The sequence below is a fragment of the Lacerta agilis genome, chromosome 16 (assembly GCF_009819535.1).
Source record: "Lacerta agilis isolate rLacAgi1 chromosome 16, rLacAgi1.pri, whole genome shotgun sequence".
Classification (NCBI taxonomy): Eukaryota; Metazoa; Chordata; class Lepidosauria; order Squamata; family Lacertidae; genus Lacerta; species Lacerta agilis.
This window is the reverse complement of record NC_046327.1, coordinates 1676291-1820469: the sequence shown is the minus strand read 5'-3', so window position 1 is coordinate 1820469 and position 144179 is coordinate 1676291. Positions and strand designations below refer to the sequence as shown.

The 144179-nt window shown below is 42.2% G+C and overlaps 1 protein-coding gene across 6 annotated transcripts; it reads right to left on the bottom strand.

The window, feature by feature from the left end:
- Window positions 1-30224: 30224 nt before the first annotated feature.
- MLLT3 (MLLT3 super elongation complex subunit) lies at window positions 30225-131465 on the bottom strand. Of its 6 annotated transcripts, none has more exons than XM_033172981.1 (12): window positions 126567-126635; window positions 125699-125879; window positions 78872-78954; window positions 74174-74317; window positions 72156-72275; window positions 67874-68476; window positions 46685-46763; window positions 42054-42186; window positions 39542-39638; window positions 38919-38990; window positions 36864-36935; window positions 30225-30992 (listed from the first exon to the last, which is right to left on the bottom strand). In XM_033172981.1, the coding sequence occupies exons 1-12, from the start codon at window positions 126567-126569 to the stop codon at window positions 30861-30863; spliced, it is 1719 nt and encodes a 572-aa protein (XP_033028872.1). In that variant the 5' UTR covers window positions 126570-126635; the 3' UTR covers window positions 30225-30860. The 6 variants fall into 6 exon arrangements, with proteins under 6 accessions (XP_033028872.1, XP_033028875.1, XP_033028873.1 ...); XM_033172980.1 differs by lacking the exon at window positions 126567-126635 and adding an exon at window positions 131419-131465 and having other exon boundaries at window positions 30226-30992; XM_033172979.1 differs by lacking the exon at window positions 126567-126635 and adding an exon at window positions 127016-127307 and having other exon boundaries at window positions 30226-30992.
- Between the last annotated feature and the right edge of the window lie 12714 nt (window positions 131466-144179).

The following is a 144179-nucleotide window of genomic DNA, read 5'->3' as shown; positions in this document are numbered from 1 at the left end:
GGTCCCAGCACGGGAAGGCTGGGGGGAAATGGGCACAAAGTCTCTCCGTAGCAGAGGGGCGGCTCATGTGTGGCCTTGCAGATGCAGTTGGACTCCAGATTCTATCATCCCCAGAATGGTTGATGGGATGGTGGGAGGCGCAATCCTGCAACATCTAGAGAGCCTCAGCAGGTGAGCCTCAGCAGACAGACAATGTTAGAATTACGTTTTTCTCTGTATTTTTTTTTTTAATCAGGTACATCATCTGCTTTGTGCCGCCCTTTTTTTGTATTAGCTGCAACCCCTTTGCCTCATGTAGATGGATGATGACCAACAGGAACTGTCTTATGTTTGTTCTCCAGAGTGTTTCTGGGTGTCTTTCGTAGTAATTTGGCCATAGGCAAGTTTGCATGTCTTCCTTTTTACCTCTCATTCTCTTGCCTTCCAAAAAAAAAAACAAAAAAACAAGCTGTCCCCACCCCAGCAGCAGTAGCAGCTTTTAGAAGACGGCCTCGGTCCAGTATACCTGAAGGAGCGTCTCCACCCCCATCATTCTGCCCGGACACTGAGGTCCAGTGCTGAGGGCCTTCTGGTGGTTCCCTCACTGCGAGAAGCCAAGTTACAGGGAACCAGGCAGAGGGCCTTCTTGGTGGTGGCACCCGCCCTGTGGAATGCCCTCCCACCAGATGTCAAAGAGAAAAACAACTACCAGACTTTTAGGAGACATCTGAAGGCAGCCCTGTTTAGGGAAGCTTTTAATGTTTAATAGATTATTGTATTTTAACATTCTGTTGGAAGCTGCCCAGAGTGGCTGGGGAAACCCAGCCAGATGGGCAGGGTGTATATATATATATATATATATATATAAATAAATAATAATTATTATTTAAGAGCACATGATTCATGATGCAAAACATGCAAGTTGCCAACCCTCGGATCACACTCAATTGGAGAACAATGAAGTTTTCCTAATGGGTCATTTACTAACACAGGAGCGATGCCGTGTTTTTAAAAAGCTCTTTCTCATTCTAATATGTTTTCTAATATGCTGGGCTGCAGGGTGGGAGGAAAAGGGAAACAAGATTATTCCCCCCTCTTTTTTTATAAAAAAGTAAAAAAGTAAAATAAAAATCTTGTTAACCTCACTTCTTTTCAGTCTTTTTACACGAGGGGTGGGAGGTAGTTGAATAGAACAAATTTGGAGGGGGGGTGCTGGGCAGTCAGAGAGCCGCTCCCTCCCACCTCTTTGCAGTCTATGCACACATCAGTGGTTGACTAGAAAGAGGAATAACAGAAAAAGGAAGCACAGCGATGCTTCTAATCTTTGGGAAAGTGGCCAGAATTCATTTAGGGCCTGCCGATTCAGATGGCCTGGCTGTGATTCTCTCTCTCTCTCTCTCTCTCTCTAAGCCAGCCTGACACGGTGGGCAGGGACCTCTCTTGCGTCTCTGGGAAATTCGGGGAACAACAGAGTGGAGCAAACAGCGGTTGTAGCCCAAAGGATATCAAAGAACGAGTTTTTGTTTCCAACAAGCACCGTTTTGCTTGGCTACCAAGGTGCGCATGTAGGCTCCTGTATAGTTTCTCCTTTGCCACAGGAAGAAAGTGTGTCAAAAAGCATCGGGCCAGCGTTTTAAAATAAAAATAAAAATAATGCAATTTGTTAGCACTAGATCTGTTGAACCCCTGGTGTGCAGTGGCTGGGTATTCCACCCTCGGTACCCTCCCTTTGAAGTCTGTTTGCTTTTGTTCTTTACCTAAGTCCATGTGATTTTCACAAGACTCATTTGTATGCAACGCCAGCCAGCGCCTGCCACCCAGAATTCTGTACAGGAGTTTCCAGCAGCAGACAAAATGAATTTACTGTAGTAGTATTGCTGCCGCTGCTGCTGTTTTTGTGTGGTGCCCATTTTTTAAAAGGGTTTTGTGGCTTTGGATGGAGCAATGGAGAATGGTGAAGGGCACAACTATCAACGGAAGTGCACTGGTTTTTCTACGTTGTTGCAAACGTGGGAGAAACTTGCAGTTGAATTTCTCTGCTGATGTATGAACAAAACTTCTTATACCTGCTCTATAACACAAAAAGTGTTTTGGAGGAAGAGGCTTGCAGTTGAACATCAGGATATGTTTTTTTTAAAAGGACAAACTTAAAACTTGGGAAAGGCTTGAGTCATGAAAAGCCCACCTGAAACTGACCAGGAACACAACCTGGCCTGGCTCACAGAGATGGGATGGATCTAACTGGTTGTAATCTCGCCCAGAGAGATACAGCACCTAGTCCGGTGTCGTGGTCTGAGTGTTGGACTACGATCTGGGCGGTCAAGGTTCAAATCCTGGCTCAGCCATGAAACTCACCCAGTGACCTTGGGCCAATTGCAGTCTCTCAACTAAACCTACCTCACAGGGTTGTGGTGAAAAGATAATGGGGTGGAAGAGAACCGTGAATGCCACCTTGGACTCCTTGGAGGGACATATATGTGAAAAATAAATAGTTCTGGTTTCCCAGAGGAGAGGGGAAGGGGCGGCAGAAGCCTACTAAAAATATAAAATTGTGTGTAACTAGCCAAACCCAGGGTTGGATCTGCTAGGAAACGAATGAGGCTTAAGCTTCAGGGACCCTAATCCCAGAGGGACCCCAGAAGCGACTTTAGTCTACATTGCTTTTAAAAATTGGGTCTAGTAGACCCAATTTGAGTCGCACGACTCAAATTGATTACATTTGATGGTATATATTTCAACAATCCCAAAGTTTGAGACACCTCCAAGTGTCCCAATTTTCCAGGGGGGCAGGCCTGGAATTTCAGAAGCTGTCCCCGTTTCTGATTTGATCTCAGAATGTCCCGGTTTTGCAGAACAACAGCTGACACCCGCTCCTCTATACGCAGCTGCAGATCTTTCATCTGCCATAACAGATCTTATCACAGAAGAATCCCAGTGAGCTTCCAAGGAACCTCGGGACACTGTTTCTACATGAAGGAACAGCATAGAGCCATAAGCAGCACACAGTCCCAGAGATCAGACACAAGCAGTTTGCCCACTATGACAGGTTTCACCTGCAATGGGCAGCTGGAGTGATGGTGGGGGGGGGGTCTTCTCTTAGGAAATGCTCTCGGTTTCTGTGTTGCAATGACCAAAGGTGTACTTGGGGGTTGATGAATCTGGCTCTTATGGGGGGCACAGCCCCAGGTGAGGTGCAAAAATGACCTATCAGGTTATGGAGCATATTGTGCACGTCTGTGTGGTGTAGTGGTTAAGAGCGGTAGACTCGTAATCTGGTGAACCGGGTTCGTGTCTCCACTCCTCCACATGCAGCTGCTGGGTGACCTTGGGCTAGTCACACTTCTCTGAAGTCTCTCAGCCCCACTCACCTCACAGAGTGTTTGTTGTGGGGGAGGAAGGAAAAGGAGAATGTGAGCCGCTTTGAGACTCCTTCGGGTAGTGAAAAGCAGGATATCAAATCCAAAACATTGCCACTCTTGCAATGATCTCAAACATGGGGGAAGCTTCCCATCCTTCTCACACTGCGGTCAAGTGATTTTCTTCAGGGAGGCGGGAGGGGCCAGCTCTTTGCCAAGGGTGCAAGGAATGCCTCTGGGAAGCTGAACCTAAGCACAATAGTGATGTCCCCATGCACACTCCCCAGCTTCTGCCATTCTGGAAAAGACCACATCAGGCTGCGGAGGTAGAACATAGCAACTATGGCTGGTATTCACTGATAGCCTTGAATATGACTATTCCTCTTCCAAAGGCAGCCAAATTGGTGGCCATCGCTGCTTCTTGTGGGAGCAGAGTCCCCAGTATAACTCTGCACTGCATGGGAAAGTCCTCTGTCCTGAATCTTCCAACGTTCAGCTTTATTCAACGTCTCCCAGTTCCAGCGTTATGAGACAATATTTTTTTCTCTATGCACTTTCTCAATGCCATGCCTAATTCGATACATCTCAGTCATGTCCCCTCCCTTCCACCTTTTGTCGTAGCTAGAAAGGCCCAAATGTCGGATGTTGTCATCAGAGAGGAGTTGCTCCACACACACCCTTTGAGGAAGACCTGAAGGGAGTTTCAGAATGACTGCTCAACCCTTTCTGCGTGCCGGTTCTTCGTTGCAGCTCGCCCGAGAGGCATTCGAACACTCACACTTCACCCCTCTCATCCAAACTGCACCAACTCAGCCAGTGCCTTTTAGCTGAAGCAAGCGTCCTTCTCTCAGATCGATTGTCCACCTGCAGTACTTAGTGGAGACACCAAGCGGTGTCCCTCCGGGTCAAGAAGCTGACCGATGCCGTCCCACTTGTCCGATGGCAGGAAGGATGTCGCCTCCCCTACCAGGCTCAAAAAGGTGCTCCATGTTATTGACAGCGCAGCTGCCAGAAGCTCAGCTTGACGCATGGGATCCCTTGACCTTGACAAGCTGCGCAGACTTCTTGCACACCCTAGTGACCCACCTCCTCCTAGGATGCTTGGACTCAGCTATTTTGTTCACCATAGACACAGCTGCTTTGAAGGGGTCAATCTCATTTCCAGCCATCAGAACCGATCAGGGAGGACGGCCCCCCCACCCCATTTCCTCACGCGACTCATCTTTTTCCATTTCAATGTTCTACGCAGCTCTTTCGGGAGCCAATTTTACCCTCTCTGAAAGCGCCCTCTAATTTCCTACAAGCAATTACTGCCATCTGCATAAAGAAATTAAGCATGCAGACGCAAATTAACATGTGCATTTGCTGTCATTGTGTGATGGTGTGTGTGTGTCTGCATGTGCACATGCACACACATGAATCTCTCCAAGAGTTTCTGGTTACAAAAGGGGCTGTTTCTGAAATTAAGAGCAGATGCAGGACAAAGTTGCAAGCCTGCAGGAAACCAGACATTTTTTAATATACAGGTGAAACTCGAAAAATTAGAATATCGTGGAAAGGTTCATTTCTTTCAGTAATTCAACTTAAAAGGTGAAACTAATATATGAGCTGCATGCCATGAGGATAGGCGTGCCTGGTGTGCTCTGGTCCATGGGGTCACGAAGAGTCGGACACGACTGAACGACTGAACAACAAAATGCCATAATCATCACATTTGTAACAAGCAAAGGCTTGACATATCTCTCTTTGCACGTCATGAGTCTATCTCATATATTAAACTCCAGTAGCTAATGAAAACAATTGCTTACATAAATGGACTTTTCCATGATATTCTAATTTTTCGAGTCTCACCTGTGTACCGGTATATACAAAATGCCATTTCCTCATTTTACTAAAATGTTTTGCAAAAAGTTTCTCCATATAAAAAGATAGCTGTTTATCTTTAAATTGTAGATATTGGGGGATGTGCTAAGAGGCAGAGGGCCCCTCTCTCTCCAGCACAGGTAGTGAGTAGTATAAAGAGACAAGTACCGAACATTTTTGCTTTTAGCTGTACTGTATTCTGCATTACTAATTTTCCTTGGTACGTCTGCTGGTTCATGGTCAAACCTCGTGACAGTGTCATCAAAGCCTCTGAAGACATGTGGTGACTTCTGAAAACTCCCACCCATGCTCTGGAAGTTGAAAGTCAGCCTTCAAATCTCCTGCAGATATGGAAGGGACTGGAGGTGTGGGGATTAAAGGCTGCCTGAAGCATCACAATCCATTACAAGGAACCGGCAGCAGGTAAGTAGAAAGACCTCTGCCTGAGACCCTGAGCACCTAGAAATCTAGGCTTGATGGACCCATGGTCTGTCTCACTCCGTGGGAACCCCAGGCCTCTCCAGACAGGTGGTTTTCTGCCGGTGTCGTTGTTGCATTAACTGTGCTTTAGGAGCGGGGTTAAACTGAACTTTCTGCAACTGACAATGAAATTAAGAGGAAGAGACCACAATGAATTTAAGGAAGATTGGAAGGACTTTATCGCATATATACAGAAGCAATGTACACAGGTCAATGCATCAGCAGGGTTCTGAGACTACAGTGGAATGTGCTTGAAGGGTGGAGCACAAATCTTTGTAATGCACAAAGAGGAGACAGATGGGAGGGTGTTGCATGGCTCAGAGGGACGGTGCTGTCGGGCCCTGGTGCGTAGAGGCCATGAGGTTGCTGGGTGAGAATAATAATGGGAGAAGTGGCCCATTTATCTGTGATGGGGCAATCTCAAATAGCAACCTCCACCTGTATCACGTTGTTGCCTGAAGCACTTTGGACAATCTGCTATTCATTTTGTAATGACAGGTAGGTAGCCGTGTTGGTCCATTCTCAAAGAAATCAGCCCTGAGTGCTCACTAGAAGGACAGATCCTGAAGTTGAGGCTCCAGTACTTTGGCCACCTCATGAGAAGAGAAGACTCCATAGAAAAGACCCTGATGTTGGGAAAGATGGAGGGCACAAGGAGAAGGGGACGACAGAGGATGAGATGGTTGGACAGTGTTCTCAAAGCGACTGGCATGAGTTTGGCCAAACTGCGGGAGGCAGTGAAGGATAGGTGTGCCTGGCGTGCTCTGGTCCATGGGGTCACGAAGAGTTGGACACGACTGAACAACTGAACAACAACAACAAGCCGTGTTGGTCTGCCATAGTCGAAGCAAAATTAAAAAATTCCTTCCAGTAGCACCTTAGAGACCAACTAAGTTTGTTCTTGGTATGAGCTTGGTATCTGAAGAAGTGTGCATGCACACGAAAGCTCAAACCAAGAACAAACTTAGTTGGTCTCTAAGGTGCTACTGGAAGGATTTTTTTTTAAATTTTGTAATGAATTCATTTTACCAGCATTCAAAGAGATTTAATCAAATGAATGGTCAGATTTTTCCTGTGTGTGTGTGTGTTACTGTTGATACAAGAAAACTCAAGAAAGTGGAAGAAACGCACACCATGTTTGCAAAGACAATACAATATGCAGCTATATTGATGTTTCGCAGCACTCTGGATGTGGAGAGAACCTGCCTTTCTCCACCTTCATGTTTTTCGTCTGTTTACATGTCAAGGACTTCCCCGCTCTTTTTAAAAAGAACAACAACATTGTGCAGATCAGGGAACAGATGTTTTCACAGCCCTGCATTTGCTCCAACTATTTACTGAACTGTCAGGGTACAGAGGAGAGGGGGGGAGGAGGAGCCTGCGTGCCACCATCTCAACACTTCGGAGTTCCCTTACTCTGTTGTGTAAACACAATACGCCCCTGTGGCACAAGATGCTCCTGAAACAGTCCGTCTTTTGCGATGTCAAAGCCTGCCAATCCACCAGCCACCAGAAGTGGCTTCAAAACAGGTTGCCCCGAAAGAGGCAGTGCCCTAGCACTAGTTAAAAGCAGGACGGCTTTCTTTTCTTTGCAAAAAGAAAAAAAAGCAGCAGCAATTTTGCGAATAAGCAGAGCAAACTTCCTCCAGTGTCTGTCTCAAGCTAGAAGCTCACAAGAGGGGCTTACTACTTTGTTCCGTTCACTTAAATAATTAGGGGCCCGCCGGCAGACAGGAACCCCCCAGGTTGCTAAAAGACACGTATGGGAATAACATGTTTAACTAGACGGTGTGGCAGTTCCTTGTAAACCAGATGCTATAAAACCCTTTCCAAAGGAGTTATTTCCTTACAGCCTTCCAAGACGGAGCTTCGATTTTATGCATGGCAATAACACTTTAATCTTGAGCAGTGCCGCCTCGATTACCCTTTTAACCTGCCTCCCACAATGCAATTATTAATAAATGATTTACCTTTCATTAGCCTATTGAAGATTTCCAGTGGCCAGACTTGTTGCATTTGGCGCTCCAAAGCTGATCTTCAGAAAAGCTGGGTCCCATTTCTCCAGCTGCAAGAAGAAATCTGCCTTCCACACAGGGCGGTTGGGAAGACAGCATATTAAAGAACTCTAGCCATACTTATTACCTCTGCAACTCACACTTTCCTCAAGAATAGCAAGTGTGGGTGTGCATGGCAGTTCCCACTTCATCCTCACAACGACCCTATGAAGTTGGCAAGGCTCTGAGACATGATTAACAGATCACCCAGCAAGCTTTATAGGTGTGGGGGGGATTTGAACCCAGGTCTTCCCGCTTCCTCAGGACACTCTGCTTCCATCTCTGCACCTCATGAGCATATATACCAGGTGGCAACCCCTAGCTTGTCACACACAATGCCCCAAACGGCTCTGTTTGTCCTCCTTCTCCATTGTACTCCAGAACAACAAGATGACAATATCAACAATGACAAGGAAAGTCCACAACTATCCCTCTAGGCTGGAGAAAATGTGTCCTTTAAGCTCAGGAGCCTTATGGCTTTATTATAACCGTGCACCACCAAGACTATTATTGTTCGTGAATGAAATTTCGCCCCACGTGGTCTGTGGATACAGCTTCTCACAGAGCTGTTTATGAAAGACAACAAAACAATACAAATAAGAACACAACCAGCCTGGAATTGTATGGCTTTGCTTGGCCAAAGGAAAGGGCTTTGTTTTGTTTTGTTTTTTGGTTTTTGCACAGAGGGATTAATTTGATGTATTAGAAAGAAAGACGTTGAACAAACGAGAGTTTTGTTGCTGGTGGTAGTAGTTTAACGACTTCCCCCTTTCGGTGCTCTTTGATAGCTTTCTCGTAACTTTCTTCCTGGGCCCATTTTTGTGACACGGTAGCTTTGGCCCGGTGCCAGTGTGACAATCAATACCTCTTGAGCCGCTTCTCCTCCGCCAGAGATTATTTCCCGGGCTTCTTTGTTTTATGGGTGGGTTGGTGGGTGAGCCGGGGCAGGGAAAGGGGGGCGATTTCTAAACCGAAACAGGATGTCCTGCTGCTGTCTCAGACTCTGAAAGGCTCCATTTCATCGCCTGCGCTGGAGACGCAAGATGGCTTAAGTTAATCCAGGAGGATTTAGGCGGCTGCAGGATCCTTCTCAGGCTCTCGCTTTACGATTTGGAAAGCTCAGAGGGTTGCCGCCTGGGCAGGCAGCACAGAGCAGCGGATTCTTATAAAGGACTAGGAAGCCAGAGGGGAAAGGATCATGTTTTAACATGTTTGCTTGGCACTCAAAATCAGCTCCGGGTTTCCCTTGCAAATCATAGACCCCTCAGCCGCCTCCATCTTCACAAACACTGAAACCTATAATATATCTGTTGAGAGAGTGCTAGAAGTCGCAACATACATGCATGTTAAGATCGTTGTTGCGCTGCTCTACCCTGGCTCACCACAATCTTAAAAATGACAGGGTTTGGAGAGCACTCCACCATGACACATCACTCCTGCAGGAATCCCTTTGCACGCTGTCAACGGTCACAACCATCAACTACAGAGGTAAGGGAACCCCTGACCATTAGGTCCAGTCGTGGACGACTCTGGGGTTGCGGCGCTCATCTCGCTTTATTGGCCGAGGGAGCAAGTGTACAACTTCCAGGTCATGTGGCCAGCATGACAAAGCCGCTTCTGGAGAACCAGAGCAGCGCACAGAAACGCCAGTTACCTTCCCGCCGGAGCGGTACCTATTTATCTACATGCACTTTGACGTGCTTTCGAACTGCTAGGTTGGCAGGAGCAGGGACCGAGTAACGGGAGCTCACCCTGTCACAGGGATTCGAACTGCCAACCTTCTGATCGGCAAGCCCTAGGCTCTGTGGTTTAACCCTGGCTCGCCACAATCTTAAAAATGACAGGGTTTGGAGAGCACTCCACCATGACACATCAATCCTGCAGGAATCCCTTTGCACATTGTCAACGGTCACAACCATCAGCTACGGAGGTATAGGATTGCAAATGCAAAACTCGAAAATCACAAAAGCCAATGCAAGTGGCACACACACATACACACACACACACTGCTGCTGCAGAGAGTGGGTTGTTAACATTGCACCATATTTTTTTGTTTTGGAAAGATTTATCTAGGCCCATTGCAACATCCTTTTGCACAACTTGACACACGCATACAATTTCATGATACACGCAAATGCACACTTGTTTAAAATTGCATTTGTGAAGTTGTGAGTGTAGGGTCACTGCCACAACATACATTTAAAAGCACACAGCTTTCCCCCAAAGAATCACAGGGAATGCAGTTTATTCCGCTGAACCCAAGACCCCTGGCTAGATCAGACCAAATTCCAGCATCTTGCACCCCATAGGGCTCAGCCCCATGGGAACCAGAGAACGTCTGCAGCTTCCAGCTGTGTGCTACTCTATTCTGGTCTCTCCTCCCCATAGAGACAGGAGCTGGGAGCAGGCACTTACTGTACCATCACGAGGGATGGTCATGAGCAGAAGAATGTGATCCAATGCTGAATTCAACTTCATGGCATACAAAAGCAGGGAATGCTTGAGAAATTGGATCTTTGTGATTTTTTATATGCAATAGCCTGACCTACATGCCTCAGGCTGTGTGGATCAGAACTGAGGTATCGACTGGATTTCACAGTTCTCTGAATGCTATGGCACACTCCAGCTGTTTGAATGTATCAAAAGATGCATTTACATATGTACTTCACATAGCAGGTCTTTCCCCATGTGTAAATACATTAAAGTAGCATCTTGAGATGAATTAACAGAACACTATCAATATATTGCCAATTAATAGAGAAAGCAAAGGGAACAGGTTTAAGATAATCAATCAATCATGGAATGTAGCACAGACCAAAAATAGATTTGCCCATCCCTAATAGGGAAAGTCACTTGTTCAAGAAATTATCTTGCTATATAAAAAAACAAACACACTTTGTGAGATATGGTCACCAGCCCTGCAGGCGATTTTAAAATGTCACGGGCGGATTAATACAAATCAGAGCAATTTGCTCCCTTCACTTGTCAGTTAATCAAGACAAACTTGGTTACAGATAAGCATCTTGATTAAAGATAACTTGCTATAATATAGGTTTGGCAGGCAGATCACAGCACCTTTGCCCAAAAGCTTAATACGTGATACCTGGAATTGTCAAGACGGTTAAAAATAATAGAAAACTGGTCAACTCTGCAGCTTTGGAACGATGAAACCACCGAAATGTTTCTGTTTCCTGCACATGCCTGTTTCCATTGTGGTGAAGCACCTGCTGTGCAGTCACTTCAGCATCTCCAATTTAAAATATTTTTCCTCCTTCATTTAAAACATATGGGTAGGGTACCTCTTGTCATGGATCTCTATCCCCTTGTCTTGCCCTGATCTTAAAAAAAAAGTGGCCATGGAAATCGGGATCGATTCAACATGAGTTGACTCTACTAATTCAACACAGAATCATAGAGTTGTAAAGTTGGAAGGAACCCCCAGGGGCCACCTAGTTCAACTCCCTGAAGCATCCATGGCAGATGGCCATCCAACCTCTGCTTAAAAACCACCAAGGAAGCTCGTTTGGAGGTTCTAGCAGGGCAGCACAGCTATCGTATATCCTTGACCGAACAATGGTACACTCCCTTCTATCTGGGATGGTCGTCCTCTTCCACCGAGCGTGCAGCTTTGGGAGGGACACACATGGAGCGGTGAGGGAGGAAGGGGACACCCGGCTAGCCAGCCAGATCAGCCAAATCAACTCTGGCGATCAATGGGGTGACAGATGTCGCTGCCAGATCGCCCTCACAGATTGTCTGTTCCACTGTTGAGCGGCTTTTACCATCAGAAAGTTCTGCCTGATGTTTAGTTGGAATCTCCTTTCTTGTAACTTGAAGCCGTTGGTTTGAGTCCTACCCTCCAGAGCAGGTGAAAACAAGCTTGTTCCCTCTTCCATGTGACATCCCAGAGGTGTCTGAAGATGGCTACTTTATCTCCTTTCAGTCTTTTCTTTACCAGATTAAACTTGCCCAATTCCTTCATCCATTCCTCCTAAGGTTTCCAGACCCTTGATCATCTAGGTTGCCCTCCTCTGCACACGTTCCAGCTTGCCAATAACCTTCTTACATTGTGGTTCCCAGAACTGGACACAGTATTGCAGGTGTGGTGTGAGTGACCAAGGAAGGATAGAGCTGTACTTCCCTCAGTCGGGGCACTAGACTTCCGTTGATGCAGCCTAGAATAGTGTTAGCTTGTTTTTTGCGGCTGCATCATACTGTAGCCAAATGTTCAGCTTGTGGTTTATTAGACTCCTAGATCCTTTTCACATGTACTGCTAGTAAGCCAGGTGTCTGTCCGCCCCCCCCCTTACATTTGTGCATCTGCTTCTTCCTACCTAAGTGTAGAACCTGACATTTGTCCCTATTGAAATTCATTTTGTTAGCTTTGGCCCAGTTCTCCAAGATGTTAAGGTCATCTGGAATCCCAGTTCTGTCTTCTGAGACATTAGCTACTCCAGCTTGGTGACATTTGCAAATGTGATCAGCATCCCTTCAGTTCCTTTATCCAAGTTGTTTATATACAAGTTGAAGATTAATCGAATCCGCAAATGCTGGTGGGTGACACTTTATAGGCGTGGGCAGACTTCAGGTTTTCAGGATCTACTTTTTATTTTATTTTTTAACAAGACTCCACCAACCAGTAGCAGATGCCAAATAGCAGCGGTGGTAGTGGAGAACAGGATTAGCATACTCTTTGCATTCAGAAACAGGGTGCCTCTTTGTGGAGACTTAGACCAGGAATTTGTTTTCACTGATGGAACTAAGTGCATAGTTCTGCTGCTCGAAAACCCATTCCTGATTTTCTCCCTAAGCCATTCTGATATCTTAATTTATTACCTGATGGTGGGCTTTCCTAGGGCATCTGGTTGGCTACAGTGGGCCATAGGATACTAGAATAGATAGACCTTCTGTCTGATCCACAAGAGCTCTTCACATGATCTTCCTAGCCATGAATGATCATGGCTATTTCCTATTGAAATGGTCCCCAAATGTTTTTGCCCATGGACCATTTGAAAATTGCCAAGGCCCTTGAACCACTTAATGGTTTTTGGGTTGTTGTTTTTTTGGCCTGTTGTAGCAATTGCAGTGTATTGTACTAGTGGTTGTGTGGTTTCTAATTGTATTTTATTGGTTTCTTTATTTCTTACATGGCATTTTATTGTATTACAATTTAAGTTCCGTAGAATTCACGTGGTATGTGTTCTTCAGAAACACACCATGGACCACCTGGGTGAAGGTCACAGACCACTGGTGGTCCACAAACCACAGCTTAGGAACCCTGTCTTCTGCCATTAAACAATTTCAGACTTGATCTAAGGTCTTAGAAGAACTTATTTTTTCTCTCATGGACTGGCTGTTGCATTATGTGTACTGTGCAGATTTGCCCTTGAACAAAGTGTTCTCCCTGTGCCAAGTAAAAAAAACAACAACCCCAAACCCACCCCAATTTGTTCCCAAGAAAGGGGTACAATCAAAATCAAGAAAGAAATATTTTATGTGTTAGCATTGTCGACTGAGAAGCCAAACCCCGCCCCCCAAATATATTTAAAGAATATTCAGTCCACATGCAATACCAGAATGGGAACTCCAGACTTTACACAAGGGATTAAAAACACTGATTCAACAACTTTAGTAACTATCCTCTAGCAGTTGCCTAAATCAGAGGCAGATGAAAAGCCAAAATTAAATGCATTTTCTCCCCGTTAATCAGATAAGACGCCTTTGATCCTTTGAAACACGTGTCGAGACAACAGTTAATAGATTTCAGCAGATTACACAATTACATTCCAAGATTACCACTGTCTCCAAGCAGTGCCCAAGGATGTATTCAACTGCCATGGAGTTTGGGGGGGGGGGGCGGGGATGAAGGCTTTCTGGGGACTTAAGTGGAAATGCTGTTGTATCCCAAAGGCTGCATCTAATATAAGGAGGAAATGAGCTCTGCTGTCCCAAAGCTGAATGCAAATGGAATTATTCCTGCCTCCCACTGCATTTCTGAATTGGGCTTTTGAAAACCAATGCCTTGACCACAACTATGCTGTTTAGGTTACCTGTGCTAATTTGCATCACATGTTTTGCAATCTATTGTCTCCTGCTCCGAATGCAACAGGTTGCAAAACTGTGGCACTGGCACAGTGCCAGATTTACATATAAGCTAAACAAGCTATAGCTTTGGGCCCCACTCACTTGGGGGCCCAAAAAAATTAAAGGAAAAAAAACCTGGATGTACATTTCCAAAATATAAGATAAAAAACAAATAAAACCTACATACTGCAACAGTGTTTTGTGTTGTGTAGGCTCCTAGGATGTAAGTCATGGGCCCCGCCTGCTAGCCTGCTCCCTAAAATATCACTGGTTTGCTCCTTTCTATATATAGGGTGCCTACATTGTGCATGGACTGCTTGCATGGCAACATGGGTAAATGGCTTGAGATACCTATTAGGTCCATCAATTACTATATAGCATAAATTCAACACGAAAAGCAGTGACAATTTGTTGTTGACAAAGGACAGCTGGACATAGAAAGGGCTCCATTACTTTCAGTAGCTTAGGGCCTCATCAAACTTCAATCTGGCCCTGCACTGGCATCCGGGTTTTAGAAAACTTCAAGCTGCGAACAGGTTGTGCATGACGCAGAGTCAGGACCACACTCCTGCCAGTCTCCCCTGCACTGGGCAACTGTTTCCTTTCCCTCCTCCGTTCACTAGGGACAAACCATGGCAAGCGTTGGAGAGGGGGGAGCAACAGGAAATGGTGCCCCTCCCAAGTCAAGGGGCCTAGTACCCATGGAATCTGAGGCATAAAACCCCACAAGTCTTCCTCCCTGGCAGTGAAAATATAATACTAATAAATTTAAAAGCTAACAATTTGCTGCTGTTTCGTGCCACCCCAAACTAGCTGCCTGAGCTGGATATCTCATGCTGCTTCCTTGCAGGAAGGATCTGTTGGTCACATGCGGTAACAGCTGCCCCAAAGGAGACTGTGTACATAGAATATACAACAGATGCCTTTTCCTGAGGTGGGAACTGTCGCACAGTGCAGCCTAGGGGCAAGATGGCAGAGGGGCTGAAATGGTGTTGTTTCAGAGCAACCCACCAGATATGAATGGCTTGTCACACCGTAGGCATATGTATGTGTGTGTTTCACTTAATGTATCACCTTTGGGCGTGCACAAGGCTACAGAAAGCCAATTGGCCTGATTTGCACTTAGCACTAAGCTATGGTTGGTTTAACAAACCATGAACTAACTACGAATTGTTCCACAGATGATCAAGAAAAGCAAACCATGACTTGTTTCTCCAATGGTTTTGTTTTCCAGTGGCTCTTGTCTCATGACTCTGTGGTTTGGCAAGCTTCTTGGATGCGCTGGTCGAACAAACCATGGTTAAGGAAGAACTCTGGGTTCACATGGAACATCAAGCCATAGCTAACACAAACCAAAGTTCATAAACCCACAAAAAACATGGCTTCAGGTCATGTTTTATAGGCATTAAAACAACCCATAGTTAAGGTGCTGCGTCAGTTTCACACATTGCACTAAACCATGGTTTAATATAGCATAGATGAATGGTTTATGTGCAAACCAGGTTAACGTATGAACTCTGACCTCCACTAAGGTGGCCCTTTCCCCAGGTTGCTGTAATCTTGTGAGTCTCAGAGGCTGGCACTGGCAGCATGAAACAGACTATTTCATTTTATATTTTAATATCACGTCTTCACCATCAAGTGTCATTTCCAGATACAAAGCACTCAAAAACATCCCCAAAAGATTGCAGCTTTCTCTTAGAAAAAGCACTGATCATAAAAAGGCAGCTACAGTCTCACTGCGTGTGCCAACGCCTAAAATTAAGCTTAGTTATGAGGAAGGAAGAAAAGGTCGAGTGATTTTATGTTCTCCACTTCCCAAGATCTTCAGGGATGTTTTTTCTTTCTTTCTTTCTTTCGAAGTCCATGTCTTTTTAGCTGTGAAGATATGATGAACAATTAGACTGCTGCACTCGTGTTTCTCATGCATATACTGAGGCACAAGGTCAAATACTCAGCGCTGCCTCTGCCCCAGGCATGCAGGAAAATAAGACAAATTCTTCCCAGTGCAAATATATTACAAAATGATTTTCTGCTCTGCTTCTTGATTTTCTGCTCTTGCCCCTTTTAGTGTTCTAGCGATTGACTTCTCACCCTTACTTAACTACCAATTTGCTAGATGGGATTCATTATTCTTTGATTCCAATAGAGAGCTCTGTTTCCTCCTTGATAGAGAATGAAATTCCTACATCAGGCTTACCACCGCAGCTGGGTGGAAATTTCAAATGCCCGATCCTTTGATTCCGAATTTTTCATTCCCGTTAGCTAACTAGTTCTGCCGCTTTGAACTCACAATGCAAATTCCATCGTTAAGCTGATAGTGACAAACTCCAGACGGTCTGTGTGCCGTAATGTATGCTGAGATAAACATTTTTAGTATAATTAGTAACTCGCATTAGTTTTAAGAGAGAGGAAATTAATTTAGTTAAAAATGGATATATTGCCGTAGCTCTTTGGCTCCACTCATCACATTTTTTAAATGAATACAGTCTTTTCTCTCTCACAAACTTCAATTAGCTGCCTACTTAAGCATTAATTACTGTTTATACACTGATGAAAACGGGCAGTAAAGTAATTTTCAGTTACGCAAATGGTGGAATGAAGTCTGTTCTTATTCAAGAAGTCTTGGACAGCGTTTTATATATATATATATATATATATATATATATATATATATATATATATATATATATATATATATATATATTTGTGTGTCCTTGTTTCTCAATTTGATAGTTTTACATGGTTTTGTATGTTTTGTGGCGTTTCATGCATTGTGATTTGCTGTTATTCTTATTGATTATAGATTAGCAATTCTTTATTGTGACAAATGTAAACTGCTTAATTATTTGCTGATGTTTTTAATTTACTGCTTACCATTGGATTCATATGGATTATTAAATATTGCTTTATTTGATATAAGTCGTTTATTTTAAAGTAATTGTGACTTTTTACATTGGATCAGATTGTGACTCTTAATGTTTGCTGTTTTATTGTTATTTGTATATGTGTTGGAAGCTGCCCAGAGTGGCAACCCAGCCAGATGGGTGGGATATAAAGGAATTATTATGATTATGCCCCACACCACGTTTTCAGTCGATTCAGTTGCCTTTGATCCAGTGTCCAGCGTGGATGAGACTTGTGTTCACCGTCACCAAAAGACTTGGATTTCGTCTGCTTCTTCCTGTTTTCTTAATGGGAATGAACTGCAGCCACATTCCCATAACCAAACGCCTTAAGGGAGGAAGCAAAATGGCAGGCTTCATAAGGAACCCAAATCTTAACCTCGTTCTTCTTTCTGTTTAAAATGGCACAACCACCCATGGTTTCTGCACATTGTTTTCATATTGTTTTGTAACAGGACACATCTGATTTCTGAGACTGTCCCTGAGGCAGCCGCAAACGGCAACACTCAACCACTTCTCTTGCCTCTTCATTGCATTATACATGACAGACCCTGTGCTCAACGGCTGAATCTAATTAATAGAGATCTAAAACACATTTGGACATGCTTTTTAAGATTGTGAAGGCTGGAATAGGAGGTTGAGTTGAGGTTTGATTAAATTGCGCACCGTGTAGGGGCAACAGTCATCTTCTATGCATCTCACTTTAGAAAATTAAGTCCCATTCATTTTTATTTGCATGAAAATAAATAATATAGGCCAAAGACATACAACTATATATTAAACTATTTGGACAGGCTAACCAAGGTCTTTATATGTATGGTATCTCTGTCAAATGTGTGGTAGAGAAGAAAAAACTTGGATAAAAAGCTGGAGATATCTGAGCAGGGTGTGGTCTGATGTTTTGCACTCACGTGTTCCATACACATTTAGTGCACATTGAAAGCACATGACTTCCCCCAAAGAATCCTGGGAACTGTAGTTCGATAAGGATGCTGGGAATTGTAATTCTGTGAGGGCTAACTACAGTTCCCAGGTCCCTTTGTGGGAAGGCTTTAGAGCATTAAATGTGATTTAACATCCACATTTAAAGCACATTCAGTTCAACTGAGTGTTCCTGAACATTATTGTAATACCCGATGAGTTTCAATGTAAAGGACCACCATGAATCAGACCAAGAAGTTGTTTTGGCTATTGACCTTTCTAAATTCTTTTCCGGCTCTTTCAGATAATAATCTCTTTATCCTAAGTAATAGAAGCTTAGACAATAAAAGATGTCCTCAGACGACACTAAAGAATATTTTAATCTAAATGGTTCCAAACTTATAAACTTCGGGCTACTGATGCTGAAGATATCCCTGCTAAGGAAATAAAGTAGTAAAGTTACAGGTGGGTAGCCGTGTTGGTCTGCCATAGTCGAAACAAAATAGGAAATTCTTTCCAGTAGCACCTTAGAGACCAACTGAGTTTGTTCTTGGTATGATCTTTCGTGTGCATGCACACTTCTTCAGATAGTAGTAAAGTTACTCTGGAAGTCTATTTTTGGAAAAAAGCAAATCCTCACCTGTCTTGTCACAAATAACTTTTTTTTTAAGTGTATAAACAAACTAGCATATAAATCAAGGCTCAATTCCAGCCAAAGTTAGTAGGGACTAAATCCCATTCAAAGCAAGAGAACTTCTGGTGGAAAGGGTAAAAGAATATTGGGAAATGATCTATAATGAATTGAAAAAAAATGTTTAAAAGTACCCCCCCCCAAAAAAAACCCCACCAGAGTCCTTTTTGTTGGGGATAATTCAGACTGAAATTCCCAGGTGTCAGAAAAGGCTATTTATGTATGCGACAACTGTGGCCGGTGTTTCGTTAGCCCCCCTATAATGGAAAACGAGCGAGGTCCCAACCAAAGAAGAATGGCAACTTGAGTTGCCAGAATATGCACAACTCACAGACTTAACATATAGAATAAGAGAACAAGAAGAACATACGTTTAGAGAAGATTGGAAAACGTTCATTGCATATATGGGAAATAATTGTGTTCAGCTGAAAACGCTGGCAGCATTAAGATAAATTCAGCAGAGTAAATAAGTATTGATGGATACAATAATGGAAAACTGATTGATAGTTTTTGTAAAATCTGCAGGGATTTATGATATGTAAGATGAACCATGAAAAGGGAAGAAGGGAAGTCACTGATATTTTAAGGATGTAAAATGAGTATTTGAAATTGTAAAACAGAAAATTTAATAACACACACACACACACACACACACACACATACACACACACACACACACAAGCAAGAAAACTTGGGTGATAGATATTAGATCTTGCTATTATCTTCCTGGGACACAATGATGTCTAACTTGATGACTAACTTGAGGCTCAGGAGTGAAAGATGATTAGGAGTTTTGGTAAGAGAGCTTTGATGGCAAAATGCCAACTTTATTTTGGGAGCCCTTGCGGGGTCAGGTGACTGTACACGGCTACTTCAGGTCTTTTACGTCCTGACCCAAGAACTGGGGGTTCTTTTGGCAACTGCCAAAACTGGGGCCCCACAACCAGGCTCTCTTATTTGGGTATCCAGCTGGATACAGTGGCACAAACCTCTGCCTTGCCTCCAGACCAATTAGTGGCTTTACGTGCTCTCATTAATGACATGTTGCCTAGAGAGAAGTTAACCTGACCCAGTGTTGTGGGGGTAATTAGAAATCAAGGCCACAAGCCCGCTAGGTCGGTCCCGGGTTGCTGGGGTGAAATCTGGCCACTGGGGCAACCAACCTTCTTGATGGTCCAACTCTCACTTCCGTACATTACTACTGGGAAAACCATAGCTTTAACTATACGGACCTTTGTCGGCAAGGTGATGTCTTTGCTTTTTAAGATGCTGTCTAGGTTTGTCATTGCTTTTCTCCCAAGAAGCAGGCGTCTTCTAATTTCGTGACTGCTGTCACCATCTGCAGTGATCATGAAACCCAAGAAAGTGAAATCTCTCACTGCCTCCATTTCTTCCCCTTCTATTTGCCAGGAGGTGATGGGACCAGTGGCCACAATCTTAGTTTTTTTGATGGCACTTCTAGACTGCTACTATTTTGTAGGTGGGATTCAAGTACATATGGGTAAATTCTGGTTGAGTAACTAAAGTGAATTTGGCCTCTTGCACAACAATGCCACTGCAAAAAAAAAAAGAACAACCCCACCCAGACTTTTTGTGGCAAAGAAAGTGACAGGAAAATGCAAGAGAAAGTGTGTGGTAACAATCACTTCCTGTGACATTGTATCACCTCCCCCGCACACACAAAATCTGAATGAATACTCAGCTGGCATTGCACGAAGTTTTAAAGGAGGCTATGCAAACTAAGAAAGTGTTGGCGCTGACCTTTAAAGCCCTAAACAGCCTTGGCCTAGTATACCTGAAGGAGCATCTCCACCCCCATCATTCAGCCTGGACACTGAGTTCCAGCTCTGAGGGACTTCTGGTGGTTCCCTCACTGCGAGATGTTGAGGTTACAGGGAACCAGGCAGAGGGCCTTCTCGGTGGTGGCGCCTGCCCTGTGGAACTGACTTTTAGAAGACATCTGAAGGCAGCCCTGTACAGGGAAGTTTTTAATGTTTGATCTTTTATCGTGTTTTTAATATTCTGTTGGGAGCCACCCAGAGTGGCTGGGGAAACCCAGCCAGATGAGCAGAGTATAAACATATTATTATTAAATCTGGAATAATGCTCAACCAACAGGTAATCTCATCTGAAAATTTCAACAGTTGCCTTTATACAAAGAAGTAAACCTGGATTACGAACTGCTTTGCAATCCAGAGGTGCTTCTGCAAATGTTGATAGGCTTGAGTTAGTCATTTGCCACAATTTGGTGTTTGCCTCCGCAGTGCAGGTGCAGAACTGGCCCTGCTTAGCACTACAGAGAAAGGGGAACCTGAAGCATCAGGTATAGTGAAATTCCCAGAGTGGCTTGGAATGGGCTCCATCTTGCAATTGTTATTAATAATGTCTAGAAATTCATAAATTCATGGCTGATTCCTTTGGGTTTGTTAAGTGGTCTCCACAAACACAAACACACATGTTGTGATTCAACAAAGCACCGCACCATATGTTGCCATGGAAAATCAAATTACCTTATTCAACGAAGGCAAATGTATTGGATTTCCTGATGTTTCAGGATGCTAGACATAACACACACAGGGTGTGGTTTCTTCTTGGATGCCTCCACAAGACACTCTTTTACTGCCAGTCAGTTAACAAAAGCAAGTAAATCAGGACAATGCCGTTTTCTTGCTCATTTGAGAAACTTCAGCTACCACTTCCCCCCTTTTTTTCTTGACACACCAAAAACTTTTGACATTAAATATTTACATAAAACGAACACTTGAGTTTATCTGTTTCCACTCGGTTTACAGACTTGCAGCACTGTCTGGAATCAAGGTTCTCTGTTTAGTCTAAAAGCCTTTCAGCATGAACGGGTTTTTTGCACCGTAAGTGAGCATTCGTTTCCTATTTATTGCAGAGAGTGCGGAGCTTGCCAGAAGGTAGCGCTTCTGGCTTGAGGATAGGTCAAGGCCAGAGATGAAGACTAGGCATGGAGCTTGGGGGAAATGCTCCTTTGCTGGTGTCATTACTCCTGCGTCTGAAGACCTTTGTCATCTCTTGTTGTTACTTTGTCCATTTCCATCATTCATAGTCCTGCCCCTAGGACCACCTTCAGTTGCCTCTCAACCTCTGCTTCCTATTCCACTCTTTGATCTCCACAGCTGTTTAGTTCTTGCTAGAATGGACTCAAGGGACAGCATACTGCATGCATGGCTAGCAACACTGTTCTTCGAATTCACTTCCAAAATTTCCACATTCACTTTTCCATAGGCTTATGAGAATAGTCAAAGGTTCTTTCACTCTTTAGATCAAGGTGGGTAGGATTTGCTGCCTGCTTAAATCATAGTTTTGCCCAGAACCCACCCTTCATATCTCTTAGGCAGAACATACACTTAGATTATTTGGCAGGAAAGGAAGAACACATCTCAAGGCATGTTCTGAAGGAACATGAGACAACCAACTGCCGAAGGTAAGCAGATGTGGACCTCTTAGATGAGCATTCAGAAGACACTGCCTTCATGATGAAAGAAAAGTGGGATGCAAGTATAATAACAGGTCAAGGTAAAGGACCCCTGGATGGTTAAGTCCAGTCCAAGGCAACTATGGGTTTGCGGCGCTCATCTTGCTTTCAGGCCGAGGGAGCTGGCGTTTGTCCACAGACAGCTTTCTGGGTCATGTGGCCAGCAGGACTAAACTGCTTCTGGCGCAATGGACTACCGTGATGGAAACCAGAGTGCACGGAAATGCTGTTTACCTTCCCGCTGCAGCTGTACCTATTTATCTACTTGGACTGGTGTGCTTTCGAACTGCTAGGTTGGCAGGAGCTGGGACAGAGCAACGGGAGCTTACCCCGTTGCAGGGATTCGAACTGCCGACCTTCCAATTGGCAAGCCCAGGAGGCTCAGTGGTTTAGACCGCAGTGCCACCCGCGTCCCTAATAATAATAGATAAACATCACAACAATAACTTCTGACACAGCAAGGCTATGTTTTCCATCTATAATAAACAGATTTCATGATAAAAAAATTCCTGTTCTATCTAGCATGGGGCCACTTCAAATATACATAAGTGGAGTAAACCAGGGGAGCCAAACCCAAGAGGAGTACATCAGGGGAGCACAGGGAATCTGAGTGTCATTCTCAGCATCCCACCCTCCTCTATTCACTTGGCTCCGTTACAAGAATGCGCATTTCATTACTTGTAAGGAAGTTTGCATTTTAGGAGAGGGGAGAATTCAAAGCACTTCATAAAAAACTGTAGACCTCTCTAAGCCTCCAGCCTCTCTGCAGATTGCCATCTTGTGTGGCATTCGCCCAACTATAGATACTCGTCTGCAGGCTTAATTTTAAAACGAAGCTCTCAATAAAGATGTGCTAATGAAGAATGAACTTGACACAGGGTTGTTTCTCTCCCCTTCACCTCCCATGCAAAGTAGCACTTAAAAAGGGAGAACTTTGAAGGGGGATTATTTACAAAGAAAGTAAACCAGACACAATGGATAAGGCATTGCTTCTCTCCCCCCCCCCCCATTTGCACTTGCTCACTGCTCATCCCCCAACAACAGAAACCCCTGATATGCATCCATCATCACACCTCAACTCCTTGCCATGATGCTTGGTACAGCTCCAATATTTAAATGACTTAGTAAAGGCTCATTCTCACGTGGAACTAAGAGGGAGGCTGCTTGATCCTCGAGGATCTCTGGGCGAAGCCTCGGAGCTCCCCTAAGCCATCTTGCTGCATTTAGCGCTATTCCCTCTCTGCTCTGAGCAGACCACCCACTCAGACAGAAATACACAAACCACATGGTCCAGGAATGCCTGTGCCCAAATCAATATCAGCATTACGACCTTATTACTTGAAGCAGACTGGCTTTTAGCACAACTCATTTGTTTTCTCTTTTCTTCCTGCTCTTTTGATTTCTTAATAGTATATTCTTCACACACACACACACACACACACACACACACACACACAGGGGGGGTCTCTTTTAAAGAGTTGCTACGGTAAGAAGAAATATAGTTACTACACTTCCTTCTTCTGTCCCTTTTGATACAAACTTTGCTTCCCCTTCCGCATCTTAATGGAAACACACACATGGCGACTTTATGGTACTGACTGTGAATTATATTCCCACCAAGCAGTAATTAAAAAGCATCGCAAGAGATGACGGTGCATTTAAAAAAGGAATACCAGCTTTGCAGTCTGAATTAAAAACATAGTGGAGCATAATAGAGGTTCTTAAGGTCATGTAAGAAAACAAAGAATGCATCTGTTTCACTGTTAAATGCTGAGTATAAAGTGAGCAAAAACCTCAATTTGATTGAAATTGGGGGGAAACAGTGTCTATTTTGTAAGAATGCCATTGCCTGCATCTGACCACCACGTGGTGCCTCCTGTTCATCAGTGGTGGGAAATGTGTGGCCCTCCAGAGGTTGTTGGGGCTCCAATATCTGAAGGGCTAGAGTTCCCCCTCCCCATTCCCAATTTATTGGGAACTAACCAAGGTGAGGGACACAGGTGGCGCTGTGGGTTAAACCACTGAGCCTAGGGCTTGCCGATCAGAAGGTTGGCACTTCAAATCCCCGCGATGGGGTGAGCTCCCGTTGCTCGGTCCCTGCTCCTGCCAACCGAGCAGTTCGAAAGCATGTCAAAGTGCAAGTAGATAAATAGGGACCGCTCCAGCGGGAAGGTAAACGGCATTTCTGTGCGCTGCTCTGGTTCGCCAGAAGTGGCTTTGTCATGCTGGCCACATGACCTTGAAGCTGTATGTTGGCTCCCTTGGCCAGTAAAGCGAGATGAGCGCCGCAACCCCAGTCGTCTGTGACTGGACCTAATGGTCAGGGGTCTCTTTACCTTTGCCCAAGGTGAATCTCCCCTCACCCCTGCATTACGTTTCTGCTCAAGTGTTCCACTCCCAGGTAAATATGTTTTGGACTTCAATCAGCCCCTTAGACCTCCTTGATATTTATTTTTGGGTGCCACGCTTTAGGATGTAGGGAGTCATAGTGACAGCAGTGTTCTCAGCAATCCTGCCACATTCTGTGAAAACAGGTACATAGGTCTACATTATGAACCTCACAGCTCAGATGAGGCTGAGACAAGGGCTTGTTTTCATGCCACCTTATGAATTCATGGCTGAAGGGAAATGCAAACTGAGGGTCTTCCTTCAAATATCAGCCATGATTTATACTGGCTAGTTCTCAATGCATGTCTCTGCATGCTCTTTTAAATTCCAGACAGTGTTCACATCCAGCGTTGGAACTGCATGGCCCTTAATTCAGGGCATGAAACTGACCATTGAGAAGATTAGAGATTGGGCATTTTGAGTTATTCTTAAACCTGCTGTGCCTAATAACAAGCCATTTATGAATTGGTTCTCAGAGGCATGAGGTCAATGGACTAAGGGGAATAGGCTAGTCCCCTAAATGTTGTCTCCTTCCCAAAGCCCAGGAAGCTTCTGCCTGATTTATGGAAGGTGTGATGCTCCGATGGGGTACAAAAGTCCTCCCAAAACCCACCTGGGTTTGGGAAGGAGGCAGCAGGGCTCCAGCATCCTACCAGGAAGATTCTGCCCAACTTAGGTCCTAACTATGAAAGATTTCACCACATTCCACTGAATGGTTCTGGGACTCAGGAGTGTTTGATCACACAGCAGTATAAAAAAGTAAATCAAAAGGTTCCTTACCTGGCTGATCAGCAGCTCCTGACATTGTACTGTAGGCTCAGCTCCATTCAGCGGCCCGTCCCTCAGTGATTTAGCCCCAGGCGAGTGTTAAAATGAAAAGAGGTCCTCTCTGTGCACCTTATGGTGCTGGAGGAGACTCTTGAGAGTCCCATGGACTGCAAGATCAAACCTATCCATTCTCAAAGAAATCAGCCCTGAGTGCTCACTAGAAGGACAGATCCTGCAGCTGAGGCTCCAAAACTTTGGCCACCTCATGAGAAGAGAAGACTCCCTGGAAAAGACCCTGATGTTGGGAAAGATGGAGGGCACAAAAGGAGAAGGGGATGACAGAGGATGAGATGGTTGGACAGTGTTCTTGAAGCTACCAACATGAGTCTGACCAAACTGCAGGAGGCAGTGGAAGACAGGAGTGCCTGGTGTGCTCTGGTCCATGGGGTCACGAAGAGTCGGACACGACTAAACGACAACAACGAAGTTTGGCCTGAAGTGGCACACCAAAACTGCACATTTTGGGTAACTTGGTTTGGAAGAGAACACTGTTAAATCCAGTATCCACACCTCTGCTAGCAACTCTGACTTCAACAGTTTGGCATTAAATGCATTCCCGAACAAACAATGCCCAGTATAGCAGTTTATTCCCAGAGATGCTGTGGGTCAAAATCTCCCTAGGGCACACATCCTCGGGTTGGAATTCCAAAGGTGCCAAAGTGCTGCGGTTACTTGTGTGCTCAGATATACACTTTCCCCCTATCTTTGCAGGTTCAAGGACTGAACTCTGATGCTGGAGGGGCAGACATGGGCAAGATGGCGCCCCAAGCAAAATGTGGTGCCTACCCCAAATTATCTTTTTATTTTCACAATAATACCTTTTGGTACAGTTGCTTTTTTTCTTTCTGGGGAAAAAGGTGCTCGTACCCACCTGAGGTCCATTGCGTGAATGCCAAGAAAGAGCAGGGCAAACAGAGGGTGGCTGGGAAGAAAACGAAGAGGCCACGATTGATGGGCAGAGAGCAAGGGGGGGGGGAACCCCAAGAGGGAATAAGTGGGGATTACAGTCATTCTGAACCTGTGGGAGAAGTGGGCAAAGCACAGCAGCCACTCTGGGGATGGAGCTGAATTTCTCCTTCCCTTTCTCTGTTTTCTCCTCAGACACTACGGGGGGTGCCTGGCTTGCTCTGTTCTCTCTCCCCCCTCCCCGGCCATCCTTTCCACTACCACCCCTGCTTCTCAGTTCCGGCAGAGTTGCTCCCAGGGGGCTGGGAGGGGGACGATGGCATGGATCAGCCGTCTCCTTTCAGTCCCTCGTGATGTGGTTTGAGTTGGAGTCGCCTCCACCTTGCCGATTGGGGGGGGGTGAGAGGGAAATCGGTGGGGGGGAGGTGTCATGTCACCATTTGCAGCATTGGTAGGAGAAAGCAACAGTGTCGGTGGGGGGGGGGGCAAAACCAGGAGATGGCGGTTCACCCTATCTCTTGCCCCTCTCCGATTTGAAAAACAAGGTGACAGTACTGTGTGCTGTTCGAGTACCACCAGGGGAGAAAAGCACTGGATCTTCTCAATATTGCTATTATTTTGTGCCCCCTCTAAATCTGGCACTGCTCAAGGCTAAATGTTTGGTGTTCCTGCACTTAAAGGGGAACAAAGCTGCTGTAAAGTTAAGAAGTTTATGCTGTAGCATTTTAACCATTCTTAAAATATGAATTCTCCATATAGCCAAGAGACTGGGTTCCAGTTAGATAAATGTGACTATTTGAAATTAATTGAAAAAGGATTTATTTTGTTTCAGCATACAAAATAACTAAGTAATTTTTTTTCCAAAAAGGACACCACTTACCAGCTTTTATTCTACCAGAATTTTGTGGAAAACACTCTTCACTTTCAACACACAAATGCAGCTGAAATGTGTTTATTCCATCCTCATTCTCACCAAACTAGAGAACTAACATTTTATAAGGGTGACTGATGAACTACATGCAAGTCAGAGTTAAAGAGTCTACTGTAATTGCAGTAATATTCCCTTTACATAGTTAACCCCTCCACCCCCACAAATTCTGTACACCAGCTACTGTTTTTGTGGCTCCAAGGACTTATTTTGCCAGGTTTTTATAAAAAACAAAAAACAAAATAAATAAAAAGTGATTTGTCCAATATATACTCAAATGTTATGCGGGTCTGTGCTCCTTCCAACAACCTCTTAAAGAGTTTTTGCCACAAAATTTAGTTAGAAAAGTCAAAATGGACCAAAAAAAAGCACACACTTTTTGTGTTCAACTGAAATGAAACATGTCAAATGTGCACTATTAAAAAAAGTGAAAGATAGCCTTTTCAAATGTTTCATATAAAAATGTTAACAAAAGTGTAAAAAATACCCCACTCAGACACCCCCTCCACACTCCAACATCACATCATATGCTTGATGTCAAGAGATTTCAAAAACCTCCCACTCCAACAATTGCACATTAATTAACATGTGGACTTAAAAAATAACGTAACGCTTCAAGTATGTTTCATGCCAATCATCAATAAGAGTCATAACATTACTGAAGAAAAAGTACACTTGTTCTTTTGGAAGCCTGAGAAAGACTTTCCATAGATTATGGTCAAACAACATTTTAATTTAAAAAACAAGAACACCCACCCAAACAAACACACATACATACATACAAAAAGGAAAAAGGAAACAATTTCTTTGGACTTAAAGAAACAGAGTTAAGAATTCCCATTTGATTATGAAGAAATGCCCCTAAGGAGGAACCTAGTTTTTACACTAACGCACAAAACCCTGCGCATGGAACGATGAAACTCACAGATGCTTCTACAGCTTGACTCTCTGTGGCAATAGCTGGGCACCCGGCAGACAGACAGACACTGGGAATACGGTGGCTTCTCAAACACAGGCTTTTTTCTTTTCTTTTTTTTAAGGCTGACAGATCCTTCGGACCCAAGTATTTCTTAAGCAACATCTTTCATATGAGGGTAAAAACCAAAATCCTAACTTGAATGGCTTCTTCCAGTAAGCGTCTCCTCCCCAGCCTCCTTTTTTTGTAAAGGGTTTCTGATTAGTTCAATCAAAGTAATGTTTTTAAGTGAAAAGAAGTATTTCTGGAAATTAGGGTGGTCAGGGATATATATATTTTTCAGCCGGAACTCAGTTCTGGCACCTCTCAGGTGGGTGCCACTGGCATTCGAAGAGAACGAGGGAGGTTCCGGCACCTCTTTTTCTAGAAAAATAGCACTGAAGGTGGCAGCATGTTTAGCCAATTCTGAACCTTTTAGGGAGCAATCCTAAGCTCCTGAAGAGGGCGACAGAGGGTCCTTTGAATGTTGCGGACCTCCGCTCTCTGCCAGCGGAGTGGGAGGTCTGAAGGTGGAGAAGGTTTGCCATTGGAGGCCTCCGTATTGCAGCAATTGGGGGTAAAAAGGGAGGAATTGTGGATCTGCCAGATCCGAAGCTCACCTGTTCCTCTGACATGACCCCAAGGAGGGAGGAAAAGCACATCAGCCCTGGAGCTGGCATCTCATTTCCCCTGCTATTGAAACCGGGCTGTGTGTATGTGTGTGTGTAGTGGAGTAGCAGAGCTGGAAAAAAAATCACACCGGGCAACCAATGTGCCCTTTGGGTTTCAGAAAGTACATGAGTACACGAGTCTAAAAAGCCCGGGACACCAATTTTCATGGCCCTCTAGAGAGCACGGTAACTCGTCCACCAGAAGTCACGTACTTAGCGATAACTCTGGAAGTGTAGACTCGATTCTGACCAAACTAAGCCTCTTCGGGCAAAATATACATCAGGAGGTTTGGGTAGAACCGAGTCTAGTGCAATATGCTAAACATATTGCAGTAGAATCGAATTTACTGCAAAAGGCCAAACATATTGCAGTAAATGAGCCACCACACTCTCTAGAGCAGGCTTCATCAAACTCGGCCCTCCAGATGTTTTTGGCCTACAACTCCCATGATCCCTAGGTAGCAGGACCAGTGGTCAGGGATGATGGGAATTGAAGTCTCAAAACATCTGGAGGGCCAAGGTTGAGGAAGCCTGCTCTAGAGGGCTGTGAAAATATGTGTCCCAGGCTTTTTAGCTTCGTCTACCCATGTACTATCTGAAGCCCAAGGGGCAGGCGCACTGGTTGCCAGGTGTGAAATATATTGGCATCATTTCCAGCTTTCCTACTCCACTAGTGGGAGGGGGGCTGCTGCCAACCTTCTGCCCTGGCTGGTGCAAGTCTGGCAAGCATTAGGAAGCGGCAGTTCTTCTCCTCTCCCCACCAACCAACCAACCAACCAACCACAGGATGCTCTGTTAGCCAACTGAAAATGTTTTCCCTTAACTGCACAGCAGATTATTATTTTTTTTGAAAAATATATATTTAATACAAGTACTTACAAAAACTGTGGATGACAGGTGCCGTCTTAGAAAAGGCACCCCCCTCTTCTTTTCAATACAGAAGGAAATGTATCTTCTAAGATGCCTATTGCGATGTATGCATGAATCTTCTAAAAATAAGGAAAGTAAGACTTCTATATTCAGAAGTATTGTTTATTCACATGCAAACTTCTGCAGGTGTAATTGATTAATCAATTAAAATTAACATGATTAATCAACTATTTTTTTTATTGGGTTGACAGCCCTACGATCAATGAATGTTACTTAACAAGTACTGAAATTTTGAAAGTTTCCCATCCTGTCATTGTCTAACTGCCTAAATGAAAATGTTTGAATTGGTCGGGTAGGAAAAGAGCCAAAACTGAAATCTAAAGTAAACAGATTGTAAGATACTGTACGAACAAAGAACCAAATTTATGCCTCTATTTTTTAGTAACGAAAAGAATGAACTGCACACCTGGGCAGTTGAGTGCTGGAACTCCTAAGTAATAAATAGCTCCAAATTAAGGATTTTCTACAACATTTCCATAGAAAACGGGACTAGTTCTCTCTTTTTTATGGCAAACTTCTAGAGTGCTTCCACTTTTATAGGTATCTAATAACACATTAAAACATACACAAAGATGTTGGTGGAAAAAATGCTGGATTTAGGATAGTATACAGTAACACTTCTTTCCTTTTAATGAACGTCCTACCGGTTTATTGACTAAGGCTAGAAAGCAAGTCGTGGTTCTATTTGGCGCATTTCCCACTGTGGTCCGAGGTCAACACGGGGCGAGGACAGCCAGGGGCGGGGGGGGGGGGGCATTCAGCTACGGCAAACTGAACAGTAAAAAAAGGAGAGACCTTTTTTTTGCCATCCCCGCTCCCCAACTTGGCATCTTGTTTTGGGGGACTGCAGAAACGGAAACAAGACGACGGGGTTTTTAAACTGGTCAAGGGAATACCCAAAGGTCAGGAAAAAGTGGCGTCCAAACAAGCGCAAGGTCAGAAGGCTTTTGACAGCGGTGGCGCTGGATGAAAGGAGAGAATACACAGGACACAAGGACTTGTAACATCTGGTAGAGCCCTTCCCTCAAGGACTTCAGAATATGCGTATGCAATAATAAATAGATCAGTTATGTAATAAGGCAGTGTGTTGAACATGCATTCGTCTTGTGGCCTGGAGCACCACATAGAGAGATACATGATACCATACACATTCATTAAGTGTTTTTTTTTTTTCAAGGCTATCCAGGCTAACTCTTCCAGAGCATTTCCTTGGTGAGAAGAGCAAATCCTCTGAGGCTTGTCACATTTCTTCTCCTTTATCAAGAGATGACGACTGGCTTTAAACAAAAAAATAAAGCTGAAGAGAGTTGGTTGGTTTCGTTTGTTTGCTGCCATTTTGGTTGCATCACTCTGAACGTTTTATTTCTTTTTTTAAAAAAGAGAGAGCACAGTTTTCGATGCAGCCAGCTGCTGTGTGCTCAGGATGCTCCAGCCGTTTCCAGGTAACTCTGTAACTTCCTAACTGTGGTTTTGTCCAGTGAGCAAAGGTCAAAGTCAAAGGTTGTGTTTGTGATATGAAAATGTCCCGTTTCTTCTATGAGGTTTACAATCTGTCATTAAAAAGAAAGAGAGAGAGAGAGATAAAAAGTTACGTTTAAATGGAAAATTCTGCTCCTTTCGCAGAAAGGGGTGGAGAACCTGTGCCCTTTCCACATGTTATTGCAGGGTTTCCCAAACTTTTGTCTCTAGCTGTTTTTGGACGACAACTCCTACCATCCCTAGGTAGCAGGACCAGTGGTCAGGGATGATGGGAACTGTAGTCGGAAAACAGCTGGAGACCCAAGTTTGGGAAACCCTGTGTTATTGGATTCCAGGTCCCACTAGAGGCATACAGGATGGCCAGTGGTCAGGGATGGTGGTAGCTAGAGTTCAGCAACGTTCAGAAGGTACCAGGTCCCCCACTCTTGCCTTCTTGTTAAGGGAGTTTTGCCATGCAAAAACACCTCCTAAATCTCCTGCAAGATCTTTGGGCTCTACCATGCGTTACAACATTTTAGAAAGACAAAGGAACTCCCCCCCCCCGCGCGCGCCAAGCTCTTGCAGGATGAACTTCTTCGTTAGAAACTTTTCTGGCTGACATCCCTATTGGTTTATCTTCTGATTTTGCAAAATGGCATTGTGAATTGACAGGCTTTGCTGGTAAGGTTTCTTTCACGTCTACTGTTTGTGCGTGTTCCTTGTACTGTCGTGGAAAAACTAAAAAGCCATTAAACTATGCGTAATATTTTTGTATGTGTCATCTAAGCAGTGGCAGCGGCGGGAAGAACAGTACAAGTAAAAATTGCACCCTTAAAATAACTGATTAAAACAAGCGATCCTATCTTTTGTAAAACACTTTTAGGTCGTTTACAATCAAGCGGTGTATACATTTTACAAAATAAATAAACTATAGAATGATGTTTTCCTATCTGCTTTCCTGGAGATGGCCAATATGAATGCATGAAAGTGCCCTTCTGTAGAACCACTGGTAACTCTGGCACAGAACAGTCTGCTCTGACTGTATTCCAGCATCTCATCCAGAGGTTTCCTTCAGCCCTATTAATTACCTGAAATCTTTTTTAATTGGAGTTGGGAGGGCCTGAATTTTGCAAAACATGCACTCTTGCCAGTGAGCTGAGGCAACCGCTAATGTATGCTTGCTTTACAATCAGCATACATTTACAGTAGTCCAGTTAGTTTTGGGGGCAGGGAACGTAGCTGTCTACATTTTACAGCCATCATTGTATGGCAAGAAATGGATCCCTCTTCTTCCTACAGACATCTGCAACCACCTTTAGGTTTGCCTTTGACTCCCTCTCCTATGAGCTGAACCAACCAAAGTGCATTTTTGCTTTATTTCAAATGCCAACATTCAATCTGTTGCTCATTTACAGTTGACCAAGAAAATCCATTCGGACTGCAACATTAACTCCCATTACTGCATCAAATTGCCAGGTCTGTTGAGCTACATTATAAAAGTTGAGCTGAAACTCTGCCTTGTGTCCCTGCCACATTTTGAATTATTTCAGCAGATGGAGTTTTCCTGTTTTAAGTAGAGAGGAAGCTTCTTATTTCAAAATTAAGCTAATATAAAGTAACTGCACGGGCTGCATATTACCTATAAGATGCAGCACTGAAGCCAGTGACATGAGAAATGGATCAATATCACCAAAGGAAAAGCATATTTTGGTCATAGTTCATCCTTCAGGTGCTATAAGCAATCAAACTTCACTTGGATTTGCCCTAGGCCAGGCATCCCCAAACTCGGCCCAATTCCCATCATCCCTGACCACTGGTCCTGTTACCAAGGGACGATGGGAGCTGTATCCCTAAACATCTGGAGGGCCGAGTTTGGGGATACCTGCCCTAGACTATTGCAAACTAGTGGAAACATAAGGAAACTCCAAGACTGTGAATTAAAATGGTGTTCCTCAGTATCAATCCCTCCAGCTCCATTGGGACATAAAATCCATTTTATATTTCTGCACTCTCCACTCTACCCCTTTGCAATCATGTCCCTCCTTTCATTTTGTAGCTCACCAAATCAACAAAATTTAACTAGATAATATAATTAAGGGTATTAAGTGGTCAGTAACCAGCGAAGGCACCTAATGTTTTTCAGATGTCCCCTCTCAGGCGCTCATTTGCTTCTGGCAAGGAACAAAGCAAGCACAGGAAGAATGGTACCCAACAGTCGTGTCTGTGATTGGCAGGAAAAATGCATGCATAGCTAGGCCCACCAAGAAGGGAAGATGAGTCTGTACTAGGAGGCCAGAATCCGAGCTAAAAAGTAAAACTTGTGGAAGGAGAATTGTGAAGCAAAATGTGGAGGGACTATTCTAAGCAACTGCTTTGAGAAATGCCTTTCAGTTTTTATAGGCAGTGGAATCTAGAGCTGTGACTGACCATATAGAAAAATCTGGAGATATACGACACACTCAAAAAGGGCTTCCTCTTTCATTTTGAAGCCTTTCTTTGTCTTGCTGCTTGGTGGCAGTCAGTAATTCAACCGATTAAGCTTTTTCTGGTATGAAAATACGGTTATGGAAAAAGCCAAATCTGTGATGACTTGTGTGTAGCCACTGATTTACTTCTGAGCCCTCTACCCAATCCATAAAAGAGGAAGCAAACTGCATATAACACGAAGCATATCCAAATCTGAGCCCCTGCTTCTGGGGGTGGTGGAATGCCCAATCACCACATAATGTACAGCACCCAGAAAATCCTGTTGGCAACCCTGGGGCACGAGGGCAGAGAAGACACAGGTGCTGTGGTAAAAGGGAGGAACAGGAGAAGAAGAAGAAGAAGATTTGATATCCCGCTTTATCACTACCTGAAGGAGTCTCAAAGCGGCTTCCTCCCCCACAACAAACACTCTGTGAGGTGAGTGGGGCTGAGAGACTTCAGAGAAGTGTGACTAGCCCAAGGTCACCCAGCAGCTGCATGGGGAGGAGCGGAGACGCGAACCCGGTTCCCCAGATTACGAGTCTACCACTCTTAACCACTACACCACACTGGGAGGCATCTCTAACGCGGCAGCTGATCCAAATACAATGGGCAGCAATTGTTCAATGGGTAAGCCCATTGATCTCTTGCTGATCTAGAGGCACACATGGGATGCGATGACTGGAAACAATCTAATACACAATGTCAACCATATACACATTGCTGCAAGTCAGTTGAAAACAGCCACCTCTTCACTCTGACAGCCCTGGCATGTATGACAACTTTTGACACAACACTCAACGGCTAACAGGGAAATAGCCTGTGTTATCTTCCCAAGAGTGAAAAATGTAATCTTAATGTATGTTTCACTTAGCCCCGAGTCGAGCAGTTCATGAAGAATTTCAGAAAAACTTGCAGAAGCCTCCCCCCCACCCCCAACAGAACTATATTTGATATGCTTCCCTGTGATACTGTGCCAAAAAGGGGGCCTTCCATTAGCTCCCATGATAATAAATTTCAGGAATTCAAAAGCAGTTAGGAAGTGTTAACAGATGCATTTTAAAGCAATGCAGGGCTCTTAAAAGAAACGAGAAATAAAATCTCATTTGTTGATCGCTATCTACACTTTCTGAGCTCCCAGCTAAGAGCAACATGAACATTTGAACCCGATTCTTCATCCGGGCCTCCGAGAAATGGAGCTACAGTGTCAAAGCCACCTGGTCCATCTGATTGAGATGAACCCCCTCAGTTTTAATGGAGGCACAGAAGACATCAAGATATAGCCGAGAAAGCTTTAGGGGAATTCTTGACCACCTGCCAAGGCGATTCAGGTTAATGCTTTTGATATCAGCACTCATGTTCTTAATCTATTGAAAAACACTTGGAGGGGGGAAGATTTAAGATTATAACTGTCAGGATTTCAGATTACCAGAGTTGCAAAACAGAACATTAAAATACTTTAAACGTAGACCCAGGATGCAAGAACCAAGGAAGCTTTATTTGTTCTTGACGAAGTGTGCTCTACTTCGTTTTAATGTACAGTTGTTTACACAGTCATTCTCCATCAATTTCATTGCCATCTATCATGCTGCAGCAATTGAAATGCCTTTGGGGAAGAATGTCTACTTGAAGGGTTGGGCTTTAGCTAATGGCAAAGATTTCATTTTAACCTTTAAGAAAGGTTTGAAAGGATTTGGAATTCTCCATGTCCAAAAAGACTACCTTAAAAGCTATTATTTAGTGTTATGCGTTGCAGTTCATTTCTTGTGTTATGGTAAAGGTTTTAAAACCGGCTACAAAAACCCCCAAACAAACTCTTATTTTAATCTTTACAACCTGCTAATGAAATGTTTGGCTGAGAGTGCCTAGGGCCACCCAGTGAGCTAAGATCCCAGACAGGATTGGATCCCAGTCTGCTGAGACACAAATTCAACAGCAAACTATTCCTCTGGGATCATCTACTGGTTTTCAGGTCACCTAAAGTTAGGGATCAAAACCCACACTTTATGTATCATGACCGTTAATATAGCTTTACTGTGACATCTTGGTGAATAAGTAGTGATCCTTGATTCTATTTCCCTTAGGACTGATCCACTGACAGCAATAGTTTCAAACGAAAGGCACTGTTGAACAATTAATTTATATGTTCAGTATGAAATTCAGGTTCCTAAACAGACTAAGAGCCACTTTACACATTACATATTTTTTTAGACACACATAAGATCTACATCTAAAAGAAATGTAAACTGTGAATGTGATAAACTAGTGTCTGAAAACAAACTGATCATGCACCTTCATGTGTTGCAGCTCAGATTGGTTGTGGCTCCCTGGCGAGAGTACCTGGGTGTGTTACTCTATAATGTGTGGAATAGTACTAAATTGGAAGGGGGGGGGACCTCACTGCAAAATAATCTCTTAACAACTGACTCTTTGTGAACAAAACATAAAAAGAAGGTTGCTTTTTCCTATTCAGAGTACAAAATACATGCTATCAGCTTAATTTACAAATTGCAAATGTATATATATAGATAGAAATTCTTGCTAGCAAAATAAACGTAACAGTTTCATTACCAGTCATTTTTTTTGCTTTGTCTTTTTGGCCAGTAAGGTCCATAATTAAGACAAATTTGGGGAGATCTGAAATGGTGTGCACAGAGTAAATTTCATTACAAAAAGAAACATTTGATGCAACTGAATTGACTACTAGTACTCTTTTATTTTTTTGAAAAAACACCTGAAATTATGTGGGGCGATATCCAACTGAATTACATTCAGCGTACACACTCTGGAATCAATGGACTTAAGCTACTTAAAGTCCATTGATTTCAACAGGTCTGCTCAGAATATGACTTAGCTAGGTATCACTCAAGGCTTGACAGCTCCTGCACTTGAATCTTCCTGTGGCAACACACAAGTCTCAGTAGAAAAGTTGAGTTTTGATACTGAATGGCTAACACATTCAAAGCTGCAACATGCAAACTCAAGTATAGCTGAAAAATACAGTTACAGGTAGGTAGCTGTGTTGGTCTGCCGTAGTCAAAACAAAATAAAAAATTCCTTCCAGATAACTTCTTCAGATATCTGAAGAAGTGTGCATGCACACGAAAGCTCATACCAAGAACAAACTTAGTTGGTCTCTAAGGGGCTACTGGAAGGAATTTTTTATTTTTTATTTTTTTAAAAAAAAAATACAGAAGACTGAATTCTGTGTTACAAACTAAAATTTGTAATGCTCGGTATGCCTTAAAAATCTGTTGAAGTTTGCCATCGCCAGGAACACTTAAAGAAATATCCCCCGAGAAGGCCTGTCGTCGTCGTCCCCCCCAGGAGAAAACAGTGCTTGTAATTAGAAAATCTTGCAACATGCTACTTACTCAGCACACATGTCACAATTGTTAAGATGTAGGCGGACGGATTATCAAATTCTACTAGAAGATCAGAGCTGTGTTCTTGACTTTGACAAGTACTATGCCTAGCACAGAAAGTAGACCTCTCACCTGTTGCAGTACATGTCTTTCCCTTAGTGTCATTAACCTTCTGTGAAGCTCAACTAGTTCATCAAGATATGCCTGGAAACAAACCATTCAAAAATAAACAAAAAGGAACGTTTTATTTAAAAAAACACATTTGTATTCTGGTGTGTAGACAAATATTTAAGGACAGCGAACCAATGGAAATACAGTCGTCTCACAACTTTGTGTATAGTCAGAACAAGCTCAGAACCACCCTTGTGTGATCATTCCTACTTTTTCCAAGATGGTGCACTGAGTGGGCTTTGCCAGCCAGCTCCATAAAGTGGAGAATTTTTAAGCTCACCTACTTGCTTACCAGCCTCTGTGAGGTCCTTTCGCAAGCCCTGGAAGCTCTTGTGAGATCTGGCAGGAGCCTCCCAGAGCCTGGCGAGTGAGGCAGAGAACATTTAAGCTCTCCACCTCACATGCATTAGATTTGCGTGTTTTCAGCTGGCTTCCTGCCTAGACCAGGGGTCAGCAAACTTTTTCAGCAGGGGGGCCTTGTGGGGGGCCAGACTATATTTTGAAAAAAAATATGAACAAATTCCTATGCCCCACAAATAACCCACATATTTTAAATAAAAGCACACATTCTACTCCTGTAAAAACACCAGGCAGCCCCCACAAATAACCCAGAAATGCATTTTATATAAAAGGACACATTCTACTCATGTAAAAACACGCTGATTCCCGGACCGTCCGTGGGCCGGATTTAGAAGGCAACTGGACCGCATTCGGCCCCGGGCCTTAGTTTGGGGACCCCTGGCCTAGAGAGTAAAACTGTGACGACACAAGTTTAATGTGCGCAAGTTGCGATGAAGTAAGTACAGTGGTACCTTGGTTTACGAACTTAATCCGTTCCGGAAGTCCGTTCTTAAACCAAACCGTTTTTAAACCAAGGCGTGCTTTCCCATACATAGCAGCGGAGGACTCAATTTACACTCAACAGGAAGCGGAACATGTTCTTATTCCAAGGCAAAGTTCACAAACCAAAACATCTACATCCGGGTTTGCAGCGTTCTTAATCCAAGTTGTTCATAAACTAAGCTGTTTTTAAACCAAGGTACCACTGTATGTCATAAAACACAGTGATATACAATGAAGCCATGATACTAACAATAATGTAGCTACCGTATTTTTCGCTCCTAAAAAGTAAGGGGAAATATCTGTGCATCTTATGGAGTGAATGGTGGTCCCTAGAGCTGAATGCCTTTAGAAGCTGCAGAAATGTGAGTTGAACCCCATAAAATGGGGCTTTTCCTCTTTGCTTTTCCCCCTTTGCAAAAGGAGCTTTGCTTTTTTCCCCTTTGCAAAAAAGCTGCAAAACTTTTAGCTGATCCTCAAAAAAACAGGGCTTTTCCCTTTGCAAAAAAAGCTGCAAAACTTTTAGCTGATCCTCAAAAAAACAGGGCTTTTAGAGGAGGAAAACCAGAAAAATATTTCCTCCTCTAAAAATGAGGTGTGCCCTATGGTCCAGTGCACCCTATGGAGCAAAAAATACGGTAACTGCTAAAAGCACTCAGCAAGATATGGGCAAATTAAAACTCATCTTAACCTGTTGTGAACAAATTGTAAGGTGTACCTCTTAGGAAGCACATTCCAGAACCACAGTGCTATGGCCAAACGCCCCCTTTCTTTTGTTGTGACATAGCATACTTCTGGTGCGTTGGGCACTTGGAGAAGACCTTCAACAGAAGATCTCAAAACACAGGCACCATGGTGTGGAAAAGGATGCTCCCTTCATATATATGGATTCTAAGCCTTTTAGGGTTTATAAGATTACCAGTACCTTGAACTGGGCCTGAAATTGAACTATTTGACTTCAATTCATTTAAGAGAACAATATATACATAATAGGGTCATGTAATTAAAATGTAGAATAAACTGCAATATAGGGATACTAAAATATTGAGTAACTAAAAAACATTTCATTAAGGCATATGCCAATCAATGTTTTTTATATACTGAAAGATCCAATAGTTTTTACAGATTTAAGAAATATTATGAAGCATGATTCAAATATTGTTTCTTTTGATTTACCTTATCGCAATCACCATTCTTAATCTGTTTATCAGATTTACTCTGCTTTATAGGACTCTTCACTTCTAGAATCTAGAAAATAAGAGTAAATATTTAAGCTCCTGACCACATGTACATCCCAGGGATTATCGCAATTGGTGATACTTTTATGTTTATATAGCTTGGTCAGAAATCATGGTAGCCGGACACAGAACTTGATGAGCAGTTTTATTATTAACAATTTGTATAATAATTGCATCACAGCAAATACCTGAAGATTGTTTGTATGACCGCAGTGCTAGCATTTAACTCTTCACCAAATTAACAGTCGTCCTTAGAGAAAAAAAAGCGGCTGCATGCCATCTCGTATATGTTTCAATGATATTACCAAGCGTGTGCCACAGTATCGTAGAGTGGGAAGGGACCCAAGGGCCATCTAGTCCAACCCCTACAATGCAGGAATCTCTGCTTAAGCACCCATGATGTATAAGACAGAAGCAATAGTTTCTCTATGTTTTTTGTCACACAGGACACTCTGTTTTACACTGTCCAAATGGTTCCCAAGGCAGAAGGACAAGAGAAAAGCTACCCACTGGGAAAATGGAAGTGATTGTGGCTGCAGCAGTCATGCTGCAAAACAGTACCTGGTTATTGTTGGTTTTTAATAAAGGTGGGGGTTCGTGGCGGAGGGGTGAAGATGCTGAACTGCTGTCGCTGTCGCTTCCATCGCTCAGACTAACCCTGAGAAGGGAAAGGGAAAGGAATAACAAATTTATTAAGATGTGCAACATAAAGGAAATTTTCCATGGCTCATAACTGACATAATAGCCCTAACAATCGGATTTCAAAAAGCAAGTTTGTGGGAGGAGTTGAAAAATATGTTAGCAATGTTAACAGATTAGGAAGAAAAAGCCCAAATAAGAGAAACCCAAGTAAGATCGATGCTTTCCAACTTTCAATAACCTGATGATCCCAAAGGCGAACCCAACTCTTTTATGTTTGTGAACACATTCTGAATAAAAAGTCTGCAAAACTGCAATATTCACCTGTAGTTTTCTTGAAATGATATCTTAATTATATATAGCTAAAACGGCTTCTGGTAGTCAAGGTGACATATCAATGTGTGATGCAATGTGGCCATCAGTACAGAAGAAGAAGAAGAAGAAGAAGAAGAAGAAGAAGAACATAAAACACACTTCTGGAAAAGAGGGTTCCCCACCTATTTTGGAATAGCACTCGAATAGCAAATCTAAAAAATAAGAGCCACTCAGAATTGTCCAACTTGCTTGAAATTCTAAATGTCACCTTGTATAAAAGTTGTAATTACTTGCAAGTTCTTGATATTCCAAGCCTGAATTTTCACAGGTCAGAAACGAACACCCTTTCCCCCCCAGGCAAGTCCTGCTTCCTGGTTCCTCTGTTACTTCTTCGCCCCAGGTATTCCTATTTAAATGTATTTTCATCAAAATCTATATGGGTTTGTGCTAACCCACCAGCGCATCCATTTGATTTCTCGAATTCTCAACCAAGCTCAGTAGGCAGGCGTTCTTGCTTTCAAGCTAATGTTGGAAGTTGTAATGCTATGGTCCAATAAACTACACACACACACACATACATATGTTGAGAGTTGAGGCCTGACTAACAAGACGACGACACACACGATGTACTCATTAAGAGAGTAGCATATCTCAAAACAGAAGACAGGCGCTTCTTCAACTTTCCCTCCACTTAAAATTCTTTATTTTATTAAGCATAATTATACTTCACATACACAAAAAAGTCCTCAGAGTAGCTCCTTTTTCTCCACCCTATAATACAGCTCAGCACTGATTATAGGGCACCTTATTACCCCTCTCAAATGCCCTCATCTATCTCAAAATGGGTATCTCAAAATGAAACCAATATACAGGGTAGGAGGAAGGTCACAAGCCATGACTATTTTCTTTGCACTTTAGATGTTGTCATTTGTGTAGACACACACTGACACTGAAGAAGACAGGCAGTGCTGTGTTCACACCAAATGGCATGGCAGGAGAACGCCGTGTCCATTTCAACACAGCACCCACGTCTCTTCCACGTATTGTGATTGGAGGACACAAAAGTACAGCACCATTTCAGAAGCAAGATCATGAATAATCATTTTACTCAAGGCTAAGGATTAATACCATGCCTATATGACTGAGCATTTTGTGTGAAAAGGAGCTAGATGTTTTGAACGCTTGCGTGTCAGGTGAATGCTGCTGGGAGCCTGACAGCATCCTGAAACACATCTGTAAAATTCAATATACATTCACTTCAGCATCCCCATTAACAAGCCTTCACATATAACATGAGAGAAGAAATTTTTGGAAAAACATTCATACATGTTTCATCCAGGGCTTTTTTTCAGCTGGAACTCGCCGGAATCCACTACTGGGTTTCTCTCAGGTGGCGTGGGTGCCATTGCCATTATTAGAGAACAAGGGAGGCGTTCAGGGTGAGTTCTGGCACCTCTTTTTCCAGAAAAATAGCACTGGTTTCATCTGTTGTGTAATGACGCTTATTGCCAGGTCGGATGCCGTTGCGGGACGGCGACGTCTCCCCTGGATCCGGCGGTCATGCTTGTGGCGAGGGGATTTCCGGGGCTTGGGTTCACTCAGATCCAGGAAGTGGATTGCAACTTGCCTGCCTATTTGGCCAATAGCAGGCAGCCCCACCCCTTTGCTTAAAGAAAGTAGATTTCAGGGGGGTGGGTGCTGAGTATTTTTTTTCCTTAAATGGCATTGGTAGGCCAAATAAGTTTGGGAGCCTCTGTTCTATGCAATGCTACAGCTTTTAATCAAAAGCCACGCCCTGCCCTGTCTTAAAAACCAACCTCCCTACAACTTCGTATGTTTGAAAAGAAGTACTCAAAATATAAACACACACCCCATAATTCTTACATTGAAAAAAAGGTGTTCTGCTTCTTTTCTATGGGCAGGTTCTGCCTCCTGTACTGTTCCCCTTCATAACACCAATTTCTTAGGTAATTCCTCTGCATTTTGTGTTTCCTTTCCCCACATGGACTTGGTTTCAGTCAGTCCTCTCTCTGCATTCAAAAGCAGAGTTTCCTGCCTTTGACACAAGCCTGGCGCATTCATATAGTCTAGAATGTATTTAGTTTATTGCAACCCTCACCTGCGGCCCCTGCTTCCTCCGTGAGTATTTACAGGTCTCTCCATCTCAGAGTCATTGTCATTCTCGTCTGCTTCGTCAGATTCATCTTCATTATCATCAGAATGCAGATCTTTCATTATAGACCTCAAAGGACCTGGCGGACAAAAACAAAAGGGAACACAAATCAGCCGCGGGAGTTCACATTCAACTCTGCCTATTGTTCAGCTTTTCAACAAAACAAGTCCTAACACAGTTTTTAAGATGAGGGCAATGAAGACTTGGACATTAAAGGAAAGACGTAATGCACAGGGGGGCTTATGCAGCAAGCGCTTAGACAAAAGCAAATTTATTCAAAGACCAGTTGACTTAAAACAGGATTATTTCTGCCAACAATGAGATTTATGTTTAAGTGTTTGCAGAATTAGTCTTGGAATGTTAAGTAAAGCAAGTTGGCTTCCTGAACAACAGAACCGAGATTAAAACAAAACAAAACCAAACCCAAAAGGTTATTATTTGGGCATCCTATACCTGACAAGATCTAAGAGACACTACTAGTAATAGTACATTTTGTTAGGTTAATCTGTGTATTGAAAGTCATAGTCTAATAAATCATTGTGATTGCAACTTGTTCTGGCCAAGGCATTCTTTGTCTGTCTGTTTTTGATCTACTTAGATTTAGCTGTCTTCTTTATTCGAAGGTCAATGTCAGGTCAAGCAAGCTCTTTGCTAGCCTTCATATGTATAAAGTGTTCTATGCCCCAGAAACAGAGGCCTATCCTTTTCATGGAAATGAACAGAAATTCTAAGCCTGCTTCATGAGCAAGAAAAGTTTTAGAGCTAGGTTCTCAAAAAAACTTGAATTATTATTATTATTATTATTAATTATTATTATTATTACTACTACTACTATTATTATTACACAAAAGAATGTGGACTTTAGCATATCAGAAAAACAGTAGCTCTTTTTCATAATTATTATTAGAATTTTCAATTACACAATTTCCAGAAATAAACATCCCTTCCCTTCTTCAAGTTTCCCATTTTTACCGCATCTTCTATTCCAATCAATCAATTTCCCCTCCTTTTCGTATTGCCTCAAACATAATTACAGTCATACCTTGGAAGTCAAGTGGAATCCGTTCCGGAAGTCTGTTTGACTTCCAAAACGTTCGGAAACCAAAGTGTGGCTACTGATTGGCTATAGGAAGCTCCTGCAGCCAATCAGAAGCCACGGAAGCCCCATCGGACGTTCGGGTTCCAAGGAACATTCGCAAACTGGAACACTCACTTCTGGGTTTGCGGTGTTCGGGAGCCAAAACGTCCGAGTACCAAGGCGTTTGGGATCCAAGGTACAACTGTATACTGCTGAATTTACATTAATCCTGTAGCATTTCCACTTGCTTAGAATTATTTTCCAGATACTCCACAGAAACTTTCCAGTAGCTCTTTATTAAATTTATATTTCACCCTTCCTCCCAAAGGAGACCAGGTTGGTTCCCAGGAGAACTGGAACACTCACTTCCGGGTTTCGATCATTCGGGAGCCAATTTGTTTGGGAGCCAGGGCATTCAGCTTCCAAGGTATGACTGTATTTTCAACGACTAATATTGAAGTTTGAAAATAGAACATTCTGTATTGACAAGATTCAGTTTTAAAGGTTTCTAACCCAAAAGGATAGTATTTGTTGGGTTCTTTCATTCCTGATGTAAGCTAAGCAAAAGACACTGGGAATCTTGTTTCCAGCTACAATATTGGTCTAATATTAATACTAAATAAACAGACAAACAAAAACCCAGCCCGTTTCCCTCCCAGTTGTCTCAATGGACACCCATCATAGTCATGGTTTTGAAACATGATTTTTGCTTTTTAAAAATAAACATGGTTTTTTTTTTTAATAAAAAAACAACAACCCGGTTTTTAAAGGTAATTTAATTTAACTAGCACCTGGATTCCAGGCAACTGCACCACCATATCAGTCTACAAAACTTATGGGGGCAATGCTGATGAAATTGTTTGTGACACTGTAATGTATCGCTGCACAGATGTACAGATCTTGATATACTCCCTTTTAAACAGGGACCTGCTAGCAAAGGAAGTAGTATGAATAGGCTTCTTACAACCATCGCAAACAAAAATATACATTTGAGGAAACTTACAAATCCACAAAATGAGCTAAATGTTTCTTGGAAAGGGATTGAATATCACTTTTAATATTTCCTGCATTTAAAGCAGCTTGTTAATAAAATACACATTGTGCCATTTATAATAAAAACAGCTCAATGGGAACTCTCTCAGCTATTTACATGTACACTGCTTAGGGCAGGGGTCTCCTGGCAGATATAAATTCTGACCTTCTTAGAACTGAACAGCGATTAACTCCAAAGCCAAAGTCAATAAAGTCTAAGAAATCTCTCTGTTGAAGTCTTTTAAAATTAAATTTTGGTGGCTGAAAGAAGTCTTATTGGTTTATGCTTTACTGGTAATCTTAAGGTTGCAAAAGGAAGAGAGCAACAACTTTTTTGGGTGTTATTTGTAGAAGAGCTTCTGTTTCCCCCAAAGAAAACTATTGGCTATGTGCAAATGACATGAGAAACCATGGTTTATTGTGACCGAATGAGCCTAGGCAACCCTCAGACTTGTTAGCTTCCCCCTCTCCATCTCCAATTAGGCAGAAGCGGTCGTTTCTGTTTTTGATCAAGTGCACCATTCAAACTTGAAAAACTGTAGTTAATCTGAACCGTTGTTTCATCAAACCATGGTTAACATAGTTAAGATTAACTACAGTTTAGGGTTTGGAAACATTGCTAAACTATGGTTAGCAGGAATCAGAGTTTCTTATTTTCTTTGAGTGTGGCAGAGGAAGAGGCAGGAGAAAAAAATGTTACCTTGGTTCGTTCCCCATAAATCAAGGATGGGAACAGTGGCCCTCTAAATGTTTTCAGACTACAACTCCATCAGCTCTATCCATCATGGCCAACAATCAGTATGATGGGAAATGTCCTCCAGTAACACTGAGAGGACCATATGTGTCTCAATTATGTGATAAACCATTCCTTATGAGGATGTCTTAAAATAGTCACTGTTTCACTACTTTGCTTTGGAACATAGGACATTCCTCCTGTTATTCCATTCTATCCTGTTATTTAGTTCACACATGCCATTAGGCTGCAATTTTAAGTCATGAAACTTGGATCAATTTATGTGAGCAATGCAACATGTGGGCCAAAAGATCAATTTTTTTCCTGATGCAGTTATTTCAAGGATGTTCCAAAAAATAGCCTAGATCATGGGAAATCAGCTTAGCGAAGCCCCAAGCTCATGTGATAGGGAGACACTTGCAAATGGGAGTGCAATATGCAAAATGCATCTTAATTATGATATTTCATTTTAGGATTTCAATAAGCATCTTGTTTATGCAGTTAAGTATTTCGAATTCATTGTTACAAGCACGCCCAAGGAATGAGCGGGCTAGACAGCCAACTAAATGAATGTTTAGGAAACACAACTGCCTAACTTCTGGAGAAAAGGAAATAGCTGAATGGAACCAAACTCCTTCACAGTTTAAAAAAAGGCAGTTTTTTTACTGAAAAACGAAAACAAACAATAAACATGAAGAGAAAAATCTCACTAACTTGTGGGTCAGTGTTGTGTAGCGGCTAGCATGTCAACCAAGCAATTGGGGAGGTCAAAATTCAAATTGCTGCTTAGCCATGAAGGACATGGAGTTATCCAGTCTATATCTCTCAGACTAACCAACCTCTAGGGCTGGGCAATATCTGGTTTTCAAAACTGTGATATATCAGCAGCTAAATGCCACAATATGCTGATATATCACCACGTCAGGAATGTATATGGGCTGCTTCTTCCTCCCCAACCTTAAGGGAGGAAGAAGCAGCGGAGATACATTGCCTAGCCCTACTGAGCAAGCCCCACAACCACTCCAACTGGGGTGGGGACTTCCTTAAACTGCTTGGCTGGGGGGCAGGAAGCCTCTCACCTCCCAGCTGAGCAAGCCCCGATACCATTCTGGCTCATGCGTGCTGGAGGGTAGGGGGCTTCCTCAACGACACAGGCAGGCAGAGTCTGAGAATTTGCTCTTCTGGAACCTTCTCAGGCTCTGCCTGCACCTTTGCCGTCTGCAAGCAATTTGAGCTGGCGCAACGTACTGCCAACTTAAATGGTCTGAAACAGCTATCGCGATCTGAACACCATCCCGGTTTCAGACCATTTATCAATATATTGGCCATGTCTACATACTTCGCGGGGTTGTTGCAAGGAAAAAGTAGGGGTGCAGATAGAACGATATGCACTGCCCTGAGCTCACCTGAGAGGGTGAACATATAGGGTGGTACCCAACAAAGCAGAGCAGCTCGTGAGAGGATTTCCATTCGTGCAGTGGACCAGTCCCCTTCCCCTCCCCTTCCTGCGCACCCTCCAATCAGACCCAGAAGGCTGAAGGGAACCCGTGGAACAGATTTGGGGGTCATGTGGGGAGAGGAAGTTCTGTTGCGCAGTCCAAAGTCACTGTGCTAGCCAAAGCGCTCCACCGGATACCACTCACAATAAAAGGTAAAGGAATGCAGCCTTGAAATGCCATATGCTCCACTGCCTGGCTTTCATGCCATGGTCAAGTGCGCTCTCTTTATCGGTACCTTGTTGTCGGCTGTTCTGAGACGGCGTGAAACTCGAGCTGGAGCTGGAGCTTGAACTGGCAGGACTGGGTTGCTCAGACTTCAGGGAAGAATTGCGGGAGGGGAGGAGAAAGCACACAAGCAAAACATGAACACAAAAGATTGGTACATTCATTTGTGCCCCCCCCCCCAAAACCCCTTAAATAATTAACAATTTACTTTGCAGAAAGAGTCTCAAATGAGATCTGCAGCCGTGTGGCCTCCCCTGCGGGCAAAGCTTTTCTTCCTATGCCAATGTGTTGAGAAATGCAAAGTGTTAAACGGTTCTGAAAACAATGGGCACACTGTTCAAGACGGAAGAGCTATGCGCAGATTAGGAACTCACAAGAGTAAATGGCGACAAAGCTCGTAAGAATAAGAAATGCATGCATTTCTCAGGCAGCAGGGCGGGCTTCGAAACTGTAGGTGTGTCAAAAGGGAAACGGCAGCAATGGCTAAAACAAGCACAGCACACGTTTTTATGGCAATGTGAATAATAAACACTTAATCCCCACAGCTTCCAATCAGCTCTGTAATAAACTTAGATTTATTCAAAACGAAGATGACCTAACAGCATTAGGAGACTTGTTCAGGCTTCTGCCAGCTGTTCAGGCTCTTTTGGAGGGAGCAGCTAGAGGACGGGAAGAGAACAAGGAACACCTCTTCTTTAGCTTTTAGCACAGCCAGGAAGGCCTCAGAGGTCTGGCAAACAACCTCTGCCTGTTACCCTGGACAGTTGCTGCCAGGAAGAAGATGACAGGGACCAGACCAGACGAACAGTCTGACCTGTTTAAAGGTAGAGCCTCTACCTTATTTCTGGGTGCAAACAATCGCAGTTATTCTATACTGTGGGCATATAATTATTCCAAACTACAGTGGTACCTTGGTTCTCGAACTTAATCAATTCTGGGAGTCCGCTCAACTTCCAAAACCAAAGTGCCGCAGAAGCCCTGTCAGACATTCGGCTTCCGAAAAACGTTCGCAAACCGGAACACTTACTTCTGGGTTTGCGACATTCGGGAGCCGATTTGTTCAGGAGTGGAAGACATTAGAGTACCAAGCTACCACTGTATTCCATAATCTATTCAGATTCAATATCCTTCAGTTGCCAAAGACCTGTTTTCAGAGAAACAACATAATTTCCCTCCCTCCCTCCCTCTTCATTGAAGGGGCATCTTGCTTGCTAGTGACTCCGGTGAAGTTATTTGGGTGAAGAATATTAAGAGTCATTCAAAAAGCCGGATCGACAAAGCACATCCACCTCTGCCAGCAAGAGGGTACAGACAGCCAAAAATGGAGATGACAAGACCTGGGGCTCCCTTTTCTACAGCAACATTTCATAGACCAGCAAAGCTACCCTGCCCTGTTTTCAATGCATCTTCAGCTCTTGAATGACTGAGGAAGGCAGACAAAATGCACACTCAGTAGGAACGGGCAATATATTGATCTATCATCCAAAATCAGTTTGAAGTCCATTTCGTGATATCAGTTTTGTAATTTCTGACTTGACAATATATCGCAAATCATGATGTGTGTGTGTGTGTGTGTGTGTGTGTGTGTGCTGTGCAAAAATCACAATGTCGGAAAAATCGTGAAGCCAGCCAATGCTTCTATGTAGCTCCATCCTTATTTCAGCCATTGTGATGTATCAGTATATTGCAATGTTTAGCTGGTGATATATCGTGATGTTGAAAACCAGATATCATCTGGCCCTACTGTTCACCTCTACATAGCTCCATCTGATATCATGATATAACGGTATATCACAATGTTTAGCTAGGGATATATTGTGATGTTGGAAACCAGGTATCACCCAGCCTGAACACACAGCTCACAACCCTCTTCATCATGGGGTGAGTCCAGATTTGCTATGCAGATGGTAGCTGTGCATGCTGGGGAATTGAGCAATGGCTCAGCCAGTATCCATATCCATAAAATTTAGGTAAGTTGCCAGACTTAATAATCCATCTACTCTCAGCAGCCAGAAACATCATAACCAGACACTGGAAAGACCTGTCAGGAGCAAGCATGGACCAATGGTACCAAGTAGTATGGGAAACAGCCCTACTAGAAAAATTAACCAGCAACCTAAATCTAGCACGGGGACACACAGAAGAAGACACCTTCACCCCCGTATGGTCCCCCTTCATCACACACACAGCCCAACAAGACAATGACAAAAATCTACTGACAGCATACAAATCAATATGGCTAACCTGATCCAAAACACCCACCCACCCCACTCACACAGGAAACCAAAGAACACCACAGCCAACCACAAATGAACACACCCTACGCCAATCCCGACCTCTCACCACCAAAGAAACACAAGCAAGCAACAAAGAACCAACACGAACGACGCTGACACCAAATCCTACATATATTAAGGAAAATAGAAACATCAACTCCCCACCCCACCCTCCCCCATCCCACCCACCTCCTTCCCCCTTCTCTCCCTAATGTCTCAACAACCAAAACTGATCTGTAAAAATGGAAAAATACGAGAGACATTACACACGCTTCTGTAAACCAAGAAAATCTTTAATAAAAAAAGAGTAGAAGCTCTATATGAATGTTTATGGACAAGTGAATGGATCACAGAATCGTAGAGTTGAAAGGGTCATCCAGTCCAACCCCCTGGAATGCAGGAATCTTTTGCCCAATGTGGGGCTTGAACCTGAGACCCTGAGATTAAGAGTCTCATGCTCTACCAACTGAGCCACATTGGCTAAAGAAGTAGACTTTTTGAAAGAAAGCATAAAATTGCCATGCGGTGATTTCTTGGCAACCGTAATAGCGTGCTTATAGAAAGCGATCAACCCATTCCCAGACTTCCACCCAACCTTGATGTCAGAGAAGTGACAGGGATCGCCACATCACTGTCCAGATGATCCCTGATCTCCGATGCAGCTCCAAGGTTGGGGGAACACATTGACTGCTCACCAGAGGCCAGCAGTCCATTTGCTTGCTACACAGTGAGCGTAGCAAGCAAATGTGCGTTTTTTGCATGGGAATAGTCAATGCAACGAAGATACTTTCAAATGAGTCTCACAAATCTAAAACATGTTGAGAACTCAAGAATGTAAGAGCCTGCTGGATCAGGATAGTGGGTCAACTGGTCCAGAATTTCGTTCTCACAGTGGCCAACCAGATGCTGGTGGAAAACCTGCAAGCAGGATGCTGAGCACAAGACCCCTCTCCCCTCCTGCGGTTTCGAGCAACTGGTTTCAGCAGCATATGGCCTCCAGCTGCGAAGGCAGAGAGCATAGCCTCTGTCACTCATGCCTAGCAGTTACTGAAAGTCTTATCCACTGATAGCAATGTTATCTCTGGCTCTATTCTAAGGCTCCAATTTTGCACACAGTGAAAGCTAGAAAGGACCCAAGCAATGTGTTTGGGAGATATCTTTGTCGCCAGTTAGTGGTTCAGCAAGTTCTGGTCATTTCTGGCCTGCTAAGAACTGCCCTGCAATGACCACGTTGCTCTCCGCTGGAATGAAAGCCTGCCCCATCGTAAGCTTTGCAGAACGGTTCAGCTTTTGTCCTAGCTCACAAAGACAGATTCAGGATATCCATAGCTAAAAATCCCCTGCCCAATTAAAAAGATACTAAAATCCTTGACAAGACACAGCACCAATAATATCTGGCCTCTGTAAAATTCGGCGCTAACTTGCACATTCATGCATTCAGCTTGCATAAGCCCAACAGTTGCTCTTCTGCCGTAAATCAATCTATTGTTGCCCTCCGTAACAAGGAGGCAGATTTACAGCCTTTTAAAGCCTTGCCTCACAATCAAAAAGATTGTGAGTAAGTTAATGGAACATCTCTCTTTTTTTCTGAGGGTGCTGGGGGGCGGGGAGGGAGTGAACATCTGTTCCTCTCAGATGAATGACATCTGTAGTTCTCACAGCTGGGAATCGGAGGAGCACAAAAATTATACATTCTGCACACTGTGGGATTCATGCCCTTTTTGGTCGTGGTGTAGTTCTTTCCCTGTCCCAGAGTACTCCTTGCACCAACATATAGGAATAGGGTCTACTCTCCAGCCTTCTCCAACCTGGAGCTCTCCAGATGTTTTGGAGCAATCAGCTGGCTGGCACAAGTTGTAATCTAAAACATCTGGAAAGCCCCAAGTTGAGGAAAGCTGGCCTACACAGAGAGACTCCTACGTATGCAAGCCCAGCCTGACTCCAAAAACACTGGGAAAAGATTGCATGGGCCTTTTCCATGCAGACTGGATTCACTCTGCATTGGACTGCTGTTCCAGAGACAGCATTTTAGGGAGGGGGTGATATTCTCCTCCCCCCCCCCGTAATAATAATAATAATAATAATAATAATAATAATAATAATAATAATAATAATTATCTATTGGTGAATAGATAATAATAATAATAATAATAATAATAATAATAATAATAATAATAATAATAATAATAATTTGTTATTTGTACCCCGCCCATCTGGCTGGGTCTCCCCAGCCACTCTGGGCGGCTTCCACCAAACATTAAAATACATTTAAAATATCACAGTTTAAAAACTTCCCTAAACAGGGCTGCCTTCAGGTATTTTCTAAATGTCAGGTAGTTGTCTATTCCCTTGACTTCTGATGGGAGGGCGCAAGCATTTCAAAAAGAAGAACTAAATGGGACTGGCTGCACTTGCTGTAGCCTATTATTGATCCATTACCTCCTCTCTTGTATTTTGCAACAATCCCCCACTGTGGAGGAAGGGAAGGAGGAGAATTCAGAGGAGGTGGTGGGCAGGCACTCGCAGACAGATGGAAAAGCGTGAAATAATCAAAATGCCCAGTGAGATGTACAACATGGGGCAGATATGTGTACAGAAACATAACCACAAGGAGGGATTGTATCAACGTGGTGGTCAATAGTGGAGTGGTCAACAGTCCAGACCCTCCCCTGCCCTTAACTAGATTCTCCTCATCTTTCTTTCTCTCTCTGATTCTCCACTTTTCTCTTAAGCTTTCTGCTTTATGTTTCTTGTTTCCTTTGGCTTCATGACCTCCTTTTTCTTCAGTTGAGTCGGAAATTGTGAACAATGCAGAAATAAAACACTGGCATGAACCATAGGCCGAAAACTTAAATGACGAGGACAGGATATGCAAAGCCCTTTAGCGTGAATAATTCCACTAAATAACTACTCTACCTTGCAACCCTTTTCATAGGCAGGTCTTCCCATCTTTTAACTGTTACATAGCAGGCAGGATTTAATGAGTGCATCGTGCCCTGGAATGGAAACAAAGCAAACTACTGTCCCTCTCTTATGCATGGAGTTACCCAACACTTATGCAACTTTGAAATGGTTAAACAAATGACAGCCAGCTTCACCGGACATCTGGGAAGCTTGGTGGTATGCAGCCTACTTCTTAATGAATCATTGGCCATCGTTGGTTTTGAATTCAAAGGTCCTTGAACCGTGTTTGTCAAATTAAGCTATTTGATGTATGGGAATGTGCCATGGACTTTCAAATGATACACTGTAGGATTCTTTAAATGGAACTAGACAAACACTAGCTGCTTATGCATGCAATCCCTAATGAATATATGTCTTTCAAAATCCAAGTAGATCAAAAAGGTATTAATAAATCAGGCAAGGCTACCAAGTGCAGAAAATGTTTTCTTTGGCTGAAATTCTGGTGTTTTTCTTGCAGCAGTTTTCTGCTGCTGAGGTTCACTGCCAAAGCAAATTTTGCAAAGGAAGTTGTCTAAAATACATTTTTACACACACACACACACACACCACGTGTTTGCTTATTTACTCTAGTAGGCTTCCTACACTAACATATCACCTACCCTTTCACATGGTGATTAAATATGATCTTGATATCCCAATGTTTATCAGGGGACACACCAATACAACGGGTGTTCTCTTCAGCTACGATAATTAACACAAGTGCACTGTCAACCATTCACAGAAAGTTTATACAATGTAAAAAGCTGCAAACTAAAATATACACAAACAATGCTCCTCTTTTTGACCATGTTGCTAAAGGACAATTGGGGTTTTGCGGTAGATAAGTTAATAATTTGTGAGTGCCCGAACGCTAGCCCATTATTACAAGTACAGTACTAACTTAAGTTAGGAGACAAAAAAACAACAATAGTTTTTACTATTTTGTTTTTCTAAATGCCAATTCAATGCATTAAAATAATTTCATTCCAAAACTGGGTTCAAAATCTCAGCTATTCTAGTAGCTATCCATTATCCTCAGCTATGTGAAGAATTTTCTTCTACAGCATTAGGGTATCAGTTGTCAACACTTCAGCTCAAAAGTTTGCACCCATATAATGGAGTGTGTTGTCACCTTGTTAAAACTTCCTCTCTAGATTTATCTCTTAATTACCAATATATACTTAATGGTATTTTAAAACAGTCTCTGATCAGAAATATTTATTTCATATACCAGCCTTCTCCCATGCTCTAGAAGACCGACATAATTTTATCTTTCAAAATGACACTTCCCACTTCCTCCCAACTGAAGTGTGTTAGAAGCTCAGATATACGGTATAAATTAGGCACCAAATGGCTCATTAAACTGGGATTACAGTCACCAAAACGGAATGCCTAGTTGCTCTTTCCACATGATTTCAAATGCCCCTTTCCTTTTTAATAATAATTTTTATTAAATTTTCAATTTTACAATTCCAAATAAACATTTTACAAACTTTAAAATATCCACTTCCCTTTCTTTTCTCTTTCCACAGTTCATTTTACATATCATACCTCCCTGCATATTTTACTATAACCATTCAAATCAGTTTTCCACTTTTACGTCCATCAAAAATTATTTACTCTGTTGAATTTATCTTAACGCTGCCAGCATTTTCAGCTGTACACAGTCATTTTCATATACTCAATAAATATTTTCCAATCTTCTTTCAACCTATGTTCTTCTTGCTCTCTTATTCTATATCCTAAATCTTCAAGTTGTGCATATTCTGTCAAATTAAGTTGCCAATCCTGTTTAGTTGGGACCTCACTCACTTTTCATTTTGGGGCTAACGAAACACCAGCCACAATTGTTGCATACATAAATAACCTTTTCTGACACCTGGAAATTTCAGTCTGGGTTATCCCCAACAAAAAGGACATAGGTTTTTTTTGGAAAATAGTTTTGAACATTTTTTTCAATTCATTATAAATAATTTCCCAAAACACTTTTACCTTTCTACATGTCCATCACATGTGGAAGAATGTTCCTTCCACTTCTTTACATTTCCAACACATATCTGATTCTGTTTTACAAATCTTAGCCAACCTAAAGGTAAAGGAACCCCTGACAGTTAGGTCCAGTCGTGGACAACTCTGGGGTTGCGGCACTCATCTTGCTTTACTGGCCGAGGGAGCCGGCGTACAGCTTCTGGGTCATGTGGCCAGCAGTGCACGGAAATGCTGTTTACCTTCCCGCCAGAGCGGTACCTATTTATCTACTTGTACTTCGTGCTTTCGAACTGCTAGGTTGGCAGGAGCAACGGGAGCTCACCCCATCGCAGGGATTCAAACCGCCAACCTTCTGATAGGGAAGCCCTAGGCTCTGTGGTTTAACCCACAATGCCACCCGCGTCCCAACTTACTTGGAGTTAAATACCATCTATGAATCATTTTCAAATAATTTGCTTTCAATGAATAGCATGCTGTAAATTTCAGGTCACTTTTTCTGCTACAGCTCTTTCCACGTGATTTCATATGCACCTTTCCAACTCACAATCAAGCAAACATGTTCACTGTTCTGAAAGATTCAGGTTTGTTTTCACCAGGATGCGGAGATCATCTCTGACCAAGGGAACCAAGTTCCTTAAGATCCCAAGATTCAGCATAACGTTTTATCAGCTCTGTCCATTGTCTACCCTGCTAGTACTGTACAATGCAGGATTTTCATAATTCAGGTAGTGAGGGAAAGGAGGGGGGCAAATGAGCTTTAATCGCTGGTAGCCTATTAGGAGGAATTTTTTCATAACCAAGTTTCAACATATATGCCCTGTTTACTTAGAATGCATGCTGAGCTCATGTCCTTTGTATTCTGCTTTTTTAAAAAAATCTGAAGCAATAGCTCATTTTCAACCGTACAGCTATATATGTGCTACATATGAACAAAAACTCCTTTTAGGCATTGCTGTATAAGCTTCTGAAAAGGAAGTGTTTGGAAATAAATTAATCTAATCAATTTCATGGGGAGCTTAGCTGCAATCCTTTGAAGCAAAAGGCACATATTTTAAAATGAAGGGAAAACAGCATACACGATGTCTCTACATAAAGAATTAAAAAGTCATAGAAACCTGGACTGTTATCAATCTATTGCATACATTGTAACTGGAGCTGAAATTGTTCACTAAGGAATGGAACAATAATGTTCCCGTAAACAGATTTTCACTTGAAGCAAAGACAGTGCAAATGGCATTTTGTATGGCTCTCTCAGAGCCTACAATAACTTTCCTTTGGGTATACATATAATAGAATATCTTATTGTTAACAGTATGTTGGATAGTGAATTTGCAGCAAACCAGTAGCCTTGAAATCATGAAGCCAGTCTCTACGCAAAACCTCAAAAGGATGGTTCTATCTTGACAAACTTCTTCATAAAACAAATCACTGCAACAGGAGCACAGATTATTCTATCCATATTGTTTTATTCCCAGGTATTGATATAATAGACACTAAAAGCAAGATATCAAAGCTTGTAAGCTCCTGATAAGTTACTTCTTTCAAATGGAATCTCCAAGTCTCCTTTCTAGCAAAGGACGGGAGACTGAATGCTGGATATTTGAGCTAAAGTGTAGAAAAGCTATTAAAGTGGTACCTCGGGTTACAGACGCTTCAGGTTACATACTCCGCTAACCCAGAAATAACGCTTCAGGTTAAGAACTTTGCTTCAGGATAAGAACAGAAATCGTGCTCTGGCGGCGCAGCGGCAGCGGGAGGTCCCATTAGCTAAAGTGGTGCTTCAGGTTCAGAACAGTTTCAGGTTAAGAACGGACCTCCAGAACGAATTAAGTACTTAACCAGAGGTACCACTGTATCACCAAGACTTTTTGTGCTGATATAGGCAAGGCAGTTTTGCATGCCTATTTTATTTTCTCAGTTTCAAATCTAGTGCTTTCTTCCTAGTTAAAATGCATTTTTAAAATGAATAATTTTAATAATTCTATTCTGAACAAAATGGGATTTTATCTTACTAAGAAATTAACACAACAGTCCTTCCCTAGGAGTTAAGTCTCACTGAGCAGAATGAGGCTTACCTAGGAGTTGACTGTAGAATTGCACTGAACACAAGGCCACCCATGCCCCATGAATATTTTCATCTATAATCCATCTTAATTGAATTCTTAAGTTTCAATGGCCAAGAAAAGAGACTGATGTTTGGGAAAATATATTAATTGTAAATACTTCTACATTAGGACTACAAACTGGAACAAATGAAAGACTGTAGGATCAAATGAGCCCCAGACAAAGGAAACAGCCTATCTATGTGGATACAAGAAAACTGATGGGAGAAAGTACATAATTTCCAATTGAAAAAGACAAGTAGAAATAATTACCACAAAGCAAAGCTCAGATGGTACATGATGATAATTAACAATTATCCTGCAAGGGTCAAGGTGTATTGGCTATTGGAATTTTTCTTGCTGGGGCTATTTTAATTTAAACTTGGATATTAGCAATTGGTTTATGTGTTTATAACTTTTTGATTTTACATGTATGTAATTCTGCCCTGGGACTTTGGAGAAGGACTGATTATAAATATGGTGAGACAGATATTGTGAAGATTGCATGGGAAGGAGAGAACCATGTGCGCCATATTTAAAAAATGAGTCAGTGTGCCCTGGCAAAAAACAAACAAACGAGGTTTATTTTGGTTAAGCTCATATACTTCTCTTCCTTTTCACTTTAACAGGGGTCATGAAACTTTTACAGCAGGGGGCTGGTCCACTGTCCCTCAGACCTTGTGGGGGGCCAGACTATATGAACTATATGGGGGGGCATGAACGAATTCCTATGGCCCACAAATAACCCAGAGATGCATTTTAAATAAAAGGACATATTCTACTCATGTAAAAACACACTGATTCCCGGACCGTCCGTGGGCCGGATTGAGAAGGTGATTGGGCCGGATTCAGCTCCCGGGGCCTTAGTTTGCCTACCCATGACTTATACTGATGATTTAATCCAGCAAAAATAGCAGTGAAATTCAACTGCCTGTGTGATGACTACAGCTAGCATGATACATGCAAAGCATTGTCTACTGGCAGCTACTCTTACTGTAAAAAATGGAAAGATAAAATGTGGGAACCTGGACTAAGGGGTCAAGGAAATTATAATTATTACTCAAGGGACAGTTTCATTGGCAAAAGAGAATGTAAGGATGTTTGTGGGTGCGGCTTTCCTTAGGGGGGGGAGAAGATTTCTCTACTGTATAGCATGACTTCATAACCTACACAAACGAAAAGGTCTTTCAACACCTTTGTAAACAATTTACAAAGATATGAAAGACTCTGAAAGATATGGATAGTCTTGGTTATCAGTCTTGAAGAGTAACTGCCTATTGGCACATTGCATAAATGAACTGTGCAGAAGTGATATTGGGCAATCTCAGGATGGAGAAGAAAAACCTATTTGAGAATGCAATTTTTGATCTAAACTAAGAATACGCCATTTCAGGCTGAATATAAAAGTGCAACTACTCTCTAAGCTTGCAGACCACAGCAGGGGCCCAATCCACGGTCAATTTAAGTACTACTCTTCTTTTTTGGTTTTTTAAAAATATATATGATCAGTGACTTTGCACACCAATACACAAAATGTTCAACAGCCATAATTCCCATGGTCTTAGGCTGTTCAAAATTGGTGAGTTCCCATTGCTCGGTCCCAGCTCCTGCCCACCTAGCAGTTCGAAAGCACGTCAAAAGTGCAAGTAGATAAGTAGGTACCGCTCCGGCGGGAAGGTAAATGGCGTTTCCGTGTGCTGCTCTGGTTCGCCAGAAGCTGCTTTGTCATGCCGGACACATGACCCGGGAGCTGTACGCCAGCTCCCTCGGCCAGTAATGTGAGATGAGCGCCGCAACCCCAGAGTCGGACACGACTGGACCTAATGGTCAGGTGTCCCTTTACCTTTACCTTTATGGCAACCAGGATAATATCTGAAAATAAATTGTAAGTATAAAATATACAATAAAATAAAAATAAAGGGGGTGGAATTAGTCCCATCAACTATACTATTAAACTAAACCAAACTTCTATCCAACAAAGTTTCCTTATGTTTCAGGTATGTGTACAATGCTCTGTTCAGCAATCCTTTAAGTCGCAGTGCTTTCGGAGGGCTGTGTTTAAGTATGTGCGGAAGCAATTAACATCGATGGGAAGCTTGAATATGGCTGGATTATGTTGCTGCGTTTGTCACTTTGCCTTTTGTGAATAAAAATAAAAAATGACTAAGTAATTCAGTCTTCTCACATTTCTGGATATGGTAAACTCACTATGAGTGATTTGCATCATGTCAAATTTACACAGTATCTCTTGCAAGTACCGCCTGATGCAGTGAGAATCTGGCTGCAGTGATTAAAAGTGCTCAGCTTGTTAGTTTGACAGAGTGATGCTACTTAATAATGGCATGACACATTCATGGAAACTACAGCAGAGGTTTTCAAGACATATTATCAGCTTAAATTCAGCTGAAGACACACCTCCTTTTAATCAGAAACATAAAAAGGCTGATTTACAGCAGCTTTCCCCCCCCCAAACCCCATCACTTATTCCAAAATGGAAAGCTATTAATCAAGCTCCACATGGGCTCCTGTTTCATTATGATCATATTTCACTCAGTTATCTGCTAAAAAATATCACACCTTGCCTTCAAGCTTTGGCAGAAGGGAAAGGTATTCAGTTAATAAGGGCCTGGAGGTTTTAAAAGACAAAGAGAGTCGGGTCAGAATAGTCTACTAAAAAATTATAACAGACAAATTATTGGATCTTTGGCTGGAACCATAGCTGCATTTTATAGTTAATTAAACAGACACTAATTGTGCAACTTTCAAAAACTATTTTAAAATATGCAAGCCATTAATTCAGCAGAAGCCGCAATAGACCTTTCAGCAAGAAAATATACATAAAAACATAAATTAAATATAAAAACATAGATTAAAATATACAAAAAATAGATTAAACTAAAAAGGTAAAGGTAAAGAACCCCTGACAGTTAAGTCCAGTCGCGAACGACTCTGGAGTTGCGGTGTTCATCTTGCTTTACTGGCCGAGGGAGCTGGCGTTTGTCCGCAGACAGTTTTTCTGGGTCATGTGGCCAGCATGACTAAGCCGCTTCTGGTGAAACCAGAGCAGTGCACGGAAATGCCGATTACCTTCCTGCCAGAGCGGTACCCATTTATCTACTTGTACTTTTTGGCATGCTTTTGAACTGCTAGGTTGGCAGGAGCTGGGACTGAACAATGGGAGCTCACCCCATCACAGGGAATCGAACTGCCGACCTTCCGATCCGCAAGCCCAAGGCTCAGTGGTTTACACCACAGCGCCATCCGTGTCCCTAGATTAAACTAGCGGCTACTTAAACCTCTGCTTGCTTCACTTACCAATCCTGCCTACCCCATCCCTAAACCTCACCCCCAACACCCAATTTAACCCCACTCGACCCTCCCGCTTTCCACATCATGCTGTAGCCAAACAGGCTGAAGAGCTGGCCCAGCTGGAGGAGCACTGCAGGAAGAAGGTCAGAAGCAGCTGGGGATTATGAGGCTGGCCGGCCACTGTCTCTAACTGGTTTCCCTTTTCCCATGCTGTTCCTCCTAGCAGGTGATTCTTCATCCTCATCAGCGGCAAAAGGAGAGGATTCTCCCAGTTGGTTAAGGAAGAGGGTGACCGGCAGTGGTACCTTACAGCCAGTGGACCTAAGTGCTGGGGGCAGATGCCCCAGAGCTGGCAGGCAGGAGCCAGCAAAGCAAGCAGGTTGCTGGAGGCAGAGGCTGCTGTAGCCTATTCAGGATCTACTCCCCCCCCCCCACAGCTCAACTGGGCCACCCATCCACATTGATTCTTGTCACATTGTAGTTCACACCGCCACCTCTCTGTGGCAAAGTAAACTGCAGCGTGACAACATGCTTATACATTTATTATAGGTATAGATAGATACAATAATTTCCACCTATCATCTATCGTCCATCTTTAGTGAAGGAAATACTGTTCTGCACATTTTGCATTTATACAGTCAGCAGGATGCCATGATCAGCAAATGTATCATCAATGTTGCTATAGGCACACATGCAATTAAAGGCAACAAAGATTCAAGCTTATCTAGGGCATACTCAGAACACACACTGATTTCTTTGTGGATATTGAAACTGTACTGAGCACATTGGTATCTGAAGAAGTGTGCATGCACACGAAAGCTCATACCAAGAACAAACACAGTTGGTCTCTAAGGTGCTACTGAAAAGAATTTTCTATTTTGTTTCCACATTAAAAACATCACTTATGTTTTTGCATTTTATTTTCCTCCTTCTAATTTAAAACAAACAGGGCTGTATCCAATAATGTCTCAACAGCACAAGGACTTCTGTCTGTGCAACAGGACTTCATCTCCCATTCTTCTCATGCCCCCCAAATCTATTCTGGGAGCTCCCACATCTTGCAGAGGAGATTTGGGATGTGTGCAGAGAAAGGAAGTTCCATTGCACTGGCAGAACTCTTGCACCAAGGTAACTTCATTGGCCACAACCTGCAATTTCCTTGATTATTCTCTTTGGGTTGTCATCACCACACATCTAAATGTGTATTTGGTGCATTTGGTTCACATCACAGTGAGCATAGAAACCCAAACCCTGGCCAGGAAGCAGAGGAATGATGGAGTGGCACAGCCATTGCCACATCCAAAGCATCCAATGGCAATGTTAGGCTGGTGCGAAAATCGGGACAGAGGGGGGAACCCACCAGCCAGAAGCTGGTGCAGCAATTAAGCCCAAGGCTGTTAAGCGATGACAATACAGCTTGGAATCCAGTCAAACCAGGCCAGTTCATCCCTCCCTGTCACTACCTTGGAATTTCTGCAGGCTATTCTGGAGGGACTTCCACACACACCAACCCTTTAGGGTGGGTGAATTCCTTTGTGGATGAGTGGCTGTGCAGCCAGTGGCTAAAGGAGCTGCTCTGGGTTGGGCAGCAGAAGATCTCTGCCCCATCCTCACGTTCCTTCACGGCAGATTGGGCATCTAAGACTTCCATATGGATCCACAACAGGGACAGGGCACCTCAAGGATGGAGGCCCACTGCAGACTTGCAGGCCACCCTATCTGGCTCTTGAGATGCTCTACAGATGGGACACTGTCCCAAGAAGTCCTTGAACTCTGACAATCCTTCATCTTTGCCAGGATGGAGAATAAGGGAAGATGTGTGAGCGTGAAGTAACAGTAGCCTAGTGGAACAAAAGTAGCATTCACTTCTTGCCCTGCTGACTTTTGCCTCGGTCCCCACCCATGTGGAGCTTGGCTTGACAAAAGTTCCCCATCCTTATTTATGAGATGACGCTCCTCTTGACTTTGATTCTCCCTGTTCAGCGAGGTGTGTTGATAGAAAAGCAAGAAAACAGAACACCACTCCCGCCTCCTCTCGGCCACAGTTATTTTCATAAGCCGCAGGTTCAGCCTGAAATAATCCATAAGGGGATCTGAGGTTCCAAATTTTCCACTTTACAAAACAGTTAGCCTCTTGTGTAAATACTGCAAGACCCACCACCACATTTCTTGATCAGGCAGACGGCGAAAACAAGGCCAAGCATTTTGTTATCATGCTGCTACGTGGCGCAGTATAGGAAACTGGGGGGGGGTGTTTCCCCCCCCATGAAATCAAACATCCTGTGATTGAAGTTTTGTACAGCTCTTTAAAAAAGATAAAGGCAGAGCTTTTGGAGTTTTAAGTAATAGCCATAAATTTTACACCTTTCCTCCCCCGCCACCCTTTGCCTTGTTCCTGTACACACTTCAGATGAGAGCCAACAAAAGTCACAGCGTGGAATTTTGACCTGCCTGAATGCACAAGCGCTTCTGGATGGCTATGCTAGCTCATATAAATGTTACTCGTACCTTAAAGGATCTACCACAGTGGTTAATATCCGGATTGCTGCTGAGAGTAATGCTTAACATCCTCAAACGACAAGGATATCACACACACACACACACACACACACACACACACGTGTCAATGTAACCATGTGCATAGTTAGATAAAAGTAGGAAAACGTTTGAGATTTGTTTTTTGCCAGGAAACATACACAAGGAAAACCTTAAATGTCTAGAATAATAGTGTGGTAGTGCAACTGAACTCAAGATTTGTGGTATCTAGACATAATGGACAGAGATTATTGGTTAGATAAGCATGCTAGTACCCATGCCTGCAGGTATTTTGCTTCTGGGCTATATTAACCCTTACAGTTCTGCTAATTAAAAGCATGTTTACATTTCCACGTAGGATAAAGGCAGCATATTCCACGATATGCACTTAAAAGTCACTCAATGTTTCTACTCAGCAGAGAGTAGAAACTATTTCCAGCTGCATCTGGAAATAGCGGCAACAGTAGTCCATTTCAGAATTACCACTGAACGGCCGTGCCTTTACTATCTGAAGCGGCAAAAAATGTTTTCTATACCTGACCATTGAAAAATGTTGCTATTGGGAAGTTCAGTTCTCATCTAAAAAGAAATGCAATGTCGTTTTTCCTACAAACTGTGAAGCTATTTTGGCTGCATTAATATCCCCAACATGCTGGTTGATTAGCCGTTTCTCTAAATGCCAATGTTGTGGCTAAAACTTTCATACAGAAACTGTAGCTTGTATGTGCTTACAAATGGTTTGCCTCCAAGATCTCTGTGTGGGTGAGCATCAGGCGCATTTCAAAGCGTGGAACGGAAACATCCTTTAGCCCTAGTTGTAACCGAGTTAGGGCCATGGTATAAAAATGAAGGGAGGCAATTCCAGCCACATCCTTTCTGTGTTTTACAACCTTTGCCCCACACTAAGAGAAACAGTCGTTAAAGACCCACCTTAGAAATAAAACGAAAGACCACCTTCTGTCTGCAAGTAGCTTTCATCATGGGAAAACCTAATGATGGCTTCTCTAGCAAGCTATTTATTGCCTGGCTCCAGACAGTATAAACTGTCTATGAATGAGGATGCAAGGGAGTTAAAACTTACTCAGCTTTTGAGCACCCCGAGGAATCCCACTCCATTTCTAGCAACGTATTTATTCTCAACAACTCCTTTGTGCAATGGGATAATTTTAATTTACCTCTTCTGGCCAAGAGGTGCCATTAAAAAATAAATTCTGCTGAAATGTAGCCTGTCTCTGCAGCACGAGTTTTATTTTTTATAAAAAAATTATTATTTTCTACATTAAACAACAAATACATCAGACAAATAAACAGAAACAATTTGCAGCACGAGTTTTAATCAGCATTTTACACTGGTCAGAGCGGCAAAGAAAATTGCCAGGCACATAACGTTTAGCGTTATTTTTAGATGTTTAGTGTTAAAAGAGAGTAGCGTTTGAAACATCTCTCTGAATATGTTTAATTTAAAAGGGTAAGTAATACGTAACTTCTATAAAGCAACATTAGAAAGTTATTTCTGGAAAATAAAAATCAAGAGCAGTAAAGGTGATCGAGAAGTATCCTTTATCTTAAAAACAAAATATTTCTGCTGTTAACAAGGCCACGTAGCTCATAAGTCTTCAAACACTTAGGATGCAACCCCACACCCCCTTACTTGTGAGTAACCCCCACAGAACACAATGAGACTTGCTTCTCTTCTGAGTACACATGTATAAGGACTGCGCTGTAAATCTATTAATTACTTTTATCTTTTCCTAGCACAATACATGCCTCCAGATCAGAATCAGACCACCACCGTTATGCCCACCAGCCTTTCAACCCCTCAGAAGGGTCAACCACAAAAAAGAAAATAAAAAATACCATGCCTTCAATTCTTTGTTTTAAAACTTTGAAGGTGCCCTGCATTAAATCCTCTGGACCTATTTGTCTGCAATTTGGCAGGTTTGATCCGCTCTGGAAGGGCTCATGTGTCTGTAAATTTCATCCACTTTGGCCAAGATGTGAAAACATACACACATATATGTATATCCTGCCACTCCAAATAAGCCCAGGGCAGGAAAAGCAATAGTGCAATTTAATTATCTGAAAACACCTAAAAGCAATTCCAACGCAGAGGAATTTTGGGAAAGATCTCTACTTTAAAAAGGGTTGTAGGAAGACGAATGTCTTCAGTAAGTGCTGAAAAGATAGCAGACAGTTTTCCTCTCTAATATTTAAGGGGGTGGGGATTCCAAAGGGTTGGGACCATAACACTAAAGGCCCAATTCCTAGACTGTGCGAAATGGACCACATGAGAAGATGGTACCTGCAGGAGTTCCTCGCCTCAGCTGGATATATTAACTGGATATATACAGGATGAGACAATCTTTCAGGTATTCTGGTTCCAAGCTATACAGGACTTTATAAACCCAAACCAGCACCTTGAACTTAGCCTGGTATTGTGAAGAATAACAACAATAACAATAAATAATTTTATTGTTTATACCCCACCCATCTGGCTGGGTTGCCCCAGCTACCCTGGGCGGCTTCCAACATACACAAAACATAATAAAATATCAAAAATATCAAGAACTTCCTGATACAGAGCTGCCTTCAGATGTCTTCTAAAAGTTGTGTAGTTTTGTTGTTTCTTTTTTGTTGTTGCAAGGAATAGCATATTATATATTTTATCGATTGAATAATTTTGAAGAGAAATATAAAAGAGCACATCCCACTTTTAAGATGCTGTTAAAATGTCCTGAGTGTTGTTTCTAAATATAAAGAGCTATAAAATTTTGTTTTGTCCTGGGCTGCTCAAAAGGGCAGTTTATTTGTCTAATCCATAGCCTGCTTTGAATCTGGTGCTTCCCAGGATCTTATGCTCACTTTTCTGGGAGTAAGGCTGCCATCTTAATCTCATTCACCTGGGGATAAATCCTACAGAATTTGAGTGGGTGGTTAGGTTTGTGCTGTAAATCAGTGGGATTTATTTTTGAACAGATATAGGATTATGTTAATCTCTCTCCCTCTCTAATCCTATTTTCTAAAGCAATTAAAAACTATTCTGCAATGACCAGCTGATTTTGACAATAAACTACTATATGTGGTGCACGTATTTTTATACCCAGTGTTGGCAATATTTTTGCTTTGTTGTAAAACATCAGGACTGTAGTGTTGCAGTTAAAGCAAAAAGGAGGAATGCCTTTCTGGCTTTGTGCATGCTTATTTTTCTTTACAAGAATGATTTTTTTAAAAAAAAACAGGAATGGCATTATATACTTACATCTTGCATTTCCTCCCAGGAGCTCAGGGCTGTGTGCATTGTCTTCCCTTTACCCCTTTTTACCTTTATAACAGTCCTATAAGTTAACCTAGGCAACCTCCGAGGGCCTTCTGGCAGTTCCCTCATTGCGAGAACTGAAGGTACAGGGAATCAGGTAGAGGGCCTTCTCGGTGGTGGCACCCACCCTGTGGGACGCCGTCCCACCAGATGTCAAGGAGATGAAGTCTTCTATGACTCTTCTATGAAGACTTTTCAGGTATCTTCTAAATCTGAAGTTAGCCCTATATAGGGAAGTTTTTCGTGTTCAACCGTTTACTGCGGTTTTATAAATTGTTGGAAGCCACCCAGAGTGGCTGGGGCAACCCAGTCAGATGGGTAGCATATAAAATAACAACAACCACCACCACAACAATAATAATGGAAGTTCTTGCCAACAGACTATGGGGGTGACCTGGGCCAGGAAATCTTGTTGGCTTTGTTGCTGTGCCCATATCACATATATCACCAAACAAACAAGATTTGTGTGTCCTTCAATTTTTATGTAAATCAGCCTTTTGGACAATTTGAACTTTTCACTGAATTGGAAGCGTATTTTAAAACGTCGATATTATACTTGTCACTCACGGCATCCAAGGTAGCTTGCAACAAATACTACTGAAAAGCAGCACCAATCGAAAAAGGTGAGCAGCACCATGTCAAATTCAAACAGCTATCCTCACATACACCAGCCGGAAACAGCCAAGTCAGCACAGCTACCTGAATACCAGTGAATAATGGAGCCAAACGGGCCTGTTGGGAAAGGGAATTCCAGAGCCTAGGATCAATAGGAGAGAGCTCCTCCAGATAAGCTATTTATCCAGCATTCACCCTGCTTGCACAATGCTTACACAGAGGTTAGATTAGAGCCACTCATTACTGAACATTTGTTCCAGTTTGTTTGTAACGTTACATGACCAAGATCAACCGTTCTGATTTCCTTGTGGGATGCTTCTATGTTTTCCTGTTGGTCGTTTGTTCATCCCACACTTTCCAGTTGTTGTGCTAGGGCAGCAGACAGAGTACAGTGGTACCTCGCAAGACGAATGCCTCACACAACGAAAAACTCACTAGACGAAAGGGTTTTGCAATTTTTTAGGTGACTCGCAAGACGAATTTTTCTATGGTCGTGCTTCGCAAGACAAAAATTTCAATGCATTCGTATGGGAATTAAATTTCAATGCATTCTTATGGGAAACCGTGCTTCGTAAGACGAATTTTTCACAATACGAAACGACTCGCAGAACAAATTAATTTCATCTTGCGAGGCACCACTGTACTTTAATACACTGGAATTGCACAAACCTAAATTTCCTGTGCTTGAATCCCTTCTACAAAATAAGTACCGAAAGTCCACATGAAGCACTCTGCAGATTCAGAAAGTGCTATATAACTTATAAATATTACGACTATCAACTTTTCAAAAAGCAACAACCAGGAAAATCATCTAGTGCTACAAGCATAGAAAAAACCCAGCTGGTCTACTTTCATAATGCAAAGACCCACCAACCCCACAAATACTACCCATTCCACACCAAATTAGTGTACACTTTCATAAGCAAAAAAAGAGACAGCGCAGGAGTTCACCACAGAACTTTTCTGTAGAACAAATAATTTGGATGACTGAAGTAAGCCTGCAAATTTACAGAACTCAAATAGGGCAAGATAATGGCTTTTGATTTTCCCAGAATATTCATGATAGAGGTTAATAGGTCTGAGGTGGATCCAACAATCCTCAGTTGGCAACTCACTAAATTCAATATATTCATCTCCTTTCTGTCATAAAGAACACCTTACAACCCTGAAGTCTATGCAATGTACCGGTATTCCTCTACCCAGTTTGACAACCATCTGTTCAGAGATTCTTGCTAAAGTACATGTGTGACTTAAAATATATTCTATCGTTTACATTCATTTCACACTATCAAGTATCTAAGAGCCAATTCATATGTCCCATATAAGCATGAACTTCAGAAGTATGAATCCAACACACTGCTGAATTTTACTTTGTGATGTAATGCAAGTTCAACACTCATTAATACTGGCACCAAATGATGACTTATCAGTCAGAACAGCTTAACCACCCAGTGTCAACTGGACACACAATACTGTTCTAGACCATATGAATATTTATTTTTAAGTTACCAAGTTGAGATAAGTGATGAACACACTTCTATGAATGGGCCTTGGAGGGACCCTAGCAATTAATGATATCTACGTAGGTAAGCAATTTGCATCTTGGCCAAGAACGAGCCATTGCAATCATATACAAATTTACACATCTCTTTCCCATTCAAAGCTGATTTTCAATGTATTGTCCCTTTGCATGCATAAATTAGTATACGCTATAACATGTCTGCCTGTTGGAAAAAAATCATAACACCCAATCTGTTTCCTGGCAGCGAGAAGCAATTGCATTGAACGGCCTCCGTTAACACACATTTTTGCAGCATTATTAACAAACTGATGCAACTCCCGAGAGGGTCAAAAATGAAATCAGCCAAGGCATCTGCAAATGAAAGTGTCTACAGCCAATTTCCATGGTTTTGCATAACGAAACAGAACCAGCACGCACACGGCGCTGCTCAACTAAACTGCATAGAGTAGACCCAATTAAATTAATGGACCTAACCTGCTCTGAGTAAAACTTAGTTTGATACCACCTCTTATGTACATCCTTTTCTTTTCTTTCTTTTAAGGGATAAACTGAGGAAGGTAGCAAAGGGATAATAGCCATATAAAAACCTTACTTCAGATTTTGAGGACATGTTCTCCTCCATATCGGAATCGTTAGGATCCACGATATCATCAAAGGGGGGTAATGTGGTCTTCTTCTTTTCCAGTGTCTCGCTTTCCATTTTGACTTTCCCAATCTTAAACTGAGATTTATCCTTTGTCTGTTTTCTGTCCGCCGTGGAACAAGTAAGTATCAGTGGGGGAGCACTAGAAAAACTCTTAAATAAAGCCTCTGAGCCACTTTTCCTCTTCTTTTTGGCTGCGAGATCCTCAGAATCCATCCCCGGAGGCCTTTTCGTGGGGGCTTTCTTCTCTTGCTGCTGTCCACCTGCTATGGTAAGGATGTTGTTTTCGGATTTTGGCTCCTTTGACATGGGTTTGGGTTCCTTGAAGGCCATTTTAGGAACTATTTTTTCATCCTTTAGTGGTTTGTTTTCTTTGGGTTTCTTGGAGGATTCTTTGGAAGATCTGTTATGTTCCCTGGAAGGTTCTTTGAAGGCACTTTTATGTTCTTTCGAGTCTTTAGAAGGTTTCTCCTTGTGCTCCTTAGTTAATTTATGGGGCTTTGAAAAACTGTTACTGCTGCTGCTGCAAGTGCTTATGTTCTTACTTGGGTCCTGCAACAATGGAAACCACAAAGTTAACTTTTAATAATAATAATAATAATAATAATAATAATAATAATAATTTTTGTTCTTTTATTATTTATATGCTGCCGATCTGTATGGGTTGCCCCGGCCACGTGGCCCCCTATCAAAATATTAAAAACAAAATAAAATACCAATCATTAAAAACTTCCCTGAACAGGGCTGCCTTCAGATGTCTTCTAAAAGTCAAATAGTTGTTTATCTGTTTGACATCTGGTGGGAGCGTGTTCCATAGAAAGGAATTTTTGCCTTTGTATTTATCTACTGCATATTGCTACTGCTTACCGCTGTGTGAGGAAAGATAATAAAATAATAATAACAGTAGTAATTATTATTATTATTATTATTATTATTTTATTATTATTATTATTATCATCATCATCATCATCATCATTATTTATACCCCGCCCTCCCTGGCCAGCCGGGCTCAGGGCAGCTAACATCAAAGTATGATACTTTAAAAACATAAATCAAACAATTGATTAAAATACATCTTAAAATCAAATTTGGAGCAGAATAAAATTAGATGGCAACCCACTGATTATAACTACAGTGGTGCCCCGCTAGACGAATGCCTCGCTAGACGAAAAACTCGCTAGACGAACGGCATTCGTCTAGCAGAAGCTGCCCAGCAAGACGAAAAAGTCAATGGGGCTGCTTCGCAAGACGAAAATTTTTCGTCTTTTTTTTGTTTGTTTGTTTAGCGGAGCGCGGCTGTCATTGCCGCTTCGCTAGACGAAAAAATTCGTAGAACGAATTATTTTCATCTAGCAGGGCACCACTATATAGGGGATGGGAAACATTGAGTGCTCACCAGGCCCAACTGTTTGTGCTGGTCTTATACAAGCTGGTGGAAAGGGTTAGGGAGGCCACATAAACACTGGGTCTTATAACAAAAAAGAAGGGGTGTGTGTGTGTCCAGACTGGGCCCCGAACAAAGGCCTGTCGGAACAGCTCCATCTTGCAGGCCCTGCGGAAAGATGTCAAATCCAGCAGGGCCCTGGTCTCTTGCGGCAGAGCGTTCCATGAGCAGCAAAATAGATATCTAAACAACAACAGCAACACTATTTTATCTAGCCACAGGTTGGTGTTATTAAACCATAAAGTAGATACAGAAAATAGGAATGCAGCACTCCTTAAATGGAACGTTTTATTTTAAGCGTTAGTTAACCTTCTAGATACCGTTAGTTAGGCAGATTTTCCTCTTATCGCCAAACATTTTTAAAAGGCAAAATCTAGCATGATTTGAACTAAATTCCTTTGAAACCAGTGAATTAGAATACAGCTCTGAATCTTAAATCCCACTGCTAAAATTGTGCACTTAAATTACATGACCAGATATGACATAATTCATCATATTTGTGGGGTGTCTACTGTGATCAATCCTGCAGATGGCGTAACACATACACATAAGACCAATTCAAGAGAACTGACCCTCCTTGCAACCTCCTGATTGTAGTTCATGAGATCCTTGTGCAAGACGAATGGACAATCCATTGCATTCAATCACCATAACCATGCAGATAAAGTCACAGAAGAATTCGAATAACTTGTGCATGTGTGCAAGATATTATATAATGAAAAGTTAATTCTTGGTTTGCTTTCTTCATCAACTACTTGCAGAGACAACCATGAGAAAAAGAACTGGGCCATGCAACAACACTGACAATACTCGTCCCAGTACCCCAAAAAAACCATCACATGTAAATGGTCTGCCAATTCTCTCTTCCAGTTGCAGCTGCTTTCACCACATGAAGTGCTGAAATCTAGCTTATTCTGTGTTTAAGCAATGCTTTTGGGGAACTCATGACAAGAATGGGGGTGTCTGAGACAAGGCTGGATCCCAACTTGGGGGAAAAGTTGGCCAATATTAGATAGGAACAATTCAAATTAGGATCCGAACAGTCCAAAAATCCGTACTAACATGCAATCTTACGATAAATTGACTTCACCACACTGAAGTGTAACCTTTTAGGAATAAAGGGTCGTCTGCTTTTAGGACCCCTGCTTTTAGGAATAAAGCAGATGACTCCAATTACTACATAGTTTTTTTTAAAAAAATTGAAAAAGCAATTAAATGCAACACATTTTAATGCAAAAATGACCACTGACAAGAAGAGCTTGCAATTTTTTCCTGGCTTCAAGTTATACACTGACCTATTGCATTGCCTGCCATTTCTAGCTTTGCCTCTTCTCAAAACAGGCAACAGTTTAAGTTCAACACACAAAACACCCAGCATAGCATATATATTTATATAAAACACAAATCCAGTTTGCATTCCTCAAGCATGGATACATGCAATAGCTATTTGGAAAACCTTTACTTCAGAATGCCAACCAAGACAATCTATTTTTGCTATCTATATCTCTTTAAAGCTTTGCTGATTCTGCCAGTTTTTGTTGGTAATTTTGTCATGCGCACCCCACAGAGAGTTTTCTGATGAAACATGTTTATTCCTTCCTTCCTGCCAAACAAACAAACAAACAAACAAATCACTGCTAGCCACCTGCATTTCACATAGATTTGGAAAACAGCTCAGCCAGTAGAGCAGGAGACTCTTAATCTCAAGGTTGTGGGTTTAAGCCCCAGGCTGAGCAAAAGATTCCTGCACTGCAAGGGGTTGGACTACTGTATTTTCCGGCGTATAAGAACGACTGGGCGTATAAGACGACCCCCAACTTTTCCAGTTAAAATATAGAGTTTGAGATATACTCGACCGCAGATTCTCCACCCGGTGTATAAGACGACCCCCGACTTTTGAGAAGATTTTCCTGGATTAAAAAGTAGTCTTATACGCCAGAATATACAGTACATGATCCTCGAGGTTCCTTCCAGCTCTACAATTCTATGATAATGCTCTTAACAATTTATCCTACTGCAAGTTAAAATGGTCTTGGCTACACAAACCACCCAAGAATTAAAATATGTGCAGAAATGCTCTTAAAAGTGAAGATAGTTATTAATTAGGGGCTATCTCCCCGTAGTAGTAAAATCACAAGCTCCCCAGAACACAGTTAACATTCAGCTTTCCTTGGCATTTTATCTAATCTGATTTCTGTTGCTGAAAAATGAAGTAGTTTGGAACTTTGCCTGGTCCTTATTGAGAAATGGGAGGAAACTCGTATACGTTCTGTTACCACAGTTTTGTAGGTGAATGAAAATGCATTTTGATGACTGCATTGTTCAGTTTCTAATGTATGTTACTCTTTAGGTTAGGCCAGGGTATAAGGTGCAAAAACTATGTTCATATTTGCACATTTCATATCTGCCAAAAAATTGGCCAATTAATGCACATAGGTTGAATTTACCTCACTTTAAAAGGCAAATAAATGGAAGAAAATCTGAAATGTTCAAGGGTGATAAATATGTTCTAGAACAGCCTTTCTCAACCTTGGGTCCCCAGGTGTTTTTGGCCTGCAACTCTCATAATCCCTGACTACTGGTCCTGCTACCTAGGGATGATGGGAGTTGTAGGCCAAAAATATTTGGGGACCCAAGGTTGAGAAAGGCTGTTCTAGAACTATGACTGGTCGTTCAGTCATCTGACTTAAGTATTTCTTTGAACTTGTCACTTGCTTCCTGGTCATGCAACTTGGAAAACCCTCAACCAATGTACACCCCCAATTCTGTTATCCTCCTATACCTCACCTTCGGCCCATGAGATGATTTCTTCTTCACTTCAGAAAATGACAGGGAATTGCTGGGAAGGTTCAGGAGGTGAAGACTCTGCCCTGAAGCAGATGAGGTTCCATCTGACATTACCATGATCTATTTTAAAATGGAAGCATTAGTAACATTTATAAATCCGCTGAGGATCTAAAGCAAAGTTCTTGGAAGAGGGCACTCAAATCAAACTCTGGTTTTCACGGTCGGCGTACATAATTGACATCAATTTTAGTATAATTTGGAGTTCACCATCAATGGAAAGGACAGATTGACTGAAAAAATTCCATATTAAAAATGCCGCTAGAGAAGCCCAGAGAAGCATAACTGAGATAGATATATGTAAATGTTATTAATGAACACATACTGAAATAATTCTTGCCATTTGGCTATGAGACGAAATAACCTTTCCCCCTCTTGCAGCTTGCTTCCCTATTGTCATGCAAAAAGATAAAATGCTTGATGATGTTTTCTAGCTTAAAAAGCAGCCAGCTCCTTCTCCCTTCCTTCTCTCAAGACTGCACACAAGGTGATAGCAAGGTTATAAGTAGTAGCAACTACTACTGTTCAGGCTTTAGGGATGATTCAAGATTGCAGTTCATTCAATTTCTGTTGCTAGTTTTAGTCATTCAGCCGGCTAATAAGTAGTCCAGTAAAATGACAGTGGAACAGATAGCAGCACATCATTCTTCACAGCAAAGAGAAGATTAGCCTGCTTGAAGCTACGCTGATGCCGCAGCTGGGAACTTTTTGCACCTAAAGTATTCCTGGAGGAATCTAGGTCATGAACTTATCACCCAGCATACTGCTGGGAACTAGATTTACATACTGAGCATCTATGCACTCCAATAATATATGAAATCTAGATTCCAGAGTAGTAGTTCTGCTATGCTGGCCAAGTTAGGGGGAAGCAAAAAATCTCCTAACGTCTAAGGAACTAATCCTTTGGCGCTTTGTGTAAATTAAATGTATAATGATAGTCAATTTAAAAGCAGTGTGTTAGCATACTCTTTTCATTCTTATGGAGAACTTCCTTTCAATAAGTTTGAAAATGCAAGCAAAAAAGGAGCAAAATTTACTCTCCTAGGGGCAAGAAATCCTGCTACTTGCTGGAAGTAAAAGAAATAAACGTGAAGCCATTTTTATAATTTTTGGTTCTACAAGAAGCTAATTTATGAAATAGCTCTACAAGTGAGGACACCTGAGACAGCTCCTTTCCCAGTAGCCACCGACCTCGTTCTGGATAAGGGAGGCACTTACAGAAAACACACCACCAATGTTATTAACACACAACACAGGCTGATGTGGAAACAGAATGCATTCAGGTACTATGTAGGGTCGTAAAAAGAAAAACACTTTGAAATGCACTCGGGAACAGACCCGCAATCAGCCCAGACCATTTAAGAACTGAATAATATGCTTCCTACATCCTGTCTCTGGTTACTTACTGCTCAGAGAACCTAGCAGCCGGGTTTTTTTGTTTTGTTTTGTTTTTTAAAGAAACTGGAGTTTCTGGGCATTACAGGAATCAACCCCTGGATGCTACCAAAGTAAGGTTGACTGTGGCAAGTCTGTTCCCGTCTAGAAAAGGCCACAGCTAACAGAAGGCTTTCTACTGCAGAGGGGGATCCTGGGTTTCTGGCGACAAAGCTGGATCTAGAATCAGCTGCAGACTGTGAACACGATCCTGTAGGAACAGTGCAGTCCTGTCTGCAACAGCGTGAACACAGTCTCAGTGATTCTGCATCTTAAACTGGCCTAGCATTTTCAGAATTACTGCCTTACTTTATGTTTGATCTTGTAACTATCTGCTGGGCTGAATGTTGTGCATTCCATACTTATTTTTGCAGGGTTCGGGTCACTGGTGCAAAAAACGTGTCTTTTCTACTCAAAAGCATTCTGGGCTGGGGGTGAGATTTCAAAATCTGCAATGCCAAGACTGTACCAATGATTGTGCATACAGCCTCCTTCATACGGTTTTTGGACATACAGATGAGACTTACCCCTCCTGCTTTCAGCAACTTTCTTCTGAACTCTTCCGTTGGGTTGTTGAATGTGAGCTTTTCGCAGCGAAGATGATTTACAGGTGGGTGGCCTTCCAAATGAAGGAATAGGTCATAGTCAAAGCGGACTTTCTTCGGTTCTTCCTATGGGTTAGAAAACAGTCAACTATAGACAAACAAAACTGACACCACACGGCGTGCTTGCTTTTACGCCAGTTGTTACTCTGATTCATTTCTTCATCTGTAGTGAAATGCAACATTACATTCATTAAGATCTAAAGATTACCTTAAGTGGAATCTTTAAAACTGAGCAGTGCTTACAAGTCCTAGGGCTTCCTAGCCTGAGTCATCGCTTGAGAATGACTTTCAGGAAAAAGTTCCCCCAGAGCTGTTCTCTTCAAAGTGGGTAAAATAAACAGAAGTTTCATGGCTGAAAAGTCTATCCTGGAGTAAATCTTCTTCTTCCTAAACTAAGCTCCCCTGCCGCAAACTTAGCATCAAGCTATTCTCCAACAATGAAATAAAAGTTTATTAAACCAAACTACTGTTTCCGTAGCATTCTTCTAGAATTCAGGAACTGGTTTCCGAATCAAATGGGTAGACATGTCAGTGCCCAACTCACAAATCACCCCCCCCCCAAAATGAGTGTACGTTTATGCTAAGTTATTGTCAGTTATTCATATAACATGTTATAAGTACTATTTTTTAACCCCAGGGGTTCATTATTTTAACAAACTGTCAGGGATGCCCTTGGCAAATGTTCAGAGGCCACAGATTGTTCCAAATGCAACTAGAAACACGCTCCTGCCAAGTTGATACCGATCCTCTCTAGTGTTCCAAGAACATTTCAAAGTGCTAGCTGTAGTGTAGAAAAGGCCTGGAGATGAAATTATTAAGACTCACTGAAATTATTAAGATCAAGAATTCCTAACAACGATATAAAAGCTGCAATTTCTCTTTTTTACTAGGCGACACATGCATTTTCTGTCAGCATTTAACCACATTAACTGCTCAAAGTCTTTGATTAAAGAAAAGGACAAAATTGAAGCTTGGGGGGGGAATAAGCATATATGAGATTATAAAAATAAAAACCTAGTATTACCAGGAGGCTGGTGCTTCCATTTCTTTTTTTAAAAAAAGGGAACCAAGTGTCACGGGACAGTCTGAAAGGGGTTTGGGGCAGAGGGATGGGGGGAGAGAGGAGCGACCAAGAGGCTATGGAAAGCAGTAGGCAGGAACGCTGAAGAATTGATGCTTGAATTATGGTGCTGGAGGAGACTCTTGAGAGTCCCATGGACTGCAAGAAGATCAAACCTATCCATTCTGAAGAAGAAGAGAAGAAGAGTTTGGATTTGATATCCCGCTTTTCACTACCCGAAGGAGTCTCAAAGCGGCTAACATTCTCCTTTCCCTTCCTCCCCCACAACAAACACTCTGTGAGGTGAGTGAGTGGGGCTGAGAGACTTCAGAGAAGTGTGACTAGCCCAAGGTCACCCAGCAGCTGCATGTGGAGGAGTGGAGACGCGAACCCGGTTCCCCAGATTACGAGTCTACCGCTCTTAACCACTACACCACACTGGAAATCAGCCCTGAGTGCTCACTGGAAGGACAGATCCTGAAGCTGAGGCTCCAATACTTTGGCCACCTCGTGAGAAGAGAAGACTCCCTAGAAAAGACCCTGATGTTGGGAAAGATGGAGGACACAAGGAGAAGGGGACGACAGAGGACGAGATGGTTGGACAGTGTTCTCGAAGCTACTAACATGAGTTTGGCCAAACTGTGGGAGGCAGTGAAAGATAGGCGTGCCTGGCGTGCTCTGGTCCATGGGGTCACGAAGAGTTGGACACGACTGAACGACGACAAGGCAGGAACAAGGAGAGAGGGAACAGAAAGGGTTAAGGGAAGACAGTCAAGTGGAGGGAGCAGTCCCTGATGCTACAGAGGGGCAGCACCGCCAGCTGTCCAGCAGCTCAGGAATGGAGAGGAGCGGATCGGATCGGGGAGCGGATCGCAGTTCCCTCGGCTTGGGAGCGAAGGGAAAGGAAGCGAAGAGAGCAGCGGAGGCGTGTCTCTTTACCCAAGCTGCTCTGCTGGAGGCGTTTCCGCAAGCCGTTACCGATGGCAACTGAGAGTGATGGATCGGATGCGTGAGAACTGAGCTCCGTTATGTACATAATAAATACTACTCATTCACAGCCAGCCTAGCAAGTGTGTTTACTCGTGGGAGGCTTCCCCACGATCCTGACACCAAGCCTGAAATATAGTGACTTCCCCAAAGTCTGGAATCTATGCCCCAATCCTGCATTACTGACTAGTTAAGTGCAATCCTAAATGTTAATTCTCCTAGAATCTCTGCTGAAGGGCAATAGAGAAAATGTGGGAAAAAACCCTAATTACATAGAATTTGCAGCCCCAAATCAAGTTATGTTTCATTCCTCAACAGTAAAAAGATTGAGGCAAAAGATGCTGCGTTAATGACCAGTGAACAATTTCAAATAATATTGTTCCTCTAAGTGAGTGGCAAGCTCTGATCTCCACATAATTGTTTTAGGTGGCTAGACTTAAAACATGATTTCCAATCCACTGAGAATGTTGTGGAAATTTTCTGTTCATGCTACTTCATGAAAAAAATCAATGCTACACAATATATACAGTTTAATGGTTTGTTGTACCTGAGCATTAGCAAAGACAGGTAAAATATTTAAAGAATGACCCTTATTTAAGTAGTTCTTCTAACAAAAGCAACCATCTTCTCACACACCGGGCCATCACAATGCAATTTGTAGTTATCAGGGAAAGGAATCAAATGACTGCTCTGTTGTAAACATAGTATAAAATTTCTTAGAAGGCCAGGGCAGGCCAATTGCTGTACAAGGAAGGATAGCTCCTCAGGTAAGATAAAACTGCAGAGCCTTTCCTGCCTTTATGCCCTAGATTTTTACAATTTAAGTTGCCAAATAATGGAAGCTTTGACAGACACATCCACAAATGGAAACCTCATTTCCCAAGCAAAACTTGAGGACACATATAACATCTTTCGAAGCGGGTTCTTCAGAGAATAACAGCATTTTAAGGTCAGGTTCAGCGTCACAACAAAAAGAACACTGTCGTCCAACAGCTATGGGGGGTTATCTTGAGGAATCAACAGTTCAGTCACGAAAGACAGATTTTTCCCGGAACGCAAAGCTACACACCCTGAGAAACAGCTACCCCTAATAATGTTCTGTAACATCAAGAAAAGCCATTAGCAGACCAGATCAGTTTGATGTTTAGGAAAGAATAAGACTTCATGCTTTTATAGATAAGAATGAAATAATTCTCTTTGGGGGGAAGTAATTATTTTTTCCACTCTGTACGAAGCCCAAACTTCCACAATGCCCTGGAACAAACACTAAACGCCACATTTTAGAAGCTCAATAGTGAAGAAATTGTGCACTTGTGTACAACTGCCTTTGTGTATTCCAAGAGAATTCTGCTATGCTTCTTGGTCAAAGTCACCCGTTACTGGCAGGGATTTGTTTTGGATTTGTACTGCACCTAATGCAATCATCATCATCATCATCATATTGACAAGTAAGAAGAACTTAACAAAGAGAAAACAGTTCATTTTAGCAGCATAGCTAATTCATGAACACTCATTGTTTTCCAATGGTTGCAATAATCTAGGGTAAAATGTACTCTCTCTTTATGTGGTGGAAGAACTTCAAACCCTCCATTCTCTTTAAGCTATGTTACATCTTCCTGAATTCTTAAAATTACATGCAGCATAGCTACCTGAGCAAACACTTTCAAACCAATATCCTTTTTTAAAAAAACAAAAACAAAACACAGACAGACAGAGAGAAAACACATGCGAGCAGGTCTTGTAAATCTCCTAAGTACCATTGTGGCCCTACAAACCCACTACTTCTTTAGTTTTGTTTTCATGTAAAGAAAATGCAAAGCAAAGTGAACGAACTTAGAGATGCCCGGCACTGTAAAGAGCAAGTACAATGGAAATCAAATTTCTGACAGGCTGTATGCTTTTGCGTTGCATATAGGTATTGAAGAAGCAGGATTGGTCATTTTGTCTGGTCAAGCAGTCAGATACTTAAAACATTAGCTCCAACTGTAACAAAGAGATAATTGTGCCAATTACAAACACCTGAATTAGATAACCCTTGTTATGAAATATTAACATTTCAAATTGTTTAGATCTAGCAAAGTTACACAGATGAACACAGATGAACAAGATGAAAGAGACTGAACTTTTTTTTGTGCTTTTGTTCTAATATCCCAGGAAGAGTCCAAGCAATGACAAGTTGTTGTTGTTTTAAAAAATAGCACAAATAGCACATAAATCCCAATAAGAAGTGAGCTTTGAACTTGATTGCAGCTATAGGGACAGAAAAGGGGTGCTTGCTCCTAGATTATATGAAGATAGGACAGTCCCATAGTTTCCAAGAGCTGGGGGGCAGGGGGGTCCTCTTTCCTCCCTTCACTATCAGGGAATTTCATCATTAAATTTAAAAGGCGGAAAGAACTACCTAAACATGATAATTACTGGTTTAATGATATTAACTGTGGTCAAACAGAAAGCAAGCACCTAACCAACCAACCAAGGACAAAGAATATTTTATAACAACATTTCTTTAGCTATCTTCAAAGAAAAAAAAATCTAGATATATGCTGAGAAATTGAAAGAACAGTATTACACACCTTGTTCTTGAAGTAAACCTCTATTGGCAAAATGAAACCAGCATACCCAGATTCCTCAACTTTGTACGGTGGATCTTTGCACACTGGGGGGGAAGAGAGAGAGAGAGAAAAAGATTTTGAGTCTTTACAATCTGAATTATAATTCTATATATGAAGCCATTCAAACTGCCTGAGAAAAATGCTCCTTAGTTTTTAAAACGATTTGGGGAAAATGTTAATATTTCATAACATGATTCCTTCCCTCCTTCTCTCTCCTGATTCAAGAAAAGGGAGGACTCACCCAAATATTTGAACTCAAACCACTGGAAAACCACTGGCTACTGGATATCTTTAACTGATCACCGTTTTGTTATTCAGTATTATTTTAATTAAAAAAATTCCTTGCCTCCCAAACTTTATTATCATTTACAGATAAACCTGATAAGTTCATCCAAAGCTCTTGAGATCTTTTGCTTAATATTATTATCCTGTACAACTGATGTATTTAAACGCCAATAACTTTGTGGTCAGCTCCCCAAATTAAAAGTTAACAGTCTTGGCTGGTGATCTGTACCAAGCAGATCTGCTATTTCTTCCGCCTTGGACTCATATACTCAAAAAGGTAATGTATCCCTGTATCAAATTTAAGAGATTGTAAGCTCCTCAGTGCAGGGACCTGTCCTCTTGTAATCTAAACTGACTTTGCACACTGATGGAACCATATAAACAAGCAAAGTAAAAGGCTATTTACTATGCCCTGGATGAGTCATTGAATTAAATCAGAATTAAATGCAACTGTTACAGATTAACATGACAAGGCTGTGAAATCACACACCAATGTCATTAGTTGCGCCTGCACAGGGACTGCTTCCAGCACACTTGTTAACAATTAATTGCGTGCTTACTTATGGCTACTAAGAATTGGTTCAAGCAACCAGCAAGGGAATTTCGACAAAAGCCTTGCCCCCTCCTTTTTGGTTGCATCTGTAAGATGGGGTAGAAAGTTTTTTGTGGGTCAGAAACTTCTGGGTTGTTTGCAAGTGAAAATGCGTTCCTTTATCCATTGGAATGGATGCAAACCCAGACCTCTAATGGATGTCTCTCTGAATCAGTCAGGAACAGTGTTAGGAACTCAGATATACAGTGATACCTCGGTTTACCTGTTTACAAACTATTCGGTTTATGAACTCCTCAAAACTGGAAGTAGTGTACCGGTTTGCGAACTTGACCTCAGTCTATGAACGGAAGCTGAGCAGTGGAAGGGCACCGGCGGCAGGAGGCCTCATTAGGGAAAGCGCGCCTCGGTTCAAGAACGGTTTCGGTTTAAGAACGGACTTCTGGAATGGATTAAGTTCATCAACCGAGGTACCACTGTATAAGCTAGATGCCAAATGGCTCCTTAAACCAAGGTTACAATTGCCAAAACAGAATGTCTAGTTGCCATTTTAGGGCAAGATGGCTCCAGTGTCTTATTTTTCAAATGATGAACTGAGTGATTCTGAGTTAACCATCTGACAATCTTGAGCTGGGTTAAGAGCTTTCAGAACTTAAAGAAAAGTCACTTGATCAAGGGAAAAGTCCACATATATATTGACCTATTTCTGCCTCTTTTTCTTAATGGTGACATGGGCCATTCATAACGAAGGGCTATTCTTCACAACTGTGAGCAGGGCATTGGGGTGGGGGAAGCGAAGATAAGCAACAACGTTTCGCTATAACATTGTTCACTGCTCCTGCTCAGGCTGCACAGATGAAGCATTTTGGTTCCTGAAATTCATCTGGCCGTGCAGATAAAATATAATAGATAGAACTCTACAGGATGTGGTATTAAGTGTGTGAAGACAGTCAAGAACCAATGATTCCCAGGCATGCACCTCCAGATGGTAGAGGTGTCAGGTACCACCCTGGCACCTTCACTTGACTGGATCTAGACACATCAAAGAAGCGTTTCAATTAAATGCATTGCAAACTTTTTATGAGAAACTGGGTAGGCAAAAACGGAAATCCACAGCGCTACCTGGTGTCACAGTATTGGAATGCATAACTATGCATATAAAGCATTTTTTCTTTGCCAATGTAGTTGAGTCCTTAGTCATAAAGGGCCAATAGCCTGGTGCCTGACTAATTTCAAACACTGAGAAAGTGCTGGATATATAATAGATTGTACATATCCATAGAGTTTAGAGATTAGAGGCACTGCAGGCTCTTGAAATTATTGCTCACCTGACTCACAGGAAAAAGGGTACCAACACAAGACTAACACCTCTTTAAAACCTCTGGAAGAAAGGCATTATCAGCGGTGCTAAAACATTTAGTAGTACTACAATGGTAGTTAATGTTCAAGGAAGAAACGTGGTCCTGTAACTTTGATATTGTACCAGCCAATACATTTAGAAGCATTGCATTATCCAAGGTTGCTTAGGGACCGCTATTGAGAATGGGATACTGAATTCATTGTTTGTTCAGATACATCTTCTTTCAATGGTTTAAGGTAAGTCGAAATTAGACGCCAGACAAGCAGCATGAGAACAGTTTATTGACAGATTATGTGAAGGCACCTCATGAAATAGGTATACTTAAACTTAAGTTATCTTATTGCAAAATGAGCAGGCCCAATAGCTAAACGTTTTCTTTCATTCTTTTTAATAGCTAATTCATTAAACAGCTGACTCTACCCAAACAACAAATTACCTAGGTGCCAAAGAAATTTTGGCAAAACAACCTCATCTTGACACAGATGGTATGTATTAGCTAATCCCCTGGGAAAATAGCCGTTTATTGAAGTGAAGCAGGGGAGGGGGCAGAACACAGCATATTTCAGAGCCATAAATGATTATTAAAGGGATTTTTTTTTCCTGGAGGAGGAGAAAAGAACTGGAAAAACCTTTTAAAGTACTTCTTGGATGGCCACACTTCAGGAATTCCAGCAAAATGTTACGTGGGTGCCAAAAGGCTTGGCTGTTCATTGAAATATTATACATCCCTCCATTATTTTCACAAAGGCAGCCAAAATAAGAAAGGTCTGACAATCCACAAATGATTTTTGGACAGTAAAACCCCACGTGCTAATGCATTTCTCCTTGTGCAAGGGTTTGTTTAAAATTTGCTCTTACCAGCGTCAACTGTCCAACAGATGGCAGGGAAGCAGATATACATGAAAAGCAGAGCAGTGCAGTGACTAGCACATACTGTACCACAAAAAGTCTGAAGGCATTCACTTCCAATTTAGACTAACCACAGTTGGTTGTGATGTTCGAATCCTGAGAAACTGTAGTTATAATTATGGTTAATGGGGGGGGGGAATCCTCCTTCGAATCATAATCTGTGAAGCTGCCTTGTTTTCACAAACCATAATTAGAAGAGTCTATTTAGGATTCAGATGCAAACTAAAAATTGAAGCGGAAGCAGAAGATTGCAGCCTCCTGGTGGCAAAACCAGAGGAAGTGAGGAGTGCAGGAGCACAAAGCTTGCCATGGCTCCTCCTTGCAATACTAAATCATGGCTTAGTGGCATGTGCAAACTGGGGGCTCGTACAGACTTCCACTTCTCACAGGAAGTGGGCCCAAGCAAATTTTGCATTTGCCCCACAGCTTTCCCCTGGGAAAACCAATTGCCGTAGATGGCATGATTATTTAAGTGCCATAGATGGAAGGTTGAAGCATCAGTGCCAAAGGAGCTTCCGATTGCATTTATATCAGAAGGAAGTCCGGTATAAAACCAATCACTGATGCTGAAATGGAACACAAGTAATTGTCATGGCCGCACATGAACACAGAAACATTGAACTAGAACCACAGGAGAAAGAGTATCCGCCAAGCTAGGGAGGATTTAAAAAACCAACACACACACACACACACACACACACACACTGACAACTTCCAACTGTATAGTTGTCTAAACAAAGCAATCTGTGATGCAGGTGAAAAAGAGTTTGGCTGACAGCCTCCTTTAGGATATTCTGGTTAAATCATTTAGTTGCTATCAACCAACAATGTCTCTTGGATAACCAACAAAGAACAGTTAATAGAAGCAGTCAAAGGTTTCTTTGGGTTGCAGTACTTCAGAGTGCAACAGACTGCTCATCCATGTCAATATTCCTTCATATAACAAGATTCCCTGCACTCAGATAAAAAACAAGTCAGGGAGAAGGCTGGCATGCTAAATTTTTGAAGTTCAGGATATTTCCTCATTTGGAGGAACCTATAGTCAGTCGCATGTTCTCTGAAGTGATATAATCCAGACAAAAATTCACCTCCGCAGCAAGATCTAAGCCCAAATCACATGTCAGACCCCAAGGGCTCTCTTTCCTGGGCACACACACCTGGGGATTATGGTATTCTGTAAAGCCCTGGTTGCCACAGGGGTGCTGGGGAGCCGCGGACTCGAAAAGGTTGAAAACCTCTGCTGCAAAACATTACTTCAATGCATCCCTCACAGAGATAAACAGGGTAAGGAGGATGTCGCATTGAACCAGCGTCTGGCAAATTCCAGCCTTTGTATCAAGCAGTATTTAGGTTTGAATACATCTGTACAAATCACTTCATATTCATCTTTCCCTTTAAGGAATAAAAACCTTAATGCAAAGCTAGTATTTTCTAACTAGCTCGACCGAGACACAGGTAGATGCTACTATATTTCAATTGAAACACTTAGACCATCAACGGTCTAAAAAAAAATGTACAACTCCCCCCATTTTACCAGCAAAGAGGTGGGGTTTATTTGCGGGGGGGGGGGGCTATAACCATATATTGCTGCTTGCTTGGTCAATATGCCAGCTATTTTTCAAAGATCAGTTTCTCACAGGTCAGCCTTTCACTATCACAAACCAAACGGGGTGGGGTGGAGAAAAAGAAAGAGAGAAAGGTGCCTGAAAGTTAAACATTTACAAGCACTGCAAACAAATGACAAAACCAACTTTTGTTGTTTGGGAGCCACAGACGGTTCCAATAAATGCTCCGGAGCTCTTGTTTTCATTCCAACTATTGCATGTAACTATATTCTGCGTACACATGCTTCCTATTTATTGGGACAGCAAACCATTCCTGTCGGATCCAAAGGTAAGCCTGTTCGTATCTAAGGGGTTATGTCCCCTGCCCTGCCCCTAATTCTAGTACACCAGCCTTCCCCAACCTGGTGCCCTCCAGATGTCTGGCATGGCAGCTTCATGGTGATCCAAAACATCAGGTGGCAGAATCTGCTCTGAAGGTTCAAGTCTCTTCAAAATGTGTTTCTGCTTAAGGCAGCTGCTCATTTGCACTCAAAGCCTTCTATGATTCTGAACTTAATATGTTCAGTTTGCACATTCATATTCTGCCTTTCCTCAAACAAACTTAGGATGGCATAGCTGGTCCCCAACTCTCTCAGTATTATCCCCCCACTATCCTGGAAGTAGGTTAGGGCTAAATACAGCAATTGCCCCAACGTTCCCAACTGAGCTTCCATGCTGGGTGGGGATGTGAGAAGAGGTGCAACAGAGTGCCCCCCCCCATCTGCTAACCCTGGCTCCGGAGGCGAGGTCTGAGCTTCTTTTGAACTTATCCAAAGGGAGAAGTTTAAAGGAGCTGCAGCCAGCGCCAACAGCCAAGGAAGGAACAAGCTACATTGGCCCTCGGTGGTACAAGGGCTAGAGCGCAGTGGCGGCTTCACCCAGTGGTATATTGTGAGTGAAACCGCCGTGGCTCGCGAGTCCCTCTGCCACCAGCTCCTGGCTGCAGATTGCTTCTCCTTCGGCGCTCTGGGTGGCAGAGGGACTTGGGAGCTGCGGCGGTTTCACTCGCAATATGCCATCGTGCTCTGGCCCTCTTAGCGATCCTGGGTGATATATTGACACATGCCTAGTCTTTGCTGAGCAGAACACCTCTTCTGCCTGCTAGGTACTTAGTCAGTCAGTAGAGCACGAGACTCAGGATCGTGGGCTCAAGGCCCACGTTGGACAGAAGATTACTGCATTGCAACGGCTGCCTTAGATCAGACTTCCTCAAACTCGGCCCTCCAGATGGTTTGAGACTACAATTCCCATCATCGCTGACCACTGGTCCTGCTAGTTAGGGATCATGGGAGTTGTAGGCCAAAAACATCTGGAGGGCCATGGTGGAGGAAGCCTGCCCTCGTAGGTCCCTTCTATGATTCTAACTCTTCCCAGCCCTTGTCACTCCACGGTTGCATGGCAAAGGGAGCAGAGAGAACTATTACAGTCCCCATCACTGGCTGTATCAGTAAGACACATGAGCCTTGAATATGTGTAGCAGTAATTAAGAATAATGCCAACTCATGTCCGGTGTGCCTTTCCTTTATCAATAGAAACTGCAGCCTGTCCCCACACACTTAGGAACTGCGTCTATAAGATCTTCAAAACAAAGGATTTCTGTGTAAAACTAAACAACAGCAAATAAGAGTTTCCCATCCACTTTATATTCCGCATTAAACCAGATTACTGTCTTGGACTCCTCTGGGAGGAAAGGCAGAATGAAAAAAGTAAAAAGATTGAAATTCTGCAGTCTAACTATAATTCCCCATGGCTTTTGTCTCACTTCTATGGGGATGGGGTAGACATTCTGACATTCAGAGGCTAGGTCCCAAGGACCGACTACCGAGTAATATTATTTCCATTTTTTCTCCACTTTACTGTTAGGGATAGCAAGGAAACTGAAAAATATGACATGAAAATGGGAAAAACACATTAGAATATAGGTTCATTCAAGCAGCTTATAAGAAAAGGAATGGGATAAAGATCAAAATGAGTTTAATAATTGAAGTTACTTCTATTAAAACAATTCAAGTTTAGCTTATGCCTCTTTTAGAAGATTAACTACCGGTAAAATAAGTCCTTAGGGAACTGCTACAGGGATAAGAAATCACACAGGCTTTTTAAACAACTAGAGTTGCAATATTATTAGAAGGACATGTGGTATTTTAACAACGGCTCGGAATTTCTTAGTGCCAATGCTAATAGACATGATGCTTAACTATAGTTGGCAATAACCTGTTTTGCAGTCTTTACCTGTCCCTTTTTTCTAGATCTGCAAGCATGTCTATACACCTGTGTGGGTGTATACATTCATTTTACATGTATATTGACTGAAAAGCATTTATTTGGAGAATCCACAATACTCAATTTGGGATCTTTACTGGAGACAACTGTGCCAATTACCGGTATGCATCTCATGATCATCCACAACAGAAGATTGTTAAAAACAGGCGTGTGACTATGTCATAATACTAATACAGTCGTACCTTGGTTTTTGAACAGCTTATGGCTCCCGAACACTGCAAACCCAGAAGTGAGTGTTCCGGTTTGCAACCTATTTTTGGAAGCCAAATGTCTGTCGGGGCTTCCGGTTGGCTGCAGGAGCTTCCTGCATCCAATCAGAAGCTGCGCTTTGGTTTCTGAATGTTTTGGAAGTTGAACGGACTTCCGGAACAGATTACTTTCGACTTCCAACTGCCAACCTTTCGATCAGCAAGCCCAAGAGGTTCAGTGGTTTAGACCACAGCATCACCTGTTCCCTTGATTTAATATAAGCAGCCTATAAGCTGCTTATAAATAAATCATGTGAGACAGACAAAAAGATAAAACACTCATAAAACAAAAGAAAATCAATGAATGAGCTCTAGAACTATTCTAAATGGAAGGACTAATGGATAGCCCTGCCTCTAATACAAGCAAGTAACACATAAACTAAATAAAATAAAATAAGCACAACAGTTATATTAAGTCAATATGGGGGGGGGGGAATAGAAAGGGAGGACTTAAGGACTTGGCAAGGGTGGGTACTATGGGACTGGGTGTATGGATGCTGGGTGTAACATACTGCAACTTAGAGAAGCTTCTGAAACAGCAATGGAAGTCAAGAATGAAAGTAAAGTCGGTACATGATAATGAGAAAATGTGCATGGGTACATGCACACACAAATACCGATGCATCAAGTGGTTCCTCTTGGAACCTCATAGTTATTCTTGAATTTCATCTACCACCAACATGAGAGATCACCTCTTTCTCCACTGACTGAACCATAAACATCATGGATCAAGCACTTCCCAGAGCTGCCATGATGGCACAAAACCATGGATCTAAGGAACCCAGCCAGATGGGCAGGGTATAAATAAATTTACTACTACTACTACTACTACTACTACCTGCACTGCATCAAAAATATCAGAAAGCAGGGTATAGCAAAACTATCCTAATCATTTGACAGAATATTCCAATCAGCTTACCAATGATTTACATACATATTAAGTTAAATGAGCATGAATTTGTACCTTACAAGTCAACACGTTAAGTTCTTGTTCTTTAGTTATTCTCAACTAACCTTCATCATTGGAGTCACTCTCTGAAGCTTCTTCCATATACATGTTTAATTATTTAGTACTCCTAGATGACTCACAAAAATCTGAAAATATTCTCTGTTATGGTATCTATCTTGGAGGAAACTGGTCGTTTGGTCTTTCCTTAGGGGCAGCAGATACAGCAGCCTAAACGTCCTAGTTCAACTGGATGAAAACAAAAGTCTCCCAACAATAAAGCCAATGATAAAAAGGAAGGTCCACCACACTGTACCATCAAAAGTCACCAGAGGATATATAAAAAATGTAATTAAGAAAAACAACAGAAACGTTCCATTGTTAAATAAAGAGTTTCTCAGTGTTATCATATCTCTTTTGGCCCTAGATTACTTTAAGGGAGGGGGACAAGAGCAACCTTAAGCACTGCTGTGAAGCACATAATAGTATGCAAATGAACAAAGCTCATTGTATGATGAACGCATGATGCAGCTTTTATGTCACAAAATCTGGACAGCTAACCTTTGAGGCCTAGCTACTTTGACAAAGAAATATACTAGATAGACTGAAAGCAGTTTCCCAGGAGCAACGCTGTCACCAGGACTCTAGTGGCACAACTTCGCCTGGCTACTGATGACAACGATGATTGACACGTGGACTACAGACCCTTCAAGTGTCCCGATTTTCCAGGGACAGTCCTGGATTTTCAGAAGCCGTCCTGGTTTCTGCTATGATCCCGGTATGTCCCGCTTTTCCTTAGGACGCTCCTATTTTGATCCGAAAAATGTTGGAGGGTATGGAGTTATGTGACCCCTGAGCCAAGGAGATAAGTAATTATACAGCCTTTAGAAGACATCTGAAGGTAGCCCTGTGTAGGTAAGGTTTTTTTAATGTTTACTGTTTTATTATGCTTTTATATATGTTGGAAGCCACCCAAAGTGGCTGGGGCAACCCAGTCAGATGGACGAGGTCCAAATTGTTGTTGTTGAATAGAATGTCTCTATTTCCATCAGAGGAATGTTGGAGGGTATGAGACTTATGACAGCAAAGCCACGGGGCACCTGACCTGGTGAGTGAGAACAAGTATTGTATTGCAGACAAAGAAGCACAAAGGAGGTCTCTTCAGACCGACTGTGGACTGCTAAACAAAATTGTGAAAGAAACCCAAGCTATAGGCACTGAAGATCCTGCATTTAGCAGAAGGCTGGAAGGTTCAAGGTCCCTTGACATTAAAGGTCTGCAGATATTAAAGAGTGGAAACAGTCAAGCAGCATTACCAAATAAGGTGGAATGTTCAAAAATGTGCTCAGGGGGGTGAATGAAATGGACAAAGCTGGAACCACGGAAGGGAAATGTGAGAACCGCTGCAGGAAAATAAAATAAATAAAATAAAATAAAATAAAAATAATAGCAGCAGCAAGCACGTTTGGGCAAAGATTAGAACGTTGGGACAATGGCAGTAGGGCTTGACAAGCATCTCAAACATTAATGGCTACATGCCTCTGGGGGGAAAGGGTGGTTACAGGGCAAAACAGAGAACAACTGAGACGGAGGAGGTGGAAATCAACAGATATGTAAAATCATCTGAGATATATGATGCCTCTGGAAAGCCCCCCCCCCCCAACATACGTACGTATAGACATGCTTGCAGATCTAGAAAAGTAAAAGGGAAAGACTGCAAAACAGGTCAGTGCTAACTGTAGTTAAGCATCAGTATTATGGTCACACGCCTGTTTTTAACAATCTTCTGTTGTAGATGATCATGGGATGCATAATTGGTGCTGACACAGAACACCAGGCAGCAGCCCTGGCAAAATTCTCTCTCCACTAGGGCTGGCCAATACCTGGTTTCCAACATCATGATATATCGCCACATAAACTTCACGATACATCACAATGTCTGAAACAAGGATGGAGCTATGGAAAGGCAAACGGGGTACTACTGCTTGGCAACTCCTACTACTTTAGGAGACATTTTTACAATGGTGCAGTCACAGCTAGCTCCCCAGAGCAAAAGCACCTGGGTCACTGGTCTCTGTTGATCATTACTAAATTGCACAAAACAAGTGAAGCAATTAAGCTAGTGCAATCCTGCCCCAAGTGTGCACAGTTGTCTCCAGTAAAGATCCCACATTGAATATTGTGGATTCTCCAAATCAGTGCTTTTCTCAGTCAATAGACATGTGAAATGAATGATTAAGGTAAAAGTAAAGGGACCCTGACCATTAGGTCCAGTCGTGTCCGACTCTGGGGTTGCGGCGCTCATCTCGCTTTACTGGCTGAGGGAGCCGGCCTACAGCTTCCAGGTCATGTGGCCAGCGTGACTAAGCCCTTCTGGTGAACTAGAGCAGTGCACGGAAACGCCGTTTACCTTCCCGCTGGAGCGGTACCTATTTATCTACTTGCACTTTGACGTGCTTTCGAACTGCTAGGTGGGCAGGAGCAGGGACTGAGCAACGGGAGCTCACTCTGTCATGGGGATTTGAATAGCCGACCTTCTGATCGGCAAGCCCTCAGCTCTGTGGTTTAACTCACAGCACCACCGGCATCCCTGGTCAAATGAATGATTAAGTATCAGTAAAATAATATTGAATTTCAAAGTTCTCTGCTTGAAATAGTAAAAAAGGCATAAAGGAGAGGTAGAAGAACACAAGAACTTGAAAAAAATAGATGCAAGAAAAAGTCATTTTATTTGCCGACTTGAAAAAATAATTCTTTAAAGCAAGAAAAGTATTGTTTACACGTGTCTCTAATATAGTTTTGAACATTTGTGTAAATTGTTAAGTTAGTTTGCTTTTATCTTTTCTGAAAAACTAATGGAAACAATGAAAAATGGATCCACCTGGCATTTATAAATATTTTGAACCAATGTTTCTAAAAAACCATTTATTCACATGGTCTTTTGCATGTAAGTAGTGCTTGAAAGCAAAAATATGCTTCTGGATTTATAGTTTAAAAAGAGAGTGAGATGCAACAGAAAGACTAAGGCAAACTACGATACAAAATGCAGCAAATTTCCACGGATCTTCGCTCATCTAATATATGGGCTTCCCCTTGCAAATTATTCTCAGAGGACAATAGGTAGGGTCTGCTGCATTCTCTGGGATGCAAAGCCTTATTCCTGCCTCATAAAAAATCCCCCTCCCCTCCCCTCCCCTCCCCACCGAGCGCTGGCTGCTTGTTTGAAATACCCCATCCACGTTATTTAATTGGCACCACACTAGGGACCATCACAGTTGCTGAGTAACATTCCTTACATGCCCCTCGTTAAAGGGACATTAATGACTGCAATCAGTCCAATTCCACTTCCTTGCCCAATGATTTAATTTCCTGTACAGTATTGCTTTCAGCTCCCTTTGAAAATTCTCCCAGCCAGCATTCTTTTCCTTTCAGACCTCTGTTCTCTATTATGTAACAGAAGGACCCATACCGGCAGGTCACAGGCAACCTACAAGTTGTAGCAAATTGTGCCTCCGTGCATTTCTTTGCTGTCTTGCTGAAACGGAAAGGTATAAACTTTGTTTAGAGTCTACTGGCCATCCTTCCACGACAGCCAAACACTTAGGATCAGAAGCGAGTAAGAGAATGGCAGAAAAAAAGGAAGCTGGATTTGAAAGTCGAAAACTCAGAGGGTCCTTAGCAATTCGAGTGGAGAAATGAAGCCCAGGTGCTGGCAAGAAAAATCTAATTGAAATATAAGCTGGACAGAAAGTGGTACATGCAAGTTTTAATATGGCTGGTTCTATCAATACAGGACGATATGTAAATTTATAGCAGAAGCAGTGTTCTTCAATAGTTTTTAACTACAAAGGCACTATTCATTTGAAAAGCTTTCCTTCCCAAAGTCTTGGTCATCTACCATTTCTTTCTTTCTTTGTTTTTATTATTTGAGAATCACAAGAATCTTTATTTGCATCACCAACTAGCCATAGCAATAAAATAAAATAAAATGTACTGAAGACAGAGGTAAAAACTTGACCATACAAAATTCATTTTGGAAGTTTACATTAATAATCAAATAACAGATCTTATTCTAATTGCCCTCGCTAAAAACCATGCAGTTTTTGCTGTCACCAGATCATCTTGATCTGCTACAAGAAAGGACACAGTAGTAACTTCTGTTTTAAAAGCATATTCAAGATCTCAGCTTTTCCTTTAGAAATTCCTTTTGTACACATTGATAGCATCTTTGTAATCTGGCTAGTGGCAAAGGAAGTTTGGGACAATTCAAAACAGCATCAACTCCATCCATCCAATGTATGTAAACCAGCACCATTAAAAATGTACCCATGCCTCTCCTGATTTTCTCCTTTGTCACCAACTTCAACAACAATATAATCACAGATTTGTGCAGTTAACACAGTGATGCTCACATTTACTTATATTGGCATTCCAGACATCCAAAACACTGCTAGAAAAAGCATCCTCTATGAATTAGCCCTCTGAATCAAATGGATCTGGAGCAACTATGAAAACTAGCTCAAAGAACCAACTAAGCTGAAAAATCATCTTCTTTTGTAGGATATTATTCGAGTGTTATCCACCATTGTAAGCAAAATGCAAACAAGGATGATCATGCTCTTTTGGCAGTTACATCATCGCTCAGCATTTTAATTTTTAGTTAAAGGTGAAACTACACTGTGATGTCAAGTCACCTACCAACCTCACAGGGTTGTTGTGGAGATTAAATGAGGAGGAGAATCATATATACCACCTTAAGATCTCTGGAGAAAAGGTGGTGTCAGGAAACCCCCCTCCCCACGGCTGGTAGCATCCCAGGACCGTTTGCAGTACAGGGAACCACCCCCTTAGTTCACCAGTTTGTCATCCCCCTCCTCAGGAGGAAGCGATCATTCCTCCAGTGGGGAGGGGGAGTTGGAGGCAGGAAGTCGGCGCAGGGGCTGTGAAGGGATAGCAGAGCCTGAGCACCGAGGGGAAAGCGGGGAACAGGGACAGCTTCCCGCGCCCCGAGTTCGCAGACAGGAAAGACGTGAAAGGGGGAGGCGGGCGTTCAGAATCCCGCGCCTCTTTTGTTGGACCAAGAACCAGAAGGGTTCATTCCCGGACTCTGCGGAGGGATGAGATGGACGTTTGAACTTTTGCTCCACTGTAAATATCTACACAATAAAGAACTTAAGTTTTTTAGAAGTTCTGCGTTCGGCTGATTTCTCACGAGCAACCACTGAACGTCCTTACTACTACTTAACCCAAGGAAACGATCCATTTCAAAAGCAGAATAACTGGCCAGAACTTGCAGTCACTTGAAAGTCCTGAAATGTACTACATATTCTAGAAGTCAAACACCCTGGGTATCCCACGCACAACAAAAAGTCACATAAAACCAGATGCATGATAGTATAATTTAGATGTGTTTTAAATGCAGAAATCTTTTCACTGGAAAATAAACCCAACCCTAGGACTTTGATATACAAACTGAATACAGTGGTACCTTTGTTCTTGAACTTAATCCGTTCCGGGAGTTCGTTTGACTCCCCAAACCGTTTGAAAACCAAAGTGTGGCTTCCAATTGGCTGCAGGAGCTTCTTGCGCTCAATCGGAAGCTGTGTTAGACGTTTGGCTTCTGAATAACGTTCGTAAATCGGAACACTTACTTCCGGGTTTGCGGCGTTTGGGAGCCAAGCCGTTCAACAACCAAGGTGCCACTGTATTCCAAGGCCTTAATTTCAAGGATTAAAACTTTTATCTATGCTTAAAAACAAGCAATTAATTAAAAAACTTCTCTTGCACTTATAAAGCAGGGTGTCATCTTCCAGGGAATTCTGCCTATCCTCAGCCTTCTCAGGACTTTTGCCTGTGATCTCATCCCCTGAGAACCAAGGTAACAACAAACCATGGTTTAGCTTTTCGAAGATGAACCTGTATGAGCCTCATGCACAACCCTCCCTTACCTCGGCTCCTCTGGTGATGAGAAACTGAACTGGGAGAGAGCAGGGGGCTAATTCTGAGAAACGAAGGAGAAGGGGGTGGTTTTTTGGGGGGGCGGATAGGACACATCCGGATATTCCTTAAACTTTGGGCTTTACACAATAACTACTGGATACACATTGAATGCTGAAGACCTAAATACTAATATTATTTTATGAATCTTTAGCAAAAGCTTCTTCTTTAAACCAGATGCATATTTTTTGAGCCATTTTTAGCATATTAAAATTTTTTTTCAAGTAAGGCAATATGGAAGGTTCTAAGCTGTTAGTAAAGCTGTCTTCGCCTAGGCATTATCCAAACATGACAGGAATGTTTTCGCCCGTCTGTGAGCAGACATATTTCTGCAGCTCCCTCTCTTCAAATAGTGTGCAAAGGAAGTGTGAAGATGGACTGGATGAGCCTTTAGTGCTTGCATCAGATACTAATGTTCCCTGCTGAGAACTTGCATGATTCTGTCCAAGAATTAGCTCTGTTCTAGAAAGGCTAAAAAAAAAAAAAAGTTGTCATGAAGTGGTACCTAATGAGAGGAAAACCAGTGTACCTGGTGTAAATAACACAAGAGTAGAATATTTCCCCCAATGGGAAGAGAGAAGAAAACGAGTCACGTCATTATGAAATAATTCACAATTTTTCTCTTCTCTCACCTTCTCTTTCTTTAGGTTTTCTCCCTTTTCTTGTCTTGTATCCTTTCTGCCTTTGTTCTTTCTTAGACTAAGTAGCTGTTTAATATCAGTATATTAATACTTTGCATTTTTGTGTATCTCTGAATAAGTACCAATAAATATATTTACACCCCCCGCAAAAAGTAACTATGAAAAAAGCAAAGTAGACACTCACAGCATCTAATTCATGTGATGGAGAACTATATGTGATCAAATATAAAGCTTGATCTTTCAGTTCCCTCCCCCCAAGTCCCACAGTGAAAAGTTTCTCATGATTCAGAGTGATGAAAAACTGGTGTAAACATGCAGATAGTATCTGAAGAAGTGTGCATGCACACGAAAGCTCATACTAAGAACAAACCTAGTTGGTCTCTAAGGTGCTACTGGAAGGATTTTTTTATTACGGTATTTTTTATTTTGTTATGCAGATAGTAGATAGATACACACACACGCACGCACACACACACACACACACGTTGGGAGAGAAGGAATGAGACGTGCTGCCAGTTTATAAAAAGATATGCAGATCTCTGGGATATCAAGATTTAAATAGATTCCCTCAAGCACCAGAAGGGCTTAAAAGCGATAACAAAGGATAAACATGCAACATAAACTTGTGCCACTAAGGAATAGCAGCAGCTTAGGGCTGATCCACACTTAGCTTTTCCCCTGCGCTTTCCAGGGACAGGTCCGAGATTTAAAATCTCTCAGTACTCTTTCTTTTGCCCCAGCCCTTTCTCACAAGAACCTGCTCTTTAAAGCTGGAGTGCAACAAACAGCAGTTCAGGTTTTCTGAGACTGCCGTTTGCTCCAAACAAGAAGTAAAGAGCAGATTTTTGCAGGGAAAGCTCAGAAGCAAGAAATAAAAATAAAAGAGAGCTCAGACACGGAGCTTTAAAGCGTAGAGGTAAGGTGTCAATAAACTCTTAGATGAGTTATTTAAAATATGGAGCACACACTACATGTTACATGCAATTAGATTTTCTATCTATGGACTGCTTGGGTTTTCTGTCTGTACACCCAGGGCCCCTCAGAGGCTCAAGAATGATATGGAGAAGGAAAGGACTGCTTCTCCAATCAAAATAAACTTGCTCAAGCTCTCTGCAAACAATGAGATACGGGGTAGGTTACTGCTTTCTGGATGTTTAGCACTGGGTGAGATTTGAGCCTTACTTACAAGCAGTGCTAGTAACTCAGATATAAAAGCTCGGCGCCAGCTGGCTCCTTAAACCAAAACAGAAGGTCTAGTTGCCATTTGGGGGCAAGACGGCTCTATTTCTCCAATGATGGACTTACTGTGAGTGATTCTCAGTTAAACATCTGGCTAGTTCAGATGATTACCTTGAGCTTGGTTAAGAGCTCTGAGAACTTAAAAGGAGAAAAGGTGTAGTGGTTAGACTAGGACCAGGGAGATTAGGGTTCTAATCTGCACTCAGTCCTGAAGCTCACTGGGTGACCTTGGAGTCAGTCATAGCTTCTTCGCCAACCTCACAGAGTTAACTGAGATGGGGAGGTGAACCATGTACTCCTTGGAGAAAAAAGTGGGACAAAAATGCAATAAATAAGCTAATCTGTTTACCTGCTTAAAGCTGGAGGGGCCAGCCAGATGGAGATGTCAGTCGCCAACCTGGCATCCAGAGATCTCCACGTGATGACAACTGGACACACTCCAGTCACAAAACGTGCCTGAGGAATTCCTAATGCTGTTGGGACAGTAAGGGGGAAAGGAGCTTTTTAGGTAAAGGTAAAAAGGTGAAGGACCCCTGGACGGTTAAGTCCAGTCAAAGGCGACTAGGGGTTGCGACGCTCATCTCGCTTTCAGGTCGAGGGAACCGGCGTTTGTCCGCAGACAACTTGACTAAACCAGCATGACTAAACCGCTTCTGGTGCAACGGAACACCATGACGGAAACCAGAGCGTGCGGAAAAGCCGTTTACCTTCCCGCCGCAACGGTACCTATTTATCTACTTGCACTGGCATGCTTTCAAACTGCTAGGTTGGCAGGAGCTGGGACAGAACAACGGGAGCTCACTCCGTCACGGGGATCCAAACCGCCGACCTTCCAATCTGCAAGCCCTAGAGGCTCAGTGGTTTAGACCACAGCGCCACCCGCGGAAGGGAGCTTTAACCCATATTCGGCCTCTGTTTCTGCTATTTGCATTGGGAGTGGAGCATTCATTGCACTGTAGCCGCTATTGTTGCTGTTGTTGTTAAATCATTCTAGGAGTTCCTAATTGCATAATAAATATCTTGTCTAGTTTGGCACCTAGCCACACACTTGGTCAGCAAGAGTCCACCTTAGCTCATTTTAAGAGACTGACAGGTGCCCTCGGGGTAGCAAAGCAAGAGAAGGTTGATACCCCGGGGTATAGGGCAGTATATAAATTCAATCAATCAACCAATAAATTAAAGGGGCCCCATGAATCTCCCAACCATGATTTGTCTGACAAATAAGGCTTGCTTGGGGAATATGGCTAGAGGCTTCTGCTTCCACCAGAAGAAAACCAGTAGCACCCAAGGGATGACAGCAAACACAAAGTGTCAAGGGCAAAAAAAAATGCCAGAAAGCAATCCACAACAGACAGAATCCACCCCTTCCTAGCCTAATGGAGTTTGATGCCTATCGTTGGCTGGGTTGTGCCCGATTCCAAGAGACTTGGCATTTAAGAACAAACACAGCATGAATAAATTATTAAAACTCCATCAATGTGTAGCAAGCCTGCACTACTGTTCCTTCTTCTGCAAAAATTTGCCGCTTGCCAAAAGGATGTCAACACTTCTCCCCAAAGACATACCAGCCCGGCTTGATACATTGGCAATAGATAGAAAAAACACTTACAGAACAATGCAAGAAATATCCTATTTAATATAATTCTACGTAAAGAGCTAGCTGTGATCAGATTTGTTACAGAAGTCTTTACCAGCTACAGAGCTGTCATGTTTAAATTAGTGCCAAAACGAATTTTATGTTTCACCTAAAACAACAACCCTAAAAAATGCCTAAATTGATTTTTTTATTCCACATTTATAAATGTTTGTCCATTTCCTTATAACAGCTTCAGCTGGCAAGGCAGAAGAAAAACTTTGGAACTTTTTAAGCAGAGGTTGCATGGTCATCTGTCATGGATGCTTTAGCAGAGATTCCTCGCTAATTTCTAACACTGCACAGAACAGAGTATGCAAGTATAGTTACCTAATGTGACATAATTTCTCTTGAAAGAAATTTGTTCTGTTCCAGTATATTCTTAAGAAAGTTGCATATCTAAAAGTTGTTCTAATTAGATGCATTCTAACTGCAGCCATCAATGCATCTCATGCTTGTGTGAAGCATTTTATTTTAATATATACCGGTAGATCTTTCTTTAAAAAAATAACAAAAAACATTCACAGATTAAAAACTAAGAAGAAGAAATGCCAACAAACCAAGGGCCTGGAACTGTTCCCATCTTGTGTAAATATGTTACAAAGCAGCATTTCAACTCTCTAGTGAGGTGATTAGACTTGTACCAGAAGAATGATGAGAAACAGAGAACTGATTCCACAGAAGCTGCACTCATTCCAATTACAGGTGGGTAGCCGTGTTGGTCTGCCATAGTCAAAACAAAATAAAAAAATCCTTCCAGTAGCACTTTAGAGACCAACTAAGTTTGTTCTTGGGATGAGCTTTCGTGTGCATGCACACTTCTTCAGATACACTGAAACAGAAGACTTCTTCCAACGATACTTGTCATTGGCAGTGGTTACTGGGGGCAGCATGGCAGATGGACTCCACTGTTTGACATTCGCCAGGCGTGTTTTGCTAGTGATGTGGGTCCAATTGCGACTACATGGAGATCTCTAGGCATCAGGGTGGCAAGTGACATCTCCATTGAGCCAGCTGATTGCCACGCAGTTCTCCACCATCACATCAAGGAAAGCAAGTGCAGGGCTGAATGCCAGAGATATTGGACTGCGCTGCAGCCTTTCCAGAGGCCACCCAAATGGAACTCACCAACCACAGTTGGTCTTGAAATATTGTTTGCTCAGATGTGTCGCCTGAAAGGCTCTCCAGGTCCTTTCCAGACGTCCCGATTGCCGTATCAATGAATCCCTAGGAGAACTTACTTCCAATGTTAATGCTCTGTGTAAACTCTGTCTGAAACTATGTGTTGTTGTTGTTGTTGTTGTTTAGTCATTTAGTCATGTCTGACTCTTCGTGACCCCATAAACCAGAACACGCCAGGCACTCCTGTCTTCCACTGCCTCCCGCAATTTGGTCAAACGTATGCCAGTCGCTTCGAGAACACTGTCCAACCATTTCGTCCTCTGCCGTCCCCTTCTCCTTGTGCCCTCAATCCTTTCCAACACCAGGGTCTTTTCCAGGGAGTCTTCTCTTTTCATGAAAATGAAATTGCAGTAATTCTACAGCTCTTTCTGCGAAGCACAATATATCTTATTTTGATAAACAGACACCCCAAGCTAGCAAATAAGCTCTCGTGGCAAACTGCCTCTCCTGAAACATGTGTGCTGGTTACCTGTTACGGTTATTAGATCTCCAGAGAGACCTCAAGGCCACCAGCCTCTCTTAAGCAAACTCCTCTGGCAGAAACTAAGTGCTGGATGGGCAGGGTTTTTCTTCTTGTTCTTTCACCACTGAGAGCCAAGAATTGAAAATTGGGAACTTTTAATAACCTCCAGCCCAATTATGTCCCAATGCACATGCAGTGATCAAAGAAAGGTGATACATACCCTTTTTTTTGTCTAACTCTAGGGGCTCTAACCTACATACAGCAACAGTGTTTTGTGTTGTGTAGGCTCCTATTTGTTGTGTGCAAATGGCTTTAGATACCTATTAGGTCCATAAATTACCATATAGCATATATTCAACACAAAAAACAGCAACAATTTGTTGTTGACAAAGGACAGCTGGACACAGAAAGGGCCCCATTACCTTCAGTAGCTTAGGGCCTCGTCAAAACTCAATCCAGCCCTGCCTACATGCTGTTTAATTATTGCAAGTAACTCAGATATTCGGTATTATAAAAATACTATGGCAGATCCAAAATGTAACCATGTGATCATTTTACTTTTCCTAATGAGACATTGCTTCATAAACTAATAACAGCATCAATGAGTATAATAACTGTCAAATTGGGCAGCTTCAAAGTAGAATATGTTTAAACCATGCTCAGGGCGTGAGTTGATGTGGCTACATCAATATCTCCCTTACGTTTCAGAGCTCACCGGAGAAAGGGGAAGATTCAAGTGCTAAGTCGTGATAATTTGTAAAGTGGTCAATCACTTCTCCCCACCTGATTCTGGCAGACTTCAGTGCTTTCACCCCCAACTTTCTTGCTACTACCATTGAAGTTAATGAGTGCAGACTCCCTCTTCTTCGTTGTTCACGTTACAAACCTGAAAACTAGTTAGCTCAAGATAAACTCATAGGAGGGGTGGAGGAAATGCATTTGTATGCAAAGAATGGAAAGTTTCCTCGTGCCACCTGTTCAAAGTGCCAGAAGGACACTGTGGGGCCCAAGCTCTGGGTGCGATATTAGTCCTTGGCACCTCTGCAGAAAAACATGTGACCGAGTAGCTGCAATTTCCACATGTGACTGTATTTGTAAGACATTTTTCCCTACCAGGTGCCGGTCTAATAAGGAGCTCATTTTACACATGCTGCTGAGCAGCTACTTGTTGGCAGAAACGTTTTAGCCACTATTCCCCCGACTACATTTCAACAGAAGGCTGGTGCCGTTTTCAATTACCTATTTCCTTGACTCTGCGGGTTCCATTGGTCGTTCACGTGCCCGCTCCAAAAGTTCTCCATTTATGTCAAACCTCTAAGAAAACTTCAAATTATGAAACATGAGATCCACATGGAAGAAGGGACGCCTGCTTGATTGATTAAACTGTTCTGCTTTTAGCTATGCAGAAACTTACTTAGTCCAAGAACAACAGAATGTATTAGGACTGTTATGGAAAATCAGTCATGCCAAAATGTTAATGATTTCACTTTTGTTCTTCAACAAGGAAGAGTTATCATTTAATTTACTTGAAAAGTGTTTTTAAAAGATCTGCTGAGTTATACTAGGGATTACTGGGTTGTTCTTGTTTTTAATATGCATTTTGTGTTTGTGTTTTTATATGATGATTTTATGTTGTAATCACCCTAAGACCTGCAGGTATAGGGCAATATATAAAATATCATCATCATCTTGCAGGGAGCAAAACTCTGCAACTAGATGCTCCTGTGGTAGGAAGAGAAGGGTATATTTTCACCAGTTTTCTCTTCCCCCTGTGAGCCCTTTATGGCTCCCAGAAACTTGCTCCGGAGAATTGGAGAATCTTCCAGAACAGCATGCAAGGTGACGCAGAGGGAGGGAGTTGTCAGTGAAGACAACCACTCTTCCTTCGGCCTCTGCAAATCTCTATTTGTGGAGAGTTAAGTCTAGGCTAGATCCAACCCATAATGTTTTAGGTTTTTTTTAAATGAGAGTTGTTCTGGAAAATTTATTTGAAAAGTTGGATTGAAGAAGTGTTATAGATACATCACTGGCAGGCTTTTAAAATGAAACCACCACAAAAATGCGCATATAAACCTAAGCAGATTCTGAACTGCTGATGAACAACAAAGTGTTGTCACAATTCTTCACCAAGACTGTATGGATTTTAAAAAATGAAAATAAACAATTTGGGTAGTTGTTGAAGTGTCAACAGATATGCGTGATTACTCCAAAAGTTATTAGGCTAATGAGCATTATATTGCTCTGTATATAGTTGCATGCAACTTGCGAGAACTGTTCCGGGTTTTTAGTGCAACCGGCGGGAGGGGACTTGCTTTCTTATCAAGATTAAGGAGCAAGATGGGATTAGATAACATCGACCCACTAAATATAGCCTCATGATAGCTGCAACTTAAAATCACTTCAGCACATAATTCAGGATTAGCCTACAGCTACAACTGCATCTTTGCTAGCTCTCCAATCACTGTGCATATCTTCATTACGCTTAGTTAGGTTTAGAGTTTGCATGCCAACAATATTGTTCTAATAAAAGTCCTTTGAAACTATGTCCATCTTTTGTTTCAAACAACTCAACATAATAGCAACAATTTTGCTACTAGATGCCCTTGACTTTTCGAAGCGATATACCGGTAGCTCTTTCACAGGAATCTTGTTAGCTTAGCGTCTTTTACGAGCCTATTGGCATGTTTCAGTTATAAAAATGCTCCTATCCAATGTTAGGGAGATCCCTTTTGTAAGTCGTATTTCCTCACTGAAATATGTCCATATCAGTCCATTACTTCAAGTAGGAAGCATGAATGGCAAACCTTGACCCATTTATAACCTACAAAGTTTACACCTTGCGGGATAAATGTCAACAGTTTTCGATGTCAAACAAAGATAAAACTCCAATATGAAAACGAACTACTGAGGATTATTCACATCTGTAGTTGAAAATCATAGGATCCGACCTCAAACAGCTTAAGAATCTTTAATCCAGGAGAGCATCTCTGCATTCTTGAATGCAGGGCAGAAGTGGGTGGGTTTTTGTTTTTTTAAACCCTTTGGGCTGCAGGTAGTCTTGAAGTTCAGTTAAATCTTTTTGTGTTGGCATAATTCACCATGTGCTACCGGTCTAAACCAAAAGGACCATAAATGTACAGAGCTGGGGTACAAAATCTGCTGTGATCCCAAGTCTATGCAACAACCAATCAATTGTTTGGCAACTCCGTTGGTTAGAGCCTGGTGCTGATAACACCAAGGTTGCAGGTTTGATCCCCGAGTGGGGCAGCTGCATATTCCTACATTGCAGGGGGTTGGTTGGACTAGATCAGGCATAGGCAACCTTCGGCTCTCCAGATGTTTTGGCCTACAACTCCCATGATCCCTAGCTAACAGGACCAGTGGTCAGGGATGATGGGAATTGTAGTCCGAAACATCTGGAGAGCCGAAGGTTGCCTATGCCTGGACTAGATGATACTTAGGGTCCCTTCTAACTCTATGATTCTATGAAATGGCAACTACTGTTTGTAAAAAGGTAATGGGACCCCTGACCATTAGGTCCAGTCGTGGATGACTCTGGGGTTGCGGGGCTCATCTCGCTTTATTGGCTGAGGGAGCTGGCGTACTGCTTCCGGTCATGTGGCCAGCATGACTAAGCCGCTTCTGGTGAACCAGAGCAGCACATGGAAACACCATTTACCTTCCCGCTGGAGTGGTACCTATTTATCTACTTGCACTTTGACGTGCTTTCAAACTGCTAGGTTGGCAGGAGCAGGGACCGAGCAATGGGAGCTCACCCCATCATGGGGATTCGAACCGCTGACCTTCCGATCAGCAAGCCCTACGCTCTGTGGTTTAACCCACAGCGCCACCTGGATACATTTACCAACATTGCCTATCTTCCATGCAGTATTAGCTCTCAGCTTAGTGCATAGTGCTTCTCTTGTCTTCAGTACAGGAATACGCTTGGAGAAAAGTTCAAAAGCGCATCTTGAAATATCTAATACAGATCTGCACATAGTGAAAAGCTATGCTGTGAAAAACTATGGCACCCAGTGAAAGGAACAAGACAAATCACAATGAAGGGCTTTTTTAAAAACAACAACAACAACAACAACAACAACAACAACAACAACAACACCCTAAGCAGAGAGAAGCCAAATGCAATCCAGCGAGAACTGGGAGTGCTCAGCATTAATGGAATGATGACTGTTGGGTACAGAAGAAGCAACCCAGAAGGGAAAGGCCAACTGACTGGAACAATCCACACTGAAACATTTTGTCACAAGTCTAACTTGTATTCTCCTTCTCAGAAATAGCCAACTTTTCTCATTTTACTGCTACAAGGCAGAGCTGCCAGTCTGTTCCTCTTCTAAATTATGATGCCCAACACCTACTTAGATAAAAGTATGCTCCTCCATCTTCTATATGTTCCCCCCCCCCAATAACAAAGAACAGATGAGGAGAATGATGGGAAAGAGGATCCAACATTTGAGAAACTCATGTTACAACAATTCATTTAAATATCAATCTGCTTCCATATAGAGAAAGAGTCACATACGGAATATGAGGACAATTATGTGAAATATCTTTCTTGCATCATTCCAGCCAATCTTGATATAATTTGTTCAAACTACTATTCCAACAACTGACAATGACTGAAATTTATTTTAGATTCTGCCATTATTACATGATTTACAGGAATTACCATTTATCATTTGCTTTTTAAAAAGTATTCAATCGTTGGATAGTTACAATGGAATGGTCTTGGGGGTGGGGTACACATTTTATTATTTATTTATGATTATTACTTTGTCAAAATAATAATAATAATAATAATAATAATAATAATAATAAGTATTACATAGGAAGAATTGAAGTATCTATTTTATTCCGCTATTGCTACCTTCAACCATTCCTTCCATCTTTTCCCTTCTCCTAATCTGCTTTTCCTAATAAAAGTTAAAGAGTCCTTTCACCACAGGATTTGCCAGCTTTGATGTGTGTCGTAACAACTGTGGAATTTTCCGCATTAAAATGAATTTAAGATTGAGTGTAAAGGTAGTGCATTTTAGTAGCTGAGGCAACAAGGGTATGCCACTACCTGGGCCCGTCATTAGCGCAGATCACAATCAGCCCTGATATGATTATGCCTTCAAAGCACCTGCCTTAAGGCAGATGGTACCCGACATATTAATTAATGAAAGCAAGACTGCTTAGAAGAGGTGTTGGTAGACCGGCATATTACATTACAGACAGATTATGCCCAAGTTTCCTCTCACACCTCAAACAGACAGGGACTGGAGTCCACTACCAGCTCATGAGAAGGAAAACCAATTTCTGCCTACTTCATCAGCAAGCAAAAGGGCTTGGGCAAATAACTTTTATGCACACAGAAGTTTGTAAGGCAGACCACTCTGGAGTGGCTTTGATTACTTATATCTGAGTTACAGTTAAAAGTTTTCCCATTTACCCTTCATACGTAAAACCAGACTTGGAGAAGCAGTATCTTAATTCTGAAACACAATGGTCTGGTTGCTGCACATGATGCTAAGCAAATCGTTTGTTTAACCAAAGCGTGGTTTTTATGCCTGAAGCCCAGAATAGCATAATAACCATGATTTGTTTTCTGGCAACAAACCAGGATGTGAAGCCGTGGTTTGCCATTGGCTTATGAACCATGGCTTGTTTTGACTATGGTTTGGCATTGTATCTGAACCAAACAGCCTTGTTTAGCCACGGTTTGTTTGGCCACCTCACCTAAGATGCCAAATTATTATTTTCTAAGTGAAGAACTTCGGTGTGAAGGAAAGACAGAGAAGACTGTGTGGTCAAGGAGGAGGTTTTGCCCATTTATTGCCTGGTAAGAAGTAGCTTGTAGACATCTACTTTGAAATATTTTACAACCAGACACATCTAAATGGCATGGCTCAGTGATTTCTTGCTAGACTTTTTTTTTGGGGGGGGGGGAGAGCAGGCTAAAGTCAAAAGGGACACAGGTGGCGCTGTGGTCTAAACCACAGAGCCTAGGGCTTGCCGATCAGAAGGTCGGCGATTCGAAACCCCGCGACAGAGTGAGCTCCCATTACTTGGTCCCAACTCCTGCCAACTTAGCAGTTCGAAAGCACGTCAAAGTGCAAGTAGATAAATAGGTACTGCTCCAGCGGGAAGGTAAATGGCGTTTCCATGCGCTACTCTGGTTTTGCCAGAAACGGCTTAGTCATGCTGGCCACATGACTCGGAAAACTGTTGGCGGACAAACATTGGCTCCCTCGGCCAGTAAAGCAAAATGAGCACCTCAACCCCAGAGTCGTTCGTGACTGGACCTAACGGTCGGGGTCCTTTACCTTTACCTTTTTAGGCTAAAGTCACAACAGCCTCGCAAAAGCAAGGTTTAAGAAAACACCATAATAGGACACAGCTTAACTCTGGAACGACTGATAAACTTTAGTAGTATTTCCACGGAAACAAAAACTGTGCTTCTCCTCAAAAACAGGTACCCTGTTACCAAGCTCCTTCTCATCAGCAGGGCAGCCAAACCACTTCAACAGGCTGGATGCTGGCAGGCGACAACGTGTTCTGCAGTGCTCCAGAATATGATGCAATCGGCCATCACTGCTCTCAGCCAGACACAGTGCCAAGAGAAATCAGGAAGACAGTAGGTCACAAGAGAAACAATAGATTTCAAGGATCTGCAAGAAACCTGCACCAGTCTGTGTTCACAGCTGAGAAAGTAGTCTCTTCAACCACCAATGGAAAGGTATAATCAATGCGAGCTTGTCAAAACATGACTGGCTAATTGTAAACTAAAAACAAACAAACATGTGAGTAAGTACAGCGGTACCTCAGTTTTTGAACCTCTCTGTTGACAAACGTTAAACCTGGAAGTAAATGCTTCCATTATTTAACATGCCTCAGAAGTCGAACGGCTTCTGCTGAGTGTATGTGTTATTTTTCTCATTTTTCTCTATTAAATTTGCAGACTGCCCTTTGCACCTCGGTTTTTGAAAGTTTTGGAACTTGAACGGTCTTCCGGAACGGATTACGTTCAAAAACTGAGTTACCATTGTATTGTTTTAAATCTGCTTATGTATGTGCCTTTCTCTTTTTAAATTGTTTTTCTTCATTTTTCAGAAAATAAAACTAAACTGCACCAATTTCAAACTCTTCAAATAAATGAGTAGTCCTTGTTTTTCCCCCATTCCCCCACCCGCTTTTTAAGGTGGTGTCCTACTGAATAGATTACTTTAGATACTGGAAATTGGGTTCAAACCCTGCTCATGCAATGACTATCCTGAGGCCACACACACCCCCAGTCGGTTTCACATCTGCCAAATGGGGATGATAATTACCCTGCCCTAAGAATTCTTTAAGTAAAGAATGTTTGGTATTTTCTATGCCATGATTTGGTAAACAGGCAATGCTACAGAAGTACCAGAGCAACAATAAGCTTTTCCCATGCTGGCCAAATAACTAGATTTTCTTAATGCCAACGTGAAGCTTTAAAAAGCAAGAATTCCCAACAGAAAGAGGCCAAAAGTTTCTTCAATGCATGCAATTATCTCCTTTACTGAAGAAGAAGAAGAAGAAGAAGAAGAAGAAGAAGAAGAAGAAGAAGAAAACTACACATAGAATGGAGCTAGTTGTGTTCCAATTTGGCCAGCACTCCTTAATTTAAAAGCAATGGTATTATTCCTTGCACGTGAGTGAGCAGCAAGCAAACACAGCCAATTGCTGTATAATTTCAATCCAAAACAAAAATGCCAAGAACATTGGAACCAAATGCTGACATTTAAAGGTGTTTCGCAAAGCTTCCAAATTCTGAGAGCGTTTTAGCTGAAATTAATTGTGCAAAAGCTTCTGGCAAACTCATCTGTTCCGAAAATGGGCAAAAGTGTCCTTGATCAAAGGCACTAACAGGCAATCAGCAGGAAAGATGCAGACTTTGAAGTCCCATCAAAGTATCAGAAGCAAAATACATGCCTGCATTTGTGAACTGAGAACTGCACCTTGTCATGTTATGCAAAGAGATCCAGCATTCCTTTATAGTGACAGAATACAACAGAAAACCTCAGATGGTACATCACACACATCTTTGATGCACAACTAAATATCTCAGGGGTGCTGGCCACATTACTAAGAAAAAAATAGCCAGATACAAATCTTTGTACTAAGAAAATGGCCAAAGACTATGTTTGGAAAGACCCTAGAAACTTTGATTGGGTGTTGGGGGAGTGTGTTTCTAGATGCCTGCACATATACCGGTACATGTTAACAACAGAAATAGCTGTAGGAAGTTACAGGTAGGTAGCCGTGTTGGTCTGCCGTAGTTGAAACAAAATAAAAATTAAAAAATTCCTTCCAGTGGCACCTTAGAGACCAACTAAGTTTGTTCTTGGTATGAGCTTTCGTGTGCATGCAAGAACAAACCAAGAACAAACAAACTTAGTTGGTCTCTTAAGGTGCTACTGGAAGGAATTTTTTATTTTATTTTTATTTTGTTTTAGCTGTAGGAAGCAATCCCAAAGTACGATGCAGAGTGAAGAGCAACATCATAAGACATTGTGCCTGGAACATGAAGACAACGGGTACAGATTTGCCTTAAAAGTTTGAACATTGTCTATCTTACAATTCTACTTAGCAACTGCATGCTTGCAATGGGGTTTCTGGCCCAGTATCAGTGGTGAATCCGTTTGCTGAGCCTGCCATTCACGTTGCGTGGTTTCAGACGGTGTTTGGCCCTTGAGAACCAGGACCCCAGTCTTGTAAAAATGACAGACTTTCTTGTGAGAGAATTTTTTCCCTTAACGTGATCTGACAGATGATCAAAGTGGTTTGCTTCAAATAACCTCACCGTCACAACCTATTACATGATTGATCCGCAGTTCTTATTTACTGTATGCCCAAGAGTGGTATCGTTAACTTTTCTCTTTGGCCAGTTCAGAGTAATTGATTTTTCATATCTTGAAAAGGAGACCCTATCAACACATATCCTGTGTTGCAATTCAGCAGCTTAAAAATGATATTTTAAAAAAAGATATTCTGAACTAAAAAGGGAGTTGATAATTGAAATCCCTTTACTCTTCCCATATTTGGAGAATAGACTGAACACCAGAGAACAGGAAATAATTTTAGATATCAGGGATCGTTGTCGTTTTAGTTATACAGTTTTATGAAATAAGTTGTTTTTTTAAAAAAAAATTGTTTGGGCAAAATATTAAGCCACCAATGATTCAATGTATAAAAAGGACTGCTAATGCATTAAAAACGATAGTCACACGGGACACAAATAGCTCCTACACAGTCCTAAAACGTTAACAAACTGAAATTCCTGTACTGAACAAATTGTAATAGAACAAATTTTAAAACTCAAGTACTCTACAATATCAGCACTTTCTGATCTGGTCATTTAGCTGAAGCGTTCCTCAATTTGGCAAGTCCAATTCACTATGGTCAATGAGGACAGGTTCTGGGTGGAAAATTTCAGCGATAATATAATCATCACTATACAGTTTAGCTCTCTCAGGGATTGCAAGCAGTCAAGGAAGGAGTGTCTTAGTTCTTTGAAGGCAAGGAATTAAAGGGAAACATTTGGTCCAGGAGCTAATTGAGAAAGAGAAGCAACTTTGGCTCTGGATATGGTTCTGTTTCTTGCACCAAACTCCAGATGCAAGCTCTTTTTGCCCACCAGAGCTGCATTTTGAAATGGAGAGTCTCATTTTCTTGTGCATTGTAGCAGGAGACATCCAGGTACTAGTCAGTACAAATAAAACAGCAAACTGCCTCCCTCAATAACTCCATGTTGTTGAAACAACTTTTGACAGTTGTTTGTAAACATCTGCAGCATCTTGTAGCCCGCCATTCGTTTTGTTCCTTCTCTAATGAGTTAACTGCTCTTCTTACTTTTCCTCTTCAAGCCTGCATTTGGCTGGCTTTGCTCTTGCTGCCATAAATGTTTGACAAAAAACGGTGTTGTTGTTTTTTAGGGGGGGTCTCTTGCATGTTCCACTCTGTTTGCAAATTTTCCTCCCATGCTTAACAGACAGCTGAAAACCGTAGCTCACAAAATATGAGTTGTGAGTCCATCAGAGATTAATCAAGCCTGTCTTCCAGGGTCTGTAAGATCACCCAGATATAATCAAACACTGCATTCTAGGAAGCTAAGCTCTGAGCCACAGGATAAAAATCTTCCTTTATCTTGACAGTTGGTAAAATCTTCTTCACGGCATACCCATTTGAAAAGCTAAACGGCTAGTCATTAAATGCATTCTAAGCCATTAGCTTCTTTATATAACAATGGAAAGTCCAAGATTTAGTTCAGAAGGTGCCGTGGCAAGGCTTTGTAGGGCACTCCGCCATAGGCTGCATGTGTCAAGTAATCCACATTTCTAATTCCTCAACTTTCCAGTAAAGTTTCATCACTGATGCATATACCGTTTTAGTCTAAAAGAGCAAAGGAGTTTAAAATTCTGCAGGAAGAGTACAATATTATGTTAGACTGAGGACGTGACTGGCCCCTATTAAAGCAATGTCAATAAAATGCTTCCTATAGCTAGCTTCCTTTGCTCTTCTTTGGGGGGGGGGGAGAATGAGCCAAACAATTTGCATTTACAGCTTAGTTCCTCTGCCCTTCTCTTTTTATGGCGGATATAAATGGCACCAAATTGTCAACTCACATATAGGCTCCGCGCTTACCTATACAAATAGGCCCATTTCTGACAAGCCATAAAACAATTGCTGCTGAACTCCCCATAACTTCCTTTGATATCCCAGCTTTCCTGCAGGGCTTCAAAGCCATCTTCTTTTACTAGCCTTGAGGTCCTGCTACAGGGGGAGGGGGGATCTTCAACAGATGCAGAGAGGAAAAGCATTTCTATTTTCCTTCTCAAAAGTACCAAAGTTTTTTTTGGGGGGGGGTGTTTTTGTTTAATCCACTCCTTCAATGCCAGGAATGCATTTGAAGCAGTCTTTTTAAATATTTATGTTCTTTGTTCCATTACAGAACAACAACAACAACAACAAAACCCAAACACATCTTTTTGTGCTGCACCTAGTTTCTGGTTGCTTTTTAAACAATTTATTATTAAAATCGCCGAAGAATTGGTGCTTTTGAATTCTGGTGCTGGAGGAGACTCTTGAGAGTCCCATGGACTGCAAGAAGATCAAACCTATCCATTCTCAAAGAAATCAGCCCTGAGTGCTCACTAGAAGGACAGATCCTGAAGCTGAGGCTCCAGTACTTTGGCCACCTCATGAGAAGACTCCCTGGAAAAGACCCTGATGTTGGGAAAGATGGAGGCACAAGGAGAAGGGGACGACAGAGGATGAGATGGTTGGGCAGTGTTCTCGAAGCTACTAACATGAGTTTGGCCAAACTGCGAGAGGCAGTGAAGGATAGGCGTGCCTGGCGTGCTCTGGTCCATGGGGTCACGAAGAGTCGGACACGACTGAACGACTGAACAACAACAAAATTATTAAAATCAAGCTTGCATTCTAATTGGTTGCTTTAACAATTAAAACGTCTTAAGACACTGTCTTAGACCATCTTACAAGTTCCTGTATTGTCAACACTCTCCGAGGCTTCAGATGGGAGTCTTTCCCTAACTGGTGATGGCTTGAAGACAACTGAGACCTTCCCCATTCAAAACAGTTTCTCAAACATGGGGCTTTGCCCTTTCTGTGCTACAGAATTCATATCTGCAGCGGTTCTCAAAGGGCATGCCACGCTGGTGTGGCAGAAGAGGAAGGCAAGAGCAACAGGAAGATTGAAGCGCAATCAATATTATATTTTGGGGAAGATTGGCATTATATAATAATAATAATAATAATAATAATAATAATAATTATTATTATTATTATTATTATTATTATTATTATTATTATTTCTACCCCAGCCACTCTGAGCGGCTTCCAACAAAAAATTTAATGTACATTAAAACATTGGTCAATAAAAACTTCCCTAAACAGGGCTGCCTTCAGATGTCTTCTAAACATCAGATAGAAACGTTTGTGTAAACATTTTACACATCCTGGATGTCCCACGATCATATTATAAAGTAGTTGTGCTCTATGTTATAAATCAAGCATTTCTAACAGCTGTTTCTTTTTAACAGATATTAGGGTTTGGGGGGGGGGGAAATACAAAACATATTATCAAATATATTTTCCTCTTTTTTTGTCCAAACTAAAACTTTGTTCTAAATACAATAAAAAGCATAAAGAGAAGGGGGTAGAAAGGGAATAAAGAAAGAGATAGAGATAGAGAGTAAGTATTGATATGCAGTTGAAAATAGGATCAATAGGCCCCATGGAAGGGATGGGGGGAAGTCAGGCGATTCAGAGTAATCTCGATATTTGGATGTGGAATTGGTTTCGATATATGTTTATATTCTTGAAAATCAAATAAAAATATCTTTCAAAAAAGAAAGAAAGAAAGAGATAGATAGATAGAGAGTAATAAAGAAACCCAGCCAGATGGGTGGGGTATAAATAATAAATTTATTATTATTATTAATAATAATAAAAGAAATAGAAAAGAGGCTAAAAGAGAGAGGGCGGAAAATAAAACTCAGAAGGTAAGGGACTTCCAATTCTTCGTCTGTCCACTATATATAAATATGACATTTAAGGATTTATGCAGGAGAACACTCTCTCTCTCTCTCTGCACACATACATGTATACAGTAGATACTAAGCAATATCACTTACTTTAAGAGTAAGCCCCCAAAATTTTCCTGAAGCAACATGTGACAGCTACGAGACGGGATGTTTCTTTGTGATATGAAAATATGTGTCCGTGACTGGTTGACAGTCTAAGTATTAATTTGCCAACGTTAACCGTTTCCCATGAACACTCAGATGGCCTGCACTTCACTCCTCTTAGTGCGAACAGGGACAATAAGCAATGATCCCTGGCTCAGCATTGCGGTCAAACCAGGACCCATGGTTTGTTTCACTCCAAGCCAACCATGACCTGAAACCAAGGTTACTTCTTGACTTAACAATTATGGTTTGTGCAAAACAAACGAGGATCCCCATTCCTGTATCCTTCCTTTCAGATATCTTTACACTGTCTCTTGCCCCTTTTGGGTTCTCTCTCTTACCTGCCTACACTGAGCCCTTTAGAGTTTAGATGTTCTCTCAGCTGCATGAGATTTGCAAGTGTTTGAGCAGTTTTTCAGGCAGCCAAGTGAACATTTCAATGATCCAATCACTTGAGCAGGGTAACTTGCTGGATCCTCACAGAATCGGAGCCAGCAGAACAGATCCACAATGCTGTCTCAACAGTGAGACAGCAGTTGTGGCTTTTAAACACCTAAGCATAGAATTCAGTTGCACACAAAACAGTTAAGTGCATAAAAACTTTTCACTAGAAACACGAATCCACATTAAAACAAACTTATCTGGAAACATTTTGACACCGAAAATGACAGAAATGGAAAATAGCTCTTTTCGTTTTTCTGTAGACTATCTTACTTTTCATGATCACACCCTTACTATCTTGAAATCCTGTTTTATTTTCATCTGAATTTTTGCTTTTGCTAAATATGTAAGCTTCAGGGGCGAAAAGAAGCTATACATCCCCATCTATAGTTTCCCTTTCTTTTTAAGCTGCTGAATCTGTTAATTGTACAAAACCAGAGTTATAAAAAAAAGTTCTTACTTGAATATTTAATTTTTTTGCCTCTTTTCTTGATTATATAATTATATAAATTGTGTGAATTCTGTCAATCCATACAATCAGTGGCCTCATAAGTGTAATCTTTTAGTCAGATTTTGATAAAATGCTTTGATATTTGATGTGGAATTACCTTCAAAATACAATTATTTCTTCAAGCTTTTTAGTAAACTTTTATGTCACTTCTAGCTAACGTTAAGCAGCTTTTTTTATTCCCACACATTTCAACGAGAGGAATTTACCTATGTGCTTAATTCTCCCTTTTGAAATAAATGGACATGAGGAGTGCTTAACTGACTGCACTGTGCACTTGGGGTTAGCAAAGTTAAGCCTCAAGGCAGGATTTAATCACTTATCAGCTGTGGTGTGTGTCCTTTCCATCATCCAGACCTGTCTTTTTAAACCACAGAGCCTAGGGCTTGCTGATCAGAAGGTTGGTAGTTCGAATCCCCGCGACAGGTTGAGCTCCCGTTGCTCGGTCCCTGCTCCTGCCAACCTAGCAGTTTGAAAGCACGTCAAAGAGCAAGTAGATAAATAGGTACCACTCCGGTGGGAAGGTAAACGGCGTTTCTGTGTGCTGCTCTGGTTTGCCAGAAGCGGCTTAGTCATGCTGACCACATGACCCGGAAGCTGTACACCGGCTCCCTTGGCCAATAAAGCGAGATGAGCACCGCAACCCCAGAGTCGTCTGCGACTGGACTTAACTGTCAGGGGTCCCTTTACGGTACCTTTACAAAGTCAATCATAAAAAATTATACCACCCATCAATAAAAACTCCTAGGAAGAAATACAAAGCCTACTAAAATATGAATAATAAAAACATGATTAATAAAAAATTAAATAAAAGTGTATAAACTAAAAGCAACAAATTTTTTAAAAGAAACCAACAGGACTAAAATTATGTCCAAATGGCCCAAGGAAACAGAGCCAGAGGAACAAAGTAGCTGCCAGATAGAACTGTCATTGAACCTACTCTCCATCACATCCCAAGGAAGGCTCTGTCTCTGGTAGATACCTGTCTCATCTCAGAAGCAGGATCACCTGCAAAAGCTCATATTAAAGTTCTTAATGCACAGGCACCTATGGGGTACCCTTGTCCTAAAACCAGCACACTGAATTGGTCCTCATTAATGGATTAGATGGGGGTTAGCAAACCTTTTCAGCAGGGGGCCGGTCCACTGTCCCTCAGACCTTGTGGGGGGCCGGACTATATTTTGGAAAGGGAAAAAAATGAACAAATTCCTATGCCCCACAAATAACCCAGAGATGCATTTTAAATAAAAGCACACATTCCTCTTATGTAAAAACACCAGGCAGGCCCCACAAATAACCCAGAGATGCATTTTAAATAAAAGGACACATTCTACTCATGTAAAAACGCGCTGATTCCCGGACTGTCCGTGGGCCGAACTGAGAAGGTGATTGGGCTGGATCCATCCCTCGGATCTTAGTTTGCCTCCCCATGGATTAGAAGTCTCAGCAAGCAGTGTAGGACCAGCATAATACAGCCATAATTCCCTACCTCAGTAATTTAGCAGATATGTTCTTAACTAAGTGCAGTTTCCGAAAGGCAAACTCGTGGAAAGTGCATGGCATTAACTTTAAACCAGAGACTGCATCACTAAGGCCAGGCTCTCTTGATTCAGTTAGGGTTGGAGCTCACACAGCAAACCTAATCTGATAAAAAGCACTCTGAACCATAGATACAGCCAGTGTAAAAATACTGGAGATGCCACATTTTAAAATGCCTTGTTCAAAATCACCTTAATGAAGTTCCTCAGTATACCCAGAGAATAACGGGAATAGGTTGGGCTAGCTGGAACCAGAGGAGACTTGCTGTTACAAAGGGGCTTCTCCTCTTCCTCCCCACCCCATGACCCTTCAGACGGAAGGGGTTGGGAGAACTTTGTTTATTTTTCAAGGATTGCAAAACTACCGCAGGCTGGAAGTCATGAATGGAAGTCATCCTTCCCAAAGTGCTTCACTGTCAAAACTATTCCAAAATAGGGAGTCCTATAAGTGTGTGCCGAGAAAAGTGTAACGGGACGGAGAACAAAACTTAGGAATTCTGAACATCTTAACCCCAGTTTTATATTAAAACTTATTAAGCTTCATTTATTCTGTGATTCTATGATTTGATTTCACAGCATCTTAAACGCTAGAGCTCAAAAAAGATTTCAACAGATGATCAGAACACAGATGATCACACATTTTTATATTTGTATCATCAATAGTTTCTGCAAATTTGCAGCTCCCATCATTATTGGGGGGGAAGGGGGATGGATGGACCAAAACAGAACATTTTGCCCAGAACTAGCAACTATAAAACTGTTAGCTGTGCAAAATTCTCTGCTCTCCAGCAACAATGATAGCACCGATGAACTATGTTTTAATGCAAAACCAAACGCAAGGAAGTGATTTAACACACAGTTCTGTTTTTTAGAAACCAGACCATAGTTATTTTATTATTCACTCCCTTTTGTTGAAATGAAAGCAAAAATTATTCCATGGATTGTCAGCTTGACAATATAATTTGTGTGCTGTGCTAACTTTTACTGCCCTGAACGTCTTGCAGAGTTACTTTGCCAGCCAAAGAGTAACATTTAACTCTTAGTAGGAAATGTAACCATCAGGTATATCACGTTTATAGTGCTGTACAGCATACAAATCAAACTGAATAAAAGCACAGCCTATTTTTCTGTATCCGTTGTCTAAATATATCATCGAAAGAATACATGAAATATTGCAATTACCACCAAAAACGTAAAGGGATTGTGAGACACAGTCAATTGACTGTACGGTCACAATATACCACAGAGTTTACTTACTGGGAATCTTTATGATTCCATAATGCAAATCTTTATGCTGAAAATTATTTTGTGGTACAGCACGTTTATAATTTAATCACTTAGTGTTAGACGGCCAAATCAAATGTGTGTATTAAAATGGTGAAATGAATTGTTGTAGAATGTAGCTGTGGATTTTGAAAAGAGTGGTTTTCTTTTTTACTGGGTATATCTGTGAGGGTCCCACACCTTGTGGTACCCTCTTATAGAATAATGTAATTTTTAAAGGGGTTTTATGCTGCTGTGGCAAGTAGGGATGGAGAATAAATCTGTTCATTTTAAGGTGAACTGACCCGATTTCTCAATTTGTAATTGTATGTGGAGTCGAACACAGCTTAACTCACTTCTACAAATTTTGTGATGCATTTTCAATTCAAAAATGTGCATTTTAGAAGAACGTATATAAAATGTGTATAATTAAAATGCAAAGTTTCTGTGTTTTTAAATAATAATTAAAAAACCTCGTTGGGGAATTGACATATGAGTGAGCACATGCAAAATTTACACTGAAAATAAATAGGTTGACTTGTCTATCCATTCCTAATGGAAACTATGACACATTACACTGACATTGAATTATGTCTTGAGCAATTGTATTTAATTTGCCATTCTGTTTAAACATAATTTTCTTCAGTCAGGACCCATTAATCTCAACGGTCTTTCTAAGGATAGTCAGGCAATCTTTGTGTGTGTGTGTGTGTGTGTGTTTAATCTGCAAGTGGCATGCAAATTAGTGCATTCACCAATAAATTGAGCCAGGGTTACATGTCCCAAATTAGGAGGAAGAGTTCACAAAGAAGCCTGATGAGTACCAGTAATTTAGAAAGACAGAACACATGAACAACGAAAGGCACTGCACACTTGTGGGACAACTCTCTTGAGCAGACAAAGATTATATAATCCTTAGCCAAACCAGAACTAATTCTAGTTGGCAACTCTGGTTTTTAAGGATATGTCTTAAGGATATGGGCAGAAATACAAATGATTGGTTTCAAATAGTTAATTATATCACATTTACACTAATTTTAAGAAACAGTGCCCAGCATTTATTTAATACATGGATGCGCATGTGCCTGTTTGTGTGCATGCGCCTCCATGCACACCAAACCACTGTCTTCTGTAAGTATTAGCAATATCAGTATGCAAGTTACATCATCAAGTTATGGCAACTGGTGTACAGGAATCTTACACGATGTTCCTTCTCCCCCACTGAACCCCTCTGCCTGCCAACGTCACTCAGTGACAGACACAGAACTTGAACCTTGGTTTCTGATGTCTTCATTCCAGCTCTCTGATTAAAAGGAGGCAGGGCCAATAACTTCCATCAGAATATCCAGTAACACCCAACGTGAATCGGGGACAGCATCAGGGTGGTGAGTTATCACGTACCAAAAAGGAGAGGGTTGGTTCTACAGCATTCACAATCCTGGGTTCCAAGTTTTGAAAAAGAAGGAGGAGGTGTGCACTTAGTCAATGTTATTCCTTGTAGCAATTTGGTAAACTGCTTTTTGTTGTTGTTGTTGTTCAGTCGTGTCCGACTCTTTGTGACCCCATGGACCAGAGCACGCCAGGCACGCCTATCCTTCACTGCCTCTCGCAGTTTGGCCAAACTCATGTCAGTAGCTTCGAGAACACTGTCCAACCATCTCATCCTCTGTCGTCCCCTTCTCCTTGTGCCCTCCATCTTTCCCAACATCAGGGTCTTTCCTAGGGAGTCTTCTCTTCTCATGAGGTGGCCAAAGTACTGGAGCCTCAACTTCAGGATCTGTCCTTCTAGTGAGCACTCAGGGCTGATTTCTTTAAGAATGGATAGGTTTGATCTTCTTGCAGTCCATGGGACTCTCAAGAGTCTCCTCCAGCACCATAATTCAAAAGCATCAATTCTTCGGCGATCAGTCTTCTTTATGGTCCAGCTCTCACTTCCGTACATTACTACTGCTTTTAAACAGACCCAAATCAATACAGTGGTACCTTGGTTCTCGAACTTAATCCGTTCTGGGAATCCGTTTGACTCCCGAAACAGTTCGAAAACCAAGGCGTGGCTTCTGATTGGCTGCAGGAGCTTCCTGAACTCAATTGGAAGCCTCGGAAACGGCGTTGGGCGTTTGGCTTCCAAAAAATGTTCGGTAACTCTGGGCGGCTTCCAACAAAAGATTAAAAATACATTAAAACGTCTGGCCCAAAAATGGCAAGTAGGCATTGCATTTTGACGACTGTAACCCTGTCTTAGGGAGCCACTTGGTGCCGAGCTTGTATACCCGAGTTTCTAACACTGCTTATGGCTCTCCATTTTGAAATGATTTTCAAAAAGATGACAGTGAAGCCATTTGGGGAAGATGACTTCATTCCACTTGGGAGACAACCTGCAGAAGATGTGCAAACCGTTTTTGTAAAAAGACAAAAAGAAAAAAAAGTTTCCTACCTCCTTCCCCTGAGTCGATTTGAAAAGACTTTGGGCAGGAGGAAAGGAAGCCCCATTGCACTAGCAGGACTTGTTGCTCTGGCTCTGGCTAACACAACTATTTGATTGAATCCTGCCCCTTTTAACACAACCTGGTTGACACGCACACTACTGCCCTCTGAACTCTCCTCCCAAGTGCACACGAAAGCTCATACCAAGAACAAACTTAGTTGGTCTCTAAGGTGCTACTGGAAGGAATTTTTTTATTTTTTATTTTGTTCAAGACCACAGAAATCCAATCTAGAAGTAAAAAATGCAGAGGCCACACAAAAGGCAATCACAGAAGGCAATCACAAACATCAGGACACCCCTATTTATATTCGGAAAAAGTAATCACAATCACGCTCATTTTTCAGAGTTCCCAGGCCAAAGTCACGTGTCTGCTTATGAGAGAGAACCATTCTAATGCTAAGTTGGAGTGGAATGCCTCCACATTAAAAAGCCCATTCAAAACATTATTCAGCATTTCTTCTGACTTAACAGTGGCCTTGTTCAAATGTTTTATCAAGCTGAAATCATGACTCAGAGCAGAGGTAAGCGGGCTGGATCTCAGAGAAGAAATTGCATCTTCTTTGGTCCTTTCCCTAATCATCCTGAGCCTACCAGCTACACTTTTTGGAAATAACTGAAGGTATTTTTCTTCCAACAAGCTTTCTCAGCTGTATGATTAAGGCTCTGCCATAGGTGTATGCTTCATATTGCTTTTAAAACAATATTCTGTTACTTTTTGTGCTGCTTTTATTATATTTTGTATATCGCCTTGGGATACATGTGCAAGAGGATAAATAATAATACACACCAAGCGATGGTTTCACCTAGTTTGTCATCTGAACAAGAGTTCATGGTTTAGCTCTCCCATATAATCCATAGGAGAAACCTTGGTTACAGCTCATAGTTACTCTAGAGAAGGCAAACAGCCACAATCTCCTTTCCTAGAGTCTGAGTGTTCAGACTAAGCCAGGAGTCAGCAAACTTTTTCAACAGGGCATCCGTCTGCTGTCCCTCAGACCTTGTGGGGGGCCGGACTATATGTTGCCATGATTATGACCCACATTTTTGGCAAAAACCCTTATTGGGACCAACCCCACCCAATGTTGCCCAAATGTAATTTTTTTTTTTGGGGGGGGGGGTGTTCCCTCATACACCCATGCTGCTTCCTTTGCGTTTTATGCATTGACAGGCGGGGTGGGGGGCTGAGGTAAGCGCGCCATTCCTGTCAGCTCTGGAGAGCGTGTGCGCATGCGTGGGTGAAGGGGAAAGCTGTTGGCCACGCTAAGTCAGGCCAGGGCCGCTCAAGCAAAAATATTCTTTTCCCCGCGTGAGGGAAGACGAGGTGGTGGCGGCAGTTTACTTTTCCATGGCTCGCACCGTGTAGCTAATGAGAGGCCTCCCCAGCAAAGCGCAGAACTATTTCAGAGTGCAGCCGCCCAGGCGCTCCCCGATTCCTGAGGCGGGAAGCACTGCCACCACAGACACTGGCGGGCGTCCCTCCCGAGGCACCTCCGAGTCCCTGCTGCCACAACTGCCCTTCCTGAGGTCAGTCGCCGGCAGCTCCATGGTGGAAATCCGAACTGTGGCTCCTTTTCCCTCTTCCCCACCCCCCACCCTGGAAGAAAAGATTGCTGCGTGCACACGACAAAGTGAGAAGGGGCTTGTCTTCAGCAGCCGCCCGCCTCACTTTTGACCCCCAAGCCTGGCTGAGTTGCAAAAACCATCGCGCACGCTATGCTGGCTGCCTGGATTCCCAGACCGTCCGCAGGCTGGATCTAGAAGGCAATTGGGCCTGATCCGGCCCATGGGCCTTAGTTTGCCGACCCATGGACTAAGCAATGCTTTGGCTTAGCATGATGTGCACACCAGGCCAGAAACAGACACACATAACAAAACATGATTAAATAAATTTAACTTTGATTCAGCATAACTCCTGAATTAACAAATCAAAATATGGCCTTTGCACTGTAGAATAGGGATTGCCAAATTGCTTCTCCCTCCCCCGCAATCTATTTGCCTGTATGCTTAGAAGGTAAAATCATAGTGAGGGTTCTAGGCAAGGATTGCTACAAACTACGGTTTGGTGTAATGTCATAAATGAGCCAGTAAAGTTTGCATTTCAACAAAGATTGTCAAAAGGCTGCTCCACCCATCGTGCCAAGCATGCAAAAAGTTGCAGCCAGACTTGACTCCCTCGCGAGTTCAGCTGTACAATGTATGAATTTGCATTTGTTGGAGTCAGACTTCACACATTCAGAGCAGGAGTGGGGAAACTGTGGTCTTTTAGATACTATTGAATTGCAACTGCCACCATCCTCAACTATCCTGGCCACATCCGATGAGAGCTTGAGTCCACGAACATCTGGAGGACCAGATATTTTCTTTTTTAGTTTGTTTATTTTTTTAAAAAAAAACTTGCTTACCTGAAATAAAAGCTTCTATGTGGTTTCAATACCCCTAGCTTCAGGGTTTACGTGGAACAACCCTCACATGAGTGTTTTCTCATGCAAAAAAGTGATGTACTAGACTTTGGTATCTCAAATGCAAGCGTATGAGCCTGCCGCCATTAACAAAGGGGGCAAAGAGTAGTTGTATTCTTTGGGTTGCATTCTACATAGCACTATGGTTAAGGTCCCATCAGTGCCTGAATTTGTCCTTGTCCTGCCCTCTTCTCCCACCCTCCCCTATGCAGCCCCTAAATCTGTTTGGGGGGGTTCCCCAATTCTCTGGAGCTGGCCAAAATCCCCAGTGCACTGTGATAATTCTTGTGCTCACATAATTATTTAGCTGAATCCTGCCCTTTGGTCTTATATCTACAGTTTCGTGTTAAATAAGCCTAACAATAGCGAGGAACATTGCCAGATGTGTTCACAACACACCACCCCAGACCTGCAGAAGCAACAACCAATCATGCCAAATCAAATACCAAAACAGAAACTGCAGGCACCAGTGGTGAAACTTGGTGCCATGCCAACACTATGGTGACATGGACATAGCCCTTGGGTTTAGCAACACCCAGACAGCACGGTTCTTAATTGTGAAGGGAGTCGCCACAAGTAGAAATGTTACATAGTACAATTACCGGTACATCTTACCCAAGGGATTGGTTCCAAGGGTTCGTGTATACACGTAAACAAGTACACTTAACATCACCCTTTCAGAACTGCCCTCATGTGAGCGGTGTACAAAATTAGCCAGGCGCCAGGTGTGTTTTTCTACTGCCATGGGTCCAATTGTGACTCCATGGAGATTTATGGGTGCCAGGAAGGAGACCACAGTTTTAAAATCTCTGCCTTAGTCCAGAGTTCATTCCATTTCCATTGTGTGTGCATTTCTCCTTCTTGCACCCTGGGACGAGTGAATTGTTGTAAGAGCAAGCTACAGTCAAGCAATGTAGTTAAAATCATAGAACTGCAGCGGTGTAAGGGATCCCAAGGGCCATTTAGTCCAACCCCCTGGCAATAGACATTCCGTTGTGGCAACTGCAACCCAGATTCAAGGTGCTGTTTGGTGCCTATCTTACATACCTGAGTTTCTAACACTGCATGTGAACGTCCCTAGCATTGTGGAGCTGGCACACCGAGCAACGCCCAGTAAGTACCAAGTGGCTGCTATTTTCTGCATTTTGGGTGCTAGCCAACACTCTGCAAGTGGCCTCCCACGTGCACAGCAGGACTTCCCCTTCCTCTCCTCCTGCACACCCAAAATATGACCAGAGAATCCTCTACCTCTCTAGGGCAGATTCTGAGGATGCAGAGGGGATTGGAGAGGAGAGGTGGGATAACTTACCCCTCTTTGCCATATATGTCCTCTCGACCACTTCATCTGTGGAACTGATACCATTACAAACACCACATTATACCTGTTCCACATCTGTAAGAATTCAAGCCTTTAGTGTGGTGGCAGCTAAACTTTAGGGCCTCCTGCCTATTTATATTAGGCAAGCACCTTCACTGAACTCTTTTTGGCACCCGCTAAAAACATTTTTGTTTAGACAAGCCTAGCCAGATATCTAGAATGCTGGTAAATTTTTAGTTTGTTTGCTTTGATTTCTTGGATGTTTTGCTATTATTAATAAATTGTGTTATTATATTTGTAAACTGCTTAGAGGTTGTTGTTTTTTTAAAAAAAACAATCAAGTGGTATATAAATTATTATTATTCTTTATAATATATAAAAAGAATAAAATAATAAAAGGAAGTTCCACTGCACAAATGGAACAGCATTTTGGTTCCCAGGCAGGTACTGGCTAGACCAAGACCTGATAGCTTCAGCAAGGTGGTAGCCTCATGTGCCTTGAGATCATACCATAAAACTGCATGTTTTAAACAAATCAAGATGTTTTTATTCTTAAGTTCCAGTTACAGGTAGGTAGCCGTGTTGGTCTGCCATAGTCAAAACAAAATAAAAAATAAAACAATCCTTCCAGTAGCACCTTAGAGACCAACTAAGTTTGTTCTTGGTATGAGCTTCCGTGTGCATGCACACAAAAGCTCATACCAAGAACAAACATAGTTGGTCTCTAAGGTGCTACTGGAAGGATTTTTAATATATTTTTATTTTTTATTTTGTTTATTCTTAAGATTTGGCACCTGTAAACAAAAATATTCCCAGCGCTTGATCCATTTGTTTTATGGACAGAGGAGGGGGAGAACCATCTCTGCAAGGTGAAGAAACAAGTCACAAGGCAAAAGCAATTCCTTGGATAGAGAGGTTCCCCTCTATTCTATTTAACACCATTTACATTAATGAAGTACACTTTCTCCAGTGGTACAGCTCACAAAGTCTACAGCAAGCCTGGACTTCATTAAATACTAATGGATGTTTTAAAAGACAATCATACAAAACCAGGCAGTATAAATTTTCTAAAAGCCACCGTGCACTTTATGTTCAAGACGAAGAGTTGCTACATGCTTCCTGTTAAACAGGCAAAAAGATACACTAATGGCAACCTTAAGCATGTCTGCCAAATAGGTATTAAACAACCTCATCTTCCAGCAACGTCTTTTTATGAATAAGACAGGCTTTAAGGGTTATTCCTACTTTTCTATGGACATCATAAGTGGTTCTCTTCCTGTTGTGAAGACAAACCAAAGCCACCACTTTGCTGATTCATATAATCACCCTCACAAAACACACACAAAGTAACAGTGAATGTGGATCCTCTTCCATTTGCCAGTGTGTACCATTATGTGCAGCAGCAAACAAACCCTTCCGTTCATGCAAGACGAAGCCTCTCAATTTTCTTCAACAGAATCAAGATTACAAACCAATTATAACAGCAGTGCATCCATAAGAGGCAGACAACAAGTGTAAACAAAAGATTCATTCAATCACAATCTGTAATAAGTTGCACATTTGTAAGATTCCCCACAAGACTTACAATGTCTTTGATGCTAAAGGAACATAACACTAGTGATATTACTACCTACTGCACAATAGGAAAGTAAAATAAATGCCTTTCCTGAAGACAGAGCAAAAGCAGTCGTGTGGTTCTGATGCATCCCAGAATGCTTTGAAGTATGAGCTAGGAAGTGCTTGAGAAATACTATCTTGTACTAACATAACCCTTAAACATGTAAGGAGAAGTAATCTCTTACGGAAACACCTCTTTTTCTATCTACATAAAGGAAATGCATACAGTTCTTTCACAGTATAAGAGAGTTCTCATTGTCCAAAAAACAAATGCCAAACTGGACCCAGAATAACCATAAGCCCCACAGATGATAAATGGATACCAATGATTTTTTAGCCAAACAGACACATCAAGTACAGGATTACTGATGCAGCAGCACACCACCAGCACACCACTCTTGAGGAGGAATTGGAGATTTCAGAAGCACCAAGCCTCAATATGGCAACATTTCATACCCTCACAAAAACAAAACAAATCCTAGCACCAAGTAGTTTTAAGTGAAGCAGTAAATAGCAAATTCAATATTGCAAAGGGCAAAATGCACCAGTTACAGTCCAATGATCAGTAATATTTTCAGAGAGAAATGTAGTCTCATATTTTACAGTAAATATTCAAAGTGCAACAGAGGAGTGTTTCTAGTAGACAAGGATAAAATGTGAACTGCTTTCACAAATCAGTTTCATACAATCACAAAAATAAATGGTAAACCTCTTTCACTCATAAAGGGCATTTTAGGCACTGATTTTAACAGGAACTAAATGCTGGGTTGCTAAAACAAATTGGAAGGATCACTAGAGAGCACTCATCCTCTGCCCTTTGACTCATAAGAGGTCAGACATGGCCAGAAATCTTTCTGGCATCTCATTAGTTTTGTTAGGCCACAAAAGCTGAAGTCAACTGCACAGGTGAGTGGCATATTTAGTACAGCTTTAACTCTCTGCTACATATCCCCAGTGAATAGAGAACAGTTCTCTTATGTTCTGAGTCATGCATAATTACAATATGACTGAGTCTTCTTCCAGGCTATGTGAGCTGGCATTTTTCCTAGCAATTGTCACATGGAAAAAAATCACACACAAATAATAACAACAATAATAATAACCACCACCAAATCAGCATTACACAAGCATCTTAGAACAATGCCTGCAGGGAAGGAAACGAAAAAAGGAGACTCAGCAGCACCAAGCAGACATCCAAGAACTTTGTGCCGCCAGCAGCAGGCTTACATCTCTTCGCAAACATGACACACTCCACACCTAGCAACAATTCCTACGTCTGCGCTGGAGATGCAAGTTCCCTCAGGCTGGACAAAATAATAATAATTAAGCCTAGGAAACCCAAGCAGATAGGTGGTGGTGGTGGTTTGTGACAGAACACAAAAATTAGCTCTAAGATTAAGGCTGCAATCTTACAAGTGTTTATCTAGAAGCAAGTCCCGCTTATTTTAAAAGGGTAAAAGCGCCCAGGATTATCCCATAAAGAAGAAACGCCAAGCAACTTGCTGCCATCGGTTCAGTGTCTCACTTCTTTCACGGTGCAGAAAGGAAAATAAACTCCATCTTATTGCATCCTGACATCCCCTTGAAGCACATTTTTAAGCACACATTGGTGGTGATGGAGTGATAAAGAGAACACAAGGGGAGTGACTCTTCCGCATGGATATTTTGAAACAGCAATAACAAAGGAAAATAATGGTATAGAAAAGCTATTGGACAACAACAACAAAAACAAAAAAACCCAAGACCAACAGGATAGCAGAAATGAACCTGGAACTGTACAAGAAATACTTACAAGAAGGGGAGAAGCAAGCAAAATAATATAATATTTGAAAGCTTCGCAAGTTTTCAAACTTTTGCAAGTTTTCAAAGAAAAATTAAGCTGGGGGGGGGGAGACACCTTACTATTTGGTGTCTGGGAAACATAAAAAGGTACCATTCAAAGTCGCTTTATACAAAGGCTTAACATGCTCCTTTCTCCTTTTTTTAGTACTTCTGTGTTTTCCGTGTTCTCAAGACAGCTCTAAGCAGAATAGATTCATTAGGACGCTATTCTAAGAGTTTGCAGGAGTTTAGATGCCAATAAAGATTACAGATCAGACAGGAGATAACTACTAACCACCTAGTTTTCTTAAATAAACAATCCTGTTCACAAACAAAGTCCCTTATTGTGTTTGTACTGTTACCTCCACTAATCCAACTAAAACAGCCAAGACAACAGCTTGGAGGTCAAAGAAAACAGAACTGGAAACAAAGGCTTCCTAAACCTCTGAAAATAAAAGGAAATATCAGTCTCATCCCATTTGAATGTTAGCACCACTTAAGCATTTAGAATATTTCATTTAAGTGTATTCTAATGACCACACAAAGCCAAGACCACAACCCAAAAGGCAAAGGTAGAAATAGGAGCTAAGCACATATTCATCTCAGAACTTGTAACATCCCACACTTTTAGGTCATTCTTCCCTCAATTTACATAAGTATATTTACTCTTCAAGAACAAAATCTAAAATGTACAAAAGGTGGTGAAGGAAGGAAGAGACAGCAATAAACAAACAGCCTTAATCAAAATGATGCCTTCCAATGAGAGGTAGAAACCATAAACACTGTTAATGAGAACATGGGGGGGGGGGGACTACAGCCTTCAAAACTGAACACAACCTTTGCCCAATGAAACTGCAGTCACGGGCAGTAGAGATTAAAGATCATTGCAGCAACAACCGAGCAAGGGACAGGAATAAATCGCATTGACAGAGAAAGACCAGGTGCCAGTTGCTTCACAGGGACGCTCAAGTCTGGTATTGTTTCCCTGCCTGAAAACGCAGGAAGCCCATCAGCTGTAAACTTCAAAATCCAAGAGATTATAAAGAGAGTCTCCCTCTCTCTTGTTGCACCGGAGGGTCCTTTTCCATCAGGAAATCCTTCTCTGCAAAGCTCCAGTCCTAGCTGTAATCCTTCGACTACCCCAGAACATGCAAGCAAAGTCAAGAGTTCGAAAGGCGATTGTTTCCTTTGCCCCCCCCCTTATGCAAACACATTAAAAGGGGATTTATCAAGACACCTTTGTGCCCGAAAGCCCTACCTCTTTTTGGCCTCGGGAAGCTGTCATGCAAGTGAAAGACGACTTTCTCCACAAAGTGCTGAATGTTGCTATGCTCCGGTCCTCTGACGAACACCATCCAATCATGGGTAAAACCCTCCACGGTGGGTTTCTTCCTCACCTGGGCTCGGTGCCCAAGCTCCAGTTTCACCTGAACAGCACACTAGAGAGAAAGAGAGGGAGACACACACACACACATAACAATGAGCAGGAGAGGGAAAACAAGGATCCACCACACACCCCCACACACCCCAACTCTTGCAGATTTCAACCTTGGGGGGGGGAGGACAAGAAGAAAACACACACAAAGAAAACAGCTTTTCCACTTAAGGTGGGTGCAACCTTTCGGGAGGCATCCCCACAGCTGGAACAGCTGGAATTGTAACGGAATGCAGCCAGCAAGACAAGGGCTGGGGATTGAATGGGTAAGGAAAAAATAGGAAGGGAAGCCTGGATCTCTCTCTTGCAGGAAATTCACCCTGACCATATTATATATATTAAAAAAACCTAATAATCACCATCCTATGTCGGGCTTCCTCTTTGCATTCACAGCGGGGATGGCATTCTGCTTTGCATTCCGGTTGCACATTTAAAAAATGTGTGCATTGCCCAGCGAGGCTAGAGCTCGCATCCAGAATAAGAGCAGAACAATCGGAAAAGGGGGAAACGAAGAGGAGGAGGAGGCGCGGTGATTTAAGTAATGCAAATAAAAATAAGAGAGGGGGGACGCTTCCACCTAGATATTGCACGCGCACACACGCCTGGTTGCATGCAAGGAGGAAAGGGGGGGAGTGCCCGGGGTGGGGTGCCGCCGGCTGTCAGAAAGGGAGCCACGCCGGGGCGAACGCACCATCCTGAGAGGCGCCTTCGGGAGCAGCGAGCCTGTCGCCCGCCCGGTACTCACGGCTCCCCCGGCGGATGGCTGTTTGCAACGGCGGCGGCAGCCTGGCTCGCTCGCTCGCCTGCTTGCTGCTCCTGCAGAAATATGGCTGGATTATTATCCGCCTCCACGGTGCGCGCGGGTGTGTGCGTGCATGCGCGCGCCCGGCAGCTTCGTGCAATTGCACAGAAAGAGCTGGAGGAGGTGGGGTGGAGGGGAGGGGGGACGGGGGTGTGCAAGGAAAGAGACGAAGCCGAGGGGAAGGGGGGGGGAGGAAAGGAAAAATTCCCCCGCCACCAACCTAATTGGCAAGCCCTAAACGGCGTCTAGGCAGCGGCAGAAGCAGCAGCGCTGCTGCAAGGAGGAGAAGGAAGAGAAAAAAAGGAGATGATCAGGAAGGGGGTGCTGCATGTACTCACCGAACTGGCCATGCCTGGGGGCCCGGGGGGGTCCTCTGCTCTGCCCGCCCCCACCCCTGCGGCTCTACTTCATGAAGAAGCGGAGAATGCGCGCAGCAGAGAGGAGCCCATGGCGGACGGACGCGGGCTCTTTATTTCTGATTTTCTCCTCCTCCTCCTCCTCCGCCTCCTCCTTCCTTGTCTGCCTCTCCTGCTCGCTGCCTTCTTAGACGGAGCCCCCAGCAGCCCGGACTCCGGAGAGCCACCCAGAGCATGCGCCCTGCCGCCCGTTCCCAGCCCGGACACACACGCGCGCGCGCGCGCGCACGGCACACCGGGCCAAAAAAAAAAAAAGAGGAGGAAAAAAAGGGAAGGGAAGAGGCAGGCTGAGCCAATCAGAAAAACGCCGCCAGCCCGGATTTCTTTTTCTTTCTTTCTTTCCCTTTTTCCCAAGGAGAACCCCGCGCGCAAGAGAGGAGCGCAAGGCAGGCGGAGAGGGGCTCCCCGCGCGCAATGGCGCGCCTCCCGGGAACAGGTCGCTGCAAACGGAGGGGCGGCGAAAAAGGAAGGAAGGAGGGAGGGAGGGAGCCCCGGAGTGAAGGGCTGAGCTCTGACAATAAAAACCGGATTAAATCTGCTGGAATGTATCCAATGTCTACAACCATTTTAGCCCCCAGCTATTGGGGGGGGGGGGAGATGGGTTGTGGCCACTTGCGGGATGAGGCAAAGCGGCTGGAGTTTCCCTTGGCTGGGATTTGGGTGGTGTTTTTTTTTAATGGGAGACAAAGATCTTTTATTTTTAATAAGAAAGTGGAAAAAGTGTGTGTGTGTGTGCAGGCAACATTGTAGTTCAGTAGTTACTAATTAATATTTAAGTGACATTGAGAATGAAATGTTTGCTGCAGTGCTATTTAAACAGCTGTTTTTAGTCAAACACTAAGGAGCAACTCCTTTGGGAGGGAAGGAAAATGCCCTCGCTGGAAAGAAAGTTCATGGGCGGGAAGTTCAAACAATGTGTAGTGTAATGTACTTTATGAGACGCAACAGCCGTAGAAGTATTGTGTCTTTAGATCTCTATGTCATAGATGTCTAAGCTGATCCAATTTCAGCAAAATAATAATAATTTGGGCTTCCTTGAAAGTTTCTGTGGGGTAACAATAGGAGGTCCAGCTTCAAATTCTGCCTCTGCCCTAATAAAGCTCAGTGGCAGCTGTGAGTCAGTTCTGTTGCTCAGCTTAGCATACCTTATAAGGTTATTGTGATAATAAAAGGGGAATGGTAGAAATAACACGTATGCCATCTCCCAGGAGGAAAGACAGGATGTATATTTAATAAAATAAATATGCTTCATCCAGCGTCCTGCAAATATTATCAATGATCTGGTGGTTAGTTTCTAAAAAGAAAGGTTATGGGGCTCAAAGGTCTCTCAAAGCTCACACACCTTTTGAGTTATTCCTCTATTTTAAATTGTGTGGCAGTGGGTTGTGGTTGCTGGGCAGCAGGCAGGAAGCACCCTGTGCATGCTCAGAGGCTTCCTGTATGATTAATTTTCCTGCCCCAGCGCTTTCTAGCATAAATTAGAGGTTCTGGAGTCAAGGCCCAGTTCATAGTAAGACCCTGCTGGTTAAAGCACGCTAAATGAGACTAGATTTGGAGGCTGTTTACCTTTGGATCGTGTTATGTCAACTCTCGTGAGCAAACCCTCTTCAGAACACGTGCAGTGATGTAGCTGTCCCAAAATAGCAAATACAGCTAATTCTTGACTGTAATAGGTATAAACTGTATTAGAAACTTGAGGCGCTTTAGCAATCAGCAAGTGTAATCCATCTAAAGAGGAGTAATCTGGTTAAGTTCCTGAGGGACAAGGAGCTATCTGCTTGTCCCAATACTCTCCAGATAGATAGATAGTCAAGGCTGCTTAATGTCTGTTGAAGTGGGGGAAAGGGAGACAGAAAATAGCGGCAGCATTGTTTTGTTTCCAGAAGGGTTATCTTCCTGTGGGGCAAGAATCAAGGTAACTTTCAGCCACTGCTTTACAGTACCCAAGATTATATTTTAGTGTACAGTACTGTACTACCTAAAATTAACCCGCAGTTTTGCTAACATAGGAATTGCCAGTTTTTTTAATCCTTATATTATTTTGGCCATTTTAAAACATTCTCTCTCTCTTTCATTTTTTATTTCCAAAGCTACCATTTCTACAGCTGTTAAAATGTTCCACACCTTTAACAAATCTTTCCTTATCTCCGTTTTTTAAACTAGGTTCCATGGAGCTCCCAGGATACTTGAAAGCTTATCAGGGATGGTTTGATTAGAAAGTCAGCAGTGGCAAAGGACCTTGTCTGAAACACTGGCGGTTCTCTAGAATGCCTAGTTGCAGAAGGGTATGGGGTGCCTACTTAGAAAATAAACAAGAAAGAGGGTGAGAGATGGGGGAGTCTTGGGTGTGGATAAGTTATATGATAGGCACAATATAAATGTGATAAAGGGTCTTTTTAGTTATTATTTCACTATTGTCTCTTTTCTATACATATATTTTTTCTTTATTATTTTTCTTTTCAGGTGTATTTTTGTTGTTGTTATCTTATAAATGAGTTTGAATCTTAGTCTTTAGTACATTAAAAAAAACTTTCAATAAAATTGTTATATGTACAAAAAGAAAGAAAGAAAAAAGAAATTTTCAAGCAGTCTCCTCTACAGTTCATCTTGATTTCTTTGCTGAAACTTGCAGGTTCTCTAGGCTGCTTTTGAAAGAAAGAAAGAAAGAAAGAAAGAGTAAAGTATATGGTGTGTGGTTCTAAGTTCAAGCAGAGCAACAATAAGGCCTTAGAGTTAGTGCAAGTGTTATCTCAGCCAGCAGCGAATTCCTGTAAGTGCTCACACAAATGTTATACTACAGCTATTTCCATAACGGGCAAGGTGGGGGACCATAAGATTCATCTTTCCCTAGTCTCAGCAGAAGCTCCCACGTGCCCCCATTTCAGACATCAATTTATAACATGGACAAACAAGTAGAAAAAGCTTCCAAAATAGAATATCAGCACCAGCCCTTACAGTAGGGATGGGAAACCTCCAGATACTCTTGGCGCCCACTCCCATCATATAATATACACAAGTATCAATTGTGGTGAAAATACTAGTACAACAAAGCAAAACAACAACACCACAAACTAAAGCCAGTTTGTGGTGGTGTTGTTTTGTTGTACCCAACTCGCATCATCCTGGACCACTGACCGTGATGCTGGGGTTGATGACAACTGGAAGACTTAAGAGGGTGGGGTAGGGGGAGTAAAGAAGTGTTGGAGAACAGAGATCTATGCGCCACATTGCCTGCACTCCCTAGGGAAGCCTGCTGCCCTCGGGTGAAGCTGAAGAACCTGTATGATAACTAGCGTTGAAAAACAGATTCTGCTGCCAGTCCACTTGGCTTCTTTATGTTCAACCAGCAGGGGTGAGGTGGCACAAACTTGCCCTTTGCCTCAGACATCAAAATATATTGAGCTGGGCACCACCACCAATGGCTGCAAAGCAGGAATGAAAGACTTGTAAAAAGACTGCTGGGAACCTGCGATAAAAGTGTAAACCTGCGATAGAAACTGAATTCATCATTCATTCTATAACAATGAATAGGAGCTGAAATTCACAATGAGTAAAATCCATTTATTCAGGATTAGAAAACTGCATAGGAAAGACAATCCTATGCACATTAACTTGGGCTAAATTTATTGTTTACTGCATTTATATCCTGTCCCAAGGAGGTCAAGGTTCTTCCCACTCCTCATTTAATCCCCACCACAACCCTGTGGTGTAGGTTAGGCTGAGAGCAGGAAGAACCATGATTGGGCTTCACAGCTGAGTGGGCATTTGAACCTGGGTCTCCCAGGTCCTAGTCCAGCTCTCTAACCGCTACACCACACATGTAATCATGAATAGGATTTGGTTATATAGTTGTTTACATTTTTAAAATTCGGAAGTGAGTCTAGGAATTTGTGCAAGGACTAGAACTTGAGAAGGGTTCAATAATCTAAGTCAAGGGAACGACTTTAGACCTCATCGTATCAATCACTCCCATTTAGCCTAGGCTGTGGTTCCAGATACTTCCCCTTTACTTCAGAATTCAAGATTAATTGAACTCAACACACTGCAGCTTAAATTTGCAGTTCTGGCTAAAGAAATGTCTTTATTCACGCTGACTCAAACGAGACTTCTCTGGAATGAAGTGCCATGACTCACAGTGTGTGTTGATCCTGTAAACTAGCACACCAAAACTCCCTTTTCATTCACTGAAACTACTTTCCCAAATGAATTACGAAGTTGTAGATTCAGGGCTAAAATAATAGTTTTTGCCTTGAATGCGCAACTGACGGTATATTTTTTAATCTCTTCTGCTTGTTGCAACAACCCTGTAAAAGTGTGCTACTTGCCCTTCCCATCGATGGACTGCACAGGTCTTGCCCTTGGAAAGATCTACAATGAAAAGCAAATTAGAAAGCACATGAGTTTAAATACACAAAGGCAGGAAAGATTTTTAAACACACAAAGAGATGTTCGTGGAGAACCTGCAATACAGTCTCAGGAAACAAAGAGAAAGAAAAATGCAAAGAATGTACTAATTGAATGAGTGCACCCGGTGATGATGGATCGGAGGATGAAAATAGCATATCCAATATTATTTAAGAACTGTTTGCTAGCTTCATCCTGACATCCTTTGAAATATCATAATTTGCCTCCCCTGTGTTTTCTGTATGTAATGAGAGCTCCTGAATTGAGACACAGAAATGTTTCAAGAGAAAATCACACATGATGTAGTGTTCCAATACAATTCTATATGAGACATGCTTGTTTTGTTTTCATATTGAAAGAGGTATAGTCTCTCATCTGAATTGCAAACATTAGTCATTTTTAAAAAATACCTTGAATAAAGTTTCAAACAAGAAACTCTATTTAAAATATTTTTAATAATAGTGATTCTTGGATGTGAAACAATGCCCCCTTGGGAAAGGATGTATTTTGCCAGCAGATGGCGTAAATAATCTTTGAGCTGTTGTCCTCACTTGACCTCTTCTGAAAGACCCTGAGTGATCCCAGATTTCTGTGGTCAATTTGAGATTTAACTTATTCAAGAGGTAGCCATGGGTTGGTAAATTTAACAATTGGGTGGCAACAGAAATATACTTCTAGAATTCATTTTTGTTGGGATATACAGTAGATATGCTAGCAAAGCATGAACAAACAGCGCTTTTGAATGTGGGCAGATGTTCATTCAATTGACATTTTGCGCGCGCACAAACACATCTCGGGGCATGCAGGCTAGCAACTTCATCCCACAGTTGTCCCTGCACTCGCCTCACTCGCAGCACGAGATCAAATCATGCTTTCTGCATGACCGCAGATGTTTGCACAGTCCATAATGTACAAATAGCAGTGTAAACAAATAAGCAAAACGTCTGTGTTCACACTGTCAGCTACGTGCACTTTTGGCTCTCGCACAAAGACCAGATTGAGGACATGGGGAGGGATATGCTATAAATAAGTGAAACCCCACAAGCCGGTTCATGCTACGAAGATCCAAGCTACTTGGCATTCTTAATGCTTAATGTTACGCCTGATTGTGAACGAGAAGTGTCTTGCTTTGTGGAAACAGACTCCTCAGCACACAACATCATCCTTCTGCAGTTTTTGTTCTTCATATTGGCCTCGTTTGCAGGTTGCAGAATTATGGTTTTACCAGGACAGGTATGAATGCTTCCTGGTCCACTTTGCTCCAACGCAGCTCATATCTAAGCCGAGAACAAACCATGGCTACAGCTCATGGTTAATTTCTTGATCTTGTGTTTCAAATTCCAACAAAAGTTAACGCATTTTCACAGTAGCTTGTTCAGCCTCTGTACACAACTGCATTTCAAAACCTGCCTTTTTTGTTCTATACCAAAAGTTTTTTAAAATCCAATTTAGATCTCTCTGCAGCTCACGGCTAATGAGGAGACAGTTTCACCACCATTCTGGGTTTAGATGTTATACTAAGCCAAACCTTGGCTTAGCGCAGTGCGGGGTTAAAAAGATGCAGGAGAAGCAACAGGGCTGCAAGCCCATTTCCAGGAGCCCACATAGTCACATAATCCTTGCACACCCTGGCCTTGCCATGATGTGCAAATCAGGCCACTCTCACATTTAACTTGAAACCGCAATGCTATGTACGCATACGTAGGAATAAGCCCCATTGAACTCACAGACTTGTGCTCTGAAGTTTATTTGGGGCATATCTTAATGCAAAATCAAGATAAGCATCATGGTGGGGGGAGGGTTTACTTATGATATTATGGCCAGCAATAGCTGCAAACTGGCCCAACAGAAGGATTGTACCTGTGCCCAAATTCATGCCACATCACAGATATGGATGAGCTAAAGGGGGGGGGGGATATTAAGATTGCAAGGGCTTGGGAAATCTGAAATGGCTCTTGAGACTCCATCTTGGAGCCATAAACCTAAGTGGGTTGGAACCCCCCTTGTTTGTACTGCCCTGTATTTTTGCAGGAGGAATGGGAATGCCAAGCATGGGCGTAGCCAGGATTGCTTGCGATCTGCCAAAGTTGTTGAGCTAGGCCCATGATGCCAAGGTATAGAATGATAAGAGGAACGTCCTGGTTTGTTCTGTTTTTTGTTTTAAATACATTCAATATATACAGACTTTTAGTGTCAGTCTTCTCTTTAGTGTCAGTTTTCCTTTCCCTGACAATCGCAATTCATTTCCTCCAAATATTACCCTCCTTCAGCCACTCAGATCCTTGCATCTTTTCCATCCGATTAAATGATTCTGAATACCCATCTCCAATCAGTTTTCCTTTAGGCTCAAGAACTATCTTGCTAATTATCTGCAGAACAGTTTTTTTTTTCCTTCCCATGTTGGAGGAACCAGAATGTTAAACAGTTGTTGCCTCCAAGCCAGCTGGCTTCTCCGCAGCTGCACAGTTGATGATCTTTACATGGACCTCAGCTGCAGCAAAGGTAGGGTAAGCCATACGTTTTAAATGAACGTTTAAAAACCACGCATCACATTTCCTGATGTGTCACGTTGTAGCTTCTGAAGAAAAAATTAATGGTACAGCAATCATATGGTAATGTAGTAGACTGACATCGACAAGGTCTGAACATGAATAGGTTTTCATGTTTTGTGTCTCCTGCATTCCCTGGTGGGAGAAAGTCTGCATGAAAATCAAAGCGCTGCTTCTTTTGTTGGCTATATTTCAAGTGACAAACTATTTCTCGACCTCACCCACCCAAATGGGTGGGATGCATCTACATAGGGAAAGTGCTTTAATCAAAGGCTATTGAAAGAACATATCTGAACTTCAGGAGTTCCCCCAAAGAGCCATACATTAACTCCTAGGTAAACAAAATACAAGGGGAGATGTAATCTCTTCGCTGTCCGTCTCTTCAAGCAATAATAAGGCAGTAGTCACACTACAGAGAGGAATGGGGAACCTACAACTCCCCAGATGTTATGGAAGCATCTCCCAGCCAGCATGGCCAATGGTCAAGGAAGATGGGCATTGTAGTGCAGCAACATCTGGAGAGCGACAGGCTCCCATCCTTGCTTTAATTATTAGATGAGACAACAGTTGTCAAAGAGGCTGCTAGCAAGTCTTTCTAGACCCGTGGTTCCCAACAGTCTTCCTAGACCCGTGGTTCCCAACAGGGGGGAAATTTGATTTTTAAGGGGCACAATTTGGAAGCTTCTTTACACCAAGTTAATGGCCTTTTAGGCTTCCTTTGTGTGAACAGAAGTTCACTTTTGGAATAATATGAATTATATGTCATGGGGGGGTGGATCAGGATTTTAGAGATGCTTAGGTGGGATATGGGCAACAAAAGGTTGGGAACCACTGTTCTACACTGATAGTCTAGTTTTAAAAAGAGGGGCACAAACCTTGGTTCAATTCTATAACTGCTTGGTTTTTGATGGAAATAACTTTTTAGTTGAGAGATTTGCAGTGCGGTCCTATTCACGGCATTCCGGAAACTGGAAAACAACTCACCTTCACCAGCTACCCCAACAGCAGGAGTGCCAACTTAAATAAAATATTGTGGGGGGTGGGAGGTATATCCTACCCTACATAATGGATCACACGACTCGGCCCACACACACCATTGGAATGGCAATGGCCATCAACTTTGCGGGGGGCTCAGCCCCCTCCAATATTTTATTGGGGGGGGGCTGAAGGGACCTTGGCCCCTAGGAGTTGGTTCCTATGCTCAACAGTCCATAAAATGCAGGAGCTCTCGCACACAGAGAAAAGCACCTGTTCAACCACCCGAGAAGCTCTGTCCTGAACTTTAAAGCAGGAAAAGTGCCTTGCGCTGCCATTCAGTCATGTTTAATGGGGCATGTTCAACCTACAAGAGACACCAGAGGAAGCCCCAAAAGAAAAAGACCGAGAAACTGAACAACAATGCAGTATCTTCTAACTCCCCTTCCAGGAAGGCTAGAGACCCACTTTTTATTTTCAAATGACGGCTCAGATTCTGGACCCCCTTGCAGGCAGGGCCCCTGGTACGATTGTTCTTATTGCACAATTGATAATCCGGCCTTGAGTGATTGAGCTGACATGTATGTTTAACAATAGGCTGAAGAACAGCGAATGTAGACATCCATCCGCTCAATTGCTAGTGTTGTCATATAAAGCAGTCTGAGCAAATTTTACAAGATGTCAGAATAGATTTCTTCCTTCCTGATCTCCCAGAGCAGTTTGTATTAAAAAACAGGCCCTTGATCATCTTGGTCTGCACACTTTCCAGCTTGTCAACTTCCTTCTTAAATTGTGGTGCCCAGAATTGGACAAAGGACTTCAAGACACATTATTTCTTCTAACAACCCTCTTTTTTTCACTTGGACAAACTGAGCATGAACCTACAGCTAATTAGAATGGATAATATTTGAATCTATTTTTGGATTTGGTTGGCTTTGTCTCTCTTACAGGCCTTAAATAAACTAAACACACACATAATGGGCAGCATGATCCTGAAATGCCACAGTAATGCAAGCACCATCAAAATTAATGAGCCATCCAATGGTATAGCAGACAGAGAATGAGATGGACTGGCAATCCAGAAACCATTTGTTTTCTCCATTAATGAAGCTGTTTTCTCCTAATGCCCTAGGGGGGAGCATGCATCCAGTCTTCTGTGGCTTCAAGTGCTGCAGAAAGGGAAGCATTTTGGCTGGTGAACGATCTCCCATTAAAGTATTGCAGGGGAAGAAACTGCATTTGCCAAATGTTTTTTTTCTCTAGACAACTGCAAAAGTATTGGAGCCCAGTTCCATTCTGGATGTGGAAACCCTTCCTTAGAATCACAGAATTGTAGAATTGGGAGGCATCCTGAGGTGATTCTCTAGCCCCCCCCCTGCAATGCAGGAGTCTTTTGCCCAATGTGGGACTCGAACCCATGACCCTGAGATTAAGAGTCTCATGCTTTAACAACAGAGCTATTAAGGCCAATCATTTGCTTGTGCTTTAAAACATTGGTATAATTGCTTGTTGAATACATTTCTATATTCTGCTACTTTGCAACTAGTTGCAATGGTGTTGAATGACTGGACATCACTGAGAATATTGACCAGGCTTCCTGCATGGATGCTGTGTGTCTTTTTAATGATCAGTGTCAGGATCTGCACCCTTACCCCCAATGAGAGAAAGCAATACCCATTGTGCCTGGCGGCTTCAGTATTACCAGAGGGCAGGAATGAAGGGGTCCATAATAGGGAGAAGGAACTGTAGGAGTTACCAGCAAGGATGCAGCTCGTATCTGTGATCTTGGGTGGGAGGCAGGGAGCATCAGGCAGGTTCCTCCAGACATAAATTTACCGGTATATTTATTTGAGGCATCTCTATAACCACCATTCGTACAAATGCATCCACAGGTAGTTCATCGTAAGAATTTACACAAATAAATAAACAAACATCCTGCAACACACACACTTAAAACCAAAGCACTTCCCATTCGCTAGACTGGTGATTGGGAGCGGCCGCCGAGACCACATAACACCAGTCTTGAAAGACCTACATTGGCTCCCAGGATGTTTCCGGGCAGAATTCAAAGTATTGGTGCTGACCTTCAAAGCCCTAAATGGCCTCGGCCCAGGATACCTGAACGAGCGCCTTCACCCCCATTGTTCTGCCCGGACACTGAGGTCCAGCTCCAAGGGCCTTCTGGCAGTTCCCTCACGGCAAGAAGTGAGGTTACAGGGAACCAGGCAGAGGGCCTTCTCAGTAGTGGCGCCTGCCCTGTGGAACGCCCTCCCATGAGATGTCAAAGAAATAAACAACTATCTGGCTTTTAGAAGACTTCTGAAGGCAGCCCTGTATAGGGAAGTTTTTAATGACTGATGTTTTAATGTACTTTTAATCTTATATTGGAAGCCGCCCAGAGTGGCTGGGAAAACCCAGCCAGATGGGTAGGGTATTATCATAGCTGTCAACTTTTCCCTTTTTTTAAGGGAAATTCCCTTATTCTGAATAGGACTCCTCGCAAGAAAAGAGAAAAGTTGACAGCTATGGGTATTATTATTATTATTATTATTAGTAGTAGTAGTAGTAGTAGTAGCAGTAGTAGTATTACGTCCTTCAGCTTGCCCCAAAGTGATATACAGCTAAGTAAACGCTATACCACCCGCTTGGTATGACTGGAATCTCAAATCCATTGCCTTTGGATTGCTTACATTCGCCTGTACCTGAGATGAACCCCATCCTGTGGCCTATCACTTGATATGACTGGTGATGACATTCAATTTTTAAAAGACTATATCCTGCTATTACTAACTAGCATCCCAATTCCAGGTAAGAAACAGCTGACAAGAAATACAGGCAAAGTAATAGCCAGCCCTTGCCACATACTGTATGACATTAGCTACAGAACTTTTTTTTCTATTCCAAAAAAGTAAATAAAAATGTTATAGGCCTCTGGAGACAAATAAGGAAAGCTGTTCAGAGTGGAAAGTCTGGTTGAGAGACCTACAGGGAAGTATTTGACTTTTCATTGCCTCGAGAACATCTATGCTCTGGAGAAAACCTAGTAAAACAAACACAATCCTGGCTCAAATAATTCATTTGCTTCAGTAATTGCAAATATGCGACTGACAGAAATTCATTCTGACCCGATTCTGATGACACTTTTATACTAGGCTACTTTAAACATAATTAGTAGCTCTCTACCTAAGTTAATTATCCCAATTATTTGCTGAATTATATGCTAAGTACAGAAGAGACTTGAGAAGCTTCTGCTGTTGGGAAAATGGATCAGCATTCGTGGTTCTCCTGCTTTTAAGAGTAAACAGCAGCCTCACATCTCTATGTCCTGAAAACCTCCCTTAGCCTTTAGAGAATGGTCTAGCCAGGGATCTTTAATTAGAAGGTCTCAGGTAGCAGAATTAGAAAACCTCTGGCTCCAATCCACAGAGCCAATTAGGAGTCAAACTTAATGTTACACAGTTCTATAATTGGAACTGCTCCCCACGTTTGTTTTCTTTCTTAAAAAGCAGCCCTAGGAAAAAGTGGGGTACCGGGAAACAGATCCCATTTATGGCACCATCTATGGGGAAATTATGCCCTTGGTCCCACTTTTTATAAACACAAATTTGTATATTTGCGCTTCTTTAATTTTTGTATCCTGCGGAACTCCCACCCACTATAACTCAGCATTTCGCAATGTTACCCATTTCTGCTGCCTCCCATTCCCTCAAAATGCTTTAAAACCTCCTGATAGCCAGGTATGATTGTCACCAGCACTACAGAACAGAACACACCATTAACTAAGGGCTTGTCCACATTTCATCAATATTTAGCCGTTAATCCACTTTCCAACATTCAAATTAGTTTGTACTGTACTAGTCCACACTCATGTAAATTTGTATATGAGGAGCTACCGGTACTTCAGTCTTTCCCATTCATACCGACAGATGTTCCCTTTCCTGTGTATCCCTGCTTTCTAATCTGTTGATTCTGTTATGACATGGGTCGGCAAGCTAAGGCCTGTGGGCTGGATCAGACCCAACTGCCTTCTAAATCCGGCCCGCGGATGGTCTGGGAATTGCCACATGGATCGCCAGCACACACGTTCTTTCCCTCTCCCTCACATGGCGACAGCGGTGGCACCTCCTCCCTCCCTCTTCCTGGCTTCTCCCCACCCTGCCCAGAGGAGGAAGGGAAGGGGGCTGGGCTTTGTTGGTGCCAGCCCCTCTTTGGAGCCCTTTCGCGCACTGCTCATCATCCTGCCACCCCCTACCACTTGCAAGACACAGGAGCCACAGTTGGCTGAGCGCCCCTCTTGAGCGGCCGCCATTTAAAGCAGCCCCTCTCCAGAGCCCTTTTGCATGCCGCTCATCGTCCCTCATTCATTTCCCCCGCCCCAAATATAGTGCAGCCCCCCCAAGGTCTGAGGGACAGTGGACCGGCCCCCTGCTGAAAAAGTTTGAGGACCCCTGTGTTATGATGATTAAGTATCAATAGGGCATGTGTGCAGAGAGCTGTGCAATATCCAGTGCATATTTTTTTCTTTTGATCAGATTTGCACAAAACCAAAAAAGTACACAAGCAAACCACACTAAACATTTCTTGTTTGTGCAGGTTTTTGGTTTTGTGCAAATCTGAAGGATCAATGAGAAAATAACAAAGTTAAGGAGAGTGCCAGAAATGCTTTAGGAGCACAGTTGGAAAAGAAATGAAAGCTGTGAGGAAGTAGAGGGAGCAGAAATGGGGGTGGCAGAAAGTGACATTTTATCCACCCATTCCCAAACTCCAGAACAACTCATCTGCAACCCCAAATGGGAGTGATTTAGAGCCTGATTTTCCCTAATTTATCATATTATCCCTGTATTGGTAAACTGAATTTATGGGGGAGGGGAGGAAGCAGTATTGGTAATGTTTGAGGGGAATCTCATGTGGACTACACAAATGGGAATGCAAACAGGTGCAAACAAACATTAAGCTCTGGTGTGGACAAGCCCTACAACTGTTTCTTAAAGGGATATTTTGCACATAAAGGGAAACTGATATTTACATTGGAGTCTAACATGTACTTGACATTTCTTAAGGGTTCAAGAGACGATGACACAAGCCGCAAAAACTCTTTTACCTCTTGCTAAGTTTCTTAAGTCTCCATCCCAGTCAAATTCACTCACAAGCTCTGGCTTACCTTGAGGAATGGGCCCTTTTGAGGGATTCTGTTCTTACGAATTTTGGACATTTCACAACTTTCCCTTAATAAATGTTTTTTTAATTTTTTTTAAAATCAGAAATCTTGCAATCACAAAGAAATTCTGAAATTTGCCTATGGCATTTGGTCATTCTTGATATTTGCCACTATATGTCTGAACTGCCTATGTCACAGTGCTTATTTTGGAAATTTCCTGCTTAAATTAATATTATGCTGAGATAGATAATATAAGTGAGGGAAGGACAGAATGTGGGATTTGACCATTAGCTTATTACATAAGAACCAGTTAGCTTATTGAATGAGAACCATACAAAAATTAAAGAGGTGGAATAGTTTTGAAGCTAGCTGCCATCTCTTTGCTGAATACTGCTAAGATAATTTATTCAAATATTCAGTTTCATACCTCAGTATACAAAAATTGGGATGAAAATTAGGATATGAAATTGCATGTATTTAAATGATGAAAAATGAATTTAATTTTATGAAAAAGGTAATAGAAATGAGATAGGAATTTGGTCATTAGCCAAAGACATGGATAGTTTACTTTTAAATATTGTGCTTCTTATCAGCATGACTATGAAAAGAGGGTTATGATTATCATACAAGTTGCTGCCAAAAAGCAGCATCTGTATCTATGGAAACCCAGGTTCCTCTAAGCCATTATTGATGTGAATGCATCACTAGAGGCATTCTGGGAGCACTGTGCAGATATAAAATGGATCATCTGAACTAGTGCTAAATATGGAATGCTCAAATCTTCCTCATTCAGAGGTTATTGTTCTTCATATTAAAAAGCAAAACAAAATAGAAAGTGCTTTTTTTCTACTGAACACTGATTTATCCCAAAGTGTAGGTTTTGCTTTCTTAAGCATGGATTTGTAGAACTCAAAATCTTGATTATGAAAATGAGAGTCTGCACTGCAATATTTGCATGAAAGCTTATGTTATCCATTTCAACATCTTGCATGATTTTTATCTTCATTCCTCTCCCCACCCCCCACCCCCACCCCACATCCCTGGACTGGCTTTCAAATCTTTTTCTTTTGCTGGAATAGAACATCTTAGGCAGATCGTCTCCATGTCATTTAGCTGAAGCCCGTTGGGATTAGGATGTCATTGATATTTGGAAACTTGCTACTGTGTTATTTACATTGTTATTATGTTGGTGGGCAACAGTGACACACCATGGTGTAATTCTATTTATTTAGATGGGAGAAAAATAAGATTTATCATCACACTTCTCAATTAAAACAGGAAAATGTAAGCCATTTCTGATGGGAGTCAAGAGAGAAATGCTATCCTAGCAAATTATCAACACCGTTGACCTTTCTCACCTTGTTTAGAGTGCATCTTACTTTGTGCAAAAATACTGAAAAATAATGGAAAGGAGTATACCAACTCTATTGTCTTTTCAAAAATGTCCAAGTTGTAATGTAGAAGCCGGCAAAGGCTGATTGCCTAGTTCAGAAACGAACAGGGTCACTATTCATGGCTGGCTGTTATGTTGCCAGTCCAGAACAGCCAGCTAAAAGGAATTACTCATATATGATCAGTAGTGGTACTTTTATTCAGAGACCCGAGACTCTTAGAAATAAGATTCTGGGTTCAGGATAGAATTAACAGATGTACAGTTTGATTTTATAGTTCCTTATTTGCATACAACCAAAAGCAGTATTTTTCTTGAGAACATAATAACTCAACTAGTGATAAAACGTCTGGCAGACAAAATGTGAAGAGGCAAAGCTTTCCACATAATTGTATTTCCATACTGGAAAAAGGCTTAACCTGTTGAACTTCTGTCTGCTACAATGAAAGCTGGGAGAAGCCAGGCTGGCTAATCTAAAAGAAATCACTTCAAAAGGTACCTACACATTTTGCTTTGTAGCTTTCTTTCTAAGAAACCTAAAGACTTCCTTTGGGTTTTTTTAAAATGAAAGCTCAATGTCTGAGGTCCCTAGTACATCAGTCCCTGCCTCTCTGCGACCCTAACCAGTCCAACACATGGTTTGACACATGACTTTGATCTTCATTCGTGATGGAAAAGTTTAAAAGGTTTGTCAGTGACCAGGCTAGATCTGTCCAAACCAGCAGGGTAGACTATTTCCCTTTAAACTGGGATGCAAACTTTTGCAAAATGACGTCATACGTAAGAGAATGAAGAGTAAAGCAAACCAACTTTGTACTGTACAATTTTTTCAACTTATCTAAGAATGGGTGCTGCTCCAAATTCTCTGCTGGTTTTTCTCAAGGCTGCTTGCTTTCATGCATCTACTCAAATAATGTTTTGGTCCTTATTATCATTATTCAAGGGGATAGGAAAGGTGGGCATCATTGAGCCTCTCCCCTGTCAAACTTCCACCTAAAGAAGTCCATTTCCCCCCAAGCATTTTTCTTCTAAAGGGCCTCTGTGACTGAAAGCAACCTTCTGTTTACTATTTATTTAAAACATTTATGCACCTCCCTTCATTATCAAATCCAAAGGCTTTACAACATTAAAACAACAAATTAGAATAACAAACACATCAACCCATGGCAGAAAAACAAACAAACGAATAGATAAGGTATCACTAAAAGCTAGGTATTAAGATCTGCAAATGCCTGGCTAATTAAATAAGTCCTTTTAAGTGCTTTTGCCTGGCTGGGGTGCATTCTTGAGCCATGATAATGCCTCTTTGGCTGGATGAGGCTCTCTGTGTGTTTACAAACCTTTGATTCTTGCATGGTTGGAATGTAGGCTACGGGTGTGCTCCATACATGTTCTGCCTCCGGTGCTGCCCACCATTAGCATGAAATGCCTAGAAGGTTGCGCAAGTGGGAATGTGTCACTTGGGACAGGTGATCCTCTGGCATAAGGGATTGGCTGTTTCTCCTGCCCATCTAACCTCCAGAGATTCAGGAGAACCCAGGTTGAGGTGAGCCTGGATAGCTCCATTGGTTACAGCGTGGTGCTGATAACGCCAAGGTTGCAGGTTGGATCCGCGTATGGGACACTGCATATTCCTGCCTTGCAGTGGGTTGGACTGATCCTCAGGTCCCTTCCAGCTCTGCAATTCTATGATTCTAGTTGTACCCTTAGGAAAACTGGAGTCCACTGCTATGCCTTTTTCTCCAGATTTTTTTTTCATATCCGCTGACTTGCGGTAATGCAATCCTCTGCTGCTGTGTGAATTGAGCAGTTGCGATTCCCTCCCCCCCCCCCAGTGGTGGGTGGGTGGCAATTTCACACTGAGAAAGTCCATGCAATTGGACCCATGTGGTTGTGTGTGTGTAAATGTGACCACATTTGGGGAAATGCTGCTCTATGTGTGTGAGTGTAAGGACACCGTGTTCCAAGTAAGGAGCTTCTTCTCTAAACTCTCCATGGATGATTTTCCTAACAGAAACAGGAAAACACATCTTCTTTCCTCTAGCTCTTCATTCCTAGCAAATCATGACTTTAGCGACACCCCAGCCTTCCCAGCAGTGATACTGCAGTGCGGAGAGGAGACTTAGTTATAGGTTTCTATAAAAGCTTTTTCATCCCCTAATGATATGTAGTGTGTGCAACAGTTTTTGCCAGCTGTCTGCATGAAGGCCATTGCTTGTGTAGATTTCAATCTTATACAGCCAACTGCAGTTTAGGTTAAAAATGGCTGCACCTAAAAGTTTACTGTGTTTTAAATTACCCTTAATCATAGTAATAATGAAACCTCTTTTGGTCAATTTATATTTTACTGCCTGGATTTAGAGCTTTAAAATAAATATTTGTTTAAGTGGAAAGATTTACTTTGACTGATTCCTATAATAAATTCTAAACTATGTCACTCCTGTTCATGCTCACTGATTATTTTGTTAACTACAATTTTACATCAAGCGATCTTTCAGGGAATACGAACACACAAAGCTTCCTTACTACATTGAGTCAGACCATAGGTCTACCTATCTAGCCTGGTTTTGTCTTTCTCTGATTGGCAGCCACTTTTCAAAGTCTCCTATC

Excerpts from the sequence above, each read along its gene's own strand:
- MLLT3 (XM_033172979.1), bottom strand. Across the intron at positions 68,477-72,155 it reads AATCATCTCATGGGCCGAAG|GACCCAAGTAAGAACATAAG; the intron begins GTGAGGTATAGG and ends CCATTGTTGCAG. Across the intron at positions 46,764-67,873 it reads ACATGTCCTCAAAATCTGAA|TCTGAGCAACCCAGTCCTGC; the intron begins GTAAGGTTTTTA and ends TCTTCCCTGAAG.